We start from the raw sequence: 144,179 nt of genomic DNA, 5'->3' as shown, positions 1-144,179 counted from the left end.
GAGAGAGAGAGAGAGAGAGAGAGAGAGAGAGAGAGAGAGAGAGAGAGAGAGAGAGAGAGAGAGAGAGAGAGACAGACAGACAGACAGACAGACAGACAGACAGAGATGGATGATGAGAGAGTATTAATTCAGCGAAATGCTGTGTAAACCTTTGAAATTGTGATGACCCCATATCACAGAGCGTTTTCAGCCTCTTCTTATCTTATGAAACTAAACACCGGTGAAGAGAGGGTGACAAATTCTTGTGTTCAAATAACAACACATTCGAGTGTCGAATGATAGCTGTGAAAAACTACATCAGTATTGATTTGTCGCACCGTTCTCAAGGAACCAAAGAAAAAGGAACTAAAGAAAATAATTACACGAGACTATTTGTACTTCGCTGACCTTTGTCCTGGTCAGTTGAAAGAACAAGATAACGCATATCAATCGAACACAGATACAATTGTTTAAATACCCTATACTAGAATGTCTTCAGCGTCAAGTGACACTGTGAAAATGATAATCAAACATTTTGTCCCTGTCTAAAGTTCATGATTGCGCTCGCCACTGTTGTCTATAGCCCTGATATAAACCTACTTCATGTATTTAAAGTGAGTCGCCATCTATTGAAATTGTATGTCATCATTTGAAAAGACACACCTTTTTCAGGAAATTGCCGCACGAACACTCGGGGCTAAATGGTCCCTGTAGCGTTGTCCTTTTACACCCGAGCAAATGATTACAATCTTAGCAGCCCATTTTCATCTTCAAATTGCATGTTGAATTTCTAAGTATTCTCCTTGTCCGTGCAGCCTGTATAGTAGGCCTGTCAGATGGGTGACTGCTTTAGGCCTACTGAAATTCAAGCAAAAAATCACACAGGTTAAATTGACCAGCTGAATACTCAGCTCAACTGCATTTTACACATAGTTTAGCAAAGGTAGACTCGGAATCCGATCAGTAATAAAAAGTAGAAACCAAATTATATTTTTGGTTTTACCAACACATCAAAGCAACTTGATACAGGGTTCTGGAATTATATGTTGCAAAAATCCGGGAAAATATTTTTTAAACTTGCAACGTTGAGCCGTGCCATTTTGATCATTTTGGCTTTGTTTCGCCTTCTTATTGTTGCAAAACCCCACCAATCTCCATCGTAACTTCTACCCACTCCTAAAGACATGTGAAAATGCCTTAAAATTTGACATTTTGTCAAAAGGATATGACAGCGGTTTTAGGCTGACTGTAACATTATGGCGCAATGTTTTACCCGGCGTGATGCAATAGTAAAATTGTACACACATTCTCGATTGTCAGTCAGCAACTTATCTTGTCTTGATATTTTGACCTCTCTAGACACCTCTTTCTGTTTACTGTAAATCGTGGGCTTATTTCAGGCAACAGCGTCAGTTAATCCCTGACCTTTTCAGATTATCACCGATGATTTTCACGGTTAGCGATAAACTACGGATTATATGTTACTAATAAGTTGAAAAGACACATTGCCCAACGTACTTAACTATGTACGAGGACATATGTACATGATTTGCTGGTTTCTTCAAATGTCATGTTAAACTGTGCTTTGACCAACTCTCCAACAAAACACTCATCAACGTGGCGGTGATGAGTCTAATGTGAGCGTCAGGGGGAATAATCTGTCAGTTCGGCATGCGTCACAAGGCTCTTAACGCTCCAGGCTTCTTATTCAACTCTGACCTTATTACACGGTAGGTTAAAATAGATTTTTACACGTTGCTTTTTAATGTCACATTGCGCATTTCATCGCTACTGGCACAGATTGTTTATGTTTGTGTGTTGTCTGCCATTACCACTGCTGTCATAGCATTATATTTCCTACGTCACCAAAGAAAATTTTGGCTCAAAGGCAACATCTAGATCATTTGAACACACCTAAATTATAAACATATCATTGACATGTGATTGACCGCCGCTGTTACTTGTCTGCTGTTTCCGAATGTAATTTTGGTCATTCTGTACTGACCTTTGGTCCTGACTCATGTTAATCTCCATCTTGCCTGTGACCAGAAAAGAAGGCAGCGCTGCAGTCACCAAGGAGGGCGCATTTCTCTCGATAGTGACTGTGTAAAATGTAAAACACAATATACAGCAGTACTCTATATTTGTGTTCCTGCAATTGAACAAGTGAAACCCATAAGTATTGAAAGTATTTCGAAAACAAATGTATACTATGTATTGTACACTTATGGACATCATATGGACATCATTCAGGACATTGTTTCATTGATAAAAAAAAGTGAGATGGATTTTGTTATAAGTTAAGATCTACAGTTTTATTGACTTACTTATTGTATCACCAATATATTCTTTGTTCCTAGCGTTCTTTAATAATAATATTATATTTGGAAGATGTTCTTGTGATTCTACTCTCTGTAAATAAAAAATTGAGCGTTTAAATCACGTGCCTTGAAAAATTTACACATCCGGTTTAGGATTTTTACTGTTTAACTTGTAGCCATGGTGACTGTTTGCCTATATCGGTGTCGCAACATTCATTCCAAATTACAACTTGCCGAAAAGCTACCCCGATAATAATAACTGGGCTAAATATCGATGTGTCCCATAGTTGATTCGTTTCCAACACACTTGTCCTTATCAACCCGACTAAAATCCGACTGGCAGCTTGGTCGAGTCCAGTTCGAGTACGTTTGGACAAGATTAACTGTCCATGTCTGGTTATTGTTTTCCCTCTATGTCAGTCACCGAGTAAACATGCGAGGCTTTCAGAGACAACATGTATGTTGGTCTGACATGCATGCATGCATGGAAGGTACATATAACGGGTAATAGAAACTTGCGATCGGCTTTTTTTTCTCAGAGAGAGAGAGAGAGAGAGAGAGAGAGAGAGAGAGAGAGAGAGAGAATTGATGGCATGAGAAACGGTGGTTTAGCAAATCGCTATTAAACACTTCGAATTGTTGAGAACCGTTTTTTTTATTGTATGATGATACAGCATTTTCACCCCCCCTCCTTTCTTATCGACTAAAACATTGGTGAAGAATACGTGACAAATGCCCCATCATCGTCAATGATTTATCACACCGTTCATAAGAAACCAAAAAAAAGGGAACTAAAGAAAATAAATACACGAGACGATTTGTACTTCGCTGACCTTTGTCCTGCTCAGTTGAAAGAACAAGATAACGCATATCAAATACAATTGTTTAAATACTCTACATTTGAATGTATCAAGCCTGAGATGACGCTATTAAAATGATAAGCGTAATGTCTCCCGCCCTGGTCTAAAGTTCACGATTACAGACATTCCTGTTATCAATGGCCCTGGTATAAACGTACTTCCTGTATTTTATGTGAGTGACCATCTTTTGTATGTCGTCCTTTTAAACGACTCACCCATGCCAGGAAAATAACGGACGAAGACTCGGGGCTACAATGATCCCCAGGCATTATTTTTAACACCCGAGCATGATTTTATTGTCACATTGATAGTTTATCTGCATGCTTATCTGCATTTCTTATTTGTTTGTTTCCTTGACTACGTCTATCGTCAATCGATTTGGAGCGGGAGAGATAACATTTTGATCACTGCATATAAAACGCAGTCCTGACACAAAGGTTGTGAGATTGTGAATTGTCAAGTATAGTTTAAACCCAAATTTCTACATATAGTCCAGTCAATCTAAGCCAAAAAAGGGGTAAACCTAGGACTAATTGCAACAGAAATTATTTTCTTCACCATGCATTTTGAAAGGTCCTAGAAATAACATACTAAAAGTATAATAAAATATAAGGGGTGCAACAGTGCCTAATTTGCATAAATGTAAAGGGGGCTCATGGGTATAAAATTGTCGCTGATAGACGGTTTCTACTTAAAATATGTGGCTAAACATGCTTTTGATCAGGGTTTTTGGCTTATTTGCCTCCTTTTTGGTCTAGGCAATGTTGTTGAAAATATTTTGTCGTCATACAAATATTCCTCATTTGCATAAATCCAATATGGCCGCCACAACACTTCACTTTTCTTAGTTTTTCTCGAATTAATAACTATTTTTAAGCTACTACTGACAGCAATAGAATAATTTTTTCACATTGTATTTTAGACAAGTCCTAGAATAACATACTAAAAGCCTAGTGCAATCTAGAATTGTAAAAAGTGCCTAATTTGCATATATGTAAAAAGATTATGGGTACAAACTAAGTGCTGATAGAATGTTTCTGCTAAAAATAATTGGCTAAACATGATATGTTATGCAGGTTTTTGGCTTATTGCTGTTTTGCCTTTTGTTTTGGTTTAGGTAATGTTGATGGAAATATCTAGTCTTCATAAAAATATTCCTAATTTGCATAAATCCAATATGGCCGCCACAACCTTCACTTTTCTTTGTATTTTTCCCAATTTGAACTATTTTTATGCTACTTCTGACAGCAATAGAATTATTTATCCACTGTGTATTTCAGAGAAGCCCTACAATGACATACTAAAAGCCTTGTACAATCTAGAAATGTAAACAATGCCTAATTTGCATATATGTAAAAAGATTTTGGTTACAAACTAGGTGCTGATAATATGTTGCTACTAAAAATATTTGGCTAAACATGATATATGCGGGTTTTGGGCTTATTGCCTTGTTTTTGGTTCAGGCAATGTTGATTAAAATATTTTGTCGTCATAGAAATATTCCTCATTTGCATAAATCCAATGTGGCCGCCACAACACTTCGTTTTTCTTTGTATGTCCCTAATTAATAACTATATAAGCTACTTCTGACTGCAATAGAATTAAATTGCCTTTGTGTATTTTAGAGAGGTCCTAGAATGACATACTAAAAGTCCAATACAATCTAAGATTATAACATTACCTTATTTGTATAGATATAAACGGATAATGGGAGCAATACATTCACTGATAACAGGAATATGCATATTGAATTGAGAAAAATGCGACATTATGTTCAAGTAATGTATGCATGTATCTTAATTTTTGTCCAGGCAATATTTTTGAATACATTTTATCGCCCGAGAAATATTCCTAATTTGCCTAAATCAAGTATGGCTGCCACTGCATTTCACTTAAAATTATATTTAATTTACACAACAAGTAGTTTTCGTTTCCACTCTGTATTGAATGTATGAAATGACAAACAAAATGACTGTTAAAAGGGGAGACAGTGCATAATTTGAATAAATATAAAACTTAGAAAAGGGAACAAAATCGTTGCTGTTAATAGATTTCTTAAAAATATATTCAGCAAATTGATATTTAATTCAAGCAATTTGATTATTTAATGTACTTTTTTGTTTCTAGGCAATGCATAAAATCATTTAAGATTGCTTATTTACATAACTGCAATGTGCCCCTCTTACCGCTTTACTTTTCCCTTTTTTAACCTATAGTATAAATGACTATATATAATGTTAAAAACAACGGAGATCATTAGAACTAAATTTTAGTAGGGTCATGGAAGTTACATATCACAAGTTTAAAGGCCTGTGTTGGCACCAGATTTTCTCATCAGAAAATTTACCCACCAGATTACAATTTCAATGGAAAACAAAAGGCTCTTACACCTCAATCATTCTCTTACAGACTAGAACAAAGGCGATCCCAGGGATCGCGAAAAGTGCATTTAATGAAGTTGTGCATAAGACAGCTAATTTACCCAAATGCTAAATGGGTCATAGATGCTATACAAACCTGGTGCTGATAATCTATTTACGAAAGTGATTTAAGAGATAAGCTGACATTGTAATGACAGTATGTAAGATCATTTTCTTGTTTTAGTTCAGGGAATGTTTTCAAATATATCTTACAGCGATAAAAAATCTTATTTGCATTTGTCCAATAAGTCAACCATGTTACTTCCTTTTTCAAATTGGAACATGAATTATTTCTTCACCTTAAATACTTAAAAGGTCCAAGAATGGTATATTCAAAGCCTAATACAATCTACATTGTGCAAAGGACTAATTTTAAAAGATTTTATTGGAAATGCCTACACTGTATTAAATGTAATAATTGAAACTTGACAGGTTTTACAATATCGTAAAGAGAGATTGGAAGTTTTTACTAACATTGCTAAATATATTTTACTAATTTTGAGAGATTCCTCATGTGCATAAATCATATATGATGATCATTAAAATAATTTTCTTTAATTTTTCAAATTGACGTCAACTTATTTTAATTAATTATGTTATCAGTAAAATGAGAAGTTACATTAAGAGACACTACTTGTTTAAGTTATGTAATACTTTAAATTCTTCCTATCGAAAGATGTCCATTTTATGAATGAACATTTTGCTCAGTACAAAGAAATTGACATGGTTATTTATTTTCTGTGCATTTTAACTGATTTTAATGATTATATACTAATAGGGCCTACAGAATGAAAAGCCCTGTAAAAATAAACAATGATTGATTCGTATAGTTCATTTCAATTATCTAGAGAATTTGCATAATGTCAATAACATTGGGAACTTACTGGAAGATTTGGGATTTTCTTAATGCATGCCAAAATGCTTGTACTAAGGGAGGCTGAAGAAATTTGTGTTTCAGCTCTATTTTCTTTTATTTTCACCCTTACCCGTATTACTAATATAGATTAAGTGTGGATAAAATGTAATTAAAGACCAGGTTTTGTGGTCACTTGTAAATCAGATATACTTTTGACTGTGTGCAACTTGCCTGTTCATGCCACATACAGAAATCTATGATAATAATGATAAATAAATTGTAATGATCATGATGATATAGAGGTACAATTGTTATATATACTGCCAATTATCATGAAATATGGATTAGGAAAGCTGTTCCTTATCAGCTGAAAGACATTACAATAATCAAAGGACACTGCATTTCTCAAAATTTTGAAATTTCTTGACGACAACAATTGAAAATTAATATAAAGTCATATAGTGGACTGAAGAGCGAGATTTCTGTTAAATCTTACCGTGCATAGCCATAGCATTTGAGGAAAAACTGAAAAAATATCTGTTGACTGAATCATGATAATCTAAATCACTGGTAAAAGCAAATCTAGATACTTTTCATAATGTTACATGGTCTAGCTGCTCTTTCAAATTTCCATGACCGAGACAAGAAACCAGAAAATGTGTGAAGGGATTTGCATCACAGAAGCTGCCGTTAACGAGTTTATCAATTAGGATATCAAATTTGACATCAAATTATCATAAAATTGGTTATCCTGTATTTTGAACCTTATGGAAGTCTCACCTCAGATTGGCCTGACTCTCAATTCCTTGAGTGATCGATCTTATTGGTAATAATACAAAAGTCTAATAATCTGCAAATGGGAAGTCCATTACATAACAGCCCCATGAGTGATACTTGCACATCTAAGATCTGATATGATACGCAGTACAATTATATCATCCTATGCTTCACATCTTTTCATTGAGTTATCCTTCCCCATACTTATGGGTTCTACAATGAACTGCAGCAGCATGAATAACTCCGACAGAAAGCAAAATCTAGACTTTCTGTTGTCAACGAAAGGATTTGGCTGTAAACAAATGAACCACCTAGAGGAAGATGTAAACAGAGAGGAAGAGGAAGAAATTTTGATATGATAATGACCATCATAATAATGTCATCACCACTACCATCATGGTGATTCAAATGATGTTCTTATTTATACTAATGATAGTTTAATAATGAGAAAGATGATTCACAGGCACAACTGTTAAGTGTGGTGAACCATTTATTAGTAACTGAATATTTCAATCGTCATTGAAGATAATGACCAAAAGCATAAAATATTCCTTCAAAAATTTTACTGCAATCGAACATGTTGTAGGAGAAAATGACTTAAAATGACAATTGATGTCAAAAACTTGAGCACGTCCGATGATTTTTTATGAATAACCTTATCGTCGTAAAAGAAAGAAGAATATCCAAAGAAAGAATTCTGATTCCTTTTATTTAAACAGTAATTCTCTGAGACTCTTCTCTTTATTCATTGCATTTCTGAATAACCAGAAAATGTCAATGGAAGCTATTGTAGGCTTGTTGTATACAGAAGACCGTTTGTGTCAATTATGCATATTAGGCATTTTGTATCAAAATATGCAAATTATGCATGCAAATTAGGTCAACCTCTTTTGTTTTAGGTAATTCTTGCAAAACCTTAACAATTTCATAGAGAAAAAAAAATTGTTTAAATATGAACTTAAACATTCATTTTGTCTGAAATAGTGGAAAACTGTGAACATATGCAAATTACTTAATTTGCATATTCTTTATTGTTCAAGACATTTAGAAAATAACTTATTGAACCTTACTAAATTGTGTTGCAATGAAAAAGTTACTTGAATTCAGTTTACATGCCCAAAATGTGAGTATAGCAGTCATTTTAAAGGCGATATATAGCTAATTTGAATATATGCAAATTTATCCAATTTGCACCCCTTATATTTTTCTATACTTTTAATATGTCATTAGTGAGACCTTTCCAAAGGTCATGGTGAAGAAATAATTTCTGTTGCAATTAGTCCTAGGTTAAACCCTAAATTGACTGGACTAATAGCTCATGCAGAATTTGTAAGGAAGCATAACATCTTGGTAGACTCAATCGCCTCTGTTATTGGATTAATCCTATACCAGAGTAATAAGTTCCCTTGTGGTACATTACAGAGCAAAAAGCTGTATCAGTTGACATTATTTTATCTATTTATGCGCCGTTAATTAACTAACATCTTAGCCGCCTCTTTTCATCTTCAAAACATGTTGATCTTACAAATATTCAACTTGTCTGTACAGCCTGTATGGTAGGCCTGTCAGCCATCATAGTTTCTGACAAGAAAGGTTAGTTTGTTTGATAACGCGTGTCTTCATATCGGCAATCTTAGATAACTGGGTAATTTATTAGATGAAAAAGGCTCTTATCATAATGACTCAGATACTTATGTAGAACCAGGTATGGATTTAATTGGGTTAGTTTAGTTCCTTCCACATATATCATTTATTCCATGCCCTCTGCATGTTTTCATCGGATTTGCCATATTGTCTGCAAATATTGTGAGCATCTTTTGAGTAGCAAACAAGATAAAGTTTGCAATGGTAAACGCCTGGTCAATTTTATTTATCAAATGAAACAGAATTTCAAACAAAAACAAATAAAGTTTTCGATTAATTTATCATTTTTAAACGTACTCACAGTTTCCACTAGAAAAAAATCCGTCCATGCATTGAAAAAATTGCATCGGAGGAAAGAAAGGTAATACATATGACATTTGTAACAATGTAGCTGCTATCGTTCGATGTTTTTTGAGATAAAAAGGAAAACTGACAATACATCGAACAGTAAAAGCTATATAGGTTGCCACGGTAAACGAACATGGGCAATTTCATATCCAGATTTCAAGTTTTCTTTTATTGTGCAATGCTCTTGTTGAGTCAGATTCACCTAAAACTTTTAACATTTGCTTTACGTTTTGAGTTTACACGATAGAAAAGTAATGCAAATATGTACTATTTGTGACACTGATGATGCTATCACCGAGTTAATCAGGACGAAGAAGAAAATTGGATTACCGTGAGGTCACAATTGTTGTTGAATTTGCATTATCAATGTACATTATTTAAATGTTATTATTTTCTCATTATCTAACTTTTGACTTCAGGAAAGGAAGTTGGCGCACACTTTGGAAGTTTTTGACAGTGCTGACTCAAACGTCCATGTTCGTTTACCTTGGCAACCTATGCAGTTTTTACTTTTCCTTTTATCTCAATGTTTATTTGAGAACATCCTCTTTTTCTCAAATATCCATACATCACTGAACATTACAGGGTCAGTAAGACTTAAATTCTCCGTTATAAATTTCAGTCCTAGTGGCACAAACGTTTGGCAAAAATAGTATCAGCTTGTACATTTCACCAAGCACTTGTACAAATATAAAATGTAATGTAACACAAAATTGTTACACATCTTTTTCATCATCCCTTCCTTAAAAATCGTTTCATTTTATATCTATGATATTCTGACCTCGACAATGCATTAACACCATTGTTAGGGTCACATATTGGATCTCGCTAGACGATGGAGATATAATCTGGTACTGGTGCCGTTCTTTTGATTCAATCTACCACTTAGAATTGCCTTTAGGAACCTAATTATAGGTAGTCAGCTAGAAAATGTCCATTGTCACCACACGTTAGAGATAAATATGGGTCTTCCCTCGGATGCATGAAGGAGTTTAAAGTGGTCTGAAGACTTCTGTCAGATTTTAAAATATGTTTTTGTGCGGATATTGCAGCTGATGCCGTGTAAGATCACAATGACATGCGAATATGATGTATATGACGAAAAAGGCCTTGAAGGCACATATTCAATGTAAAATTTACAACACAAATATTGCTATAAAGAGGCCATTCAATATATTTACTGAGCAAAATGCTAAATATACGTTCAGTATATTTACGTATATTTACGTATATGGAACACAAATTTCGTTGTATACATAATGTATATCTTTGTATATGGAACATTTCAATACGTTGATATGCATAGCGTATATCTTTGCAAAACAAGAATATACGTAATGCAGAAATTGCACACCAAGTGTACATTGTACTTGTGCATATCATTCTTTGTCTGATATTCGCATTTAATCGACAATTATGTTTTCAATGCTGTTATCGTACAGGCAGCCAAAGTACAGTTGTTACCATGGCAAACAAACAAACAAACAAACAATGTTATCGTCTATGATTTTAAATACTTCAAATCAATACACGTCGACACTCCTTAAAATTCACTGTAATCTCGTTACGACCTGATTGCAATGGCGTCTATTGTAAGCCTTCATTGTTGATTTTGCAAGAAGCTTTTATTTAGAAATAACGTTATATGCATAACGTTAATGCTCCAGAGAATCAAATAGTTATTAATTCCTAGGTAAATCATACACCTAGACCCTTCAGGGCTACAGGGTGCGGATTTGACATATTTAAATGATTAACTCATAACAAGTTCGAAGTACCATACGACTATGTGGAAAAGTACTCACAATGAGAAGCCGTTACAAATCATTAACTAATACTCAAACATTAACTCATCGCTGTCTGAAGAATCATGTACATCAGCCAATCAGAGTGATTATAAGCGACAACGATTCGTTACCGAGAAACAAGCAATAAACAGCCTATATAAACCAGTTAACACCATGCAATGCTTTAGTTGCTGAAGCCTACAGGGAGTGGTAAACAGTTAGATATAGCTCGTCTAATAGGGTAAAGTAAAACCTCTTTTGGATGCTGTTGACATTTCCTTTAATTTCAAGTCGATCCAAATAATTCAATTAGATTATTATAGGAAAGGTTTTCAGGCAAGCAATTCCTGTAAGAAGTGGGCGAATATTTAAGTATAGGGGAACTTGGGGGTAATATTTCAAATGACTTCTGATACCACTTCATCTAATTTGACCTCTCCGGACATATCTAACCAGTATTTCTAGTGTGCTTTTTGCATGATGCTAGTATTCCTAATTCCTGCTGATTCTAACATTTTTAATTATCTCTCCGTTGCAGATAAAGTGCTGCCAAGTGCGTTATTGTAGGTATGAAGAACTTTGCTGCTCTTTTCGTCATATTTTACTCTTTTGGAGTCGGGGAAGCATATAAGTAACACCACTCCACAGTGAGTGCAAATTATTTCGAGATTGCAACGCAAAGGCCTTATCACTTCTGCATAACTGAATAAAATACTTTATCGAATTATGGTTTGTGTACAAGTTTTTCACGGTATAGCTTTGCGTATCACAAGGTTTGAAACCAGAATGAAGTTTGCAATAATCTACATGTAAAATTGCGACTTTGTAAAATATAGGGCGCAAACATTAGGGGGATCATACTCACCAGTCTCCTATACATAAACAGTGTTAATTTGATGCTCTTGTGACAGAGGGTACTTATAGTAGAAACGATTAAGATCACCATAACCGTGGATAATAGCGAGCTGCATGGACAGTAAGGAACTAGTCTGCATGTTATCAAATGGTCCTTTTCGGCTCACCCATGCAGATGAAAAGCTTTGGATCCTTTTGAATCCCACGATAAACCTAGAATGAACAAAACTGTGCCGTTTTAATTTTGCCATTTCATTTTTGACCCAAACTTATTTTCAAGAATCCTTTTATTTTAATCAGAGTGACCGAAAACCGCGAGGTAGGGCTACATAGTTGAAATCAATTCTGTCCGCCAAAAAGCATGACTTGTCTATGCGTCGGGACAGCGCGAGGCTTAATGAAAAGTTAACATGACTGAGTCAAAATACCTTATTCGTGTCAGTTTGTTTGTTATGTGTGTGCCTGTGTCTGACTGTGTCTTTATATTAGTAATGTTTTTTACTTTATATTGTTTCAGCCATTGAAATCAGTAGTTTCACAATCACCAACGAACCATATGATATAACTACTACAGAAGCAACAAAGTTGACTTATTCCATCGCTTTTACCAATAGTGGTCAAGAAGTCTCTGTCGACAACGTAAACTTGTATCTTTCAAGCGATGACTCTTTGACGAAGTCAGATGCATTTCCGAGCGAGGGGCTATTTCCTCTCGTAGTTCCTGAAAATGAAGACGGGACGAATCCGTTTGAAGGTTTAACAGCAGACGTGATAGCAGATATAGCACAGTGCCCATCGTATTCACATATTTGTGCCGAGGAAGTAACTCTAACAAACAACAACGGTGAGCCTTCGACGGCGGACTGTGTAGAGATAGAGGCACCAAACAGCATCGACTGCTCACGTATGTCCACCTTATATATGTGCGTCTGTTTTGCTGTAGTAATCACAATATACCTGTTATGGCCTTGAAACGTTCAATATTGCCAGAAGTGTAGTTATCAATCATATTTTATGTTATTGAATCAGATGTATTCTGCCTGTGCAGAAAAGTTGAAGTTAGATATTCAAAAATAGCATACACGATACACAGACATTTATTATTTATCATGATACAATATTTATATCTTCAACAAATGAAAATTATGTGGTGTATTATAAGAAACTTAAAATGGTTAGTGCCTTCCCACATAATTTGATATCTATATATGCTGATGTGAATTCTAAATCATTGTATAATGTTTGGGTAAAGCTGAGAAGTTGATTTGAGTGTAAAATTGTACTTCAAACGAAAGATCAAAATAATACAATTTCTTCGAAGCAGGAATTGCAAATTGACAACGACCCTGTGTGCCAAATTCAAGAAGATGTTGGGACGGTGAGGATGATGTGGAGAAACTATCCCCGTGACATGAATGATAACATATAGTTTTACTGCTCCGTTGTGACTGCTTAAATGTGAAACTGATGACAATAAGTAAAACATGTCTAATCGCTGATGCAATCAAATTCCCTAATAATATTTTTTTTCAGATATCAGTATAACCTCTGACAGTTTCAAAATCACCGCACCGAGTGACTACACAATAACAACAACCACAGAGGTTGAGCTCACGTATGAAATCAAGCTGAAAAACTCTGATGGCGATCTCGCCATTGATGTCACGGCCATCAATCTATATCTTGCCGATGACGACGATATGAACACAAAATCAACACACTTTGCGAGTGTTGGTAGTTTCCCGATTACAGTGGCAGCTAGTGATGAAAAACATGAGACAAGTTTATTAGCCACCGTAATCGCAGACGCCGCGCAGTGTGCTAGCTACAAAAAGCTCTGTGCCAAGGCAATTCCAAACGATGATACGGAATGCATTGACGCCAATATTGACTGTTCAGGTAGGAATCTTGTTCTCTATGGCTCGTCGTAACTTACTTAAGGATGTAAAATTGGAAAATTTGACACTAATGCCATAATTTTTAATTGACGATTCAAAATCAAAAAATAATCATAAAACATTCAAGGATTTACCGTGCTTGATTTTGTACCTACAGTCGCCATTATGCATGCATTGCTAAAACTCAATATAACAAACCATTCATTTCAAATTCATGCGGTAAAAGAAATGTCTACATTCTCGTCGCACCATGAAAAAAGTGAATACTTCGCACAGAAAGATTCTCAAATTAAAAGAAACTAAAATTGTGACTAAATGGAAGCATTTGTTTTACCAAGCTTGCCATTATCACGCCCACATTTTGATCAGAGTTTTATACTTTAACTTGATGGAATGTTACAATGTTTTAGTATTGTCAACTTTGCGAAACGTACTTTTATAAATTCTGGATCTTGTCTAGACTTGTAATGTTCAAAAACATATTAGACCATGTCGGATGTCGAATGATCGGTTAGACTGATAAATCCAAAAACTCCACTAAAGATTTTGGTTTTGCTTGCTGAAGTATTACAATGTTCTGGTATTATCAAATCTGCAAAACGTTCATAAAGTCTCGATCTTGTTATGTACATTTCAAAAGTACATATTTTGGGGGTTGGTCGCCGCACTTAAGTTTTAAGGATTTCGTAGATTGAACACTCTCTAACGATCGTCGTTGGGAAGCTCTTCACAGGGTATCATTAATCCAGTGGATTTAGATTTACTCAAGCCGGCTGAGACTAACAGATCAAAAAGTTTGAGACAAAAGCGTGAAAATTAAACATAAGCTATTGTTTAATCAATAAAGGAACTTGAGTGGGGTTTTTCTATTCTACAAAGTGCTGACAACATCTCTGTAACCACTAAAGATTATTTATTCGCTCGTCTTGAGAATCTGTGCACAAATTTTAACAATAACTATATTTTCTCCATCAGTTGTGACCGTGGAAGAGAAAACGTTTGTGATAACGTCACCGAGTCCATCAGATATCACGTACACTACCTACAAAGACACAGAAATCACATTCGACTTGCAAGTTACAGCGACTGGTGACGAAGCCTCAGTGACAGGCGTCAATGTGTACTTCACAAACGACATAGACAGTGAGGAGCGAGTCAAATCAGATCCTGTTCTCGCCACTGGTGGCGCACCAACACCGGAAGAACCCAAATCCATTGACCATCAAGCCTCAGAGCCGACTGACATCACGAACTGCGAAGCAAAGCTGAAGTTGGACGACGACAACTGCGCTGACTACACTCTTCTTTGCATATCACTGTCCGCTGATGGCGGGGTTGAAGGTGAAGAGTGTATTCCATTGGGCGAAGAAGAAAACCAAGCAGGAACAACTGATTGTTCAGAAGGTGAGGTAAAATACTTTCAGGTAGTTTGAATATTTGTACAAATGTAAGCATATCAACCTTAAAAATACGCTCTACATTTTTCAGGAAATTGCGACAATCTGATACCCAGAACACTGACATACCCATAAGATTGAAGTATGAATGATCATGTTGTTATATGTTTGTAGTATTCTTTCCTTATTTGAACAAATATTTGCTCTGAATTTGTTGCAGAAAGTGGTAGTGCAAAGCTAGGAATTCATGTCATGGAAATGTTCACCAGTTTGCTTGTAGTTTTGGTGATCCAACGGATGTAACTTACATGGCTTATTTTGGTGAGTATTAGTGATTGTACTATATAACATCACCTTTCTGAGGAACAAACGGTTATGAATGATTGATTTCATATTTCCTTCCCTAGACGTGCTTTATATACATTTTGTAATAATATGTGTTGAATGTGGGCGAATCCTTGTCTCGTGTAGGACTTACCGATGAGAGCAAGGGATTTTGATGACTTAAAAAATTGAAAATTTGCTGCAGCTGTAAAATTGATCAACATGTATTGTTTAGAATGAAATGTTCACTTGTAAAGTACATTTCAAATATTGTTTTGAAGAATGACGATAATTCGAATCCGTACTTTCTATGAATGACCACAATCTAAGGGAGAAAAATATTCATCTGTAAAATCGCTAACACAGTAGGTCTTATTGCTCAGGTTGTCAGACACTTCGAAAAAGACTTCCTGTACATAATTAAACTCTAAGTTCAACGATTCAAAGACTGCTCGTGAATATTAAACGTTTGTGATAACGAATAACGACTGTTATTTTATCTTCTAGATCCAGTCTTCATCATTGGTAATAACAATTGAGTCATGGATTCTAACCATATGTGTTATGCTTCATCTGCAGACTTGCGGGACCGACCATCGAAACTGCTCTTTTTTTATTTCCAATTAAAGATTTTCCTTAATATGAGAATGACATCCTTTCAAATTCAAGATTTGTCACATGCACAAACAGTGTGATTGAAAACCGGAAAAAATGGACTGTCCATTTAGCTTAACTGACATTCTTGCGCGGCAACACAAACTGATTTTTCTGTATCGTTTATGAAGTTCAACTGAATGTTAGGTAAAGAAAATTCCGTTTGTGTGTCATTCCGCTCGAAACTTCGTTCTGATGTGTAATTGAAATGGATATCGAGGAACTGTTAACAAAAGTAGACATTTGAAATGAGAAAAGAATCATGGCATACGAGAACACTTATGCACTAGTGTTTTAATATTTTGATTATCTTCAAGCAAACACTCACCGGTTGCGAATCAACTCTCGGGGAAGTCAATTGTTATACAAAAATATTAACATTGGCATGCCACTCAGCTCTTTATTTAGCTGACCCTTCATTATATTGATTGACATGTGTAAAGGGTGTAGTTTAGTGCAGAATATTTATGAGTAACCATGACAACTGAGGAGGTGCGGGTGAAGGTGCTATGGATGACATGAACGACGCTCCGTCCCTCTTTTAAAAGACGCGCTTGTCGATTCATGAACGACTCCGTACCTGACGCCCTCATCGGTGAGATAAGTGCTGAAAACTGTGCACCGTGAACTGTACATGGTTCAACAGTTTTTGTTTATTTGACTGTCTGCCTAAGTCTTTCGAGGCAGAAGTCGTCCAATGAGTGTAATGTTCAAAGACTGTTACCTGGAATAAAATATGCACTGAAAAGAAAACAACAGTCTTTTGACCTTTTGTTCATCTTTGAAAAATACTGTGTGCCTTTTCCTGTCCATCTACCATTGGAATTAAACGTCTTAAACTCAATCTAGAATCCGGTTCGAGGGCAGATATTCGGACAAGCAAACTTTAACAATATTCTCATTGGCCTACCATTTGTGTGAGTTGTTTTGAAGCATATGGAGTAAATACATTTTTGACAGGCTTAGTTTCGTGAAAATTTGGAATTTTCTTTTCCCCTACAGATATAACACTATTGACCCTTTTCATAAGTCTAGCGCCCTCCTGTGGCCACTGTGAATTTGAAGTCAAAGCGAGGCCACTGGGGAAAACCCTGGGCAGGGGCTGGAGGCCACAGGCCAGTGATTGACCTTCGCTGTTTATCTTTCTGCTACTTTGATATCACACTGACGTCATTCTGTATTCACCTTTGTTCGTGAGTCTTATCAGTGTCTGTTGCTAAGCAGCGGTCCCAAAACAAAGGTAATGCTGCAGTCACCATAGAGGGTGCCCTTTTCTTAAAACGTTCTACCGTGTAAACACAAAGCAAAACAGAACTCTAGATAATACTTCATTGCCTTGCTGTATAATAAAATGCCTACTAAATACAACCGTAATAAAATCAGGGGAATCCTTGATTGAGGAGAGTGCTTGGACATAGAGAAACCAGAATTTATTTTGTCTCGTATATTTAAAGTTATGACAAGATATGTGAGATGGATTTCGTTAAAATTATATCAAAAAATATTTTAGTTTGCTAGGACATTAACATATCAGAGGTTTCTAATGCTTTATAATTTGCTTTAATACTTTCTTTCATAAAAAAAAAAAACATCATACAGTGTTTAAGTCACTTTTTCGCAGAGGGTTTGTATTCTCATTCAGGATTTAATAATTTATAAGTGTTTTACTTGTATACTTTGTGACTGATAGTGCATGTCGGTGTCACGGGATTCGTCCCTATGGCACTCGGACAAAAAAACTACACCGATGAAAACTATTCGGGCCAAAATCAATTTGGTCGACATGTGATTTGTTCCAACTAATTTGTCCTGATAACAGCTACAATAGAATCCGACTTGGTCCGACTCAGTTTGAAAGATAAGATAACACAAATCAATAGAACACAGATTTAAGTGTTTAAATACTCTACCCTACGATGACACTGTGTAATTATCACTTTAAATAATTGCCTAAAATTCACTGATTTTGCTGATCGATGGCCCTGATAAAACCGATGGTTCCTGTCTTTCACGTGAGTAACTGTTGTAAGCTTTGCTTTGAAAAGTCAAGCATGAAAAAAAAATTACCCACAAGATAATGCAAATCACTAGAACTCAGAAACCACTGGCTAAAATACCCCCACTACGATTTGTCAAGTTTAGGTTACACCGTGTAATTATCACTTGACATTTTCCTGTTCATGTCTAAAGTTCACGATTGCACATATCCCGGTCATCTCTGAAACTGACTTCCTGTACTGGATGAATTGAAATTTCTCGTATTCTTTGCCCGTGATGACTCCATTCTTGCCGATAAAATAATGAGCAATGACTCTTGTCATTTCCCTGTCTAAGCGTAAACTTCAGGTTGCACGTCCTAGTTAGCTATGGAACTATGAAGCCTATTTTCCGTAGTCGATAGTGTGAAATCCTTTGTATATTATCGTCTGATAAAAGCCGCTCTTGCCAGTAAATCAATGGGCGAAGATAAAGGATGATGATCGCCCGACAATTGTCTTTCGACACTCAGGCCAATATTTTATGTCCTTTGTTAGATATAAGTGTACTTTCTTCATCTTATTTTTCTATATTTATATATATTATCTGTGCATCAGCCTTCGCTCCAAAATACCAGAGAAAGCTTGTTGAAGTTCAAGGTATTCCCTTCAGCTGTGTGGTCGGTCTGGTGTAGACTCTATTATAGGCCTGTCAGCCAGTATCGCTACTGATAATTAGTGTGACTCATTGGATCAGATTGGAATTTTTGCCAACAAATACAAAGGTTGAATTGACTAGTTGAATGCTCCAATAAAGCAGCGATTTTAAACATCACTTCCGGAAGCTTTGTTGTTGTAGCACTAGGCAAAAAAAGGAAAAAAGAAGAAAAAAAACCAGCTGCTCTTTTGATCTAACAGCCATAACAAAACACATTCACACAGAAGATTGGAGGTATTTGTTACACCAAACCAAAACAAATATTTTGAAAACTTTAAACCTGAAGCCGTACTTTGGAATATGTTGGCCATATCTTGCCTTCTTATATGTGCACAAAAACTGATGAGCCTGTCACAATGCATGCACAACATTTCATGACCCGCCGATCATGACCCTTCGAAACCTGCTTGTTAGAAAAATGGTGACCCCCAAAAAATTCTGCTCTCTGTAATTTCTACCAACTCCCGGAGACACGTGAGCATGTTGCAAAATATAACATTTTTTTCATTTTGGATTTGATTGCAAGTTTAGTGACTGCAAAAACATAGCGTCAGTGTGCATCTGCCATGATGCACAACAAAATGCAAATTTTTTTATCGCTTGCAAATCGGAGATTTATCTCGTCTTGATATTATGACCTCTCCAGGCACCCTTTCTGATTATCATAAAGCGTGGACAGTTAACCTCTAACCTCTTGAGATTACCACTGGTGATTTTCACGGCTTGCAGTGTATAATGGCAAAATATGTTACTTATAAGTTAAAATTACAATTAAGAACCGTACTTCGCTGTGTGTGCGACTGCTCTCTTCACGATATGTCTGCCCGTTTCGCATATCGTGTACGACTATGCACTTACCAAAAATTCCACTCTACCACACAACACCTATCAGCATTGTTATTAACGTCTGTGTAACTGAGAGTGGTGGGAAATTACCGGGTGACGAACTGTCGGTCTCAGCATGTTTCGCTAAGCCTATGCCTCAGCGCACCAGTTTTAGTGTTCATCTCTGACCTCGTTAAACGGTAAGTTCAATCGATTTTTACGCCTAGCTTTTTGATATAGTGTGCATTTCAGGAATGCCTGTGTTAGTAAGGTGACTCCCCATCGTTGAATTATATCTGTAGTGTCATTACAATAATGGTATCATCGTTACCATTTCTAGTTCTGCCGCGGAAATGATACTCCCTTGTATTTGAGCGGACTTTTCGCGCGAGTTTGTTGACATGTCGAAAGCTGTCTTTCGAATAAATAACGACTTCTAAAGCTGCCGAAAGCATTAGGAACAAAATTTGTATTTTGACGATAGACATGTTTTAGTCGGAGGTATCAATATCAGGAATTAACCGTAGATAAAAAAATATGAGAATAAATAAATAATATTCCATATCATAGCCACCTCGGCTAATATCGTTCACAAAATGTGTCTTATCGTCGAGTAACGCGTCGCCGGTAAGATTGAAAACATAGGAATCACGAAAAGTGAACGACTGGAAAGAGTAATATGCAGGGTATAGACAACGTTCAACGACTGCTGAGGAATTGAGAAAAAATTTAATGTAAGAATTAGATTATGCCTATGGCCAATTTTTTCATAAAGTTTGTACCATGCAACTTTTATTTCATAGTGTAGCTTTAATCAGACAAAAACAAAACAAAATAAACAAATTACTCAAAAAAAATAATAATTTGACGTAAAAGCACAACATTTTGTGTTGGTGAAGATTTTACATTTGTCTGCACCTTTCAAAAGTTTTGAAATAACAGACACAAATAGGCTGGGAGATAGACGGACAGTCAATCAGACCGACAGACAAATAACCGTCAAACAAGTAGATAGATTTATATATTAGACTAGTAGTCGATAAAGTGAGTGAGGGGTACTGAGACCAAGCACAGCGGGTCATAAGTCGTCTGCTTCAAGACGAAATTAACACTGCAAAGTTTGACTTTTATTTTTGCCAGAAGTAACATGTTATTAAATGTCATTGAAATCTACATAAACTTTGTTGTGAAAGCCCTCATATTCTAGTTTTAAAGGTTGATCTGTTATAATTGCTCCTCTTATATCAGTAACCAAAGTACAGTGAGTTGATATGGCAAATAAACAAACAGTCGAGTGATACTATTGTCTTTCTAAATATCAAAAACATCAAATAAACGATGATAATCTATCGGTAAATTTCAATGGTGACTGATTTGCGTGTGTATGGGTGTGTATGGGGGAGAGAGAGAGAGAGAGAGAGAGAGAGAGAGAGAGAGAGAGAGAGAGAGAGAGAGAGAAGAGAGTGGTAAACATGAAAAATCAAACATACGTTATCACTTATTAATCGACACTATAAGGCCTGATATCCTAACCTTTTCAGACACATGAAAATAGCAAAACTGTCGCATTGAACGGCATTAATTAATCTCCGGCAACTCCCTGTGATTATCACACCTATTATTTCCATTTGAACGAATAACAATCGAAGCTAATAACTAGCTGTAAAATACCTTAAGAGAACAAATTCTCAACGAGCCGCATAGGTTCATGTTCAGCTGAGCATCGACATCCTACTCTTCTGCACCGCTTTATTCAGCACTGACATTGCTTAGAATAACTGTGAGAATTCCGGAAATATCTGGGTATTTATTTACCGACCTTTTAATGCGTCGCTGCGCCATCAATGGTGTAGATTTTATATAGAACGCTCACCTCATAACACAGTAATTCGAATCGATCTTGTACACATTATCTTTTGATATGTTTTGCAGTGCATTGCAGTTCGCAGGAAGAACCTTTGTTTGTGAGTAGACTGGCCATGTCACTGCTATCAGTTAATAAATTATGCAGCGTCAACAAAATAGCGGCTAGCATTACTATTCCGCCAAGCTTCTTTTAGCTTCGCTGTCAGCGACTCGGACGGGTAGCTTATCTAATAGGTTCACGTGTTGCGTCGTCCGGCGTCCGTAATTTTTTTACATTCAAAGCGTTTTCTTCAAAACTGCAAGTCTGGCAAACTGCTGAAATATAGAGTTAAAGAATCGTAGTGTCTTACACAGTCTTTCCACTCAGGAGCACAGACTGCGCTGACACGCAGATTACAGCCTCTGTGTCTCTCCGTGCCTAATTGGCTCTATACACAAGACAGTGAAACAGGAAATACACACTACTATACATTAAACGCAAAACCACCAATATATGAACGATGTGTGGAGTTGCTTTCCCTTCACTAACTATCTTTCTATATTTAGAGTACCGCTCCAAAGGGTTTACTTTAATCAGATTTGTTCATTTGTGATGAATATGCAAATTTTTATTTTCAAGGCTAATTGTGTTATATTTTTGGGCGAAAATCTTTTTCTCCCTAACGGCTGGTCAAACAACTTTAATATTGGTACAAGGGTCCCTTAGGATGACAATATTAATTTCTGAAAATCCGGATGAAAAATTGCAATTTGTATCTTTAAGGCAATTTTTGTCATTCTTGGTCAAACAATCTTTAAAAAATCTTCTTCTTCAATACTGCTGATTAGACAGCTTTGATATTTGAGAAGCAGAGTTCTATTCAAATTGTTTAGAAATATACAAATTTATATTTTTAGGAAATTTTTGTCATTCTGTATCATTTTTTCCCAGAAAACGTTGTTTGAAAGCTTCGGTATTTGGTACACCGGTTCATAAGGATTATCAGAGTACGATATAGTAAAATTATCAAGAAATCTTTTATTTTGTTAGGGGCAATATTTGCCATATGTGGTCAAAAAATTGTTTCTCAGAAACTTCTCGTCTAATAGCTTTGATATTTGGTATACAGGATTTTACGAATTCACAAAATGTGATATATATTGTTTAGCGAGAGGCGAGTAGTTGGTTAGGAACAAAATATGGGAAACAAGACAATCTACAGTGCAAGATTGGGAAGAGTTTCACGAAGTGCGTGAATACCATTTTAAAGCTGGTCAGGAATGTGAAAAAAGAAAATGTGGAAACATATATTCTGACCATGGCACCTTCGTTTTGAATTTTTCTACCATGACGAGTGTGTGTACACTGCTAGCGGTCACCTTTAAAATTTGGATTGAAAGTGCTTCTGTGCTTAGACAAATAACGAAAACAACAAAAATCAAACCGATTGCCAAAAATATTAGTTAATTGAGCCTCGGTAAAATCGTATCATATTATGTTAACAATGTTTGCGCAATCGCTTGCAACTTTTAACACGATGTGAAGTAATTTGGGATAATTGGATCTTCATATTTTTCATATTTCTCAAAAATGCTAGGTTCCGATCCCTATAGCTGAATGTTGCAATATTACAATTACTCGTAAAAACAAGTGTATAACTTGAAAAGAAAAGCAGATAGGGTTACATTTGTAGATTGAAGAGACATTACTTCACCATCTAATTATCCCAAATAAGTTCCAATCGTGTGTTTTTTTTAAATATGAGAGCGAGGCAAAAAACAGACAGGCAGACAGACACATGAAAATATATGTATTTAATCAGACGATGTTGTACAATCACTGCTATCATATCAGTAACCAAATTACAGTTAGTTTCCATGGTAAAGAAACAAACGTCCAAAAAGTACTATTAGCATTGAATCATTAGCAAATATTTCAAATGCAATGGTAACTGAAGAGAGAGAGAGAGAGAGAGAGAGAGAGAGAGAGAGAGAGAGAGGAGAGAGAGAGAGAGAGAGAGAGAGAGAGAGAGAGAGAGAGAGAGAGAGAGAGCTTGGGATACACACAGAGATATATGCAGTAAGAAAATAAGAATTGCAGTAAAATTGCTAATTTTAACATTCGCATACTTCAGACGAACAGTGGTTGACCTCCACTGTTTATATGTCTGCTATTTGATATTACACTGACGTCATTTTGTATTCACCTTTTTTTCAAGAGTCTCATTTAGCTTTGTAGCAAAGCTGTGATCCGAACATGAAGGTAATGCTGCAGTCACCATAGTCGGTGCCTTAAGCTTCTCTTAAAATGTCTACGACATCAGTCACCATAGAGGGTGCCCTTCTCTTAAAATGTCTACCATGTAATTACAATGCAAAAACAGAACCTGGATGTATATTTGTCTTGGTGTGTAATAAGATGCCTACTAAATACATACATTGGTGTTTGACTCGTATACTTTCCGACCGTTAGTGCATTTCGGTGTGAAAAGGTTCCGTCCGTGTGATACTCAAAAAAACCCTACTCTGATGTAAACTATTTATGCCAAAAATTGATTTGTTCAACACTTGATTTGGTTCCAACAAATATGTCAAATTAACAACTACAATAAAAGCCGACTGGGTCCGACTTGGTTGGAAAAACTAGATAACACAAATCAATAGTTAAAGATATAAGTGTTTCAATAATCTGCTCTACGATGATCCTTATCCAGTCAACTGACACTGTGTAATTATTACTTTAAATACCCTGGCCGTGTCTAAAAGTCACTGCTTCACCCCTTCTGCTTATCGATGGCCCCAATAAAACCTAAGTTCGTATCTTTCATGTGAGTAACTGTTGTATGCCTTGATTCGAAAAGACGCGCATGAATAAAATCAACAACAGAAAAATCCCAACAAGATAATGCAATAGAAGTCAGAAACCACTGGTTAAATACTCACCGCTAGGATTTGTCCAGTTTAAATGACACTATGTAATTATCACTTGACTATTATCCTATTCATGTATGAAGTACGATCGCACTTATCTATGTCATCTCTGAAACTGACTTCCTGCACTTGATCAAGTGAAATCTGTTGTATTTCTTCGCCCGAGATGACCCCCCCCCCCCACTTTGCCAGTAAAATAATGGCATTGCCCTGTCTGTGCGTTAACTTCAGGATTGCACGTCCTGTTTATCTATGGAACTGATAAAGCCTATTTCCAGTACTTGATAGGGTGAAAATTTGTTGTATATTATCGTCTGTCAAAACACACCACTGCCAGTAAAATAATGGGCGAAGATAAATGGGTGATGATCGCTCGACCATTGTCTTTCGACACTCGGGTCAAACTTTCTTTCATCGTTTATGTTATATATTACCATTTTCTTCTTATTATCTCTCTCTCTCTCTCTCTCTCTCTCTCTCTCTCTCTCTCTCTCTCTCTCTCTCTCTCTCTCTCTCTCTCTCTTCTTAACTGTGCTTCAGCCTTCTCACAAGAGGGCGCTTGTTGACGTTTTAGGTATTCCACTCATCTGTGTGATCAGTCTGGTGCAGACTCAATTCTATAGGCATGTCAGCCAGCATCGTTACTGATAACACAGAGAAACACTGTGTTTCTCTTTGTCAGTGCTGATAACTAGCGTTACTCAGTGGATACGACTGGAATTTATGCCAATAAATACAAAGGTTGAATTAATAAACTGAATAATCAGATAACGCGGCACAATTTAAACATTGTTTCAGCAAGCTTGGTTGTTGTAATATTAAGCAAAACAGTGGCAATTTGGTCTCACAGACATAACAAAAACACACACATACAGAATATTATAGGTATTTGTTACACTAAATCAAATGAAATACTTTGAAAACGTTCACCCTGAAGTCGTACTTTGGAATATGTTGTCCAATTGCCTTCTTGTCATTGCGCAGAAACTGATAACTCTGCAACAATGCAGGCACAACATATTGTGACCCTCCGAGAACTTTTTGTTAGAAAAATGGTTAACCCAAAAAACTACGCTCTCTGTAATTTCTACCAACTCCCAAAAAAAGTGATCGAGCTTAAAAAATATGGATCTTTATGCACTTTGGATTTGATGGCAAGTTCAGGAAAACTGCAAAATCAAAATCAAAATAATCTGGTATCATGCACAACAAAACTCGTGTGTAATTATCGCTTGTAAATCGGAGACTTATCTCGTCTTGGCATTTTGACCTCTCCAGGCACCCCTTTCTGATTATCATAAAGCGTGGACAGTTAACCTCTAACCTCTTGAGATTACCACTGGTGATTTTCACGGCTTGCAGTATATAATGGCAAAATATATTACTTATAAGTTTAAATTACAATTAAGAACCGTACTTCGCTGTGTTTTCGACTGCTCTCTTCACGATATGTCTGCCCGTTTCGCATATCGTGTACGACTATGCACTTACCAAAAATTCCACTCTACCACACAACACCTATCAGCATTGTTATTAACATCTGTGTAACTGAGAGTGGTGGGAAATTACCGGGTGACGAACTGTCGGTCTCAGCATGTTTCGCTAAGCCCTGGCCTCAACAACGCACCAGTTTTTGTGATCATCTCTGACCTCGTTGAATGGTAAGTTCAATCGATTTTTGCACCTCGCTTGTTGGTATATCGTGCATTCCAGCTAACATGGAATGCCTATGTTAGTAAGGTGACTCCCAATTGTTTGAATTATAACTGTAATGCCATTTCAATAAAGAGGTCATCGTTAGTGATTCTAGTCCTGCGTCGGAAATGATACTTCCTTGTATTTGAACGGACTTTTCGCGCGAGTTTGTTGACATGTCGAAAGATTTCTTTCGAATAAATAACGACCTTTAAAGCTGCCGAAAGTATTAGGAACGAAATTTGTATTTTGACGATAGACATGTTTTTAGTCGGGGGTATCAGTATCACCAATGAACCGTAGATAAACAAAATATGAGCATAAATAAATAATATTTCATTTCATAGTCACCTCGGCTAACATCGTTCACCAAATGTGTCTTATCGTCGAGTAACGCGTCGCCGGTAAGATCGCAAAACATAGGAATCACGACAAGTGAAAGACTGGAAAGAGTAATATGCAGGGTATAGTCACCGTTCAACGACTGCTCAGGGGTTGAGATAAAAATTAAAAGTAAAAATTAGATTATGCCCATGACCAATTTTTTATGAAAATTTGAACCATGCAACTTTCATTTAATAGTGTAGCCGTAATCAGACAAAAACAAAACAAAACAAAAAAATACTCAAAGCGAACAATTTGATGTAAAAGCACAACATTTTGTGTTGGTGAAGTTTTTACATTTGTTTGCACCTTTCAGAAGTTTTAAACATTGAAAAGTCCGCAAATCTCTGAGAGTTAACATGCTAAACAAAAGTAAAATCAAAGCAATATTTTGAGAAATGTTATCAGATTGCTTGGTCTTGGTAAAAAGAAAATTAAGATTATGGGTTCGACAAGTGCGCACTCAACAAGCAGCAGTATCGTTAATGACCCATCTACGTTCCTTGCCGTTCTTTGAGATGGGAACATCACAAAGGACACTGATAGAAACTTATCATCTTAGTTATCTCAACCATTTGTCCTCTGCTGTAAAAGCATTTACAGACAAATGTGATCAAAGACAGGAAAAATGAAAACAAGTTTTGAATTAAAGAGGTACAAATTTAAAATCACAAATTATAGCCTTGCCTCAAGCATGAATTATAACCCTGTGCCTAGTTTTCATCTTTGTCAACGAAGTCAGAAATATTTTTTAAACATTCTCATACATACATGTAGCTAAGCATAAACATTTCGTATACATAACAAAGCATTTAAACATAACCCTTAAATATGAGTAGCTAGTATGCATTCGATATTTTTAAGGTAGAATGTGCCTCGGGCATATTTGGACGCCCAAAATGTTCCAATTCTTCTCTGATCTATCACTTTTTGGACTCAATTGAAGCCCCTAGAGAAAGAAAAACTTTTTCCTGAAAATCGTAAAATTTTACTTTTCCCTGTCGAGTTAACACAGGAATGGCGGCCATTTTGAATTTCAAATACAGGTAAATCTTGGGTAATAATTTGTTTTTTTAGTAATAAAATTTGCATGGTTACCCCTGGTTTTTGTTCTTGATTTTGAAAGATGACGCTTGAAAGACTCCTTAAGGAAAGTTTGAGCAAAAGTTTAAGTATTTTTATCACATGAACTGGCCCGAATCGCCACCTGTGTGACGTAGAACAGGACGGATAAGAAATCCGAATTACCCCTGTTGTACGTCATCAACCGGAACTTTTTTCGTGCATGCTACCGTTCATACATGCAAGAGTTGCGACACAGAGAGATTTGTTGTGATCGATGCTGTGATAGCTCTCACGACACTTTACCCGATAAATCCTGACATGGAAACATAGAAGGCATATTTGTACAACGAAATTTCTAGTAGCTAAAACTATAGCTTTTCTCGAGAATCGAATAGAGAAACCGTCGACCGCTTTATTTTAATGGCTCAGTAATGTCCTGAGACGTCCTGAGACGTCGTGCCTGGCGATCCCGGTTGGCGATAGAACCGAAACCTACACCTCATCGTAAGTTCAACTGAATAAATGAGTACAGTAGAGTCTTCGGGAAAGCGACATAGGAGGCACAAGCATAAAGTCATTCGACTAACAACGATAAATTTCCTTCATCGCACAAAAAATCCGTAAATTCTCGCTCGGAATCAATCTTGCAGCGCGGCACGGCGTATGGCTGTAGCGAAGACATAAGCTGTTAACACACAGCGCTGTGGGATCCGATGTACTTCGAGAGTTGACGCAGACAACATTCAAAACAGAGTTTCCGTCAAGTAACAAAATTAGGATGTATCTATGTTTCACTGCAAAAATCAAAGTCTGTAAGAGGAAAACAATGACGATCGAGATCGAGATTGACGAGTTGACACCGGCAGAGACCGGTGTCGCGACGGCAGCGGCGTTGTGGGCACAAACATACAATGAGGTACACACCCGGGCCCGGTGAGTCATCGAAAGGAATCTTGCGCGTTCGCCACGGTCGTAAATTTGTGTGATATTTTGAAAAGCCACGGAATCTTTCAGAATGAGAATTACTGTTTCAATCGTATCGTTGCATTTACTTCATAAATCTATTTGTAAATATTCTAAATAACTCTGAATAGTATGGCTATCCGTCGCTGGCACGGTGAAAGCTATGTCCGCGCGGCCAATGGCCGACTAGCCTTGGCATCGGTACAGCGCGAGACAATGATTGACACGTTCACGGGACCGAATCCGTACCTCTGGTTGGTGGAGATACCATTCGATGTATCAAATTTCACCTTGATGGGATTTATGAATGAAAGTATCTGCTGAGTGACGTGCCGCTTTACTCTTTAAATGAAAGTAGTCCACGTAAGTAAAACACAAATCGCGACGAAATTCATGCAATGTGTTACGATAATTTTGACCCATCTACGTCAAAAGAAAAATAAGAAGACTGTTCATGTGATAAATATATAATCCCATGGTATTTTTCCCTGTTTGACGTCATCGTATACTCGTGTTTTTCGCGGAGCCGCACAACTTCTCGCCGAATATAAGAAGTTCGAGGCGCATACTACCGTAAGTGAATGGTGAAGCGTCTTAAATCCGCTGTATCGACAAACTCTCTTCTTTTTTGCAAATTATGTTACAGCTTTGTCAATACCAGTTAATTTTTTTACGTCACCCCCCCTCCCCCCGATATAACTGATAATGAATACGATTATCAAATATTGTGGCACTGAGATGTTTTCTACATCAACACATTCACTTGCATTCCAAAAACTATAAAATATTAGCTACAATGTACCCCCTTCCGGTCGATAATAGACTCAAGCTATCTTTGCACTCCATTATGTACTTGGCGCCACCTGTAAATTATCATGTTGTGAAACGTTTCGTCCACGGGCCGGGAAGGGTACATTATTGCGTTAGGTGTTGAGAATGCAGTACCAAAATGATCACAATTATCTACAGACTTTATATATCAACAGACATTAAAATAACAGCAATATAGTGATTCTCATTCAATCGATCTGCGTTTTACAAATTAAAAAAAACACGACGTCAAAACGGTCTAGTACTATTTACAACACACTGCAAGTCTACAAAGTAAAATGAGTAGGTTATCTCAAAATAGCAGAAGCAAAAAAATCGAAAAAAAATTACTGTTTTGTAATTGACAACTTCATTTAAACCCTTGCATTTTACAAGCCTTTAATCAAGTCAAAAATTTGGTAAAATGGACTTTGTAAATAGAGAATTATAAAATAGACTTGAAGTGCATGCGAAATATACTAAAGACAGTACTTTTATATTGATTATTTGGATATAACACTTTGCAGAGATGATGATGATGATGATGATGATGATGATGATGATGATGATACTATTCATGCACCGTATTGACTGAAGGATTGGTTCAACACTGCTTCTCAAATATAGACAGCCATGATAGCCGCCATTGTCAAGGTCACATCAAAGAAAGTAGTGAACCGACGGAAGTCTGCAGCGCCACCACATTCTCCCTCTGTGTAGAGAACAATAGCAGAGCAAAATATTTCATTAAAGGTAGAACGCTCCTCGGGGACAGATATTCGCACTTTCGAATTTTATCAAATGTACTCTATACTACTTGTGAGGGCTCATTTTAAAGGGATACAGTCGTCGGAACTGGGGTCAAAGGTCGTATGGGACCCATACGACCGATGGCAACACTGTATCCAAGGTGCGATGGTTATAGATGAAAGTTAAAACATGTCACTACATCGTATAATTTAAACGATGCAGCTGTGATGATGAGGTGCATCTAGATATTGTGCTCGAAATATATTGTTTGTAAACAAGAAATTCGCACATGCGCAGCTCCGCGAGGACTGTTTCCCTCTTGGTGTAATACGTTTTCACCGTCTTACTTTTTCGAAAATCAAAAATTTTATTTTCTCCGTAAAGTTAACACAGTAATGACGGTCATTTCGAATTTCAAATTTAGAAAAATCTTAGGTAATCTGCCTTTCTAGTACAAAATTTTGACCTGTGACCCTAATTTTTATTCTTGATTTGGTAATTGAAAGGTCGAAAGTTTCATTGAGGAAAGTTTGAGCAAAAGTTTAGCTCTTTCATTTTCAAGGTGCATACTACCTTAAGACGCAAGACGTATAGACACTCCAACCTGTGTTGAAGCCCTGCATGGGGAAGCGTACAATACAACTTTCTCGACCTTTTCACCGCCATGGTTTGACCTAATCCCATTGTTATTGCAATTGTGAACCTTTTGACAGGGTAGGTAAGCAACTTGAAGACTATGCTGAAAGATGTTTTTATATTTATACAAGAAAAAAAATGGATAAAAATTATGGACCTTAATTTTTTGACCTAACGGCATTTCATTTTGACGTGAAGAAGAAATATTCCTGTGAATTTTGATTTGCTAAGCTTTACTTATTTGATTGGCTATGTTGATCAGCTTTTGCATAAAGAGTAACCACAGCAACGACCACAGCCTGGAAGTTACGTCGCTCGAGGGCGCTCTTTACGCGGCCCTCGAGCGACGGATCTTTCAGTCTCGGTGACCACAACGACATAAATAATAATATGTGCATCAGAAAATAATACTTCGCGGTGCAAAGAAATTTCTCACCATAGATGAATTTGGTTGGAAACAAGATTAGTTCAAGGAATCAACTTTTTACACAGAATTACCTGCACACATAGGTGTCCCAGCACTGGTTTTCGTTGTGCCAAACTACAAGCATTTATTATCGTTTGTTGTGTCGACGTTGAGGCCGGTAACTATCACTTTAGCGCACAGGTGTGTCAACTGGAAGCAGTCAGCACAGGTAGTGTCACAGACGCCGTTATCCAGCACATCGTGTCGGTCTCCCCCTTCGTGACTACAAGGGCATCGTTCTCGGCTTCAGTGGCGTTGGAGATAAGCGTTGCGTTTTCTAGCTGGTCACCGTTTGTGAAGTACAGCTGTATGCCAGAAACTGTTGCAGATACTGTCAGCGAGAGCTCGACATCCGTAGCATCGGTAGAGCTGTAGTAGACGTCCGACGGTTCACGGATTGAAAATTTATGAACAGCAACATCTATGAAAATAACATAAAACATACTAAATTTTAACACAGTCTCTCGTTGCTCTTTGGGTTCCTAACAAACTTTGTAAAATGGTTGTATCTCTTGGGGTTTTTTTTGGATTTTTTTATTCTGAATTCCTTTAAGTGACGTCACACTGTCCTCGACCATTGTTTAGCGACTTCGCGCCAAAAGAGGAGGAATTGCTTTTACTAAAGTTGGCAATAAGTCACCCCAATGTTTCTTTTTAAATTTAACAATTTTCATATGTAGCCTATAGGTAGCGCATATAGGAGACAGATATTTGAACTCTCAAACTTTTACAATTCTTTAGTGATCAACCACTTGTGAGGGTTCATTTTAAAGCTCTTGGTGTAAGAAACATTTTTAGCGTCTTAGTTTTTCGAAAATCGAAAACTTTATTTTTCTAATTAGAATTAACTTAGGGATGAGGGTCACTTTATATTTCAAATATCGGTAAATCTTGGAGTTGACATCCAAAAGTTTGGGTGAAATATTATGTTCACATATACAATTATGCGACAATGCGATATCATTTGAATATTGAGGCGGAATAACCCCGCAAGTCACTTGTATACTAACTGAAAGGGGTTTCGCCCGGGGGGTAACTCCCATAGATGGCTATACGGGGAGGGTCCGCGCGAAAGGGGTCGTTTTTTTGCACTGTTTGGTATCAGAAAGGGTATACTTTTCACGAGGTGTTGGTATGAGAAAGGGTCCGGTTTTAAACACAAACTGACATTTGTTAAAAAATCATGCTGTGAACACTGGAAACCCATGTATCTACATCCCAGATCTACCATCAACATTTCCGATCTGTCGGTTTGACTGTTGGTACCCCTGGTACGCAAGGCGAGTGAGTCGTATCTGTATACGTATGGTATTGTATGTTGGCGGGGTAGCGTGAGTTGCTATGCGGGTCAAAGGTCAACCCCACGCTACCCCGCCAAGAGATAGCTGCGTTTCGACAACTAGGTATCAGAAAGGGTAGGTTTTTTCGCTCAAAACTGGTATCACAACAGTTTGGGTTTCCATGTTCGTGCGGAGCCCCCCGTACTATTAGCCATGGAGTTACCCCCCCGGGGGGGGGGTTCGGGGACCTTACTTTATGTACCATATCGCAAATCCGAAAGGCCCCTCAGATCACTGATGATTGATATGAAACGCTGTCACCCTATTCGATATATTGAATGATACATATAGTCGTAACTATATGGTAACGAGATGAGTAAGGCACATAGTCGATTGATAAAAAGTGATTTACCGGGACATAGCTTTGTGCCAGCCTTCTCATTCTCAGTCCCGAACGGCAAGCATGCGTCTTGTTCCACCGTGGTTTCGTTGGCGGTGATAACAACCACACACAGATACTTGAAATCCATGCAATTCTCTAAGCCCATTGTAACCGGAATCTCGATGTCTGTTAAGTACGCATCGGAGTCGTCCACGCCGCTCGGAATCGAGACGATCGAGGGCAGGGTTACTTCGCCTACGTCTGACATCACATTGCTGTTCTCAAACTCGTCACTGTCGGTGAAATATGCTTCAAAGCTTGTGACGTTCGCATATTCAAATCGGTACGTTGCCACCGAAAACGTAGCGGTTATTGTCTGGGTGCTCCCTCCAGGCGTGTATACCACACTGTTTGCATTACTTATAACCATATCAATGATGAATATGTCTAGGAGAAAATAGACGAGACCACTTTAAGACAAGGGCAGCAAAATAAGGACATAATAACCGCGAAACAACGCCTAATGGGCCTTCTGTTATTATGATGGGGTGGGCTGGAGGACTTTTGGGAGGGTCACATTCAACAAATTTAGCCTAGGGGAGGGTCACATTTGCATTGCTAAGTTTATGATGGATGCAAAGTCTGAATGAGTTGTGTGAAGAAACTTCTCAACAATACTGCCGTGTATATCGAATCAACTTTTTCGGTGACATTCCAAAATGCATGGTGACTGTGCAGATGTATGAATGATAACGCAGTCATTTTTGACAATTCATTGGATGGGATGTTATTAAACAAGGAAGATACACAAGGAACTTTGTGATCATTGTCAAGTTATGTGTATAAAACACAGTTAGGTATTTCGTTACGTTGAGATATGAACCTCCTTAAAAACAAGCTACATGTACCATGGAAAATAGGACGGTTTTCCATACCTCATTTTTGATATGCTTAATCTAACGCTTTTGCACGTGTCTGGAAATGATGTCACCATAAGGCAAATTTAATCTGTTCACCCCCACTTCCCTATGAACAGGTCTACAATTACCATTGGAAACAATGGGTTTGGGCTAAATCATGGTGTTGAAAGGGTGAACCCTCATGTATTTTCATACTGAAGAAAAGTGTGGATTAATTCAGGAAAATACTTACGTTGACATTCAGCTCCTGTGCAGACGATTACAACAAGAGAAAGCAGAAACAAGTTTGTTTTTTCTAAGAAAAAAAGAAACGCGCAGAGGGTAAATAAATTAATTAAATTAATCCTGAGGCCAAAGTAATTAAATTCTTTGTTTTGCGTCCCCACTCGATTAGGTTTTTAAGGTTTTCATGAAAAACACACACAGTGTATTTGAATAGGAAATTTTAGGACATACCCGCTTAGCTTTTCTGGACTAAAATCTTGTTACAATTTATTATTTCTGCAATCAAATTACCTTGTGTTAATTTTCTTGTGTGTGTTTTTCAGCCGCTCAGACGCATACCTTTTCCATTTAGAGTGGACGCAAAACAAAGAATTTAATTACTTGGGCCTGACTAACACGATTACATCAAGACAAAACTGTCGTTAGTTTCGTACCTTTATTTACATTCCACGGAAAATGAGTGATGTTCTATGGGCGTCTAACATTATTTACGTACCAAGTATGTGTATCACTATAGTTTTGTCTAATACAAAACCTTGTTCGATGACCCTAAATTTTTATTCCTAATCATAAAAAAATGATAAAATGTTCCCCCGAGGAAAGTTTTAAAAAGTGGTAAGGGAGTCATAGCTATCCTTTCTACCGATTCTGGCAATTTTTTTTAAATTTTTTTGGGTCACGACTCAGGTCATAAATGTTCTGGCCAATCAGAAGCCGGCGTTTTTCTGTCAGCGGCCATTTTGAAAACAGTAATTGAATACGAATTTCCCCCGACTGTCTTCTCCTGGTAGAAGTGTAGCGCCACCGCCCAGCACTGAGAGAGGCTGGGTCACCGAGGCTGGGTCACAGGGAGATCGACGCCCTCTATTTGACTTTTAAAAATACTTACAGCATTTTTGATGATTCGATGAGTTGTCATGTGCAGTGTTCGCGCCCCTATATTTTCAGACATTTAAATTAAGAACGAAACTTGATATAGACGCTAAACTTAGCGCGTGTTTGGTTTTGTACAAAAACTTATTCAAGCCATCATGACCTTACAAACAATGATTAATTCCATATCACATTGCCACGCGAGTTTAGATCTTGAACATTGCTTCTTTATTCTGTGATGAAAATTGCGCCCTCCGAAGACTTGATGTCGTATTGGCATTTTGCAAAAGACTACACAACAGTTCTATAGAGCGAGTCAAACATACATGAAATGGCAATACAAGATTTTCCATGGAAAAATTCACTTTAATTTTCAAATTATATTTTCTTTGGTTTTTAATTATTTTTTTTTTTTTATTGCTCCCGTTTTGCAAAAGGGTTGAGGACAATTCTTTTGAACAAGTAAACTGGCACTGTAAAAATCATTTCCAGTGGAAAAGTCCACTGCCGACCCTCGGTCACGCGCTGTAATCACATTTTCATCAAAATGAAACGAGATTCAGATGAAGTTTTTGCCACCTTTCAGTAGTGAGACGAATGAAAATTACGAACCTGGCAATGATTTTAAATCTTGGTCTTTGACGATGAAATAATACGTAAAAATGCAACCACCGACGCGTTTGCTTGGTAACAAATATTAATTGTTATAGAACGTCTTCTCGGTAAAAGAAAGTCTTATTGATAAGTTTTTTTCAGCGCTTGAAAGTCACTGTGACTTTATGCATGACAAAAAAATTTATGACGGCATACAATACCGTATTGTTCCCCACCATTCGTTTGTAGCAGCCTTTTGTGTTTTTCTATTCATTCCACCTCGGTGAGGCTATAATAGAGAGTTCTACTTGACTAGTCCCTACCTGTTAGTAGCCATGTTTAGAAAATCCAGACGCAAATGACACCAAAACAGATATCAACCCATTTACTGCTCAATTTGCAGGAGCTTTCAAAGTCTGATGAAGAACTCCGAATCAGGATAAGGTATTCAAATTGTGCTGATTAAGGTAGTTCCGGCCGCCAAAATGAAAAACTTAAACTTTTGCTCAAACTTTCCTCAATCAAACTTTCAACCATTCCCTTTCAAAACCAAGAATAAAAATTCGGGGGGTCACCGTGCAAATTTTGGTACTAAAGAAACAAAGGGCCAAGATTTACGAAGATTTGAAATTCAAAATGGCCGCCATCCTTGTGGAGAAAAATAAAGTTTTCGATTTTCGAAAAACTAAGAGCTTCAAAATGAGATTCCTCAAGTGGTAAGCCAAAAGAATATTGTAACAGTTTGTACAGTTTATAAGTTTCAATATGTGTCCCAGGTGTGAATTCTGCCTCAATTTAGAAGCACAATAACGTAGGTAATATAAAGACCCATAAACATGTGTAACCTAAAGCGCACTTGCGAAGGAGGAAAATTTTTGTATTTACGACCTATTGAACAAGTTAATTTGAGAAGTGAATTTATTTGAATATCAAATGAAACACTTAGATATTAATTAATGAGTGCAATTAATTTCTGTCAATGGATGCAGCATTCGTGATAGTCGACAAAACTCTCGATCCTAGTATACACGCCTACTGCTTGGTGAACACACCTACTTCTCTCCAAGGACGAAAACACACTTTCCTAATCACAGGGCGCAATATTTTAAAGTCATATATCAACAACTCTGATTTGTAAATATGTTACTTTCTCTCTGCCATCTCTAACTGTAAAGATGCAAGTCGAACCCTCAAAGACAGAACTGTGTTCTTAACGAAAATAATTAAAATATGTCAGCGCTTAGGTATCTTTTGTGACTTTCCGAGCATGACTGCAAAGTTTATAGGGTTGACAATCATCTATTATTCTCGATCTCTTTTTGTATTCTCTCGGACATCCCTAATTTTAAAGACGAACTCACAACCCTCAAAGGCACGACTGCGTTGTCAAAGAAAGAAAAAGAAAATGAAATATGTCGGCGCTTATAAGTGCCTTTTGGTGATTTTACGACCTTGACTGCTAGGTCTGTAAGGTCATGGAACTGTTTTTGTCGACAGTTACCTATTGTTATCAACCTTTTGTGCTCTATTCAGTCCATCTGCGTGTAAGTCAGGAACCAAAGCTGTCATGCGCGAAAACTTCTAGGTGGATGTCATTACCCCTGTCTTGAAAATTCGTACGCAGTTGAAGGCCAACTTAAGGTAGTGTGCAGCTCGAAAGTGAAAGACTTAAACTTTTGCTCTTACTTTCCCCAAGGAATCTTTCAATCATTCTCTTTCAAAATAAAGAATAAAAATAGGGGGTCACCGTGCAAATTTTGGTACTAGAGAAACAAATTACCCAAGATTTACCGATATTAGAAATTCAAAATGGCCGCCATCCCTGTATTAACTCTATGAAGAAAAATAAAAATGTTCGAATTTCGAAACTCTAAGCCACTTAGAAGGTTTCTTTTACCAAGAGCTGTAAAATGAACCCCCACATGTGGTATATCAGAAGAGAATTGTAAAAGTTTGAGAGTCCGAAAGTCTGTCCCCGAGGTGCATTCTACCTTAAGTTCATCGAAGTAGTTTTCGCCCTTTTCAGGGAGCTTTCTGTTTGATAATGTAGCCAGGCTTTAAGACAATGCCCTAGAGTGTGATCTTGAAATTGAACTGATTCATTCATTCAGAAACGAAGAAGACAAACAAGTGTTAGGCAATACGATGGCCGCGGGTGTGACAAGATCATTACTTTCACAGGACGAAAATTGTATAATCATGAACTGTCCAATTTACAAAGATCAACCTCCAATTTAGAATGGTACACTTCACCTTTTTTGGGATACGGCTCTCATTTTACTGACGAAACGCCACTAATTATAATGCTTTTGACAAATTTAAACTCTTGTGTTAGCTGGCAAAACGCTTGATGCCTACAGACACTACTCTCGTACAGCGAAAATCTTACTCGTACGTTTACCTAAAAAGAAACACCAACAGTGTCGTTCGCGGTTACAAGTTTGTTACCTAATATAGCTGTACGCGCTCTACATCGGACACTGCTGCTGCTTGAAATGCGGCCAAATTGTATTATGAATGTTGCGTGCATGGCTGATTTTGCAGCTTGTACTTTGAGTCGTGAATACGTCTTTTGGTATTTATTGTAACTAGGGTGGGTCAGGGGCTAACTTTGCCATGGCAGAAGTTGGCGTCTACGCTACAACAGATGAATTTATGCGTAATGAGATACTGGAACGCCGATGTATGATCAACTTTGGTGTACGAGTACACAATGGAACAAGCGTACAACTGTCAAATTCGCCGTTCAATAATGTCGGACATATTACATATCACCGACGCATCTAGCTACCCTATTTCCTTTATGAGTGTTATAATCCTGAAAACTTTAAAAGTACACACCAAGCATGATTTATCGTTTAAAATGATTTTTTTTCTGTTTTATTCATTTCACGTACGCACAGCTAAGCCTCTTGTCACTGCCGCGGTAATTGTTGAACTTTGTTTGTGGCGTTCGTCCGCTGTAACTGTAGACTAGGCCCGATTGTATCTACATGCACGTTCATCTTAAAATTATTTAGAATTGTCACAACTGGACGTGGTCACAGAATGCTATTTAAGTTTGACTGGTGTATTTGTATACCCATGTTAGATAGTGTCACGAAGTCGATTTGAGACGGAATAATACGAATACAATTTGTTTGCATCTCAAAAATGTTGTGGCATTTATGAGGAGTAAAATTGTCATGATATCATTTTAAAAGGCAATACCCGCTGGAAGCACAAGTTTAATTATCTTTTTGTCCCATCTCTCCGTGAAAACGTTAAAGGGCCATCATTTGTAAGTTTTTGACCAGTTTTTACCTCGGAAAATTCCATGTTGGAGGCTTATATTTGTTGGAAAATGTTGTTTTACGAAGAAACAAACATGATTAGTGATGTTATAGCCACATAAAACTGCTAATTTTGTTAAAACGTGTTGCCCTTCCGAGCTCGTTTGTTGACGTCTGGCATGCTCAGCGTGCTGGAAAGAACAAAGATAATGTTGACGCCGCGATCACGCGATATGTACAAGTTCACGTTTATTGCGGGATCAAAACAGATCTTCCAATGCCTTACTCGATAGACTTCGAAACGAATACACAAGCAGCAAGCAGAAAAAAGGTATTTGTGTGATTTCTAAAAATCGTCGTGGAGGCGCCTTTTTAGCTTAACATATGTGGAAATTCCAATACAAAGAATAATTATCAACAGTTCTGGCTAGACTCACCTCACTTCAGGCATTATTTCGTTCGGGAGGGACTTGTCGGTAGCTTTGGAGGTGGCACTGTGTATAGGCTTTGGTCAAACCTTAGCAACAAAACTTATACACGGCATTGACGACGACGTGGCTATCATTACAAAAGGCTGAATGAATACTACAATTTATTTGCATACATAATGCCGGTCTGTGATTGGTCAGTTTTTCATTGGAGGGTAGTCGATACTATTTGATTGTCATCACCCCTACTGAAATATGGCTTCGCCCTTGACAGCTTAGTGGTTTTGAGAAGGGCATGTCCTAACCGTAAAGATGCCGACACAGGTTTTCACAATGTGAAGGACGTTTCCATTTAAGTTGAGTACTACGGCAGAAGTAAAACAGGCTGGAGGGTGTAAGCTTACCGTCGGTATTTTTCGTGCTGTGAAAATAACCTCCGCCCTTCACAAAAGTTACAATGGGCCAAATCGGTCCAAGCTCAAAGTACGGCAGTGATTGAGCCAGCGCTCGTCTTTGCGAACGAGAATTCTCTCTCTCTCTCTCTCTCTCTCTCTCTCTCTCTCTCTCTCTCTCTCTCTCTCTCTCTCTCTCTCTCTCTCTCTCTCTGCTTGTTACAAATCCCAGACTTGCAATCTTGGACTCTCGTTCTCGTCGTCACCACAACTGTCTTGACAATGCTCACCAAAATGAGGACAACGGGGCATTATCTTAACCTTTTGTCTGTTATTCATCCGAGTCAGAAGGTTCCATGCAAGTATGAACACTTAAAGGTTGTAAGCTTTCATTAGCGTCTGAATTTTCGACTAGAGCAGACTGCTGTAAGATATCGACTTTTAGCTCAGCAGTTTACCTACACTACCGGTAACTGACCTCGTTTATAAGGTCACCATGGTGGAACCCATACAAAAGAACAAAAGCTTGTCACAAAGAGACAGCGGGACAGTAAAGACGTGTAATGCCCTCATAGATTCGGTTGTCATGCACGTGAAGTTGCACACACTGACTTTCAAGTCCTGAAAAGCACCTATAGTGGAGATCATTCCCTTACAAAGTCATGTCGCCAAGCAATATTATTTCGGCGTTCTAACTTGACCCCATATTTCATAGTGAAGGATCCATTCGAGACCTAAAATTATTGTCAGATCCATCTTTTCGTCACTTAACTTTCACTACATCTAATTTTGTCATTATGAATAAAACCAGGGTATTTTTCCGACAGACTCTTTACAGTTTCACCTTCTATGTGTTTTACTCATTCAATGAAATTTAATTAAGGAAGAATGTGTCTCAGGGACTCAGCAGATATTTGGACTCTCAAACGTTTACAATTCTTTTATGATATGCCATTTGTCGCATGCTGGGCTCATTTTAAAGCTCTTTGAGCGATAAATACTTTCACCATCTTAGTTTGTCGAAAAATGAAAATTTTATTTTTCTCTATGGAGTTAACACACAGATGGCGGCCATTTTGAATTTCAAATATCGGTGAATCTTTGGTAATTAGTTTCTCTAGTATTAAAATTTGCACTGTGACCCCCCCCCCAATTTTTATTCTTGATTGGAAGAGTATGGTTGAAAGATTCATTGAGGAAAGTTTAAGCAAAAGGTCAAGTCTTTCACTGTCGAGGCGCATAATAGCTTAACACCTTGAACCTTAGCTATGACTCGCTCTTTGAACTTCGGTCTCAAAGTGGGTTACAGCAGGTCCGTTTTTAGGGTCTATGGTTACAGTGTCGTCACTCATTTTGGCGTCAAAGGAATATGCAAATTATATATTGTTACGTAAATTGGCCTCCCTTTATATTTGCAAGCCGTAGAGAACACTGCTAATCATTACATTACAAACAATATCTTAGGTGGTCAGTTTTATTAAACTTTCGCTCGATACATTCCCGCCCCGGCACGCTTGGTCTCAACTTTCTGTGCAAAGTCTAGCAGCTATATCAAAGTTGCTGTTGAAATATCCAAATATTTCTCTGAAGGGGCGTAGAATACCATATGAGTGTACTCTCCTATGATCAATCGTAATTTTTGATTTTTATTGTGAAGAGAAAAATTCCTTTGCAGAATTTGAGAAAAGGGTTTAAACTTTCAGTTTCGTCTACTGCCTTAAAGGCAATATCGCTGTGTTTACCGTTGATATCTCCCATCAACACTTTATTTCCATTCGAACAGATCACTTGGCAAGCAGGTACACAGACTGTTGAACGCAGACGATTATGCGGCAGTACAGCATCTTGTATGGCGACGTTGGTATGTGCAAAGCGCTTAATCCAGAACCAACTTCGGTTCCTGAACTTTCACCTGACGACTAGGGCGTTCATCCCGCAGTCACGCTTACTTTTAAATTTGAATGTCTAAATATTGGATTACGGGAGGTAGGTTTATTTGGCCTGTTAGAGAAACCCGCTAGTGTACATCCCTATGTCTACTGAATTTCAGTGTTCTTGATACGTGTGTGCTCAGAACCATACATCTACAAGGCCTGCAAATATGAGGAGGTCAAATCCCTGCTAAACTGACAGGAAGAATGCATTTTACGTTCGAACAAAGTCTGTTCAAGTGTGAATCATAGCATCTTTGGAGGAGGATCCGAAGGTTGACAAATTTTTGTTCCGTTGTCCATGCTGTGACGTTTATAAGTTTGCGTTGAAATGCTCAATTTTGAATATATGTCCTATACACGTACTCTACCGAAACGCAATAGTTCCCTGTTCCTGCAATTGTATGTTGGTGGCGCTGTTCGCGGGGACGAACAAGGTGCCAAACCGGGGGGGGGGGGGGGGGTGTTTGTAAGTTAGTAAACAAGGTGCTAATGGGGCACGCAGGTGTTAGTTACAGGTAGCAAAGAAAAATCAATTTTCCACGACACTGTTTACATTTGGTATTCGTCCAGACTCTGGTTCACTTCTATTTGACCGGTCACTCCAACCCTCCGATGTCTCCTTGTGCGTAGGTTAATGTCGACCATTGTACTGAGACCAATGTAATCTGCCAACCTACGGTTAAAATGCCACTAAAATACCTACATATAAGAAGACAGCGGCTCGAACTACATCTTAGTTGGCTTCTGTTGACAAGTTTAACGACTTGAGATCTGTATTCTGAGAACAGAACTGACGATCGTAAATGTCTAGAGGGCGTATCGACCACATGTGCTTGGAGTCGCCAATGCGGTACTATAAGCAGAAAGACAAGTGCGTACAGTGTTCGGAGTATGGGGTAACGTAACAGATCCTTTCATGAGCCTAGCACATTGGCGACTCAAAGCCTTTACGATACCCTACACTGAACTCTACACACATCAGACCCGTATGACTTTCATATAATTCTAGGGAATGTAAGGTGAACATCATACCCGGGCCCTTGGCCAAAGTGGTCACGTGCCATACTTGTTCAACTTTGAAAACGCCGTGACGTTCTGGCTCCCAACGCTCTTTATTTGAACTCCAAGCGAGTCCCTTCAATTTATGTGACACTCGTATTAAAAGAATTTCTGCTCTTACAGGAATTTATCTAAAAGGGTCGTCTGTGCAACGCATAATGCCTGGCCGCATATATCCTATTATATGATCGAGACAGTAGCTAGAGAATGAGACACGCGCTAGCAAATCCTAGATGCTCCTGAACATTCTCCATATTGGTTACAGAGCTGATAAATACATAGCCATCCATGAGCTCCTTATCTGTGGTAAAGTGATTGTTATCGGGCTCGTGAGTAGAGTCACGGTAATATTTTGATTTACATACCGAGAGAAAAGTGATCACTATGTGGAGTGGCCTTTCTGTAGAGGGCGAGTGTGGCAATTTTCTTTTTGGCGTAGGTGATGCGATAAGTTTTGAATTTAGGAAGAGACAACAGTGATAATTTAATTTCATAACTTAAATCTGTTGAAAATAATAATACATCCGTTAAGTTCCTGAAAGCTTGTATTGCTGATCTAAGATTGATCAAAATAGCCTCATTCCTTGCTTTCCAGTCTGAGCGTTTGTTGGCAGAGGTCACTCAAAATCAGATTTTGTTCCAAATTGGAGCAATTCCATGTGACCAGTGACCACATAAGATAGGTAGTTGTTCTGTAAAGGGTCTTCACTTGTAAACTATCACGTGACAGCCACAAAGTGATCACTACAGAGAGGAGGCCACTCTGTAAGGGCGACCACAAAGACAAGTTTGACTGTCTATGTCTGAAGCGTCCCACGTCGCCACTCAGTTCAGTATTTATATTGTCTCATGAGTTTGAATTTATGAATTCCGTCTTATTATATGTTGCATCTTCTAAATGTTTTTCTACAGGTGTGATAATTATAATACTGGTATTCGGCAGGTACATCAAAACGATAGATTTTAAGATAGTACGCATACAAACAATAATATTCAGTTGCATCATGGCTGTGAATAAGCAAATTTACAAAGAGTCTAAATATTTCTGACTTTTACAAAACAGTGCGATTGAGAGAGAGAGAGAGAGAGAGAGAGAGAGAGAGAGAGAGAGAGAGAGAGAGAGAGAGATTGCCGTAGTTTGTTTTCATTTGACAGTGTACCGTGATAAACAACACTGTGTAAAAAACTGAAACGAAATAATAAAGCGATTTAGATTTGCGTGTAGCGCCCCCATCCCTTTCCAGCAGACAACAGCTCCACTGATAATAGCGCCACCAGTATGACCTTGTGTCTGAAGGACAACCCACGCTTAGCGAAGGACGTGAACCGTCATTGCAATATCGGTCATTTCCTTGAGTAACATTGGCAATATTTTGAGGATTATTCCAACGCAGTGTGCAACTAACAAGATATCTGTCAAAGACAGCGATTAGCCAACGGAATTCACGACAAATTCAAGGTTTTTTCCAAGACGGCAATGTTAACATTCGGGTAAAGTATATGTAGGCAATTTACGTTGGCACAGTTTTGGGGACAAGGTCACCAGGGTGTTTAGTTTCATTTCACTAATTTCACGTGGCTTTTGTTTTAAACATTTTGTGACTCGAAAGTAGAACATTTTAGTAGCCAACAATAAATTTAATTAATGATGTCTATACCGAGTAACTCATTTAAATGTGTACCTATGATCTACATAATCGTTGAAATATGCAGATATACTGTTATCAGCGTTAAATTCGCATTTGACTTCCCCAAGGTGCTTTTATAATGCCACACCATCCTCATTTCTGATTGATGAAACGTTTTTGGTTCCTGTCACTGCTTTTTCCAAACGTGAACAATTTCGGACCCTCTGTGGCCTAGCATAGCGTGATTGAAGCCAACTTAAAAGTTAAAATGTAGGTTGACCATATGATTGTGTTTACGCGATCCGTATTGTGCGATAAAGGAGCCAGCGGAACATGAAAAACAAATGCAGTCCACGTACTGTAACAAGCTGTTAACAGTTTCAACTATTATATGATTTAGTAATATTAAAATGTTCTGTTTACTTGTTTTTCGTATACATAACTAATGGTGTGAAGGCAACTGATCCCAAAAAATATCCACAGCTAAGTTCCTACTACACCGGAATATATCAACGATTTTTTTCAATGAACTTGGGGAAACACACTTCAAGACTTGTTTTCATCATCCAATTATTAAATCTGAATAGCGTGTGTTTTATTATTCAATGATTATTCCACTTGCTCTTCCAAACTGCAATGATGCCCTCCTCATCAACATTATAATTTCCTATGAGCAGCGCCCTCAATATGACCAATTTGAGAGGTCGACTCTTATCGTTGGGTTAGATGGTCGAATGAGCACACACTGCTAAACAAAAATTGTCCGAAAGCGGAAGCGTTCATTGCCACAGTTTGCAAGAAATAATCAATCTCATGACCGTTGTCAAAGAATTTCTTGGGAAACAGAGTAAATAGTATGTTTTCTATGCAATATCCCCCTAAAAATTGGTTGCATCGAAGAAACTCGCAAACCCAGTGTTGCTTTATCAGATAGCTAAAATCAGTTTATCATTCTTTCTGTAGCTGTTAATATAAAACGTCTAAAAAGGTGAATGGCACTGTGTAGTAATTACATTCTGAGTTCAGAGTTCGCAGTAAGAGTTTCTTTCAAAATACATGCTGCTCTGATCATCATGAATTTCATAGAGGTAGTATGCGCCTCGAAAGTGAAAGACATAATTTTTGCATAAACAACCCTCCATGTTACTTTTGACCGTTCTTTTACCAATGCAAAAAATAAGAATAAGGGGCCATCATGCAAAATTTCATACTAGAGAGACAAATTACCGAAGATTTCCCGATATTTGAAATTCAAATGACCCCCATCTCTGTGTTAACTCAATGAGGAAAAATAAAATTTTCGATTTTCGAAAAACCTTTACGGTAAAAAGTTTTATTACACCAAGAGCTTTAAAATGAGCCCCAAAAGTTGTAGATCTACAGAGAGTTGATAAAATTTGAAAGCCAAAATTGTGTTCCCGAGGCGCGTCCTAATTACTCTAGCGTGTATCGAGGTCACACTAAGATCCAGTTTAATGTCCTTCTACTAACATCTTGACGGGAACGTCTGATAAACAGCTGTTTCGTTCCCGGAATTGTTGACTTTACAGCGTTCAAAATACGCTAAAAATAAGGATGATAACATCCTTGCATTACATTTAAACTGACCTTCAGGACAAGGAAATTCCCTAACCTTGGGTATAAGTGCATATTTGTATCAATTCTACATGTGAGCATGCATTTCCATAGCATTTATATTTATTATTTTGCCTATCATGGCATGAGATTGAAGAAACAACTATTTCTGCTTCTTCCTTCAGTCCTGTACATTGACCTTGAGTTACATTCTAAAATTATCCATGTCAAAAGCCGTTTTATGTCACTTGCTGTGCATGGCATGCAGAGACAGTGAAATATGAACTTGTCCGCTTGGTACTACCTGATAGAATCCACCCGAGACGAAATGCAGTCATGTATGCATATCATCTGTAATAACACATTAAAAAGGACAAAAAGTAGCATTTGTCAAGTAACGCCATGCAAACCCAATGTAACTTTACACCTCACAGTAAGTGAGGCCACCGATAATTCTCCATGATCCGTAAGATTACACATGGAGACCACTCACTGAACTGAAGCAAATTTCTTCTATACACAGAACAGCTTGTCCATATTTCAAAATTCTAACAACGTAGTTTTGATAATCATAGGGCATCATTTTACAAGTGGTATAGCCACAAATTGATGAGGTCAAATCGCCGTACAGAATACACAGTGGCATAATTGCAATGCGCCTGTGTTTTGTGTATGGCGATTTGACGTCATCAGTTTGTGGCTATACCACTTGTAAAATAGTGCCAATCGAAGTTTTATGATTTCTCATTGTTAATAATTAGAAGATAACCCAGAGGAAAAAGCATTTTGTAACTTGTCGACATAGATTTTTGACAGCCATACACAATATTTTCAAGGAAACTGAGCGAATAAGTTGCATCTGTGATGGCAAAAGAAAGCGTATTGACTTTTTAGTGTTCATGATAAAGCAAATTTGCTTGTCTGACAGGTGGTATGATGATACCATATCAGTTGCTGATATCTTCGACTTGAAAAGTGTACAATATTTCATAGTACCTTCAAACATCGACTTATTTAATTTACTCTTTATTTTAAACATAATAGGAACATAGTTTTAACAGATAATCCTGAAATTAAATTCTAAGTTTTAAAGTGTTAAGAAACTGATAAAATTGACGAAACCTTTAGCAAATAATGTTTGAGTGCACAAATCAAGGGGAATTGTGGGTAGCCTGACTTACCGTGCACCTCTTCTGGGCTCGTCGAACACAGCGACTGTGTACGTACACAGAGTTCCGAAATGCTTTGATTTCAATTGACTTACATCTGAAATTTGTAGTTAAGGAGATGAGTGTATATCGACAGATCAAGTACTTCAAATATTTCGTTTACTCCTGTAAACACAATTCGGTCTATGTTTCCTCCTGATTAAGTTCGCTCCTTCTTCGCCTCAAAAGTTAGCAACGTATTAATTACCCCTAAAAACACGAAGAAATCCATTCACTTCGCTTCATTACATTCTTATGAATTATAATTGCATATCTTGTCTTGGTCAACCTTCCGATGGCTGGAGCCCGAGTTTATATTCTTAACTAGAAGATTAGGATACTAAACGGTAACTGGAAAGCTAGTATATGATGGCTACTGTTACGAGCAGAGGATACGAACAAAAGGGTGAACTCAGCAGTTTACGTTTAAACAAAATTTATTACGAAAATAAAACTAATTACTAAGTCAGGGATAGAGTACAAGCTTTAAAAGTGTACAGACTACTTATCTCAGCTGGGACGGCAAAGCTCCAGTCTCAGAGTTGTAACAGTCAGTCGGATGAATGAACAGTCCTTTGGCTTGCAGGCTTGAAGTTGCACAAAGTCCACAGTATAAATCCAGCGTTGGCAGTGATGGTCTTGAAAAGTCTTGAGAATGACTACTGCTGGAGTTTAGTAACACACAAGAGACACGATCCCAAAAGTCTGACTGGAAGCTGTGCACGTCCCTTTATACCCATGTGTGAACATAAATGCATATAAGAACAATCTAGAGCTTTTATTGACATGCTAATTGCTGTTCTAAAATTATCTCTCTTACACAACTAATTAAATTTCTAGAACATTCCAAACATGACTAATTGAATTCAAGGTTGTGAGGTCATTAAGGGCAGTGACCTTGAGAATGTTCTAGACTAATTAAACTCAGGTCATGATGAGTGTGGGGGAAATGACCTACATAACACACCCCCTCTTCAAAAAAAAGAAATTTTTCAAAGAAAAATCTTTCTTTTACAAATGTACTCTTGAAAAAGATTTAAGTACTGAATTTTTTTTTTTTTTACTCTAAAGTAAAACTTCTTGGAAGTGAACAACAATAAACTCTAAATACGAGAGAGACAGTAAACTTCAAAATGCTGTAAAGGTAATATCAAAGATAAACACTCTTTTTCAATTGTAGAGTAGTTTCTCTGGGATTTGTTAAATTTGCTAAATTTGTTAAAAATAGCAAACAGGATGATCGGTCCCATGACTATCCTCTTGCAATTTGGTATTGGAAAACTCGAAATGGCACTGAATTTGGCATAAAGTATGCATTGTAAAGTCCAGTTATTTTTATTGAGTACGATAAAGTCATTGTTCGGCAAATACTTGGCTTCCTCCTGGAGATATTCCGCTTTCGCAGGATTCAGTCTGTCTGGATGTTGTTCCACTGGATTACTGTCGCAGACATCTTCGTTGTGATGGGTGATGTTTGTCCTCGTTGGAACATCTTGAAACAGGTGTTTATATTCGTGGAGCAGTTCTTTCACCTGTTGTTGTTGTTCTGGCTGGAGGTGTGCCAACTTTGTAGACTCCAGCTTCTCCAGGATTTCTGAGTTCTGAAGCTTGACCGAGCCCAGCTTTGAGTTTAGAGTATTTTCACTCAAGTCAGTCTCAGTATCACTATCTTCATAATGGTTTGAACTGACTGCACTGACAGGCTGAGTTATAGTAGGATTATCCCTATCCAAATATGGCTTAAGCATATTTATGTGACATAGCTGTTTTTGTTTTCGCCTGTCAGGTGTTATTATGATGTAATTTAAATCACTCAATTTCTTATCAATTAGGTATGGCCCAAAGTAACGAGCATGGAGTGGTTTGCCAGGAACCGGAAGTAGACAAGAACTTTTTGACCTGGTTCAAACTTCCGTTTTGAGGTGCTTTTATCATATCTGGTTTTCATTGACTGCTGAGATGACTCAAGATTTTCTCTGGCTAATTCACATGCTTTAGAGAGTTTTGTACGAAAATCTGAAACATATTGCAAAATATTCAGACAATCATCATCGTCTGATAGGAATTTCTCTTTAACGAGCTTAAGTGGGCCACGGACTGTATGTCCAAATACAAGCTCAAATGGGCTAAAACCAAGAGACTCTTGAATTGACTCTCTAACAGCAAAGAGCAGAAAATGAATTCCTTCATCCCACTGCTTCTCTGTGTCAAAACAATAGGTCCTAATCATGTTTTTCAAAGTTTGATGAAATCGCTCAAGAGCACCCTGACTTTCTGGGTGATAGGCGGATGACCTATACTGTTTAATGCCTAGCTGATCCACTACTTGTTGAAAAATACCAGACATAAAGTTGGAGCCTTGGTCGGACTGGACACATTTAGGGAGGTCAAATAAAGTGAAAAATTTGACTAAAGCTCTCACTATAGTCTTTGTCTTTATGTTCTCAGTGGTATGGCTTCTGGGAACCGAGTTGATGTACACATAATTGTCAACATGTACTCATTTCCTGATCTTGGTTTTGGTAGGGGCCCAACACAGTCTATTAGAATCCTACTAAATGGTTCTTGAAATGCAGGAATTGGCTGTAAAGGGGCCTTTGGAATGGTCTGATTTGGTTTTCCTACCATTTGACATGTGTGACAAGTTTTACAGAAATGTGCTACATCCTGCCTGAGATTAGGCCAATAAAAGTGACTGAGAATTTTATGATAAGTTTTCCTTACTCCCAAATGACCAGCCCAGGGGGTTTCATGGGCCAGGCGCAATATTTCAGCACGATAGGGCTTTGGAACCACAATTTGATGTTTTATAGCCCAATCGTCATCAACCAAGACATCTGGAGGTCTCCATTTACGCATGAGAATACCAGAGTTTGTATAATAGGAAACAGAGCTATCTGAAGTTTTACCTTCATCATCTACCCTGTCAAACAAAGACAAAATATCTGGGTCTTTGTGTTGTTCTGCAATGAGATTTGATCTAGAAAATGTCTGACTTTGGTCAGCAGAAGTTTTACTGGAAGTTTCAAATCCACGAGGGATAACGGAATGATCCGTGTCAAACACCTGACTGAGAAAGGTGTCATTTAAGTCAACATCTGTGACATTATTTTTGAGAGTATTTTGATTCTCAGAAGTTTTCTTTGACATGGCTCGAGTAATGGCACATGAAGGAAAAAGGCCGGGAATTTCTTCCTCTATTGGCTCTGGATTCTGATCTAAACTAGGATTATCAGTTACAAGTGGATTAGTAATGACCTTGTCCCCAGCAAGGTCGTTTCCAAGAAGAAGGTGAATCCCTTCAAAAGGCAAAAAAGGCCTTATACCTAAAGTCACAGGTCCAGAAACAAAGTCCGAAGACAAATAGACATTATGGAGAGGAACAGGAATAAAGTCATTGCAATCTACCCCCTTAATAAGAACTTTAGAACCTGAAAATGACTTTTCAGAAAACGGCAGGGTATCTGCCAACAAAAGAGACTGGGATGCCCCGGTATCTCTTAAAATTTTGACAGGGGTAGCGGAAGAGAAATCACTAGAAAGTGATATAAAACCATCATGAATAAATGGTTCGAAAATACCCATAATGCTATCTTGAGAAGAATTGACCTTGACCTCATTAATTGGGGATAAGAGGGGTTTAACCTCAGAAAATGTGTTGCACACATTATTAGACTCTAATTGAGTTGATGAAGAAATAAAGCCGGTGGGCTTAGATCCACTTTGACCACTTTGACCTTCACGTTTTCTTTTCAATTTGAAACACTCTGACATTAAATGGCCGTCTTTCTTACAATAATTACAAGAAAGTGTACCGAACTGTTTGTCAGGAGGAGATTGAGACTTGGGACCTGATGATGTGGAAGTGTTACTTGAATTTTGTGGACTGTTGTCATTTGATTTCCTACTGTCCTTTGAAAAATTCTTGGATGAAAAGGAGGAGTTAAATTTACCTGCATTGTTTCTGTATGAAAAGGACTGGGATGGTTTGCTGAGAAATGAAGATTTGTGGGTCAATGAATAATCATCGGCCAAACGTGCAGCAACCTCCAATGTATCTGCCTTTTGTTCATTGATAAACGTCTTGATGTCACTCCGAATGCACCTTTTAAATTCCTCAATCAAAGCAAGTTGTCGTAATTTGTCATAATTCTGACTGACCTTTTCAGAAGAACACCAACGATCAAACAGTGAAATATAGTCACTTTGGAACGGTCTTTTTGAAACAGTTGCGACGTTTCGATCCGACTACAACGGAGCTTGATCACGCAATGATGTTAATTATTCAGCGTTAATATGTCTCTGTAACTGGCGGAATAATATGTCGGTAAATTGATGGTAATTGGTATCCTTGGTCTCTATTCATGATTGGCCTCCGTTGTTTTATGTAGATGGCTTCTTTTACTTTACGTTTCAACCAGTCCTGTTCCCTGGCTAGGACCTTGGTATTATGCCAGGAAACGCTATGACCAGTGGCTTTGCAGTGCTCCCAATTCCAGTAGTCTTTTCCCTGTTGGTGTGTTCTTTAAAACGGACACACAATGGACGTTTTGACTCTCCAATGTATGTGTGACTACTGTCCTGGTCACAGGTGATGTGGTATATTGTACCACATAGTTTTTCCTTCGGTGTTTTGTCTTTGGGATGCACCAGGATACTGCACATGGTATTGCTAGGTTGGTGGTACAAGTTAACGCCATATGACTGGAATACCCTGAACAGCTGTTCCGATAACCCACTCAGGTATGGTAGGCCAACTGAGATGCGGGTAGCTGGATTGTCATCACGGTTTATATTTGAATTCTTAACTGGAGTTCTGTTCTTATTAGTAGGTATGTCAAGTGCCCACTCCTTGTAACCATTGGCTCTAAGAGAATCATGGATATGGTGCAGTTCAGCTCTTTTATCGTCAGATGTAGTGACGTACTGGAGTACGCGGTTGGTCAGCCTGCGGACCATCGATCTCTTGTGGATCAGGGGATGATGGGACTGAAAGTTCAAATATTGGTTGGTATGGGTTGGTTTTCTGTATATCGTAATTTTGGTGGAAGTGTCATCATTTACATTATTACAGAGGTTGAGGAAAGGAAGTTTGTGGTCTGATTCCGGCTCTATGGTGAATTGGATATGTGGATCTATGCTGTTTATATGTTGTGTCAGTGAGTCTACAGCTGTTTCTTCTGTGTTCACAAATGTGTCGTCCACGTATCGCAGCCACAATGATGGAGGGTAGGGAGCTGTAAAGATAGCATGGTCTTCGAAATACTCCATGTATAAGTTCGCTACAATAGGCGACACAGGTGACCCCATGGCAGCTCCATGGGTTTGTTGGTAGAATGTCCCATCGTACACAAAATACGTGGTTTTCAGACAGAACTCCAAGAGCTTGATTATTTGTTCTACGGTGAGTTCTGATCTGTCGGCGAGGGCGTTGTCTGCCTCCAGCTTGTTTTTAGTAACTTCTAGTGCTTGTTCGACTGGGACACTAGTGAACAAGGCTGTGACATCATAAGAAACCAGTTTTTGACCGGGTGAAATTCGTAGATCTTTCAGTTTGTCCACCAGTTCTTTACTATTTTTAACACTGTGTACTGTGTTGCCTTCAAGTGGTGTAAGGATTTTGGCTGGGTGGCGGGCAACGTTGTAGGTTATGCTGCCACAGGTAGACACAATGGGTCTGAGTGGTGCATTTTGTTTGTGTATTTTTGGTGTTCCGTATAGTTTGGGTGCTTCTTCAGAACCGGGATACAATTGCCAGTAAAGTTTGTCGCTAATGTTTCCTTCTTTCCTTATGTCTCTCAAGATGTTTACTAATCCGGTCTTGTATTTGGAAGTGGGGTCTTTCTTCAGTGTCTTATAGGTGTTATTATCAGACAATAGGGTATTGATTTTTCTTTTATAGTCAGCTATGTTCATTAACACTGTTGCCCTGCCTTTGTCAGCTGGTAGTACAATGATGGACTCGTCTTTACGTAAAGTTTGCAAGGCTTGACGCTCTTCTTTCGTGATGTTAGATTTGGGTATTTTAGCCCGCTTTACAACTCGTACCACTTCACTTCTTAACTCAGCCGCTTTGGTTTCTGAGAGTTTACTACATACTGACTCTGTACCAGCGATGATCTCAGCAACTGGCACCTTGGTTGGTGTTATCGCAAAGTTGAGTCCTTTTTTTAAAATAGAAATTTCACTAGCATTTAGCTGTCTGTTGCTTAGATTGACAACCCATCTATCTGTGTTCACGCTGGTGTTACTCACTCTGCACTTTTCCTGTTTCTTTTTCTTCAGCTTTTCGAACTTGGCTGTTTGCCTAGCTTTGGTGTTTTCATAGGTGTTACAATGCACCGAATCTAAAAGTCGCCTCACCTCAACTTGTTCGTTGGAATTCAGGATGGCGTCAAGTTGTTTTTGGTGTTCATCCAAATGGTCACCCAGCTTTCTGATGGTATATGTACACTGGCGAATACGTACACTAAGGAGTTGTTTCTCAGCTTTGGCCACAATCTTATCGGCTTGTTTTCCAGTGACGTTGGAGTTTAGTTTGATGCTGTTTGGCGTGATGTTTTGCCGAAACTCAACGGACGTTGAACTTCTTATGGTTTTCCCATCGTGCGATCTTTCTCACAATGTTTTCCGCCAGTTACAGAGACATATTAACGCTGAATAATTAACATCATTGCGTGATCAAGCTCCGTTGTAGTCGGATCGAAACGTCGCAACTGTTTCAAAAAGACCGTTCCAAAGTGACTATATTTCACTATCTCCTTTGATTCTTGGAACCATGAACAATACATTTTCCAACGATCAAACAGTTGTTCTTTTGTTCGAGCAAATTCAACATAAGTTTGATCTTTCGCCTTCTCACAATCCCTAAATTTCTGATGGTAAGCTTCAGGCACCAACTCATAGCCCTTGAGAATTAATTCCTTCACAGAATCATAATTTGAAGCCTGCTCTACTGACAACTGAATGTAAATTTCTCTGGCTTTACCCATCAAAGCACTCTGCAAAAGCATAGACCAGGACTCCTTAGGCCAATTTAGACTCTGAGCAATTTCTCAAAATGAAGGAAATATTTATCAACATCCTTTTCTTGGAAAGGGGGAACTAACCTGAAATGCTTAGTGATGTCAAAACCGTCTGAAGGGAAGAATTTTCCTGACTTTCCAAGCTCTAAACGTCTCATTTCTAACTGCAGTCGGTGTTCTGCTAATTCTCTTTCTTTTCTCTTTCCTCTCTTTCTTTCTCTCTTTGTCTTTCTTCCATTGCTAATCTTTCCTGCCTATCTTTCTCTCTCTGTCTTTCTTCCATTGCTAACTTTTCACGTGCCAAATCTGCCTGTATTTCTAACTCTAATTTTCTGAGTTCAAAGGAAGACTCAGGTTCATAATCTTTTAAGGCAGACTCCTCAAATGGCCTGAATTAACTAAATGTTTTGCAATCATGAACTGTATTTCTCGCTTGCGCAGAGATCTTTTAACTTCTACTTTAAGGAAATTTGCCAGTGCTATGAGGTTGTCTTTTCTGAGGGAATCAAATGTGTCCTGATCAAGGTCATCCATAAATTCGTCTGGCTTGAATTCCGCCATGATTGAATTTTGCTGAGTTCACAGTATACAGTAGTTTTGAAAAGGCTGGCAAAATGTTGTCAAACGGCTCAAAATGTTCGACTCCCGGACGAGCCCCCAATTTGTTATGTGCAGAGGATACGAACAAAAGGGTGAACTCAGCAGTTTACGTTTAAACAAAATTTATTACGAAAATAAAACTAATTACTAAGTCAGGGATAGAGTACAAGCTTTAAAAGTGTACAGACTACTTATCTCAGCTGGGACGGCAAAGCTCCAGTCTCAGAGTTGTAACAGTCAGTCGGATGAATGAACAGTCCTTTGGCTTGCAGGCTTGAAGTTGCACAAAGTCCACAGTATAAATCCAGCGTTGGCAGTGATGGTCTTGAAAAGTCTTGAGAATGACTACTGCTGGAGTTTAGTAACACACAAGAGACACGATCCCAAAAGTCTGACTGGAAGCTGTGCACGTCCCTTTTATACCCATGTGTGAACATAAAGGCATATAAGAACAATCTAGAACTTTTATTGACATGCTAATTACTGTTCTAAAATTATCTCTCTTACACAACTAATTAAATTTCTAGAACATTCCAAACATGACTAATTGAATTCAAGGTTGTGAGGTACTTAAGGGCAGTGACCTTGAGAATGTTCTAGACTAATTGAACTCAGGTCATGATGAGTGTGGGGGAAATGACCTACATAACACTACGAAAGAAAGAAAATTGCCGTCGCATAGCAACTGTAAACTTCGCAGGTGTAGAAACGCCCAGATTTCGGAATTCGGGGCCTCTGATTAATTTTGATCTTTTTCACACTGATACATCTCAAAGAAGATAGAACAGTGACTGACATCAAATGCACAAGCAATATAAAAACGGGATTTTTACTTTGGTCGTTATAAATAAGCTAAATCAAACTGTGTCTCTGCTTTCAATTCGTTTAGGCAACGAAACTTTATTTACGTCAATGTTATATACGTTCGTGAATAACACAACATGGGGGGGGGTAGATACTTGTCTCGGGACTGATTGTGATTCTGACGTGAGTATTTTGTGAAAAAAAACATTGAATATTGGTATGTAACTGGTCTGACTTGAGAGCCAGTGCAGCGTAGCATGTTGACATTCCAACCATTATTCCAACCTTTGTGCATAGCACGCCGCTCACTCCGTTGTCTGCATATTTTTGCGATATCTAAGTACTATAGATTTAGAAAGACTGTCAATCATTTTCAAAAATATAAAAACAAATTCAGCAATTCAATTTTAACATGCCAGATAGTAAAGTTGACCAACGGAGATCAATTAAATCAGGCAAATTACATTGATTGGTTTAGAGTTGTAACAGAGGTCTGCAATGGAGGACGTTTGATACAAAAGACATAATTGTTATCGCTGTTGGTGGTGCTCCGCACCTCGATTTTCAATTCTCGCGAGAGTTGTCTTGTTTCGAAATGGCGGGGTACAGCATAAATTGAATACAGCTTCTAAAAGTGACATAAAACAATCATTTTGAACTAAATTTCTTATTGTCTTTGGAACAAAATATTATCTTGTCAGTAGAACCCACTGTTGAGTAGCATTTGTGGTATATGACATCTTTTATTCACATAATGGAAAAGGCCGCCTCCATGTAAATACCGGAAGTGCATTCTTTTCAATTTCCTAGGCACAGAGATCCCATTCCATTCCAAATACATTGTGCATGCGTTATCTAAAGTTGCGCTTGCCATAATCCAACAAAATGGATCTACCTTTCGAACTTTTAGTCCTCTTGTTTTAATATCATCTTCGATTAGGGGTTGGGGAGGGCCCGGGGTTCGTCCGGCAACACGCTACCGCCTGAACATACAGTTGCCAGAAACGACAAAGCTGATACAATGGAACTTGGTGAGCTTTCTCGGTCGTGTTGACATGAGTATTTTGTCTACTGTGACAAAGCTATTCAGGACAATGAAACATGCAATTTAACTCTTACATGTTTTTAAAATAAATTCAGAAACGGTTAGTAGACACGGCATACCGCTGGTCACGTTGTCTTACGTATGTCTTGAGTTAACTTTGGTTCCATATGCGCTGCAAATCGACCGGAATCTTCCAGTTTCGGCTACAGCCAGCCGGGACGACGTCCAAGGAATTCGCTTAATTTTTGTTCCGCAAAGTGTGCCAGCTCTGAATAATGTCTACATTAATCGGGGAGCTCCTTTCACTGAATGATTGTCTGGGGTTTGCCCTGCGAATCTCAGAGCGCAGCCTTGATCCACGACCTATTCTCGAAATGATTGACATTTTACCGTCAACACGTGGGTATCATTAGGGGCCCAATCCCTCTGGGGCATGGGCCCCTATTGCTTTTACTGGGGTTCAACTTTCTTCTTCCTCTTTTTCTTTTTCTTCTATAATATACGGATAGTTTTCAATAACTTATTCTTCTTCCGTAAGGTTCGGAAAGGAAGATTTTAAGAGATTATTTTTTTTTATTTTTCCGTATTCAATTAATTATGCAAAATCATTTTATCTCAGTAAGTACTATGACATGAGGTTTAATTCTTGGTCCCACAAGTGAGTAACAGACCAAAATGTTTTTGACAGATTTTGGATGACCTTGAATGACCTTTTACTTACTTTACAGTGTCTTGGCTCACATTCATACACAGTTGCACAAAAACTTGTAACTTTACACATGAGTAAAGTTCAAAATTTTATTCATTCATGTTGTTACTATGCCAACTGGTCACATAACCCAGTGGCGATCTTTGATAGAAACTTTAAAATTTGTCTCAGTTGCACAAAGCATGATCAATTCAAAATTCTGTAGAGACATTTTCAATACTACAGGCCAGGTTTCTATGTGCCAAATTTCAAGGTCACCTGCCCCGTCAATTTTGAAAAAAGATGCTTAAATATTATAATGCAGAATTTTATGTGACCTTTGCTTTGCCCTATACCTCTGCAGCTAAGCTATGGCTATCACTTATTCTGGCCTTCTGTTGTCTATTCATCAAAATTCAAAGACCAGTGAGGTACCAATTTCAAACCTTAATTTTTAGGGTACCACTGACCCTTGATCCTCACTTTATCATTTTCTTCATGATTTATGCACATATCTAATTTCGACCTACCTCAGGCAGTGTTGGTCATGACACACCCTCATCTGCAGTCGGTTAATTGATCAATCATATTGCGGTAAAATCGACCATGGCAGAAAACACAAAGGCGGAAATTTGTTAATAAGAAATGTAAGAGAAATGTCAGTTTTTCCCTAATTTTGCGATCGTTCAAATGTCAGTGCTTTATATTTAAAATGGTAGATGATATAGCTACTGCGTTGAAGCCAAACACCAAGTCGATGTTGCACAACCGGATGAAAACGATGTCAGGTAACTTGTCGAGGAAGTTAATCAGCTATGTTCAGACACCGCTAGAACTTGAACGGTGTAGAAATCTTTTCATGAAACAGTTTGGTGCTTTTAATGTATATAATAACTTAAAATTTAAAAAGCGCCCCTGAGCGCCTCATTTGATGACCTTTAAAGTTGGCATTTAAATTCGACATGTCAGTGAGCTTTATATGTTTACATGTATCATGGACGTACCTCAGTGGTACGTCCATGTGTGTATATAGTCGACGGTCTCGTAGACACTATAGAATGCGGTTCTGATGTTTTGCAGAGAGCATCGCCGCGCGTGGGAAACTGTGCTCATATACTGTCTACGTTCGTCATGTACTGGCTTTGTTTCTCAGTCATGTGTAATTGCTAAGTTGTTTCACTGAGCTGGCAAAGGAGTGTAAAGCATTGAGTGAATTCATACTTGCACGGCATGGAATTCGTCTTGGGAATAGGACTTGAAGCATTGCTGCTTATGGCACTTAAGCAACAAGAAAATTCTAAGTTATTTGCACTTCTAACATTTATGTGTTCCTATTTCTTTTGGGAAGATAAGGTCTCATTGTCCTATCATTAAGGACTGAAAATTCCTTTTGGGAAGATAAGGTCTGATTGTCCTATCATTTAGGGGCTGAATAATTTTGTTCATATGTATAGCAACATTAATCCACGAGACTAGACCCAACACCGAGACAAAAAATACTGAACATAATCGATCGCCAGCCAACCAGATGTAGATCTCTCTTTAAGGGTGTAGCTCTTGTGGTTACTGATAGGCATATTTGTAAAAAGGTCAAAGGTCGTCTGGTTCTCCTGAAATTTTTGGCAAAAACATTCTTTCCCAAATTTATCCATGATTACTAAAACTTAGAAATCTAGCTCTATTGGTTTGCCCAGAATTATATATGCACAGGATGTACTGGATGTAGTGCCATAGGATATAGGATGTGGTGCCTTTGGGTGTTTCATCCCATCAAATGTGGAGGGAGGAGCACTTGTGGTTTCTGATTTGTAGGCATATATACATATTCGAGGTCACGTAATATCCATTTCTGTACAACAGTTCAGGACATCTGGTTAAGTTTAAGTGTAAAATACATACACTGCTCATTGAAAATACTGTATTCAAACTTTAAAATGACACTTTGAGATTCCTATCTTACAACTGGCATGTCAACAATTTCATTAAAACACAGAAAGACTGTTTAAAATATATATATATATATATATATATATATATATATATATATATATATATATATATATAATATATAATGTAATATATATATATACATATATATATATATTATATATATATATATATATATATATATGTGTGTGTGTGTGTGTGTGTGTGTGTGTGTGTGTGTGTGTGATTTAATTCATATTACACCTTTGTTTTACCAATATTGCGCACAAGGGGGGCATCCTTTTTTTCAAAATTCAGAAAAGGGGGTCAGCAACTTTTTGACGTTGGCAAATAGTCCACCCCCACCCCGGCCGGAGAAACTGACCAGTCCCTCAGAAAATTTGAAGTCTCAAAAGAGACTTTTTTATTTCAGTGACGCAATATGTCATAAAAATAGCAGGTTTTTTTGCTGGCAATAAATCTGGTAATCCGCAGCAATAAAATAACAGAAACTTATGACAGTAGTTATCTTATCTGTATGAGTGAGACTTAGTGATTTACAGCAATACTTTCATGGTTGCAAGTTTAAAGCCCACCGAGTAGCAACTTTTGGCAGAATTTTCAAAAATTTACTTTCAGACTAATATTTCTTCATGCAGAAGTACTCACTGAAATATCTGAGTATGAGTTACATGAACCTCTGAATGTGAGCACATATGTAAGTTTTAACCACATAAATAATAAAATGGTGCAGCACCAAAATGTGGCCGCCCCCATGTGAATTATCAAACAGACAGTGAAACCATTGCATAAACGTATAAGAATTTTTACAGACCACATGTTTCCATCCAACAGATCTTATGGGACGAATAGACTTCACTGAGACAAGGTATTCTCTATTTTCATTGTAATGTGGGAAATTTAAGATTAACTAAACTATATAAAATTCCTTCCTGTTTTGTAACAAATTATTGTTTTCATGATAGTGCAAGGTAATATCACTTTATTCGTAGAAATAATATCTGAAATTGTTTGAAATATTTGAACTTGAACAAATTCAATGACTTTGCTGCTCTCGGGCCTTTAATACTTTTGTTTGCCAGTATTCTATTTGACAACTGGTCGGCTTATTTAGTTTTTGCTCGCTGCATTATTCCCTAACTATGGATCTGATTTTGACAAAAAGTCCCCAACAATGGGTCTGTTTTTGACAATACACATGGGTAGATGTTTATACTTGAGCCGTTTATACTTGGGCCGCATATTGAGAGTACCCACCCCCACCCCCGGGCGAAAGATCGCCATTTTATTGAGGGCAAGAGCAAAAATTCAGCGATCGGAAAAATAAAATGCAAATAAAACAAGTTTCGTCGATAAATTCAAAAATCTAAAACCACAGCAATTTTGTATATGAATCACAGAATCACCGTGCCACTTTTCACTATCATTGGTTCAGAACTATGCAGTCTGTTCAGTACATTAAACGCCATTGTTTTCTATGGGAAATCTAGCTGATTAGACACATCGTAAAATGAAAAATACATCTGAAAAAAAACACCGTCGGTTTAACTTTTTCATTTCGCTGTTATTTTATAATATTTGGTACGACACATCTCAGGAAGGGTAACTAAAACTCTATGGTGTTATTTTTTAGTTTCTGTCTTATTTTTATGAAATGACGAGTTGAAGATTGTTTTGCTGTTGACCGTGTTTTTACCTAATTTGCATATGACTGTTATCGCTTACGTATTTTGGAATTCAACGTCGAATTCTTCCCAAAATATTATAATTGTAAGGGCAGCATATACGGGAATAGAACCTGTTACTCTTTCATCAATATTAAGCTGTGCAGCAAGGAAATACGGCGAAATTTTAACATGACGCAGGAGGTGAAATTGACGCGCACTCGAGGAGGGAGAAGGTAAGCTACCATGCTAGCCAATCTTTCAATTGACTCTGGCTGACATTCATTCTGTGTTTTCGAGCTTCTCGAGAGAGCTGCCATGCCCTAAAACCCTCTGGTGGGTCAAAATAGATCTCCTCTGGGTGCTGTTCGGCGTCCAGTGCTGCCTCTGCACCCCTCTTTGCCATTCTTTACCAACTATAGAAAAACGTGCAAGGGAAATCATTGAAATTTAAGACCCGGCCCTCCTGATCTGAATTCCCAACCTGATACAACTGAGGTTGCTACCCACTTGAGGGCCTTTATGAGGGGGGCTGCTGATGTACTAGATCATTTTCTCATAGATTTCTCTAGTGTCCTTTATGGGAGGATTTATAGATAGTCTTTTGGGGGTGTAGGCCTCTGCCCTCAGTCCTACAGCGGTAGTTGGCCTCGCTGTGTAATTGTTAGCCTTATCGACTGCATTGATGAAATCCGCCCTCGAGTTGCCTTCTCTGCTTTTGTCAATAATCATGTTTTGATACCAGGCAGGGTTGCAAAGCTCATGTTGGCGTTAATGTCGATCTTAAACTCTATGGCTATATCTAGGTAGACTTTGCCTATTGGCTTTATATTGAGAGGAAGATCTTTTCTGATAGCCCGATGCCCTCAGTTAGGGTGTCAATGTTGTAGTTGCCAGGTCATAGCGACCTTTCATATCTTTACCAAGTTGAAATGCGATATTGGATGGTGTAGCTCTCTTCAGTCACATTGTACAAGACTTGTACAGTGTACAGCACTGCAGCTTGATGCTGGTGATACCTACTATGATGACGCTCGTGTCAATGTGGACCATGTGACTCGTTTTTAATAATAACTGTGATGATTATTTTCGCTGTCTATAGATATATACATAAAAGATGGTAGACAAATACGGGATCAGAGTGGTTGTGTTTCCCTCAAACGTTGAGCTTGAGGACATAAGAGATGTCAGCTGAAGACAAAAAATGCCTTGCAATACAAGTATGCCGGCTGGTCAATCGTCCTTGCTCCGGCTACTGTCCAGCAGCATAACCATCATCACTGCTTTAAGGACTTGTCCGATTCTCTGACTCGGTCGCAACTAGGCAGGCAGGTGGAGACTTAACCCCTTTGCCTTCAGCTTCAGCAGCAAAGTCCAACCAGCTTGTGCTGTACAATGTCCTAACTATCCTGCCAGCCCTTCTGGGTATCCCAGTGGAGCCTGTGCAAGAAAAACTCCCACGGCGGGAGGCGGGCGGTTTCTAAATATCCTTTAAACAGTTGACAAATTAAGGGATGTTGCCCCACATGAGTGTTTTCAATTTTCACATAGGCTGATGATATCGCTGATCGGTAGAGGTTCAGCGTACTGAGGTTCAGCGTACTTTGCCCGCCTCATATTGCTCTGTAATATAGCTCAAAATTTGGTTTATAGTTGTATGAAAGGGATCAAGTGCTCGGCTATCACACAAGCTACTTCATTTCCACCATGCGCTGTCATACTGTTTATTGTTGACTGTATGACCAATCATAGTAAGAGGTCGGTAGTGCCTTTTGAAATGCCTTTGTCAGCGAGGGATTTCCTGACACTTTCCATGCGGCTAAGTGCATGGTTTTGTTGGAGATTAACGGATGCTCGTCCCTTGAGGGTTGAGGAGGAGCCCCGGCCGTATTCTGATTGCTAACGGTTTGGCTATTAGGAGAGTCAGAAGTGTTGGGTACCAGGGTTGCGCCTGCCATATTGGCGCGATCAGTACGATTGTTGCTCCCTCCGTTCGTATTTTCCGGAGGCATTTCCCTATGACTGCGAAAGGGGGAAATTCGTAGCAAACTCTTCCTTCCCAGGGATGTACTAGTGCGTTTATCCCCAGCGCACCCGGATCCGGTTTCCAACTGTGATAATGTTGCAGTTGGTGGTTTAGTCGATTTGCAAACAAGTCTATTGATAGTGGACCCAACTTGGAGTTATTTGGAGGAATACATGTTGTCTAACTGCCAGTTGTTTGAGTCGAGGTCGACTGTGGACTGCCAGCTGTCTGCCACCACATTCAGTTTCACTGGGATGTGGTCGGCAGATAGTGTTATTCTTTTCGCTAGGCACCATTCCCACATATCTTTTGCTAGTGTTACTAATGGGTTGGATCGTGTGCCCCCCCATTTTGTTTACATATGGTATTGCCGTCGTATTGTCCACTCTCAGTAGAATATGACAATTCTCGACCGACTTGGTGAATGACTTCACTTCCAGCACAGCAGCTAACAGTTCTAGGGCATTGATATGGAGCGACGTTTCTGTTTTGCTCCATGTACCCCCTGCTTCTGTTCCATTGTGTATGGCCCCAATCCTTTGTGGGGAGGCAGTGTCATTATAGTTAAATCCGGCACTGGCAGCAATATTGGCCAGCCGTTGCATCTTTTCAAGTGGGTTACCAACCACACTAGGTCGTCTTTCGCATCTGTGTTGAGTGAGCACATTTTGGTGTAATGCGTTGAACCCGCAATGTTTGCTCTTCAAGTTCTCAAGGCCCCGATAATGTAGCGGTGCTTGAAAGACAGCTGGTGTTGCTGCCGTCATTGTGCTAATGACACGAGCAAGGTCCCGGACAGAAAAACTTCGTGTTGATGAGAGCCCTGCAGTTTTTTATTAGACTCTTCTGTTTGTGTGACGGAAGAGAAAGTATCATTGTGGTCCAGTCGATTAAGAAACCAAGAAACTCTACCTGTTGACTCGGTACGAATTTGGACTTTTTCTCGTTGATGATAAACCCCAGATTTGTCAATATGTGTCTTACAAAATGTATGTCTGTTTGTAGACCCTTGCTTTCCTGATTGACAACAAGGATACATAATAAGATGGATCCCTTGTTTGCGTAGGAGTGATATTATGGGTTTCATTATTTTTGTAAACACCCTCGGCACTGAAGCAAGGCTGAAAGGAAGGCATGCAAACTCCATCATAGTTTCTTTCCAAATAAAACGGAGGTATTTCTGGTGTTTTTCCCATATGGGAACTGTAAAATAGGCATCTTTCAGATCTATTTTCACCATGTAGTCCCCAGGTTGAAGGAGGTCTTTGATTATGTGCAACCCCTCCATTTTGAAATGGTGGTACTGTATGAATTGATTCAGTGGTTGTAAATTTATAACCGGTGAGTTCCCCGTCCTTCTTGGGGATGATAAAAATTGTGCTGATGAAGCCATTGTGCAGTGAACCAGTTGCTACATGGATAGCTTGTTTGGTTAGCACTGCGTTCACCTCTTAGTTCACCAGGGCAAGATCCTCTGGTGGAAAGGGGATCGACCCTGGTACTTTGTTCGGAGTTGAGGGATGAGTAAATTCTAGTTTGTAGCCTGGACTGCTTCGAGCACCCAGGGGTCCTGAGTGACAATTTCCCAATTTCGAGCGTCAAATTTTAGGCGTCCCGCCAATGGGATATTCTGAGCAGTGACAGGGAAAAATGTGGGGTTCGAAAATTGGTTCGTAAAACATGGAGGCGTACTTACTGTTTCTGTTGTGTAGCCATCTGTATTCGTCTGTCCCCTTTGGGGTTGCCGGATTGGTACTACCCTCCCCTCCCCGGCCTCTCTGTGGTTTCCGAGAGGGGCAAATGATTGAAAAAAAAACGATCACTTTGGGGTGCGTTGTTTGCCCAATTGAAGTCGTTCAGCCTGGCCGGTCCCGCCTTGACTGGTTGTCGGTGACTACATTTGGTGTCTGACTGTTGACGGCGGTGGGAAACCTGTGCCGCCCTATGGACTTGCCTCGCCACCTCGTTCCTTTCCGTCAATTTCTTGCTGAAATCCTCGCCGAAGAGTTGATTTCCAGACGACGGAGGGCAGATAGCAAGATCTTTCAACTCATCGAGTAAGTTAAAAGCTGATAAAAGTGTCTTGTGCCATTCATAGTGAAAGAGTGTTGCAGCATGTCCACACAGTGTGATACAACGTTAAACCTGGATCTCCGTATTTGTGTGGTTGACTACACTGGGATTGTTGTCCAGTTGTTGCAGTAATAAAAACAAATGGCCCATCGAATCTACGAACGTGTTGTAGAATGGGGCAAAGGCGTCGATTGCCCGCAAAGAAGTGTTGACGACTTGCTTGTCGTGTTTGTTCGTCATTGTGGATATCTAATATTTTTCATCTCTGCCCAATGCAGTGCTGGTATGTCCGGCAACGGGTTGGCTCTGGAAATCGCCAAGTGATGTTTCCGGTATAGCTGGTGGCGGAAAGCTTCATCGCCAAACTGTTTTACGTTATCGTTTGCCTTCCAGCGTCGGTATTGAGTACATAAGTCACCCTCTAGAATCTTGATATTCTTTATTTTCGATTTTTAATATCTTGAAATTGAGTAACCGTCGCATTCCTCGTCATCTGACTGATGTGGTGGGATGAGAAATCCACATTCAGATATTGAGGTTACTTCGCCGGGAGACATCTTTGAGTCATCTGATGTATTAGTGCTCGAGTGACAAGAAAATTGGGATAATGATTCCAAGAGTTCGTCGGCGTCATTCCTGAACTCAGAAGTGTTTTATGCGAATTAGGTTGAGTGTCCACTAATGTCAAGAGCAAATTCGGTGGAGAAGCGCCCAAACTGCCCATGGCCTTCGCCTGTGTGGTTGTGGGGATTTCCTCGGCAGGTCTTCGAAAGTAACAGCCATTTGAGGTGAGTGCCCTTGTGCGGCATCAGTCCCTCCAACCGTGGTTAGAGGGTTAAATCCAGCACTCAATTGCATCCGTTTACCACCGCTCTTGTATGCTGTGAGATGCAGAATGAGCTGTTCATGCGTATCTTGGTCAGAGTGCGGATGAGCGAATGATGTTGCACCCTGATCGACGGTCAGACATTCTCTGCACGCCTGAAAACCATTGTGATGGAGTGATAGTGTAATCAGGCAGTTATTCCCTTCAATACATGTTGAAGCATGGTTTGCCGATGAGATCAGAAATTAATGGCACGGGAGTAAGGCGACCAGACGCATGTTGGTAATACGGTGAAAGACACCATGGATTGATATAGTTCACACGGCGGAACACCGGCAAGAGAAATTCTGGTATTTCCGACAGTTCCGTTTAATTGCGTCTCAAATATTGGCGCAGTCTGCCTCTAAATGTAATCTAAGGTCGAGGTCGGGGGTTTCCGAATCACCTCGACATTGTGCCTGAAGGGTGGATAAATCAGCAAGAAATTCGGAAACTTGTGGTTGACTCACCCGTGTGTTCTCCCCCAGGAGTGGGCACCAGCCGGTAGGGAGAGTGCGATAAAACCGCATCGGCCGATTGTGCGTGACCAGCGGCCCACAATGATGAGTGTCTAGCCTTGTCGTGTCCCCGTGGGATGTCATTGCGCCGTGGACCGACCAAGGCCGATATAATGCTCGAGTTGGTTCGATCATTTTCAGTTGCGACAAGCTCTTCATTCTCCAAGTCCATGATGCTAATACCAGTGAACTTCTAGTTTAGTTGGGCTGTAGACGTGACAGTCACAACTTACGAAATGGCCAACGAGTAACGACGACGAGCATCAATATAAGACAAGGGAGATGCCACTTACGTAATACCACTGCTGAGTGGGGTCTAGATATTAACCTTGAATGTACATGATTCAAGAAAAGTCATGGAACTTGTACTGATACCCTTGAATGACAGGAGGACCACGCCTTTAAGTTCTATTTTATTAAGCCATGTTTTGACATCCTCAGCGGTCAAAGTGCACATCACAATCAATGACCACCTGCCGATCTCAATCATGGCTATCTTTGAAAGTTGGTAATTTAAGGTAGAATGGCCAGACACCTGTTATATCTCACGAAGTCCTTCTGAAATATATTTGCAAATGATATCCAGCGTTTTAAAAAACGAACAGTCTATCAGATATGATAGCTTGGCAAGCAAGGTAATAAGTGTACAGTTTTTAACATGATCAGCATTATTGAATGTCAGCTGTAGACATGAACCCTGGTTTTCTTGTGTTGACGAAAGATGGATGTCAGTAAGGTGAGATGTAAAATTAACACCGATCTCACTATGAAGGGCCATTTACCTGTCACTGTATCATGCAGCAATCTGGGAAATTTTTGCACTCGATCGCTATACTTAAATGGATGCCTTTGGTGTGTTCTTCAAAGACGTGTTCTGTGCCATACACTGGATTACACAACGTTAAAAAGTACTTTGAAATAGATCACAGGACAAAGTAAACTACTACATTATTTACGTCGTTATTATTTGTGTTCTAGCACAAGCGGTCATAAATGGCCAGAAATTAATCCCTTATTTTGGTATCGAATGATCAGTAATGAATACTTTAAAAAAGCAATAGCGTGCACGTTTGTCACTGCTTGGTTATATAATACAAGTACTGGGTACAGTCACTTGTAGTCATGAACACGGTGAAGGCCTTCCCCATCTAACAGGGGCCTAGCAGAGAACGTCAAAAACCATAGCGACATCTTACATATTCAAGAAGACGCTGTGGCGAGGTTTTGCACTATTCATGACCTCTCGACCACCTCGTCTTGGCTATGTACCATTGGGTTGTATATAGGGGTTTGGCGAGTTTCATGGGGTCACCTTGTACTGAACTAAGGTACGATAAAGCATCTAGCGTTGAAAAGCGTTTTACTAAACACTTTTGATTTTTAAATAATTATTATTTCTCATTTGATACCAAAATTATCCGGCCGTTTATGCGTACCTAAGGGTAACAACATATTGTTTACAGTCCAACAGTATGTTTATGACGTTTATTAGCAACGAAATATTCAACAATTTTGGTAAGGTTAGAATTGTATTTATTGATTTTATCGAATCACACTTTTTGTTGTTTCATTTCACAACTCTAAATCGCACAAACGGCACATGTTAATTCATAGCCGTCTACGTAAGGCAAACAGGGTATGGAATTACCATTTGAACAAATTACTTCAACAGGGTATAGATGTTGGCCTACGACATTTTGTGAAGTGCCTGGCATTACTCTCCCCTCAATATCAACACAGACATGTTGCATCACACGGTCGCTAGAATACCTCGGAGACATCAAGTAGCCGTGGTATTCCACATCCCAACCGCCTGGACAGTCATTTCTGGCTGGGTATAAGATAACATTGTTATGTGATTCGTCGAGGCAAACTGCACAAGGCACATCTTGGTATTGTTTATCTTCGAATGGCCCACTCGGAGTGAAGTACTGTGTGTGGTAAATATATCCTCTGTCGGTCTGTACACCAGGTTGGACTCTACCATTGTCATACGTTGGCACTCCTGGTAGACACAGATAATTATAGCCATTTCCAGCTTGGTTGTGACGACTCCCAGCCATTATACCTAAAATATGATGCACACAGATCACTGTTGTAAGACTTTTCCTCAATAAGTTTCAAATGCTACAATATAATGAATGCGACAATTAAATAGGATAAATACGATGCTGTCGAGACATGCCATCACAGCATAAAAAAACTAGCATCACCGAATATTGTAAGGATGACTGTGAGTAAGGAAAACATGTTACAGTATAAGAACTTGCCAATATTAGATGAAAATTTTATATCTTTATTTTATTGTATTCTGAGATAAGGTATAAATGAAATGAAACAATCCTCTGTAAGCATTTAAAATGGAGTCTTAAAGGTATACTGTCACCTGTTCCAATTTAGCCACAGTTACCATGGAAAGAGAAAATCTTACCAATCACAGATTTTAAGCGGGTGGCTGCTTTTAAAAACAGCGCCTTCACATGGGAATTTTGAATACCAAGGAACGCCCCTTTGACCATATATGGGCATATTTAGATTATAGGTGAATGTATACCTTTAAATGAAACCAGTAATTAAAAAGCTTGACTACTGTCGTTTTCGTGGATGAGGAGGTCAGTAGAAGCATATACTCTATCGTTTCCAGAACACCACATATTAGCTTTATATATTTAGAATACCTCTATGGGGTTGCACTCATCGGGGTGTGGGTGCGGGGGCTCTGGCACAGGTTGCCAGAATACCGTCCTTCAAACATTAAATTTGAATATAAAGCCTTCTCCCCCAAATCTTTGCAGCACGCCCTGTTATGTTTTTGTTTTTTGATGTTTTTATTTCAAAATAATAGTGTTTCAATCGGCCTAATACTCAAAACCTACAGTATCTATTCACCTAGTGGAGAAGCAACAGACAGAAATACTCAGCCTAATCCTGACTCTAAAAAAGAGTGGTTCAATAACCGAAGAAGGTTACATTTTTCTGACTGCGACTTCTCCACACATTGTAGAGTTCAGAAGCACTCACGCTCGTACACTCACTATCGCACATAAACTTTATTGAAGCAATGAACACATGGCTTAAACTGGGCGAAAGACATCCGGCAGTAATGGGTTACCCAAAGTACAGGAATGAGGAAAGGAAAACAAACTTACTTTTGCTCAAATTGAGCTCTACAGAGCTCTGTGACAAAAGATGCATGGCGGAGTTTTGTAAATTTCACAGACACAAACTCAGGAAAGTCTCACACTTGAAACAATGCTGTGTGTGTTGTGAGGGGGTGACAAATCAGTTATATCTCTTTTGTGAGCATGGTTACAAAAATAGGTGTCTAAACTATGGCACAGAGAGCAGAGGGCTCTTGGAAGGAACTAAAGGATATTTAAAAAGGAAGGCGCCTGGCTAGTGGCTATTGAATTGCCTTGCTGTGAGGTGGTTAGGTTCCTAGACAGAATCACCAAGCAGTTATTGAACAACCATTTACAGAGTAGCAGTAAAGTGGTTACCCACTCATCATTTTGAGGAACCACCCTGCTTATATTAAAAAAACATTTAGAGAGTAGCAGCAAACGGTTTACCCACTCATCGGGATGATCCTCCCAAAGCCCATGCCTAAGAAACCTTTCCCAAGCAAAAAAAAAGTTATTGGAAATGATCTTACCTTCGTCCATAAAGTAATGTTGTTAAGAACTACCTGAAGAACCAGAAGACCCACCCTGATGAGCTGAAAGCATGAGGGCAAGCTAAATGCATTACATTTTAGCTAAAAGTGTGGTGTTCCAGAACCAGAAACTCCATGCCCTTACCCCATCAAGGGGGACCGCAGGGGCATGCTAAAAATGTTACATTTAAGCTAAAAATGTGGACAGTGTTCCAGAACAGGTTGTCTTTATACTACTGTAAGTATATTAAATTGATGGCTGTCTAATTGGATTTTGAAAAGTCAGAGAAAATATTGGAAAACAAAATTTGATACGAAATTCCAATGAAAAATGCAGCAAAATGTTATTGTCGAAGTTAATGATTGCACATGCAACAAGGTTGCAGGGCAACAGCAATAAAATCAACCGGTAATACAAACGGAAAAAAAATACCAGACAATGACGGACGCCAGAACCTAAAGCAAACCTTCGAACGAAGCCGAAATATTTCAATATGATGGATTTCTCCAGGTAAACAACATAAGATACAAATGTAAAGGTTTATGCTATACGGGAATTTAATACAAGGAATGGCAGAAAGATGAACAGATGCATAACTTTAGCTAGTTTCACGAACAAAAAGAACTATTTTACGTGAGAGTAGTTACATTCGTGTTCCTAAAACTTATGAGATCACTATCTCAAACTCTTACCATGGTGAGAATTTAGCATTTTATCCACAATGCATTTTAATATCATGTGGATTGCCCCCTAGCGCAAGTTAGACAAAAGCCACTTAAGGTAGTGAGAATTGTTCGTTTAAGCCGGTCGAGTTTATCTTCTCCAATTTACATCACCCTCTCGAAACTGGCAATGATAAGTGTGTCTTTGGCTTGAACATCAGTCGTGATGGAAATGAGATCAAGGCAGATCAAGGCGATTAAAATATGTTGTTACTGTATGAATACATGATATGGGCCCTTTCGACAGGATATCATTTGCCTTCCGCAAGTCATGCAGATTTATGGCCACCAACTCTCCAGCCCCTAAACCACGTGCCATGGCACTTATATATCATATAATTGTTGTCTTCATAACAAAATCTTCCATGCATGCACATTTACAATGACTTACAAAATAATCTGTGTTATTTAGATCATTTTTTCAATTTAATATAGGTTTCGAAAAATTTGAAATATATCATATTTCTTAAAGTCTTTGTCACTATATCCTCGTCCGCTAACTTTCCCTAAAACCTTTTGTATGCGATCTACATCGATATTCGATCTGGCCTACTCTACTCGTCACAAAGTAACTTGCGAACGCTCCATCTTGATAACTTAAAATCAGTGCGCCATCGAAATGTAAACGTCTTGAACACACCCCCCATCCTCCGAGATCCGCTCATACGTGTAATAATAAACACAGACCATTAAATAAATCATTAAGTTGTCAAGGAAGGACATTACTCCTGAAATTTCTACATATTTTGAAACATGTTGACCAAAACAGAGTCTTTCATCAAATGGTTCAGCATTGAGGCTCACATTACTTCGTTTATAGCTATTATAATATTTCCTTACCGTTGTAAACTTTCGTCGTCGATACTGGACAGTCATTGTGACCCCATTGGTGAACACAACGCCATAATCCGCGGTAGCTAAATAGAATGAATAAGGAAACACATAAGCAAAGCAAGAATTGGACAACAGATATTTGAAAGACCAAAAGTTCAACTTCAGACCTTACTATTTACGTTTGAAGCAGTCAATTAGAAGTTTGTTTTAGGACACCGTTGCGGACAATCTTTCTACGCAAATGGCATAGAAATAAAAACACGATTGGAACTAATTTCGGATAATTGGATGGTGAATTAAAATCGTTTTAACATGCAAATGTAAGCTCATCTGATTTTCTTTTTAAGTTCGACACTTGTCTTTCTGAGTAATTAGTAATATTGCAACATTCAGCTATATAACACCTAACACTTTTGAGAAATTCGAAAATATTTATATCCAATTATCCCAAATTAGTTCCTATAATGTTCAAAGTATCTCCCTTCTTACCTTGTCCTGTAAAGTCTTTACACCATGCAAATATGACACAGACGCTTGCAAGAATGATGATACGAATCATGGTGCTTGTCGAGTAAAACTGAGACAAGCGCAATTCTTGAATGCTAAAATAAGGAATTGGTTTTGCAAGACAAAGCTTGTTAACTTCAATTCTAACTTATTGTCACGTGTGACAGGAGTGGTGATCATGCGCACAAAATCACAACGTGTTTTTTTCACATGTTGTCGTTTCTATGTTATTTCGTGTAGATTTCATCAGCTGGCAAATTTTACTGATTGTCGTCAACCATAAATAGTTGAAGATAACACATTTCTGCCGCCTGATAACCTAAATGATATTACTGATTCTAAACCACACTTTGAAAATCTGAGATAAAACATGTGGTAATGCTGTAAATTTCCTTCAGCTTGATGATTAATTGCATTCTATTTATGTAGACAGCTGCAGAACATTTTCATGCGGACTCAGTTGTGCTACCGCGAATTGTGATAAAAATTTTATTATTTAATTAGAGTTACAGTTTACAGTCAATATCTTGTTATAAAAAGCAAAATATGCTGACATCAAAAACAGCATGACATACGAATTGCAATGTGTAAATAATAATTCTCAACCATATGGATGGAAGACTAGGAACTTTTAAATTTAGCCAAACTTAAGTTTGGCTGGAATTGTGGCCAAGAAAACGTATCTGAACACAATTTTATCATGGCCACATCAGTTCCCTTAAAGTTCGAATTTCGCCTGTCATGTTGTGTCGGAAACATTATTCCACATGCACTTGGTAGTACATCGGCCATTGGTAACTCTCAGAATTCCTTATAATTGTGTCACGTGACTTACTAAAATATTTATTGTTCAGTCACGCAATCAATCATTTTTGTGTATTTTGTTGTTGCACTTGTGAGAGAGTCCCGATCTGTTTATTAAACTCTTTAGCAAGGGTAAAGGTACTGTAAAAGTGGCGCACATTCGCTGGTTTTCTTGCTTGTGCCGCGCAAATACAAGGAAATTCATTTCCAACTATCTGTTGGAAATGCATTTAAAACATTATTGTTAGGGACATTATTTCATGATGTGACTGGATTTTGTGAAACTCAACATGAATAACTAATTAGATATGTGAAGTCACACTGCATCGTCTTCGATAATCATGGCCATATTTAGTTTTATCAAGAATGAAAAATCGACTAGCATATGTATGGCATAATAGTAGTAGAGTTATATCCTCGCACACGTTTTAAAAAACAACGTCTAGTCAATGCTGTGCTATGGCACTATTGTAAATTATTTTGCTATACTGTAGTGTTGCTCTCAAATATAAGCGGAATACGACTTGAGATACCGGTCTGGATCGTAATGATTTCGGTAACTGGAGCTGACACACCAAAATTTCGGCTGTGAGTACCACTGTAGATCCCCATTACAAGATGGCAAAAACGACATTCGAAGTCTAAAAAACTCACTATTGGTCATTCTGTACAAATTTATACACCTTTTTTAAACTTACATAATTGCAAAACTATCATCATTACATAAACTGTCACCTGATGCAAAATTTCGTCAGTCTTTGATTGTTTTTGAAGATATAACAAGATAACACCATAGGATATCCCGTTCTCGAGTTTGTCATTCCCGTTTTAACGTCAATTCTTTGCCAGCCTATATCTGGAAAACTGCTGTATGTACACTTCCCGAACTTGGCAGGGTGGTCAGGGCCAATAAGAGGTGGTGCACCTAACCCTTGAATTTTTGATTAGTGATGTTATCTTGTGGCTATTGATTTTTCAAAAAACCCAAGGATGGCTTCTCTGTATATTTAGGGGCCCAAGCCTATCGGCTGAGCCCCTATTGGTTTTATGGGGGTTTCCTTTCTTCTTCTTCTTGAAAATTGAAATTTCACAAATGTCATCACAAATACAAGTTGTATCAAGTTTACAAAAGGCATTTTGATCGTTCGCGCGTTTGGCCGCCATGTTGGATTTTTGAAAATTCCGATTTAATTTGTAAAATCTTAAACTCTAGAACCAACACACCATTTGAACCAAACTTTCCTGATGGCATCACTAGTGTGAGTAATATGAAGTTTGTGAAGAACATTTCGATCGGTCATGAGGTTGGCCGCCATATATGATTTTTTGTGAATTCCAATTTAAACTATAAAAATCTTAAATTCAAGAACCAACACACCATTTGAAATGAAATTTTACTTAAGTAGTCACTAGTGTTATTTCTATAACGATTGCGAGAGGCATTTGGATCGGTCGAGCGGCTTGGCGGCCATATTGGATTTTAAAAAAATACAGAGTTAATCTTTCAAAAATTAAATTCCAGAATAAACCCACCATTTGAACTGAAATGTTTCTCAAATCAGCCTTGGTATGGGTACCTTAAAGTTTGCAAAACATTACTACCGCTAGCATTGTTTGGCGGTCATATTGGTTTTTGCGAAAAAGCCTTCGATTAGCAGAGAATAATATTCAAAAATCTTCTTCTCCAGAACCAACACACCATTTGAACTGAAATGTTTCTCATATCATCCTTTGTGTAGGTACTTTCAAGTTTGCGAAAGTGATTTGGATATGTCATGTGATTTGGCGGATATATTGGTTTTCACACTAACTCCTGATGATATTCAAATTTCCTCTTTACAAGAACGAAAAGGCCACATAAAGTTCAATCATGGCAACAACTTGGACCCCGCCAACGCTGCTTGCAGCTTTAATTAGTTCCAGAGACCAGCTCTGGAACTGTTAGTTTTGCTCACTTTCCTTCTTTCTTTCTTTCTTTCTTTCTTTCTTTCTTTCTTTCTTTCTTTCTTCTTCTTTCTCTATTTCCGGTATTACTATCATAGAACATGCTATACACAAATTTTACCTTAATTAACCAGAATGCATTGCGACACGCTTATGACGTCATCGCTCAGCTCGGACGGGTTTTACGGGCATTTCTTGTGTGCTTATTTTTTTATTTTTATTCTGCATTGCTCGACTATCATATTACGTTCAGCTATTAATAATTCTAGCTTTCTTTCGCTTTGTTTGTTGTTGCTTTTTGATTTTATTTTTCTCTAAATACTCGCCGTACGTGGCGCTATACTGTTTCGCCCGAATGTAACAATGGCGGCGCATAAGATGGCTTCGCTCGCATAGAGAAAGAAAATTAGGCTTTCCCTAAGTTTACAAGCGCGGCTGGGTACATCGTGTACCTTTGCGAGGTGGGTGTGCTCGAAAACGAAGGTCTATGCAAAATTTGGATTCAAAATCGGCTGTTTTGGCGGAGAAAACTGCCCGCCGTATTTCTGAGGAGCCACCAGCGGTTTTTCCTATACCAGTCTGCGAGGCCGTTTAACGCCGATAACACACAGCCCTGTCACCGCACCGGCGCCGGCATGCGTTGGCTGCACGTTAAAGCAGCTCAACTTTCCAAGATCAAATGGTCAGTATCTCGTGAAAACAGCGACATTGCAATGAAAATTGTTTTAGTCTGTGCTTTTAATCAAATGAAAATGCATGGCCTCGGTTTCAATTTCAACGGCCTAGGTCCGATGTTTCCTCTCGTCTGATCATCGTCGTAAACCATGCGCTCTTTACGGCAACAACTCAGCGCTACCCGTCAAGCGATTGATTTTTGCGTAGGTCAGCGAAGCGAAAATTATTGCTCTGGCTCACGAGAATGTCGTCTGATATACATTTCCGTGCGTTGTCGCCCCCGTATGTATCTGTTGCGTTTTTACCGTACATGTAAGCATTTGTAATCTGTGGATGCCTTGCTTTTAGTTGTATATGGTGTTTACTGCTAGCAGCCCTAACTATGTACGTGCTTGAATATTAAAATCCAAAGCACTCTTTCATTCTGCACCTATCTTTGTCACACATTCTCTTGTTTCTTCCGCTGCTCTGGTCTCTGGAACTTCGCTTTTGCTTGCAAATGCTTCTAGTTTCATTTGTTTTCCTTGATCAGCTTTGCTTGTTTTACGAGAAAAAGTAAAGAGTGTTTTACCATGTTTAAACTTTTGCAGTGCATCATTAGCTCTGTGAACAAAAGATATAGTTTGAATTGGGAAGATAGACTTTAAAATTATAACGAGTTGAAAGGGGAAAGTTAATTTCTTTCAGGTTAGGAGCCTCTTCAAAACAAAAAGAGAACCCATCGCCCTGAGGTGTGTGTACGTGAATACAGCCTTGATATGCATTTTGATTGCTTAAAGTATCGATCAGTCTTCCGACCGCAGTTCAATATTTTATACTTCATATCGAATCGGCAATTTCACTTGGAATAGGTGGCTCTGTCTTCTAGGATAACGTTACGTAATAGTTTACCACCTTTTTTCAGAACAGTCCGTCGAAAGTCCAGTCGCCAGGGCATGCGAGTTTGTCTATTTGCATATGAATTGCACTTACATATTTTTACAGTTATTTTGCACCAAATTAAACCTTTCAGGCGGGACTTTCTTGTAACCCGCCAAAGCTACACCTACATGCATATGTAAAGTCTAAAAGGGTTAAACACCCGACTTATGGCAAACCAAGTCTTCTTCCCTCTTCAGATATTACAAGAGAAATAATTGATATGACATATATCTGTCAATTAATTCTGAGGTGAATTATGCCAAAACTTTTCTATGCGTCTCTCACACCACCTATAAAAGAAAATAATGCAAACGACTTGATAGTACTATTGAATATTTTTTTTTCATTTGAATAAATTTATATTCAACACACATCAGATTCTGAAGGTGTTTGCAGGAAAGAAAGCCCACGTCTCACCACGATGTCAGTGGTTAGTGAGCACAAACTGCACATGATAGTTCATTTCCATCAACATATGGTGCGCACATAATTGCTGAGCCGGTATGCAGGTAGCCTCGACCGGATAAATCCTCCCTTGGCTTACTGCGCTGCTTGTACCACTAACAGTCTTCCCATTTACATCAACACACACATATTCAGTTGCTTGATCAGTGTAGGCTGCGGACATCAGAAAACCATAATATTCGACATCCCAGCCCTCTGGACAATCGCTACGTGCTGGGTACAGTATTGTGTTGTTATGGGAGTCGTCGAGGCACACGGCACAGGGAACGTCACTATTCAACTGGGAAACGAATGGGCCTGTGGTTCCACGGTATTCAGTGGCATATAACCGAGCGCGATCGCTCTGTGAACCGCTTGTCACAGTGCCATAAATCGGTTGGTCTGGTAGACAGAACATATTCACGAAGCTTCCAACAGTACTAAAATATTTTGTTGCCATCACACCTGTTAATGCAAGAGAAAATTGCAAGTTCGATGCTTTCTGTTGACAGCAAACTAAACGACAAAATAAGAATACTTGTACGACTTGTTTATTAGAAAATATTATTGGTCGAGGAGCTTTCACGTTTCTTTTGTAACGCAAATTAGAAATGTGACCGTCTGAAATGATTTAGCTTGCAGTTTACATTATTATAAAACTGATATTAAAGCTCAACTTATGACCCTTCTACACTGAGCATGAGATAATGATAGTATATATTGGCACAACATCAAAATTGGCCAGTATTTTCGATTTTTGAATTCAAAAAATGAACGGTGTTTGGAGTCTTTTCAGTAGAAAAGCTTCATTATTGGATAGAATTTTAATCACACAATTTATTAGCTAAATTGATATTAGCTGTTATTTTACCTTTATAAACGAGACTTGTCGATATCGGACACTCGTCATGGCCCCATCTCGAGAATATTGCGCCACTTGAATCTACGAATAAAGTTTTATAATTACGAATTAGAATTTATTCTCAAATTGAAACATGTTTATGTCTTATGCATGTTTCACAACATTTATAAGAAACGTAACATGCCATCTCTCTCTCTCTCTCTCTCTCTCTCTCTCTCTCTCTCTCTCTCTCTCTCTCTCTCTCTCTCTCTCTCTCTCGTACTTACCTCCATTTGTTTGATTATCATGATGCTCTCCTTTGCTTAATACTAGAGCAGAAATGAAAATCAGATCGAAATAGCGAAACATTGTTACAAACTTGCCAAAATAAGGACTTTGAAATCACGCAACTTGCAGAATGAATGACCGTCTCGTCTTTGTTAAAACACTTCTAATGTACGACTTGTTCTCGCGATTGACAAGTCATCAGAAAATTCCTATTCAAATGTTTAAGTATGTAAGTGTGTGAAGTTACATGTGTGAGTGACGCGTACAATACCTATCTTATTTCGGTGTCTTTTGTAAGCATTCTCTGGGCTCGGCCCCTCCTCTATAGACATACTAAATCGCGTTTGTCATCATTGCATTAGTATTTTCCATCCCACGTTTATTGTTCTCAAGGAGTTGAGATCCAAGCATTTGAATAAAAGATCCCTGTTTTGAAAGCACTCTGCTTAATCTTGCACAAACCAGGCGAATTTCACGTGCACTTGATATTTTGACCGTTGCCATCTGCATGTGATTTGATAATTCAATTAGTGTTATCTAGTGCTTTCAAGGATGTTGTCGCATTGTGATACATTGGACACAAACATAAGGCTGACATATATGTTAATGATCTGCCGTGCGGTAGCATACGGATGCTGTGATGCTGTTATCGTGCCTTGGCACGCACACAAATATCCCCTGTCCCTACTAAACATTTACAACGATAACCCAGATAACTAAGATAAGATATGCATTCGCAAAGTTTCTCATCGGAAAAAAATGCATCTTAATCATATGCATTCTGAATAGCTGATAAAAAAACAGACCGTCCAAAAAGCAATGTTATCAAGGTAGTATTTCTAAATCAACTTTAAGTCTTCGACGAGTGATTTCCTGTTCATAGTCTCCAGTTTGAGTATGTTCCGTCAAAAGTTAACTTTGTCCGTGATATTCTTCATACTCGGCCAGGCCTCGGGTGAGTCCTTTAATCTATTTGTGTCACATCAAAGGAAAATATACATTTTTGCGTGATGCAAAGAATTTGGAACACGGTATATTTATATTTCTCTGCAAAAATTATTATGTAAAATAATTCCAGCGAAGGACAGGTTTTAAATGAACCACGTTGGTAGGAAATTAATGAAACATTAATTATGGTGGAATATCTTCGAACAAACACATCTGTTTAACATAAGTTGAATATTTTCTGAATTGTATATTGGTATCTGACGCTAGAGCAATAAATCTAAAATCCGTAAATATGATAAATACAAATGGGAATTAGTCATCGCGGTAGTTATGTACGTGTAGAAGAAACCGGACAAGCATCAGTCATCTCCTGTGAAGCTATTTTCACTAAAATGGGCAATCAATTGCAAGTGTACACATAATTGCAAGTCTGATTGCAGTGATTCTTCACATAGCTTATCTTCTCTTTATTTCATTTTTGTATTACTCAAAAATAAACGTCTAATTGTACCCCCTGTATTCATGAAGTGAATTAGTCGGTGTAAACATGCAATTACTCTCTTTCAGTGATAAAAGGGTCGAAAGGAACAGTGTACACCAGATGGGGCCACAACGAATGTCCCGCTTCGACAAAACTTGTTTATAATGGTAAAGTAAATATCTATTCTCTTTTAAGATAGTTTGGTATTTTTCCTTAAGAAAATTTCCGCTTGTCCGGAAGATGAGAAAAACTTAAGTTTCACTGAGTCCTTGATTCAGATAGGAGGGGATTTTGCCTTAGTGCATCTATAGCAATGAGTATGCTGCATAGGCGCTACAGGGAAACCTGAGTCCAACGAGTTTCATCATTTATCCCTTCTGATAGAACCCTTGAATAAAATGCAGCTCAATTTGCAATATAATTGCACACGCTGACGACTACGACACGACGAAAAGAGAAGTTGAAGTAGACGACATATATGATGAAATGAGCTCCGAATTCCATGGGCGCGAAAGGGCTCACGGGAGGAGCGTGCTTGACGTCATCGGCGATACAGACGATACGAGCTTGCAGGAGTACTTGAGCTGGAGGAGTACTGTGAACAGTTCAGTGCGTTCGTAAGACGACTATGGAGAGTTCGGACAGCGATATTTCTGACATCGAGTATTACTTTTCCCCGACTGAAATCAAACCATACCAATTTGAACTAAGATATGTAATAATGGGAAAGAAGCACACACATAGTTCATATCTTGGTTGTTTGCGTTTTGTGTATGATTCCGTGGAGGCACGGTCCCGAGGGACCGTGGTGGAGGGAGTCACTGTGCTTGTATAGACAGAGTTTTCTTCATCAGTCGCTTAAAATTGATTTTTGGTTTGTAAATGATAAGGAATGATTGACTGATTGTATGTGTTATCATGTAAGTCCAGCCAGGCCAAGTCTTTAAGGTTGCGAAATCTCCGATATATATTGGAAAGTATTTATCCGCGATTTGACAAATCCACAGTATCGTCTGTTTTTCGAAGTTGGGGTCGAACTGAGCAAGTCGGGCTTGCTCAGATCTGTAAAGTGATGGAATCTCTGACATATATTGGATATTTACTCGGATTTGAAAAATCTAGTGTTGTCTATCGCTGTAAAAAATGTATTTCGTGGAAGACCAGCCAAAAGTCCTGATGATGTTCGATCGGTCCTCTGTCCAAGTCCTGATCGTCAAGTAAAAAATTATCAAGCCTACATGTAAAGAATGTATTTCGTGCAAGGCATTCCCATCCGATCGGCCCTTTCGACGAAGTTCGGCTAGTAATGTGTATGAAAGTTTCGTGTGGACATTTAATGAAAAATGCTTTGAAAGTAATAAACATATTTCTTGCATGAATAATAATAATGTAAAACATCCAGGATTCTTGACTTCTGGTCATGGATGCTATTTTTGAGCTAAGAGTCGGACAGAGGTAGTTGGGTGGTCAGATCTCCGATATACATCGGCTATTACCCACGATTTGACAAGTATCGTCTAGTATTAGAGTTAAAGTCGGAAATCGCCAATATTTATCGGGTTAATACTGGTGATTTTGCAGACCCGGCGTGCCGAGACACAGTGCAAGTAAATCTAATATGATCGTCTGGTATCGATATCAGAGTCTCGCCATTGCCAACATTTATCGGATAAATATCAGCTATGCAGCGTGCCGAGACACAATAGGCATGAAGTCATGCTAGTATCTTCTAGTATCAATATTACCAGGTATAGTCCCGAAATTGCCATATTTATCGGGTATCATATATCAGCGATTTGCAGACTCGGGCTGTCGAGATAAGAGACGTTTTGTGCAGTTTCGTCTTCGCCTTCAGATATTAGAGTCCCGAAATCGCCAACGTTTATCTGGTTAAAACTGGCGATAGTAGGCGACTCAGCATGTCAAGATACGAACCACATTGTGTAGTATCGTCTTGTATCGATATTAGAGTCCTGAAATCCCTTATAAAACAATCATCTTTAAAGGTGCAGAGCATAACATTGAATTGATCTTGATTTTTTTTAACATTTTAGGCCTTATTACCTCGCCCAGACTTTCTTTAAGCCACTGTCTTCGGAAATTTTTTAAAGCTGTTCTGTGGGAAAACGGTAAAAACCGTGACTAATACCGTTTCTGTTCTTCCTTGAGTCATTATGCACCCAACTGCACAACAGTTAATTCATTTTTCATGCTACTGAGTATTAAAAAGTTGTAACGTACAGAAACGCACTAAAAGTCATAGACTCCAATGCTACGGTAAACTGTCATTTGCGCCACACGGTCGTGTATCACCGATGATATCACGCGCGCACGCTCCTCCCATGAGCCCTTTTCGCGCCCACGGGATTACTAGCTCATTTTTCATAAATGTCGTCAACTTCAACGTCTCCTTTCATCGCACCGTAGTCGTTGGCGGCTGCAAATATGTGGCAAATTTGAGCTGCATTTTATTCCAGGGTGATTTTAGAAGAAGTAAATGGTGACATTCGCTGGACTTCGTAGTCCTCAATACAGTGCCCTTTGTTGCTACGCACAGTGTCCACGTTTACTTGCGCCCTCTCACACCTATTGCCTATGTGTTGGCGCTAGGTGAATCCACCAAATTCTGCCTTTGTTGCGTGTGTAAATGTCGCCTCCTGTAAAGTTTGGTGATTATATGACGCATGCCCTGGCCGTCAGCTACGTACTTTGCGTACGGTCGGGCATCACCTTTGTGGCGTCACAACTCTAGTGTTTGCCGGACATTGCCTTCGTGCGCTGAAGGCGGCCAATTTTCGAGTACGATCATGACGCCTTCAGTAACTTGTTGTGTCGTGAGGCATCGCAAACTGTGTCGACTCTTATAATCTGATCAGTCATTCGTTTATCCAGAAACTTTTATTTTAATTCGTCATACGCTTATCCCGAACTTTTTACGCTCCTGTGTTTGCACATACGATTTGTCGATGCAAAGTTGATTTGCCGAAACAATCCGTCACGTTATTATTTTCCTTTTCTTTAGACTCTGCCAATCGATAATTTTGTTGTATGATGCCGAAGGGTCTGCCTGTCCTCTAATGGCATGAAAATAGAGGAATCCTGGAAAACTTACACAAAGACATATACTCAGTACGTGATTACCATGTGACAAATTAGTGATCAAACCAGTTATACCGATAATCATATCCCGTTACAAAGAATTGCATGAAAACATGGGGATCCAGGAAAACGTACGAAAACTGTAATCATGTAACGCTCTCGAGCCAAGTTCCTGATTAACGTTATTGGAAAAACGCCAATGCGCTGATGCAACAATTTTACTGTATCGCACTGTGACTCTGTTCCAAATACGGGTGGCGCTGGTAATCCTGAAACATCTTTGTACCGGTTACTATTGCTGCGATTCACAAACGAACCAAACAGAGAGCCAGCACGAGATTTGAAGACTTGAAGAAACGTCTTTGTCTTTGATCATTGTTGCGACATCGATTGATGTTTCTATTGAAATTTAGTGGTAACTAAACATGTTACTGATGATCTCAATCACCGGTTTTTCAATTATAAGTACGTGGTATTTTAATCGCGCGAAACGAATACAAACTTTACTTAAAGGTATAATATTTCTTTCAATCGATCTTATTTCTGATTGTCAAATTTTTGCCTAGCTATCGTAATTCACGATAATTTATATCACACCCCTGTTTTGCTTACATCTCGATTTCTGCCTCATTCTTCGATGATATTTGTACGTCATTAATTGCGGCGGGATTAAGTCATCCTTTTTTCGAAAATTTACCAAAATTGCGATAATTTCCTGTTGTTTCATGTATTGTATCCATATCTTTGCAGAATATTATTGTAACTTCATAAGGTAAATTATTCTGCCATCGCTTTTCCAAAAAGATGACACATGCGTCGTTCTCGCAAAAACTTTGCGAAACATTATTAGCTAACGTGTTCACACACGGAAGCTAATGTCGCAACGATGTCCGTGTCTGTGTATCTTCCTGTCGTCTGTCTGTCTGTGTGCCTGATATCTGGAGAATCAAATTTGGTACATGGATTTTGTTCGAGAATGGCAAAAACTGATTAGTTTTTGGTGGGTGTGGCTTGCATATGGCATTCTCATTTACATAAGTAATTTTTGTAGAAAGACAGACATACAATGAGAACGGCTACACAGAATTGGCTGCAATTTACTACAAATGTGATCACACAAGGATTTATCACATATAAAGTTTAAGCGCTAAAATGCCTATTTAATGAACTTTGCTAATAAGGGATTTATATCTGAATTGACTCAATCAAAATCGAGGAAAATTGGTATGTTGAAGATACTATGATTTCTCATTACAGAAAAGTCATCAAGCATTTTAATTCAGCCAATTCCTAATTTGCATATTAATGAACTTTCTAAATTAGGGTTATGTATCTTGATTTACTTGACCAAAGTAGACGAAACCTGCTATGTATATCGAAGATACTATTATACAACATTGGAAATCATTAAGCATTTTTACTTCAGCCAATTCCTAATTTGCATACTAAATGACCTTTCCTAATTTGGGATATATAGCCGGATTTACTGGACCGAAATTGGCGAAACGTACGATGTACTTGAAGATTCAATGATACAACATTCTCAAAAGAAATTAAGCTATTTTATTTCAGCCAATTCTTAATTTCCATATTTAATGAACTTTTAAACTCAAATATATACCCGGGTTTACTTGACCAAAATTGGCGAAACTAAAGAAAAATAGAAAGACAGACTGGCAACGCGGCACGCCGTTTGATTCATGGTCGTTTCGATAAACTATGGCCATTCATATTAAAATGAGCTTCACAGGTGTTAGACATTTTGGAGACTTCGTTCGTGGTTTCTAATTGCACGAGATTATGCTAAAAGTAGGACGAGATGGCGTCATGCTGCCTGTCTCGTAATTTGTATGCTCTCAGTTCAGTAACACTACTTCACGCCAATCAAAACATAACACGCAAGCAGTTTTATAAACACTTCATTTCATGACGAACTTGTAGAAGACGATGTAACCTCCATAAATGTAATAATCTCCACAAATGTAATATCAACCACAATTGTAACAAAATCAACCACAAATGTAATAAAACAGTCAACCATTAATGTAACAACCCGCAACCACAAATGTAGTAAACAAATTAATCATATATGTAATAAAACTCAACCATATATGTAATAAACTTGAACTTGTATTTGTATTATTTGTTTATCAATGCCCTGAGTACATATTAACTTCAATTAAGACTAGTATAATGTTATTGCATACTTTTCTGAAACTAGATATCCTTTATTTCAGAAAAGAATACTTTGAGAACACGATCAGAAAACTGGGAGGTACTCGATCAAACCTTTAGATAATGGAAGAGGAACAGCAGTTTTAGACTCTGATAATTACATAATAAGGAAGCGACAAAATAACTCGTCAAGCAGTGATACCACACAAGTTTATGACAGTTGACTCAGAGCAAATAACAGAGAAATATACAACCTTATGACAGAAACTTACGACAAGAAACGTGTTGACGAGAACATATATCTATATTTCAATCTAGTATAAACAATACGAACACTACCTTGAACACAGTAGAACAAAATTAGAAATTTTTGCATCCCCAGTGAAGGAACAAACTTCAAGTGGTACAACATAGGAATACAGACACTCTATCGATTATTCCACACAATTTATCCACTGAAGACGAATTTGAGGCGACCGATTAAAGGTATACTGTCACCTGTTCAAATTTTGCCACAGTTACCATGGAAAAGAAAATCTAACCAATCACAGATTTTAAGTGTGTGGCCGCTTTTTTAAAACAACGCCCTCACGTGGGCATTTTGCATACCAAGGAACGCCCCTTGACCATATATGGGCATATTTAGATTACAGATGACTGTATACCTTTGAGAAAGTACAGCAAATTCTCGAAAAATGGCGTTAAAGGATATTTGTGTTATACAGTGTCCTCCACTCTGGAGTAGAGAGTGCACTGACATTCACATTACAGCTGTGTCTCGCCATAGCGAATGGTTCTGTACACAAAACAGGAAAACGTAAAATACACTTTCAAAATACACTAAACGCAACAATTAAGATATGAATAATGTGTAGAGTTGCTTTCCTTATTACATATATAAATATCTAAGGGCTAATTCCTCAATTGCAACGATAAAATAGATTAATTACATTTATGGTTGACAAGTATTACATTTATGGGTGATTTGTTTATTACATTTATGGTTACCATTTATTATAATTGTGGTTGATGTTTTCATTACATTTATGGTTAATTTTTGTCACATTTATGGATGATATTACATTTATGGGTGCACTTCATTACAATTATGGTTGATGTTACATTTGTGGATATTATTACATTTATGGAGGTTACAGACGATATAACTGATCGTAATCCATTGAGTACAATCTGACAGTCACGACGAAAGGCTTTCAAAGTTTGTTAAAACACACTACAGTGCATTTCACCTAGGTACCGCAACTCAGCGTATGAGACGGACACATTTCACGTACAAAACAAACGTTTATCTTGGGTATCACGACGCATTGCAAAGCCATCGAATCGTTCATTAATTGCAGTAAATCAACATGGGACAGCCTCTCTGTCTGGAATGAGAGATAAAAGTTCAAAACATTTAATCTACAATATAACTGTTTTTACAGTTTCAGCTAAGAGTTGGAGAGATGAAGGTTTTCTCAACAGAAAGTAAATAAAAAGCCACACACTGTAGATACATTGTATCTCTCAGTCTAGACAGACGTGCGGCTGCCCATGCTGGCTTACTGTAATTAATCAGTGAGCCGGTGACTTTGTAATGCGTCGTGATACCCGAGCTAAACGTTTTGACTTTTACGTGAAATGTGTCCGTCTCATACGCTGAGTTGCGGTACCTAGGTGAAACCCAGTGTAATTAAATGCTCATAAAAACGGGAGAGGAATTGTTCAAATGGTAAAATTAATCTCCCCGAAGCCCAATCCTTTTCCCGTTTTCGCCAGCTAGCCAATGTCTCTCATCACTACACGACAACAACAGCATGAACTTTGCCGAACATACTTTTACTTAATAATTGGCGAAAAAGAGTGCATGTTCAGCACTCTTAGGAAAGCAGAGTCGAGAGCTTCTGAGGTGAGGGTACATGGAGGGAATTACGCAACCCTTCATACCTTAAAAAAATACCCGTTTCTATTCTGTCTCTCAATTTGTCTGCGGCGAAACTTGCCGTGTTCATGAAGATTCTAGGTCAAAACAATATCGAAAGTCATTCGGCAGTTTTAATTCAGCTGATCATCAAATCGCATATTCAATGAACTTTCCTAATAAGGGATATATACCTGGATTAATTTGACCAAAATTTGCGAAACTTACGATGTACTTACAGATAATATGATAAACATTATCGAAAGTCATTAAGCATTTTTACTTCGACCAATGTCTAATTTGCATATTTAATGAACTTTCCTAATTAAGTATATATATTTGACCATGAAATTGACGAAACTTTCCATGTACATTACAGATACTAGGTTAAGACAATTTGACAGTCATATGGCAATTTTACTACAGCTGATCACTAATTTGCATATTTAATGAACTTTCCTAATTAGAGTTATATATCTTGATTGACTTGACCTAAATTAAAGAAACTTGTTATGTATATTGAAGATACTATGACATCAAATCATTAAAAGTCATTAAGTATTTAAACTTGATAATTATATGCAAAATCCAAATTTGCAAATATTTATGAACCTTCTAATTACGGATATACTTTTGGATTATTTTGTTTAAAGTTGGCGAGACACTATACGCACATTGATGATTCTGGGTGAAAACAATATTGAAAGTCAATTAGCATTTTCACTTTAGCTGATCACTAATTTGCATATTGAACGAACTTTCCTTATAAGGATATGTATATGAGATACACTGATGTAACAATTCTGAAAGCTTTTTTAGCATTTTTTGGTAAACATGACTAATTTGCTTCTTTAACGAACTTCCCGTAAAGAGATTTGTCTGGATTGACACGACCAAAGTTGACAACACTTGTAATTTGCATATTTACTAACTTTTGCAATCAGGGATATATAAAACAGGAAGAATCTTAAAATGAGTTTCTGAACTTGCAAAGTATATTGATGAGACAATTATGTTTGACAAGTGAAATTTTGCATTTTCATGTCAACTAATTTATAATTTGTATATCAAATTACGTTTCACCGTTTGGCATTTATAGCTTGAGGAACTTGACCAAAGGCAATTACATTTACTTTATAAAGTTATAAAACAATGACAACAGTCACAGAAATTTAGTACTTTTATTTTAGCTAATTACATATTTACATACTGAATGACCGGGTAATTACTCTTCGTTGTACATTGTTCATAAAGTTGATCATAACACTATATAGCAAAAGTTTAAATTCACAGACAACTGTAATGTATACTGAAACAAGTGAGCATTTTCACTACATGTGGTTTATATATTTGTCAATCTTGTACACGCTCGGGCCCCTTCGCCAATCAACCTCTGTCTGCAAAATGTGTAAAAGGGCCGAAAGGATTTTATCATATAACTCGAGTCACTTTCCATTGTAACGCCATGGGAAAACCGCCCTCACATTAGTGTATCAGTTTGTTGAATAAGGGCTGGAAAGATAATTGTGATGCCTAGGCACACTTTGTCAAAATTTGGGCAAGCGCATGCATTTCAGAACTAGCTTCATTCATTCACGTGCACTCTCATGCCCTTCCGCCGTACAACCTCGGTCCGCAAAACCCCAATCAGGACCTAAAGATTATTATTTCAACTCTTGACTCTTTGCTGCCAAAGCTAGTTCTACTCATACTTTTCCTGACTGGTGCATGTTACTTGTCAATCAAGTGTTTTCCTTACGCAACTCTTCTGATTGTTTTCTCTCTAGGTGTCATGGTTGGAAAGCACTACTCAGACACAGGCAATGGTGCTGACTTCTCTGTCTTCCATTTATCCCTCTATACGACGAAAGTGTTGTAGTCAGTGGAACACAGAATGAACGGGGACGCTTGTATCACCAGGAATACCGAGCAAGCACTGGTCCATTTGAATCGCAACGCTATAATGATCTGCCATGCGCGGTTTGCTTGAATGACCTGCGCAGCAATACTATGTTTTACCCGGCAAGGAATGACTGTCCATCAGGCTGGGAGCTCCAATACCATGGGTATATGATAGGGGCACAGTATACCTCTTCCACATACGACAGTGTAGAATCCGTATGTGTAGATCATGAAGGCAGAGTCGTTCCGAACACAAGTGCAAGTGTGACCGGAGGTTACATTATGCCTGTTGACGGAATATGCCTTTCAAACACTGCATTACCCTGCACATACTATACAACAAGCTATGAATTAACATGTGCCATGTGTTCTCTTTGAATGTGATAAAAGTATGAATTTGCATGAAAACATGCCTTAATTTTTTCGGAAAATATAAGATAACAAGAAATAATGTTAAACATATTGGATCCGACATATTCTTAAGATAAACATATGATACATTTTTGTTGAATCAACATATTTCAATGAGTGAGAAAGGTCAATAAAATATGGTAATGAATAGCTGTAACTTGTGTTTGCATATGTGGGAAAGTTAGCTGAGTGACTCCACACCAGAGGATGAATATATATTATATATATTTATATATATATATATATATATTATATATATTATATATATATATATATATATATATATATATATATATATTATATATATATATTATATATATAATATTAATATATATATATATATATATATATATATATATATATATATATATATATATAAACAGATTACTTCAAGTACAAAGTAATGAAATCTATTACTTAAGTTTCATGCATCTTGCAATCCTCAGATAGAGTGAAAGGATTACTAGCTCGACACTCTTACATATATGATCGGGACGAACCATTCTATTTGTAGGTAGTGTTAAAATTCGATAAATAATATTTGTTTTGGTGGCGACATTTTGAAACCAACTCAGAGCGTTTGTTTAACAGTGTAGATTTGTCAGCATTGATAATATGCAGCTTTTCGGATAGGCAAAGATTACATCGCTTGTTCATGTTAGAGTAGCTCAATGCTTTATCAATGATCGACTATGAAATATCAAAGTCTTGTCCTTATTTCTTAAGTTCCATACATATTTCGATAACTCGGTGTCGTTTTTGTATCTCTCGTTGCGGAACGACTTCATGTGATTAGTGTAGCGCGTCTTGAAGGTGTTATCAGTGAGGCCGATGTAAACCTCTCTCCGTTGCCCTCCGTTGATACGTTGGCCTTGTACACCACGCCTTTGACTTGACAGTTACCTTCAAGGGGCATGCTGACTTAACCCTGCAATTGCAATCAGCTGGTTGGTCCTTACGCTGTTCTCCGGAGATTACCCTCTTATTGTGTGATTTGATTATACTTGCCATATTCCTCATACAGCTATAACTCACTTTAATTGTGTTTCTGTTGAAGATCTAAACTTCACAAGATCTTATGAAGAAAATTTATCGTTGTTAGTCGAATGACTTTATGCTTATGCCTGCTATGTCGCTTTCCCGAAGATAATACTGTACTCATTTATTCAGTTGAACTTCCGTTGAGGTGTAAATTGTAAATTTCAGGTTTATCGCCAACCGGGATCGCCAGGTACGACGTCCATATTGAGCCTTACGACGCGACTCGACTGGCGCTGCGACGTTACTAAGCTAAGCCATTAAAATAAAACGATCGGCGGTATCCCCATTCGATTCTCGGGAACAGCTATGGTTTTAGCGACTCGAAATTTCGCTGGGCATACCTTCTATGTTTCCATGTGTGGATTTATCGGGTCACCTTTTGTAAAAATGTCATGAGAGCACGGCATCGATCACGACAAATCGGTCTATGTTCACGTCGCGACCCGCATGTATGAACGGTACCATGGCCTTGCAAGAAAAAAGTTCCGGTTGATGACGTACAACAGGGATAATACGGATTTTTATCCGTCATGTTCTACGTCACACAGGTGGGAATTCGGGCCAGTTCATGTGATATATATATATATATATATATATATATATATATATATATATATATATATATATATATATATATATATATATATATATATATATATATATATATATATATATATATATATATCTGTGCCCAAGTTCAGAGATTGCCATAAGGCCATTATTGTGATAACCGGGAGGGCACATCGCGGCATATCCGTCGCTTGGTGTATTTATCGGTTATCTTACGAAAGGTAGATATTTCTAGGTCTATGTTATCCATGTCAATCATGCCCGTGAAGCCATCTCGACATGACAAACATGTTTTATATTAATTTTCGAAAATGTTCTTAACGATAAATTCGACCTGTACAATTATTTAGTAGGAGTGACTTTTCGGTTGATTATCACAGACACATCTCCCGAGATTTTTTGAAATTGTCCTTTATTAATTCGATCATTCTGTAAACTTATTTAGTAGGAATTTCTTTAATTGGACGATTTCAATATTAATTAATGCTATTGTGTGGTCGAGTCACATTGGGGTTTGCCACGGTCTGGACAAGGTTTTGGTACACTCTTCAGCATGCGCCACAAAATCTTTTGCAAGGAAACTAGCGACAAAACGCCGAACGAGTTGCCTCGTATAACTGTTCCAGTCGCGTCGCCTGACTGTGTTGCCAACAGCGTTGCCCGTCGATTCGTTCAGCAAGTTGCCTCGTGTAGAATAACTCCGTGAACAAGTTCTATATCAAACGTATGTCGCAATGCTTATTCTCTTCGAATCAACCTTAAGTATAATCAAAACCCTTTGCAATATGACAAGGTGGCTCTGCAAGCCGCGAATGAGATCTTCTGAGTGGTCAAGCCAAAATATACTGACGTCTGCGAAGTCACCATGACCGAAAGGACAGACTGACAAAAAAGTGATCGCCACTGTGAGTGACGAAATCACTGCTACAGTGATATAACTGATCACGTCAATACACAGACGTAAAACATCACCACAGATGACGCCCCGACGAAACGAACTGTTGTCCAAGCTTTAGGACAAGAAAAACTAAGCGTTGAATTACTTTAAAACGCAGTTCTTAACTTAAAGATCATGCCACGATAAAAAACATGAGCTGTAACATATGAGAAGAAGAGACAAGTACATGAGCATTGAGGTATTTCAGTGTTTCAGGGTCCTTGATAGCAAACGACGACCCCCTTTCAAACTAAAAATCCCTGACAAATAATTAACTATGAATGTAAAATCATTTAATATTCGAAAGCTTAGATATTAAGCAAGCCAATAACTGTGCACAAGTTGTACCCAGTGCTTACGCAGTATCATGTGACGGGAAATTTAAATAACCTTTAAAACATCTGTTGTTCTCGTTTTCTGTGACAACACTACAAAATTTCCGGTAAAAATTGTACCAAGGGTCGCTGTTATAGTTTTCTCACAGGAGCATGTCTGCGATCTCTATTCTCCGTTTTTGTTTTAGGGTGATGGGCGGTGAAATGTTTTTAGACTACTATTTTAGCGCTCAAAAGAGATTCTGTCATAACATATACTTTTACATTGGTCTTCTGCTGTCTCCGTACCTCAGGCGCGCTTATTAGTCCCCATGGACACAGACAAATAGAAATACAGACTTGCAACGCGGCACGCCGTTTGATTCATCGTTGTCTCGACAAACTATGGCCTTTTCATATTAAAATGAGCTTCACAGGTGTTAGACTTTTGGAGACTTTGTTCGTGGTTAATAATTGCACGAGATTATGCAAAAAGTAGGACGAGATGGCATCGAGCTGTCTGTCGCGTAGCAACCACACTTACTTTGTGTGCTCTTAGGGCAAAAACACTACTTAACGCCAATCAAAATATAACACGCCAGCAGTTTCATAAATTTCCCATTAGAAACTTGTTAAAGACGGTATGACCATTGAGTAACATCTGAAAGTGATAAAGGGCTTTCAAGTTTGCTTCAAACACTAATTATATATTCATATAAACTTTCCCGTTTTCGCCATGCCAGCAAGTCAGTTCCGCTCATCAGCACACGAGAACAACAACACGAACTTTTCGCTTAAAAATTGGCGAGAATCCGGAAACTACCGAAGGGTGCACGGTCGGCATTCTTCGGAAAAGAGAGTCGAGAGCTACCTGGGGCGAGGCGTACATGGAGGGGTTACGTAACCACTTAACACTTTTAAAATGCCCGTCGCTTGTCTTTCTTTCTATTTGTCTATATTGTTTACATGACATGCTAATTTACATACTTTCATGATGGCGGCCAGCTGTATGCCCTCCTTTGAAATTGAAAATCTAAGAAAAATAAAAAGTTTGTTTCTCATCCTAGACAAATTGCAAAAATGATGTGGTGACGCGGATTTTTTTCTTCTCAATTTTTTTTATTCGTCAACCAACAAGACCGCTCAAAAAACACAAAAAACAACACAGGAATGCACGGAGAGAAATGCAGTGTTGCTTCAGTATTTTTTGTAGAGCAACAGTTCTGTGGTTTGACTAAGCTTATAGTGCATCAATGCACAGTTTTTACAGCGTAATATAACAGTGAAATATATGTACAGTTCTGAATGGATGGTTAGTGTCATTTATTTTGTTTACAGTTCTGTCTTATACAGCACTGTGTTATGCACTCTTGTCGCGTATTTTTGCGTCTATTTTTTTATTTCATTTTATTTCCTCGTGAGCAGAAAAAAGCACTGCATGAAAACACTATAATACTTATTATATTAGCATGGATTATTGCCTGTATTTTAGCTGAAGAGTGCATATACAGATGAATACAGTCAAGAATCCATTTCTTGTATTCAGCAAGCCTGTATTCATGTGGATTCATGTGGATTCACGTTTATTATTCTATAATACAGGCGATACATTAATGTGAATTTATCTATATTATTGCGTTTTCATGCAGTGAAGGTTCACGCGGGGGGGGGGGGGGGGCTGAATTGACGCGAGGGAGGACGAGAAACAAAGGAAACTTTTTATTTTTCTTGGCTAAACTGACTCATTTTATTTTTGTACCTATTTTGAAACAGCATATTTCTCATTGTCCTTTAAATTACACGGTTGTAAGTACATCACATGTTTCCCCTCTTAAAACTCGCACAAAATGTGTTTAACAGATATAAATGTTGTAAACACATTAGTCACTGCTGTTTCTTTAATGAGATACCTGTCTGCTCTGATGGATTTATCAGTAAGAAAGCAACGATAGTATGATTTAATTCCTTGAAGTCAAACAACATGACAAAAACGAGGAGAAATTTCGCTATGGTTACCACATTTTGCTAAATAGATTGTTAATTTGCTAGCATCCAGACATCTTTGATATATATATATATATATATATATATATATATATATATATTAATGTTCGGCGCTGAAAGGATGCACCCAAAATTGCAACTGAATGATGCAATTCGTGACTGGCATGATGCATTTTATGCAAGTATTAGCTGCTATCTTAAATTAAAATACTGAGATCACTCCCCTACAGAGCTTTTCCACACCATGGTGATCCCCTTTCACCAAAAGAAAAAATAGGGTAACCCCCAAAATCGAAAGCAGCCCCCTGACAAGTCCGTAAGACTGCAGTGCAAAATTGGTATGAATTATTTACATGGATATATTAACTTGCAACTTTTCTGTAAAGATCACAAATCTGCCGATAAGTTCCAATGATGGTGTAAAATATAAACAAATGCTACTTGCCCGACACCGACTGGTCAGTGGATTCAAGCACCGTTGCAGCTGCTGTGTTATTTTCAAGAACAGCGCAGCCAGCGGTAGAAACGGGACAGTGGACCAGAGAAACGAAAGAGCTGGGAGGGAACTTTCGATGGAGGGAACCACGATCTTTTACTACAGGTTTCGTTAATAGCTGAATATATCTCTCTCACTTTGTGCCTGGATAGTGTATAAACTATACCAGCAATTTTGATGATCAAACCTTTTAATAATCTAAGCCATTAGTGAAAGATAAACAATAGCATTGGTGAAGGATAATAACTATTGACAACTTGTCAACAATAATTAGTAGTGCGACTAATAAAACCTTGTGTAGGATTTTTCCGGTCTGCCTTTGTTTGCACACAACAGCTTTGCCCTTTGTCGCGATGGAATTCATGAATAAATTATGGTCATTGTTGACTATTCAATTCAGTTCGATTTAATTCAAATATCTTACACTCGGTCTATTGAACAGAAATGTATCGTTCAGCTCATCAAATTTACATTACAGCGCTGTGAATCATAAGACAACAACAGTGTAAAACACCCGATTTACTGAGTGGTTAAAAGTGGCACAGCTGTAGACAAAAACGACTTTCTACAATGACCTTTTCTACGAGCCGGAAGCATATAGCACCTTGCTGAAGGGAGCATCCGAAATTGACAATGAAAAGTATGAATTGAATCACCAATGGCATTGTGTGTCTTTGTTTTCACTGCAACGTGATAAAGACTTGATAAAACATCTTGCCGGTAACCGATTAATTTTTTAGCGTGTTATCAATATTCGGAAAAGTGTGTTTCTTTAACAGTAAAATTGCCATACCATAGATTAATGTTTAGAGTCAGAGCACTTTCAATACGAGATCTGTACACTAAGTTGAGACGATTCTTGCAGACATCGAATGATTTACGCATTTTAAGGAGGGATAATCATTGTTGGGAGTCTTTTCACTATTTAATCGTTTAACACCAACGCAAACTTTTCATTTTATTTATTTTATTTTATTTATTTCTCTTTAAATCGGACATCAATTGTCCACAGAAACACTATTACAGAAATGAAAGAATAAACTTAATGACATGTGGAATAAAGCACCGGTGAGGGTGCTGACAGCCAACCTTATCTCACTAGAAAAGAGAATCAATCCAGTTTGTGTCATATAATACTGATATAGTATTAATACAACAATGAGCACCATGAGTATCCATTTGAATAAGACCCAAGATATTTCAACATGTGATAACTTGAGTTTAAAGAACAATATGCATTCGTGAATTTTTATACTCCGAAAGACTTGGCCGTATTGTTTAAGGATATTGACTATTACTAGCTTGTTAACGACAATCGGTACCTTTATACTATGGCTAAACAACTTTTGTGGATAATATTTTCCGGTCCGCCTTTGTTTGCTACCAATCAGCCCCCAACGTGACCAATATGGAATTCATAAACTCATTATGGTCATTGTCCACTATTCTATGCAATTGATTCAATTCAAATACTTTATTCTTTGTGTATAAAAAGACAACTCTATCCTTTAGACCCATCTAATTTACATTTAAACAAAAGAAAACAACATTCTTCAGCTGTAGTAGATAAAGTCCTGGTTTGCTCCAAGCCTGTGGGCTTATAAACATAATCAAAACAGAGACAATTAAAGGGTTAAGCTTATGCAGACTTTCGTGTTAGAAGTAGGATATTGCAAAGATCGTGGGATAAACGTGATATCTCCGTAGTCTGCCGAGAAAAGCCAAGCCATGCACCGGGGGCAGCCAACCGTACCACACGCAAGAGCTAGCCATCAAGTATTGTGGAATGACACTATTGTAATTCTCGAACTTAACAAAAATAGGCACAGTGTTGCATAACTGAAATTTGTTTTGAAGATGCATGTCGTTTAAGGCAGTATGCTCCCCGAAAGTGAAAGACTTAAACTTTTGCTCAAACTTCCATCGATGAAACTTTGAACCATTCTCGTACCAAACCAACAATAAAAATCGTGAGTCACCGTGCACAGTTTGCAACTAGCGAAACAAATCACGAAGATTTGTGATATTTGAAATTCAAAACGACGACCATCAATGACTTACCTCTATGGGGGAATTTAATTTGGATTTTAGAAAAACTGAAACGGTGAAAGTTTCTTCCTCTAAGAGCTTTAAATGAGCTCCCACAAGGAGTAGATCAAAAATAATTGCAGAAATTTGAAAGTCCAATATCTGTCCCCGATGCGCTTCCTACCTTAAGTGTTGCTTACAAAAACTCAAAAGAATGTTTTCGTAAGTTGAGATTTCGTCCAAGTCATCGTGTAGGTCCGACCGATGTCATAACAAAAAAAAAAATTGTAAAATCGATGTTGAGATCCACATTGATCAATAAAACTTCCTCTAGAATAACTTTTAACAATTTGAAATGAAGCTTACACATTGTTCACACTGCACAGGTTCTGATGATTTTATCTTAAAATTAAGAAAATCGTGTTTGTCTCAGAAAATTCCGATTTGTGTTCACCATCGAGGGAAAATGTGCATTTCTGAGTTTCATTACTCAAAATGACTTTATTGTTTTATGATAATGAATATTGACAGCTTGTTAACGCAAACTGTTGTTTAATTCTAAGGCTAAAAAACCTCTTGTTGCTGTTTTTCTCGGGCTGTCTTTGTTTGCAAACAGTCAGCCAATGAGAGACAATGAAAAGAACAAGAGTCTAACGAAAGCAACGATAGTATAATTTCATTCCTTTAACTCGATCAACAACAATCAAATATGCCAAACGCGTGGCTTTATAGGAGGAACTGTGCATACACATGTACGAAAAACATAACTTCGGACGATAAACTATGTATGACAAATAGTTTGCTCAGATAAAGTCCTTTTTGCTGGTCCTATATTATTGTTTTTCAATCGGAAATGACACAAGATTACATTCCAAGTAACCTAGCACCGGTCCCATAGCCTTTTTCGGTAGTCTCGGACTTGTGAAAATCGAAAAAGAATAGTTATGAATACAAGAGGATAAGAACAAAAAATCTTTTGTGAAAATCGAAACTGTATAGTCTGAATATGAAAAATTCAAACATGTTTGAATTTGACTTTTAGATATATCCATGTAATGCGTTTCTCAAGTACAAACATTTGCACACTGATCAAAAAGATTACATTTTCTAGTTTTAAGGTGTATATTATCTTCAATGAAGTCCCCTAAAATGTATTTTTTCCTTGGTAAAATTAATAAATGGCCAAATACATCATAAACCCCGAGTGTACAAGTATAGAAACAACATAAACATTGATATTTTTGTTCATATAAATCGGGACTAAAGTTATTTTATTGCTTTAAATTACATTTAGATTCCTGCATGACGCCCAATTGAAAAATGCTGGATAAATGCAGGCCATCTTTGAATTCTTGGTAACGTGACCTCATATTGACCGATGTTGAGAGAGTGCCAGTAACTGTATTTCTTTAATTGATGATCTTGACAAGCAAAATGAATGAAAAACTTAACAAGCTAAAACAAGGCTGTGGAAAAAGTGGACTTGGCTGAGTTCACTCCCGAACCATGTTATTTCGAGATATAGATTTATAGTATTTTTTTTCAAAACGGGGTAAGCAGCGTACGCTAATCTTTGCTTATTGTTTTTACTACAGTAGTTATAGAAAACAACAGCTATAAACCATCAGTTTCTGTAAAGTTCTACTGCACGAATATTCCGACCAGTTAGTTTAAAGAAATGATAACAAAAATCAATTCTGAGATGGAAATGAATAGAAAATTGAGTTTTAGCGGTGCACTTCATTCTCAGTATCGCCGTATCAATTAGTGCTTGTTGCTTAGCAACAGCCCATGTTCTGGTTTTTGCAGAGGTCACAGCCTCATTCCGATGAAATATTTACTATATATAGCATAAATCCAAATTTGTGTATTTGTATATTTATAAAATTATATTTGTTGATATTTTATATTTTCTGTATTTGGCAAGTTCCCGAACTGACATTGTTGAATTCTGTCTTGCTTTCTCCTATTATTCCAATTACTCTGATATTTCTTCATGGTCAGCTTCATTGAACACTTTGTAGGGAAACTTATTCCTTTTAGTAAGTGCGCAAAAATGCATTTGGGAATGGGAATTATAACTGCTGATTGTGTAAAAAAAATAAATCACATGAGCGCGGAAGTTGACGGAGTGATAAAACAGCATGGTACAAACTCAACTGTCAGTATATCTTTTGGAGCGTCCACACGTCACTGTTGGCTCGTTTAATTGTTAATTTAGAGAAAACCGAACTAAAAAGTTCAACAACGTGAATAGAGATCCATGCAACGGCTTTTTTTATCGAAACCCTTGCTCAGAATAAACCCACAAAGACAATCTCGAGAATTTGTGGGTCAGGCCCTCTGCTCGGCTTGCGATTGCATGCCTTCCATGATGTTGGTGCGGAAAAAGGTTTCATGATCGACAAAATGAAGAGAATGATTAACGGCAAAATGAGGAAACTAAAGAGGCTTCCACATAATCGACTAAGCAAACGGTCAACAGCTTGATATCAATAGGTTCCAAATCGCTGTTACGCCACCTACCCCGATTGTACACGGACAATATATTTTGTATTTATTTATTTCCTCGGTTCATCGATTCACGGATCTGATCAGAGACATCATCATGGAACACCAAGAGAACATATCGCTTGATAAGAATTAAAGCAATAAGCGGCGGTCGCAGAAGCAACATTCTACTTAAAAAGTGATACCAACGTCTGAAAACTTAACCCCTTCACTACCATGAATTCGTCCAATCCCTTTGTAGTCTTGGCAAAGTTGGACCTCTACTGTGGGAAATGGGGTGAAAAGGTAAAAACACCAAAATACAACAACTGCAGTATGGTGACGGGCCATATAGTGACAAGCGTGTAACCAGAGAGGCATACACCGCAATAGGCGCACCGCAAGAGCCTTCGGGACAGTGACAGGACCGATGTTATGTTTCGCGGAGACTGCGCATAGCAACATCGTATTTGTCGCACCAACAGTCGATTTTATTTATGATAGGTTCATTAGTCACTATTGTGCAGCCGTTTGATCATCCGGTGTGACTTAAACACATACTGGGAGCAGTACATCATAATACGTTATTATGCGCAAGGTCAACAATGATATAATCAATATGATAATTACCTTTCAGATAAGTCATGCATGTCATATCTTTTGTTTGGTGTTTATGTTCCGTTTTAAAATACAAAGGAAGAAAGACCTTACCAATAATACCCGCTATTGTGCCATTGTGACATCGGGTTTACCCTGTGTAGCAGGCATCTGGAAACTAAAAGTATAATCTTCTGAGTCCATTATCATAGTATATGTAACACCATTGTTCATAGAATGGCTGTCGTCGCTAAGAATGTTGATGTTCTGTGATTGTTCTGTCCAGACAAAATGCAAAAACCTTCCTGAAAGATGATGCTGGATTCTAAAGCTGTTACCTTTTACATGTCATAATGTTGACCAAATCAGAAAATTTAAAATAATCGTTTAACTAAAATTTACAGCGGCAGTATGTAATCCCTGGTTCTCCCATTGCGGGTGGTTGAAATTTACTGTTTGTGTGATTTTAGTCCTTGTTCTCCTTCAACAATTAAGCCAGAGAAGACAACACCTCTCGTACCCATACAATAACAAAAGTGTATTTATCAGAAGCAGTCAATCAATTTCAAGATTGATTGACTCTGCAAGGAAGATTTACATTAAATTTTAAGTGTACAATAATACCTATACAAGTACATTTGAAACTTAAATTTATCATTTACAATATTAAATAAAAATTCTTTGTTGGACCCTTGGCTGGCAGTATGTGTGACCGGGATAGTCTTCTGTTGCGCCATTGCCAGAAGCGAAATGAATCGAACAAACACCGGTACATTTGCTCGTACCAAGCCTACCATAACCTGCCCGGAAGCAGGTTCTGATCCAACGGAGCGCAGTATTGGTGGATTGCTTGATAACTCCCTTAATAGCTAGTTGCTAATAGATTAGCCATGTGAATAGTTTGCTTTTAGCTCCTCTTTGCTATTCAAGCTATTCTAAATTTCGATAGGATATTAAAGGTCGCTATAAGTGACCTTGCAGTAACTACCAGCTAACAAGTGATACTTCTTAGAAGGCCTGGATATAGTCAGTCATTCAAGCTATAAGCCGTTTTAAACGCTATTAGCCGATTTAACCTAGCTATTGGCTACCAGCTAATTTCTTTGAAGCCACGAACAGTCAGCTATCAAGATGTCAGCCATATTGGCCTTTATGAGTCCTCTTTAGCTAGCTATTAGCGGCTACCAAGTAACCAGTGGAGACTTATTAGAAGGCCCGACTAGTCAGCTCTTCAAGTTATTAGCCATTTTTGCCGTTATTAGCCCCCTTAGCTTGCTATTTGCTGGTTACCAAGTAAGTAGTGGAGATTTATGAGAAGGTCTGGCTTGTCAGCTATTCAAGCTATTTGCCATCTAATATCCCTCTCCTGCCAGCTATTACATTTTTCTCACAGGCGTGTCAATAAATCGCGCGAGATCTCGTTTTCTACGTACAACGGCCATTGCTCGACGCTGTAAAATACCTAATAGGAGCGCAATCGCCACTCTGACGCGTACGTGCGATGTCAGACATGGCATTCAATCTGTTGAGGCGCATTGGTCGGAGTTATCTCGTCAGAAACTCGGTCTTTTTCAGCGTGGTTTACTCACTGTCAGAATACTCGCAGCAGACGATCATCGGCGATGGACAAGACGTCGAAACGATCAAGCGGTATGGAAAATGGGGGATTTTAGAAGGTGGTAGAACGTACGTCTATTTTAGAATACTTGATTGGTTGCTACCAGGCACAGCAGTAAGGACTATTGTGAAGAAGGTAGTAATTGATATCGCAATGACTCAGTATTCGTAAGTTCCTTCTACATAGGTATGTACTAAGATAAGCTTACTGCTCTAAGATTCAAGAAACAGCAAACAGAATTACAATTTTTTAGTAGTTGTAGTAGTAGTAAGTAGTAGTAGTGGTAGTGGTGGTGGTGGCGGTAATTGTGGTGGCGGTGCTGGAATTCGTAGTAGTAGTCGTTATTGTTGCCAAAATGAACGGTAGCCGACTGGTTTTGTGTGAAGCCTAGCAGCTAGGTGATGTTGCCGTGAGTGTGTGGGGGTTCGAATCCCAATTGGGTTATAGTCAAAAAATTATTTCACTTGTTCTCAAAAGAGAAATTCGATTTTTGTGATTTTTTTGTGTGATATGTTTTGGTCTGGTTATACATGAAATGTCACTTTCACCATTCATAACTCACACGTTCTGTAAAATAGGGAACAAACAGAAGTAGAAAATAGTTGCATCGTTGGAAAAAGTGCCAATCTTTTTGCTTCGATTATTTGATGTGGTAGAGACCATTACTCGATGATAATGGCATTGTTTTACATCCCCAATGGATTAATCATGATTTCTTTTTCAAAACACAGGGCGGTTAGAATGCGTGTTGTTTAAGTATGTGGTTTAATCGCTAACTTTCACTCGACAAGGGGCATTACGCTACCCTATCTCATTTTTAGATATAATTTCCGATGTCTAACACATACAATTGCTGAATCCATTTTTAGCCATGTCTGCCATGGAGGGAAAATATGATTTGTTCGCCGAAGCCAAAGAGAAAACAATACCTACATGCCTGGCTGGCATAACAATCTGGACACCGTTACAGGTAATGTTTCTAATACGACAATCGTTGCCTTTCACATCAGGTTTTTTTTCTGATCTATTGGTCAACATGATTTGGTAAAAAACACAAATTGTTGGTCATGCCATTGATTCGCAAACATAAATCAAGAGCGTGATATTGAACTGCGAAGGGGAAAAAACAACGTACTTCAGGTTTCCTGATCTACCATGCTTTTTTACATGGCGGCTCTCAACTGTTTAACGACTGAAGCGAACGCAGCAGTGAAGAATATAGTGTGTAATATAAAAACGTACAATCGCACGAGAAACAGATCAGCGAGAATCTTGGCGAGATCTGTGACGTCATTCTTTATTGCGCTTCAAAAACAGGCAACATGGAGGACGGCAGCATCCATAACCCACACTTGATTTCATTCCACAAATGTGATAATTCAGACGAAAACCGTTTGTTTGCTGTTGTTGATTAAAATTGGACATTGGGCATTGGGTCATCGTCCACAAAAAACAGCCCCACCCTAATCTTGGATTTACAAGCAAAGGTTTTCAAAAGCCCCCTGCTGCTCACGAATAACATTACCGCCACCCGGATAAAAAATGGCCCCCCTCCTCAAGCTGTATATACCTCTGTATCTTTACGAAAACGATAGGAAGAAGTGTGCAACAACGTATAGTGCCAAAGAACAGAAATTTTCAAAATTACAAACGAATTTCCAAAATAACAAAATATCCCGCCACCTTCTCTCAAAGGGCAGATTCTTTCTTCAAACATTGTCAAAGATAGTCTTATTTCCTCTGCAGGCTATCAACTTCAAGTTTGTCTCACCCAAATTCAGAGGTGTATATGCTGGGTCGGTTTATGTGCTGTGGGCAAATACATTATGCCTGTTGAAGAGAATGGTAAGTTAGATAGATGGCGCTGCTCCTTCGAGCTGTGGTCCGCGTCCACCTCGCTCACGTGAGGTTAATCACTAATGGTGACGGGGATGATGCATATAAACCGAATGTCCTTCTTAGCTTAGACACGTGACCCTCAAGCCACAAGTGGCAAAATATCACCATCTTCAACTTGGAATGAAAATTAGTGTGTTGAATTGTAATTTGAGCAATAGACATAAACTTAAGCGGGTCGTAAACATGACAGGAAAAATAATAGGCCATAAACAAAATCAATGGTGTGATCAGTATAAAATCACCATTCATAGAAAAGGAAATGCAATCGTCAGTGACACTTCTCACCCTTTGTAATTACATTTTGAGAAGATGCTATCTTGACGTTGATATAGAGTACTGATAATTCGAAATACCCTTTTCACAATTCGTTTGTTAGAAGTACAATAACTATACCGAATACTGTAACAGAAATTTGTCCATAGGAGACAGAACCCATTGTGTTTGTAGGAGATTTAAAACTTTTATATTTTTATACATGAGCAATTAATGTTGTGATGTGTAATGTATTGTGCTGTATTTTGTGTTTGGCGAAGCGAAAGGCAACTTGTCATAAATGGACAACAAAGATTATTCTATTCTTTACTATTCTATTCTATTCTATTCTATTCTATTCTATTCTATTCTATTCTATTCTATTCTATTCTATTCTATTCTATTCTATTCTATTATGTTCTATTCTTTTCCCTGTATGTATAAACACTATGGGCGAAAACCCATAGATAATCGCTCCAATAAATTTGCTGTCATGTGTATGGCCCATGCAGTATCAGACCAGCGCCATATGGTTTATATTTTGTAATGTACGGCACGGACATTTTGTCTTTCAGGAAGTATCCACCTAATCAGTTTAATCCGAACGAGCTCGTCTTAATTGAGAAAGATCCTCGCTATGACCTAAGACCAACAAACATGCTACTCGTGGAAAACGCCACCGTGAGACCATGATCATAACTAGGGTTACTCCACGCGCAAGATGCTGCAACCCGTTAGAAGTTGCGAGACTGGTTAATATCACTCGTTCGTTTTCAAACTCTTAGCTCACAATGTCTTGTGTTCAAGGTAAACTTGTCCTCGGTGACGGATTTTCGGACTCTAGGACTTTTCAAAACATTGTACTCCACCCGTGTGTTGTTCATTTTTTTTTTGCTTTGTTTGTTTTTTAGTAAATAACGTCTCAACTGACCCCATAGCGGTAGCACGGGGTTAGGGTTAGCAGCCATTTTGAATGAGTAAATAAGGTCACCGGACATTTTGAATTTCAAGTATGGGTAAATATTGGATAATTTGTTTCTCTTGTACGAACTTTTCCAGCATGACCCCTAAATTTTATTCTGGCATTCTATTCTGGCATTTTATTCTGGTTCCCTAGGGGAAAGTTTGGGGAAAAGTTTAAGCCTTTCATTTTCGAGGCACAACCTTCGCTTGATCAAGGATCACCGATGAAGGTTCAGGGTGGAACCATCATGTTCTTTTGAAAAATATAAGATGAATGTAAATTAATTTTTTACAATCTGTAAATTTCAGCTGAGCTAATTTATGTCCTGAAAGTTAGCGACAACATTTCATAAAATATTTATACAATAAACAAAAAATGAAATCATATAGTGTATATGGAAATATAAATAAACATTGTATATATAAATATATATATATATATATATATATATATATATATATATATATATATATATATATATATATATATATATATATATATATATATATACCCATGCCCATATTGCGACATCCTAGTTACGTTCACCGTAAAATACAGCCGTGATATTTCACGGTTAACGTCGAGATATGCACGATGAACGTCATCAGTTTTAGAGTTTTCCCGAACTACATTGGCAGTTTGTTGGTAAACAACGTAAACAACAAAATGGCTATTGAACAGAACAAGCCTGGTCACACTGCTGATTGGCTTTTACGGACAAAATTGCCGAGATTAAGTAACATTTTTGCGACTTCAGCGTCATCAATGTGAAAAAAATATCCTAAGAATGAAAGTCAGAGTTATGATGTGGTAATAAATATCTTAAGCTCTGATACAATGGGCATAGAAATATGACATGAAATTCATCCTCAACGCCTTCTGAACATATTTCACAAATTCTATCTTCAATATCAATGCCGATATGACTTCCTTTCTTGACTCTTAAACCAAGACATGAACATCTCATCTTACCAACTCATGCTATAATTTGATTATGTAACATTCCAACTTTTCCCCACACAGAAACTGGGCAGTTTGGATTATTCATACCTATCTTAATCCTACTGTGCGTAATGTTTATGTTGTAAACACATCTATCGCACACTTTAAACACCTTTCCCGGGTTCTTGAACCCGGTTGGTCAAAATTGGCTGTTCTGGCCTTTTGATAACCCCTCTTAAAATGCTTGGATAGTTGACTTGGAAAACAATTAACATTAAAAGTTTCATTAGCAATTAAGCCAAACACCGGAGACATCATGAGACACGAACAATCGCAACAACACCAATTCAAAGAAAAGTCAAATTGGACTCCACGAACAGCAAAAAATACAAAAACCTGAAAGCTATCTGAAGCTGCTAAACTCGCACTTCTAGAGATACCCTTTCAAACAAGGAAACAAAACATGTCGCGTGCCCAAAGAATCGCGATAAACCAGCTTGCAAACAGTAGACAAATTATCGTAAAAACCTTTGACAAGGGTCGGGTTTTGTCTTTGTCAACACAAAAGATTACGTACACGAATGCGAAAGGCAATTACGCAACACTAAGTATTATACACAACTAGCCAGTGACGACACAGAACAAATAGTAAACAAAGTACACGAACTATTAAACAAAATGTACGGAAACAAACACATCGATCATGATACTTGTAAGTATCTTGATCAAGAAAACATAAAATCCGTACCCCGCAGTGGTAATTATTGCCTAAAAATTCACAAACCTCGGCAAAATTCTAAAAGACACACTATTCAAAACAAAATTTACTGAAGTAAAGAAACATAGAACAAACAACTGAACCACCAACGGACTCACAACGAGACCCAAACATTAATATACTTGCCTCGCTACTCGAAGAGCAAGACCACTAAAATGCATTAAAATAATTTTCACAAACACAAACTAAGGAAAGAATCTACACTGCGACTGATGAGAAACCACACTCGGGTTTCGAAACGCAAGCGTCAAAGGGCCACTCTATCAACTCTGTAACACAATAGGTCCGGCTGCGTCTCGCCATAAGCTTTCCCTACACAAACAAAACATTACCGTACACACTGATCCAAACTTCCCTACAAATATCTGAGGCGAAACAAACATTTTTGTTAACACAAACAATCGGATAAGAATGTAGGAACACATTTTTGAAACGAATCAAACACAAACTCGACACAAAAACATTTTGGATAGTTAGGTGGGAGCGTCTTTCACGCTTTTTACATTCATTGCTCTCGTGTGGGGGGTTGTCAACCTGATGTAATCGCAAATCCTCAGATTTCCATCTGATATAGGTATGTACGTAAACAAGAAAAGTAAACTCATGAATTTTAATAGACGGGGTGGCTGAGACCAATTTCAATAGAGATTGGTCTCAGCCACCCCGTCTAAGTCTGTGTGGGGAAAAGTGTCATGATTCCAAGCAGGTAGTTTTTCCGGTACAGAGCATGCTTTTATAAATACGGTATGTACGGAGTTTGTCTTTTGTACGTACGTCACTGTACCTTTCCTGTTTGCAAAAAAACAGACACACGTAGAAACTCAGCTATAAACGATGAAATATCTCCCATCCCTTGTGATAGCCAGACACTGCCATAACCATATGAACATAAAATATTTTAAATCTCTGAGGCCCATGATTTGTGCCCATTCTCATCACTTGAAAACATCAATTTGTATGCATGTGCAGCCATCCTGTCTTCTTTGATTTGACCAATATTTAATACATTTTGTGACTGAATTTACATAAGTATGTTAATTAATCTTTGAATAACCCTATTGCGCAGTCTGAAAATATGGCAATATCACCGGCATGAAGTAAAAGATTACCTCAGGCACCTATGGAAATAACCAGGTGATTGAGGTAGAACGCGCCTCAGGGACAGATATTCGGACTCTCAAACTTTTTTAATTCTTTTCTGATCTACCAATTGTGGGTGTTCATTTAAATCTCTTGGTGTAAGAAAAATTTTTTATCAGTTTAGTTTTGGAAATTCGAAATTTTATTTTTCTCCGTAGAGTTAACACAGGGATGGCGGCCATTTTCAATTTTAAAAATCGGTAAATCTTGAGTTATTTGTTTCCCTAGTACTAAACTTTGCACGGTGACCCCCGATTTTATGATAGTGAATGGTTGAAAGATTCCTTAAGAAAGTTTGAGCAAATGTTTAAAAGTATTTTACTTTCGAGGCGAGAACAGCACTGGACTGAACACACTACCTTGTCTTACACCAATACTGCAGTTAAAATTTTTGAAATGCTCCATTAAAACTAACACAAGATTCAACATAACTATACATACATTTCACAATATTATACATTTTGCCGGATAAACCAATCGACTGCAGATTGAAAAAAAGCATTTCAACAGAATCAAATGCTTTTGCAAAATCTACAAAAAAACAGTAAAATTTCACCATCTTCTTCTCGACGGTCAAAGCTAACGATGGTACACCCAGGGTGGCCTCGTTCCACGGTAATCCACACGCAGTCTCGAACCTCTCCCAATTAAGCTACAATAAAAAATGTATTATTGCACACGGTATCGGGGTGGGCAAGGTAAAGTCCAGCTTGAGCATGATATGCAAATAGCATCCGTATTTTCAGCCCATCTGTATACTTTTCATTTAAAAGTAAGCCATATTTAATTTATGCAAATTAGAAATCAAATATGCTTATTTCCGATTACAAACTTGTTTCGAGTGTAACTGAGAGAGAAATATGCAGTTACTATTGGGGCTTTACCATATAAAGTCAACTTCTATTTCTTCCTTTGCAAATCTGTCATACTTTGGCGCTCATTTTGTTTATGTTATCTCAAATTACCAAATGCTGACCGTAGAGTGCCAGTAATGTATTTTTCAATTTGACAATCTCGACAAGCAAAATCAATTGAAAAAACTTAAGAAGCTAAAGCAAGGGTGATGGTAAAAAGTGGACCTGGTTGACGGACCGTTTTGCACGTTTACTCCCGAGCCTGGGTCTTTGAAGAAATATAGGTATTCAGATTTTTTCAAAAGAAGCTAAACAGCGCAAGCTAATCGTGGCTTAGTTTGGTTTACTACCTTCACTAAGAAATAGTAACTATGAATAAACCATCCGTTTCTGAAAAGTCGGAGCACGAATAATCCGAACTGTAAGTTTGACGAAACCATAAAATCAATGTTGTGATAGAAATCGGCATCAAATCGGAATTTAGCGAGCGCAGCCTTTTCACAGTGCCGCCATGTTAATTAGTATTTGTTGCTTAGCTGCAGCCCAGGCTTAGTTTAGCAGAGGTCATGGCTTCATTTTGATACAAACTTTCTCGGTTCTCTCTGTGGCCTCTCCGCTAGGCGACTGATGCCGTATGTTGTGGGTTCGAACCCGATTGAAAACTAGCCGTATTTGCTACTCTGGGTTGGTAGCTCTGCTGGTGGACAGAATTGTCCCCGGGTTATCGTTCGCCCAGTTAAAGCGATGTATTCGCTGCTTCGCTTCGATGAAAGTTTGTATGTGCGATGTGTGATAGTGAGCATGCGTGCGTGAGTCCTTCACGAACTCTACAACGTGTGGAGCGGTCTCAGTCAGAAAATGTAACAACTTAGCCGGCATTGAACCACTCTTTTTTTGGGAGTGGAGATTTAGCCGAGCGGTACTCTCTGTGCCATGGCCTCTCCGCTAGGCGACTGATGCTGTATGTTGTGGGTTCGAACCCGATTGAAAACTAGCTGTAGTATCTACTACCAATGGCAAAATCTTAATTTGCTATGTTTAGTAAGTTCCGAACTTACGTTGTTGATTCTTGTCGCGTTTTCTTCATTTTTTTTTCATTTGCTTCGATATGTATTCATGGTCAGGTATTGTCATTGTACTTTTGTAGACGAGTTATTCCACTACGTCAGTGTTCGATAATGCAAGACTTCCAACTTTACAATCGGAATTAAACTGTTGGTAGTGTCAGGAAAAATGCATCACAAAGTTTGGCAGTTGACGAAGTGAATTAGTAAAGCATGGTACGAACTCGCCTGTCAATATACCTTCTGGAGCGTCCACACGTTGTTGTTGGCTCATTTCATTTTAACTTATAGGTAAAGTCAAGAACTTGAATAGACAGCCATGCACCGATTTTGTCCTCAAAATGGTTGTCAGAATAAACCAATAAAGATAATGTCAAGAATATGTGAGTCCGACCATGTGCTCGGCTTACGATCACATGCCTTCCATGATGTTGGTGAGGACGAAGGTTTCATGATCGACAAATAAGAGAGAATGGCCAATCGCAAATTAAGGAATCTACGGAGATTTCCTCAAATCCGCGAATAAAACCGGTCAACACAAATCAAAAAATACCCTATTGGCTGCCACGACACCTACCCTGACTGTTTTTTGATTGTTTGAATTCGTTCTTGTCCATGATTCATGCGGGCCCAACGATGTGATCAGAGACATAATCACGAACAAAAAGGGAACAAATCTCTCGGCAAGAATGCAAGCAATCAACAGCAAAGGCAAATTATCATTCATCTGAAAAGTAGTGTCAACAACAATAAACTTAACCCTTTCATCACCATCGCTTCGCCCAATCCCATTGTTTTTTACGCAAAGTTGGACCTCTACAGTTGCAAATGGGGGAGAAAGAGTAAAAACTCCAAAACACATCAACTGAAACCATCTACTGTTGATGCATACAGCAATAGCAGCACCGCAAGAGCCTTCGGGACAGGACTGACGGTAAGTCTCGTGGTGACTGCGCAACGCAACGTCGTATTTGTCGAACCAACTGTTGATTTTATTTTGGGCACGTCCATTCGTCTTTAACATGTATGCGGCCGTTTGCCCATCCGGTGTGATTGAACTACACACTTGAAACTGTACGATGACGTTTAGAAGTTACGCGCAACGTCAATATGATAATTACCTTTCAGGTAAGTCATGCATATCATATCTTTTGTTTGATGTTTCCGTTCAAAATGACAAAGGAAGAAAGACCTTAATATGCCCGCTATTGTGCCATTGTGACATCGGGTTTATCTTGTATAGCAGGCACTTGTAAACTAAAAGTATAATCCCTGTATTCATTATTATATAATATATAACAGCTTTTTCCATAGAATGGCTGTCAACTGTATGTATGTTAATGTACTGTAATTTTTCTGTTTGGACGTAATACAAAAACTTCTTATACGTTGATGCTGGATTCTAAAGCTTTTGTCCGATTACATGTCATCTCATTGACCAAATCAGAATACTTAGAATAATCATGGTACCAAATTTAAAGCAGCAGTCCTCAATCTCAGGTTCTCCCATTGGGGTGGTTGAAATTGACTGTTTCTGTGATTTTCGCCCTTTTTTTCATTTGAAAGACGTTAACAGAGAATAAAAGACGACATACCCGTAAAACGACAATAGTTTACCGTTTAGAAGCTCTGTCAATCAACAGTAAAATTTCAAAAACTATGTGTTTATTGATTGGTTGCGATTGGTCAATTCTGACTGGAATCTTTACATAACTTTAAAATATGCCCGCACAACAATATTTCTACAAACACATTTGAAACTTAAAATTATTAATCACAAAAGTTATAACCCTTTATTGGTATCTTCATGGAACAGGGAACATACGGACCGTAATGCTCATATGAAATTTTCAAACTGAAGAAGACAGTCTGGGGAATGTATGCACAAGAAATGTTTTTGCAATTTCTAATAGGTCATTATGACAGCACTGAAATTGAGATTTGTTTGGGCAATGCATTGTAGCTGACCGCTATCTAATAAACAGCTATGGGTAGCTGATAGCGTTTAAACACTAATAGCTTGAAAAACTGACCAGTAATGTTGTTCAGCACCACTGAAAATAGCTGAATGGCTGCTTAAATGTCCCCTGCAATGCCTTATAAACAGTCACATTTGATAGCTGCCAAATTTAGCCGTAATGTCTTATAGACAGACACAACTGAACAGCTACTAAATATCTCAGCAATGTCTGATAAATTGTCACAGCTGAATAGCTGCTCAATATCCCTGCAATGTTCACAGCACAGCCGAATAGATGCTAAATATCTCCGCACTGTCTAACCTACAGTCACATGTGAATAGCGGCTAAATATCCCTGCAATACCTTATAAACAGTCAAAGTTTAATAGCGGCTAAATATCTCCGCAATGTCTGATAATAGCGGCTAAATATCTATGCAATGTCTAATTAACAGTCACAGCTGAATAGCGGCTAAATATCCCAGAATTTGCTTATTTCGGCAATCTAGCTATCTTGCACCTTTGTGGAGTAGTTCAGCGATCACATTTTTCAGATTTACTTTTTGATTTCGGAAATGTAGCATGGGAGAATGCTATCAATATTTGCGTAATGTTTAGAACTTACAGGAATTAGTTTTACATGACGCCTAAACCCATTGTTTGATATTTGCCCGGTATTTGTTGCAAAATTGCATCGACAAAATCCAACTATGATTTCACACTGGAAGGTCAACAATAAATATTATTGCCTGAATACATGGGTCTATGTGCCCGAGAGCAGGTGACAATTTGCCCGACGCCAGGAGGCATATAAAACCATGTATTCAGGCAATAATATTTTTATAATATGCCTCTTCACAGTTAATGCTATCTGACATTTAGTTACATGCAGGATATTTTCAAACAATTTTACCATTATCGACCAGTATCAAGCAGATTTTAACGAAAGTCAAAATAACAGCAAGCGCATGGATAGTTTACATCTAGCGTTAAGCGTCTACTTTGACGTCGAAAACGTCGAAGGGTAGTCTGGTTCCCTGACCCATTTTCCCCGGTAGAGGGCGAGGGGAAAAATAGGGTCGCGTACCGCAGGTGGCAGAAGTTGCAAATGAAAAATTACCTGAGGGCAGCGCTGCCCTTAGGGCAGTTCAGAGCTGAGTAGGCATGTGCACCACATCCAATGACGTCACTGAGGAACTGTATGTCTGCCCTGAGGGCAGTTCAGATAATGCTGCCCTAAGGGCAGTTTGGCAGATAGGATAGGAAATGTATGTCTGCCCTGAGGGCAGCTATAATGTATTGCTGCCCTCGGTAGCTATACACTATGTAATACTTAATGCTGCTCTTAGTCCAGATTGGTAGATATACACTATCCAATACTTTAAGGATAGGATATATAAATATGTCTGCCCTGAGGGCAGCTTAGATATATTGCTGCCCCCAGGGCAGATTGGTAGATATACACTATGCAATACTTTAAGGATAGGAAATGTATATCTACCCTGAGGGCAGCAATATGTCTGAGCTGCCCTCAGGGCAGACATACATTCCTATGCTCAAACACCTTTGTATAATTCTATATCTATTAATCTGCCCTGAGGGCAGCAATATATCAGAGCTGCCCTCAGCAGACATACATTTCCTAAACCAGATACCAATCTGACCCGAGGGCAGCAATATATCTTAGCTGCCCTCAGGGCAGACACACATTTCCTATGCTCACACGTCATTGCATAATTTTGTATATCTATTAATCTGCCCTGAGGGCAGCAATATATTAGAGCTGCGCTCAAGGCAGACACACATTTTCTATGCTCACACATCATTGCATAATTGTATATCTATTAATCTGCCCTGAGGGCAGCAATATATCAGAGCTGCCCTCAGGGCAGACATACATTTCCTATCCTATCTACCAATTTGCCCTGAGGGCAGCAATATATCTGAGCTGCCCTCAGGGCAGATATACAGTTCCTCAGTGACGTCACTGCATGTTGTGCACATGTTTCCTCCGCTCTGAGCTGCCCTTAGGGCAGCGCTGCCCTCAGGTCGTTTTTCAGTTGCAACTTCTGCCGCCTGCGTCAGGTACGGGTAGCCATTTTGAACAGAATTTTGTTCAAGATGGCGGAGGTTAGTCACCTGACAGAACATGCTACAACAATATGGCTGCTACCATGAAAACGCCGGTCAAAATTCGACTGGATCAAATTATTTTCGAACACTGGTATCCGAACCAAAAACATTGGCACACGAGACGGGAAACATAAACTGAAAGGATTAATCCAGAAGTACGGGGAAATAGAGGTGATTGAAGGCTGGCTGTGATATCGCTGTGATATCGCAGCAGTACTTGTGGCGTGTATCGAACGCGCTAGGGTCATTGAGGTTATCGCCGACTGTGGCGTGGCCCCAGTGACCCGAGCACGTTCGATGCACGCCACAAGTACCGCTGCGATATCACAGCTAATAGAAAGCAAATGTCGACGTTCTAAAAGTATCAAGAGGTGTGCTAAATCACAGTGGCTAAATCATGGAGGTAGAAAATCTTTCTTTCTACCTCCACGGCTTTGTGGTACAAACAAGAAGTTGGTGTCAAGTGAGCCTGAAAGTGCGAAACCCAAGAAACATGAGAAAAAGTGACAAGTGTTACTTTCATCCAATCACACCTTGTTTTTATTTTAACCCATAGCGTCCATGTTTACATTTGCCGGAACCTGACCCTATTTTTCCCCACGGCCTCTACTGGGGAAAATCGGTCAGGGAACCAGACTAGGCGAAGGCTTCGCTGAACCGGTTAACCATGGCAACGGTCAGTACATCGTTCACCGGCACTAACTCCCCGGATGTTCCTATTCAGATCAATGCACTGATTTGTACTCACATCGAGGCATGTAATAAATCGTGTGAGATCTCGTTGTGCGCGTATTGTCCATTCTCGACGCTTATGTAACAGTAGCCTACTGCGGCTTTCACTCAGACGCGTACGTTTATGGTGATCGGATATGGCATTCAACCTGGTGAGGCGCATTGGTCGGAGTTATCTCGTCAGAAACTCGGTCTTTTTCAGCGTGGTTTACTCACTGTCAGAATACTCGCAGCAGACGATCATCGGCGATGGACATGACGTCGAAACGATCAAGCGGTACGGAAAATGGGGGATTTTAGAAAATCTGCCAACCTTGAAGTTAAAGAGGATTGGTGGGCCACCAGGTGGTAGGGATCCACCAAAAAAATGTCACAAGGATTTGTTGAATGAGGCTAGAGTTTGAGTTGGACACTTAGTAACCCTACTTTGTAACATCATTGTTTTCAGACACACAGTCATGTAGTTCTTATGTATCCTTTTTTGCATTATACACAGTGACAATTTTTTTTAAATTATTTATTTAGATAACCAGTCATGTCATTTTACAAGGATTTTTACACATTTACATTTGTACTTTGCAATATGACACAACAGTGTGTCTAATACCGATAAATTTACTTCACAAAGGTTTGGAGACTGTGTATGTAACAAAATGACTTTATTATGATAACGCGAGGGCGCACCTGACAAATTTATTTATCAGATACGGTCATTTACAGCTGTCATTTTACTGAAAGCCTTGCAACTTTTCTTTGTAACTTTTATAATTCATGAAGTATTTTTAATTTTTAATAACAATTCTTATGTGAAGAATATCATAAGGATATTGTGGTATTAATATGGTTGTATGTGAGTAGATTTCTGTATCGGTGTGTGATGGAGAATGTAGATTGGCATGTTTTATGTTTATGTTTTGTTTGCTACTCCATCTCATGACAACAATATATTTATGACTGAATTTTGGTCACTTAAATGTCATACAACATTGGCTTCTACATATTTGTAAAAACTATTTGCAATGAAAACTGCAGCAGTATAAGCTCAAATAATGGCGATCTGAGTATAAAAGGGCAAAGCCAAATCCTAGCCATGGATGATGACCCAGTAGTGTGACCCATTCAGTGATTTATGCAAATAGTTGACCCTAATGATGACATAATTTAGGCTAATTTCTGGGAAGGTCTGCATGGAGAATATGTGAAAATACCAGGATGTACACTCAAATATGCTTATACATATCTGTGATGGTGACGTAATTAATGCTAATAGTAGGGAAGATTTGCGCTGAAAATACGCAAAAATGCCTGAGGTTTGAACTCAAATATGCTAATACGTATCTGTGTTAGTGATGCATTAACTTAGAAGTACCCAACTAACCCGAGTTGGTTATCAGAGGATTAATCTCTATGTCAACATATGCGAACAGATTATCTTTAGTGTAAACAAAACATTAGCACTGCCGGAACTACTTTTAGCATGGCCCACGCCGGTCGGCGCCTAACGCCGACCTCGTCAACTGCCTCTACCATTTCTCCTTTCTTATATGTAAAAGTGGCCATACTGTTACAAAAAGTTTCTGGCTAGCAATTCATTGATTTCGTTCTTTTTCTCGGGGATGTCACAGGATACGGGCAGCTCTTGAGTAAGGACACGTTACGTTGTTTGCATGTGCATGAAAAAGCTGGACACGTGGAAGAACGTTCCATGCTGTTCTGATCACATTTGCATATATGATCAGTGCGCGTTACTGAAGTGAAGCGTCCGAAAATAGGAACTTGAATGAAAATGAACGAAGAACGATATTTTGTTTCACATATTTTTAAAACTTAGTTTAGAGCCTTAATTAAAGTAGAAACTAGATTACTTGCATAGAAAAGTGGGTAGTTCACTTTTTCCTGTCAACATAGTTCCATGTGCAAGCATATGTGGGTGCCCGTGGTATTGAGTGAGTCGTTACAGCCCTGACGTTCCTATCATAGCACCAGCTGGATAAGATAAACGCAACAATGGAACATTAACACCTTTGGTGATTAAAAGTATTATGTTTGTCATTCGAGTTGACAGGCAGCAACTCGGGTTTTAGGTACCATCCAAGTTAATGGAGCCTTCCCGTAATGGTAATTTATGCAAACATCGAGAAGATCTGCACTAAGAATACATACAAATACGTTGGTATGTTTTATAATGTACACTTAGTATGCTAAGGTCTGCGTTGTGCACACTCATGGTATACATGGATATACGCATATGTATACTAACACATTGAGATGTTCCATATACGTACATATACACTATGTATTTCTGTTGCACATTTCCAATCTGCAGCTACGCAGACTGTTGTATACTCACATATTCTACTAAAATACGAGTCCATATACGTAGATATGAAGAGCGTATATCAAGCTGTTTGCCCAGTGTTTGACATTGACAGACACAAATAGGCTGGGAGGTAGACGGACAGACAAATAACCGTCAAACAAGTAGATAGATTACATATCTTTTAGACTAGTAAGCGATAAAGTGAGAGAGGGGTACTGAGACCAAGCATAGTGGGTCAAAAGTCGTCTGCTTCAAGACTAAATTAACACTGCAAAGTTTGACTTTTACTTTTGCCAGAAGTAAAGTGTTGTAAAATACCTTAAGAGAACATACTGTCAACGAGCCGTACAGTTCATGTTCCACTGAGCATCGAAATCCGACTCTTCTGCAATGCTTTATTCAGCATGACAGTCGTTAGAATAACTGTGAGAGTTCCGAAAATATCTCGGTATTAATTTACCAACCTTTGCAAGCGTCACTGCGCCATCAGCGGTGTAGATTTTTTATAGAACGCTAACCTCTTAACATAGTAATTCAAATCGATGTTGTACACATTACCTTTTGATATCTTTTGTAGTGCATTGCAGGTCGCAGGAAAAACCTTTGTTTGTGAGTAGAGACTGGCCTCGTCACTGCTGTCGGTGAATAAATTATGCAGCGTCAGTTGAGCTTCTTATAGCTTCGCTATCAGCGACTCGGACGCGTAGCTTATCTAATAGGTTCTCAGAAACTTCTCGTCTGATAGCTTTGATATTTGGTATACAGGATTTTACGAATTCACAAAATGTGATATATATTGTTTAGCGAGAGGCGAGTAGTCGGTTAGGGAACAAAACATGGGAAACAAGACAATGTACAGAGAAAGACTGGGAAAAGTTTCACTAAGTGCGTGGATACCATTTAATAGCTGGTCAGGAACGTGAAAAACAGAAAAAGTGGAAACGTATATTCTGACCTTGGCGCCTTCGTTTAAAATTTTTCTACCATCACGAGTGTGTGTACACTGCGAGGAGTTACTTTTTAAATTTGGATTGAAAGTGCCTCTGTGCTTAGACAAATAAAGAAACCAACAAAAATCACACCGATTACCAAAAATAGAAATTTATTTGACGTAAAATTGCATCATATTATGTTAAGCGATGTTTGCGCAATCGCTTGCAACTTTTAAAAAAATATGACAGCGAGGCAAAAGCCAGACAGGCAGACAGACACTCGAAAATATCTGTATTTTATCAGACGATGTTTTATAAGCACTGCTATCATATCAGTAACCAAAGTACAGTTAATTGCTATGGTATAGAACTAAACGTGCAAATAGTACTTTTATCATTGAACAATTAGCAAATATTCAAATGAGATGGTAACTGGGGAGAGAGAGAGAGAGAGAGGAGAGAGAGAGAGAGAGAGAGAGAGAGAGAGAGAGAGAGAGAGAGAGAGAGAGAGAGAGAGAGAGATGCACACGCACAGAGATATATGCAGTAAGAGAATAGGAATCGCAGTAAAAGTGCCAATTGGAACATTGTTATAGTCTGAACATTTGTGTCAGAGTTATGGCAGTGATTTCAAATTCAGTGGCTGATATCGAAGCAGAAAAATGCAAACGTCGTAATTCATAATACTCTCGCATAGTTCAGACGTACAGTAAGTATTTGGCTACACAGTCTGATGAATGTTCCTCTTGTTCTGCACCAAAGCAAACATGTAACAGTTGTTAAGTTTTCAAAATAATTAGAACGCGCATGCTAAAGTTAAAGAGCAGATTTTGTTCATCGGCCTTTGTACATAGATTTTTCCGCATTTTTGTCCCGATTTCTCATTTGTGGTGCCCGAAATACGTCCACTACGGCTACGCTGATAAGCACCGTCATTAAGCTAAGGCCAAAATAGGTGCCAGATAGTTGAACGGTCTTTCACTGTATCAATCAGTTCATGTGAGCACTATCTTGAGATCAGTAGTCAGATATCCAGACACGACACTCTAAAAAGATTGAATTGTCTTTTTTTTGCCATGATAACATCCAAACAAACCACAAAAGGGTACGTTAACGGGTGAAATATAACGAAAAGGATTAAAAGAAAATACTTTTAAAATTCGTTGAATTCGTGTAATATACGGCCTGAACACTGTACAAAATTGCCCTTTCACGTATAAACACTGCATAAAAACCCTATAATACTTACTGTATTAGCATGGATTATTGCCTGTATTTTAGCTGAAGAGTGCATATACAGATGAATACAGTCAAGAATCCATTTCTGTATTCAGCAAGCCTGTATTCATGTGGATTCATGTGAATTCACGTGTATATACTATAATACAGACAACTCATTAACGCGAATTTATCTGTATTATTGCGTTTTCATGCAGTGAAAATTGTAGAAGATTGCTGTTGAGCAACTGAGGAAATGTAGCTTATATCCTATCACACCTACCTCTAAAGTCTGGTGCTTCTGCTTTTTGTAAAGTTGCCAAAATGCGTGTATTGGAAATTCGTTATGCGTTGAGTGGTCTCAAATGTATTAATAGTAGAATCCAGACCCGCTAATATTGGTCGCTTACTTTATTACATCACTACACAATGAAAAGCGTCTGGCCATATGTCCACTACAAGTTGGATTGAAATTATGTAATAATAAGAATTGGCCGTTTTAATGACCCCAGTTCGACCTTACAACGTGATAGTTAATTTTTTGAAAAGTAAATGTAAATGGCTAGAGAGTTCGATAAACACTGTTGCATGGTTGTATTTTTTCGAACGAAAACATCAATATCTGTCATGTAGGAGTTTTCTTTAAATCGCCGCGGCCAAATATCACAGTATATTTTTGATAAGGTTAAAGATGTAAATAACATATAACGGAAAACCTTGCAGTTTTATGAATCGACGAGAATGCTAATCATTACATACGTACCACAGTTTACTTGCATCGAAGTGCGCACGTACTACCTGTATTTGCACTGCAGTGCAATTCCAAAAACATTATGCCATTTCTTTATGTTAATGAGTAATTACCAATTTTGACCCGGAACTTTTTTGTTTGAAAACAAAAAATTTGGGTCTACAAGATTTCATTTCACTTTGGGTCGATGCCAGTTATCGTAAAATGGATGTCATTACCGAAAAAATACTACGACCAAGAAAATTGCATGTACTTATCGTAGTGTGAGGATGATTTTATCGGGAAGAGCAGTTTGTCGTCAGCGAAGCAAAAACATTGACAACGGGCGACGTCGGCGCAGCCTCAGTTATGTGTGGTTCGATACACGGTGGCCGATGCATGGCCATGGCGGCCGTCATGTATCGAACCACACGTAACCGTTGGCACAGCGGAGCCACTTAAACAGTTAACATTTTCAGAGACATTTTTGCCAGTAGTTTTCTCACCGGACATTCCCTGTTTTCAATCCTTAAACATATCTAGAAAGTCATTTTTGCGTGCGTTTACTCTGTGCTTCTGTGTCCTACACGCTATTTATAACAGTGAGCGTTTGTGTGCCGCCGTGAACACTGAAATTCGATCGTTCGACAAGTTACCTTTGCCGTATCTTACTCTTAAAATTCCCGTAAAAATCTTTGAACTGTTATTTGCATTGATCATTTAGAAGAATTTCAAGCTCACAATGTGATAAAAATTAAAAGCGTTCGATTTTCAAAGTTCTCTTCGTTTGACTATCTTTGGCATGTTGCTAAGTACATGTGAACGATCGAAAGCAGAGTTCGAGTTCTCCGACGTTCCTCTGACATCATCCTTTATAAAAAAATAAACAATTATTTAGCCAATCAGGTGTGGCGGCGTTGACCAATGAAAAGTGAAAGCTGATTCGATGCCTCATTACAGTCATGTCAATCTTATATAACTCCTCAGGGTCGCCCCTGAAGCTTTGACGGACAAGTAGTACGCACGACTACTCGTCGATTCTCTGGATGAATGATGCGAATAAAAGATAGAACATATGTAATAATAACAAATCCCCATGGCCTGTGAGTGCAAGCGCGCCGTACTAGCGGTATTTGCACGAGTGCTGCGGTGTATTCGGCGGCAGTCCTCTCTCATCGCTTCGCTGAAATGACAGCCGAATACACGGCAGCACGAGTGCAAATACCGCTAGTACGGCGCGCATGCATTCACAGGTCTTGGGGCCATGGGGTTCGGTCATATTAATCTTTGTAGTACTTTTCCTTCAGGATTAAACTTCTAGAATGCCTCGCAAAAGTAACCTGGTACTAGATAAATGGCATCAGAACTCATTCCTTCGAGTTATGCCCGGGAGTTATGATGAGGTTGAGAAATATCCTGGTAACAGTTTTTTGAGTGTAAGTTCAGCTATAGATGCAAATAAAAAGAACGGTCGATGAAGTATTGATTCAATGGGGATCATGGATCCCCTTACTGACGACATTTTATTTCCACTTTGATAGGCCAATTTAGCATGCTATAATGTGGCAATACCTACAATGTTGTTTATATAGGCTTAATTATCTTGCCATTTGTGCACGTTGATCTGACCCGACATAATCTCTGTCAGGGTGATATCGCTTAAATGGTGTCTTATCACAACAATGCAAATGACCGGCAACATCTAAAAATGGTCAAAATTATCATGGGTTGCCATGGTAAGTACACAAACAGTGTAATCTCGTACTATTAAACGCGCAAGCATGTGACTAAACTGTTAACAAACTGAGTGAAATATCTCAAAATGAAAAGCAAGACACATGAACGGGGAGACATTGCTTTTTAATACAACATATAATTTACAACAAGTTTCGGGTCATAATTGTCTCCCTCTGTTACTTTTGAGTAAGGGTAACACTATTTCTACTATCGTTTAGAGCTTTAACAGTTCTTAAAAAAAATGGATATGGGTTTACACCTCGCCGGCCAGCCCTAAAACTTTAAAAGTTAATTGATAGAGCACTGCCTAAGTAAAAATCATTTCAATTGTTGTGTGGAGAAATTTAACAGAAATAACAAGTGGAATTTAGATTCAATCGTATTGATTTTGCGCACATCAAAATCATGTCAAATCATAGAATGGCTGTCACGTTGAATTGATAATACCGGTTAATTTGTCTATTTTCTCTTCATGTCAAAACTTTAACACGATTATCTCTGACCTTTGTGTTTACTTCGAAAGACAATGGCTTTAATATTCCCTGTTCATAATGTGTATACCTAAATAGTAGGATATTTCATTGTACACAGTACAGTGGGCAGTACACATAACACCGATTGAAACATGCGACACAATGACATTCCAAATTGACATGAAGTATGTTTATACACATAAAACCACACCGCTTTTTAGCAATGCCTGGAACCTTGCCAAATATACTTAATTTCGTTTGCTTCCGAGATTCAGCGCTTAACTGTGAAGGATCATTAGGGTCATTTTAGAGAATATTCTAGTTTGCAAATCTTGGCCAGAAACGTAAACCAATCATTAGTTTTGCAATTATTTAAAAGCAGGAACGCGAAATAATTACCTCAGAGCAAGTGTTGCCAAAGACTTGTCAATATTGTTCGTTTACATTGTTTAAATGCTCTCGATTTGACAGTTCAAGACATAGAATAGGGGGAAAGAACAAATGGTAGCGCAAATACTATTTTACAATTTTCAGAAAGAGAGAGAGAGAGAGAGAGAGAGAGAGAGAGAGAGAGAGAGAGAGAGAGAGAGAGAGAGAGAGAGAGAGAGACAGAGACAGAGAGACAGATACAGACAGACAGATACAGACAGACAGAGAGACACAGAGAGACACAGAGAGACAGAGAGCGAGCCTGGCATCCCTTGATCCATGTATTGTGACAATACATGGATATTTATTATCAGTGTAAGTTTTGGTAATGCTTCATTTTATTCGTACATCACGACTGTCGATTTACCTTAATTGACCATTAAAACATCATGTACCTGCCCTGATGCACGCGAAAAATCACACATACGTTGTTAATCGGCGATAGAATATGGCCTGGTATTCTAACCTATCTTCTTGTTTGTCGTAAGTAGCATAATTATCGCGCGCGCATTTAACAGCGCTAGTGAATCGCTAACCCATCATGATTATCACATCGTTTTTTAAGGTTGGCACTAAAATATAGCAATCGGCGTTACTGATACGCATTAAAATACCATACCAGTCGTATGTAGTTGTGTATGAGATAAAACTCTCAACGATCCATACTTTTGACGTCGCATGTTTATGCCCCCCCTTGCATCGAGATCTGACTTTGCTGCATCGTTCTAATCAGCATGGCATTTGTGAATGTCACGAAATACCCATGCGTTCATTTTCGATAGTTTGCACACGTCACTACACCCTTAACACCGCAGGTGTTGTATTCAACTGTGAACTCCTTACACACTGATTCAAATCGATGGTGTACAGATAACATTTTGATACTAGGTGTTGCACGGTTCTGCAGCTCGTGAAAAGGACCCGTGATTAAGGATTGATTGCCCTTGTCATTGTTATCAATGCATAAAACTTGTAACTTTAAAAACCAAAACCAAAAACAAAAGTTGTTATAATTATTATTTCTGTCGAGATTTTTAAATTGATCTTAAAAATTAACAGTAAGTTTAACATCGTTGCAATGACATCCCTGTATTTGAGATGACCTTTATCTCGAGATTGCCATCTTTGTGTTATATAGACCCAGTCACATCGGCCTTTTGACAGCTAAATGGTTTTAGTCAGGGATGCTAACTTAAAAGTATTTATTAGCGAGTGGCGAGTTATCGGCAAGAAAACACGACAACCTATAGTTGAAGACTGAAAGAGTTTTATAAAGTGCTCGGATATCGTTAAACTGCTCAGCAATTGAAAAACTATAAAGTGGAAACATGATATATTCTGAACATGGCAACTTTGTTTTTATTCTTTTCCATTTTTGGTGCCAGGAGTTACTTTTCAAATTTAGATTTCAAAATGCGTCTGTATTTAAACAAATGAAGAATTCCACCAAAATCACAGAAATTCCACAAAAAATTCTTTGACATTAAAGCATATCATTTTATGCCTGTTGTGCTTGCAAATGCATGCAACTTTCAAAAATTATGAAAGTGAGGCGAAAAGCAGACAGACAGTCGGACAAATGAGAATAGTTGCATTAATGTATTTTATTCGCTATTATCATATCGGTGACCAAAGTACAGTATGTTGCTATGGTAAAGAACCAAACATCCCAATAATACTCATTACTTTTATAATGAAATCATACCAAACATTGCAAATGGAATGGAAATGAGAGAGAGAGAGAGAGAGAGAGAGAGAGAGAGAGAGAGAGAGAGAGAGAGACAGAGACAGAGACAGAGAGAGAGAGATCGGGGTCTCAAAATTTACGTAAAATTTATACAAGTGCTTAAAAATTCATTGGCTGATATCAAAGCAGAAACATGGGCACATCGTAATTAATACTTTCGCATACTTCACAAGTACAATATGTTCTTGGCTACATCAATCTGATGAATGTCCCTCCTTGTTCTGCATCAAAGCAATCATATAACTATCGTTAACTTTTCAGGATAATTAGAACAAGCATATGTAGTACAGATAAAAAAAGTTAAAGAGCAGGTTTTGTACATCAAACATTTGTAAACGTCTAGATTACTCATTTATTGTGCCGGAAATACATCCACTAAGGCTACGCTGATAAGCACCCTCATTAAGCTAAGGCCAAAATAGGACCCAAATACTTCACAGATAGATGAACGGTTTTGACAGTATCGATTAATTAATGTGAATACTATCTTGAGATAAGTAGTCAGATATCCAGACAAGAACTCTAAAAAAGATTGGATTGTCTTTCGTTGCCATGATAATATCCAAACAAACTGAAAGAGGGTACGTTGAAGCGGTTTTTTATTGGTACAATTTAACAAAGGGATTAAGGGGAGAATATCTTTAAAATTAATTTAGTTAAGGCAGGCCTAAAACTGACAGATATAGCTTTTCACATAGAATATTACTTTTAAGTTTTTTAGTTTACATCATTTCAATTCTAATGTCTTGTGCTAAAGCATTTTGTAAATTTGCCAAAATGTGTACTGAAACGTCGCTATAAGTTGAGTTGTATTGTCAACAGTGAATTCAGACCCACTTATGAAGGTTGGAAACTTTACTATAAAGTTGCACATAAAATGCAATTCTTCTGCTCACATTTCCTCTGAATTAAATTTAAATGGTGTAATAATCACAATTGGTCTTTTAATGACCCAAGTATGACCTTAACGTGATTGTTGCTTTAAAAAAATAAATGCCAATTGCTAGAGAGCTTATAAACACGGTTGTATCTTGCCAACGAAACTGGTTAACAACGTAAAAATAACATATAATAATAAATCAGAAACCTTGAAATTTTTTGAATCGACAATTATGCTAGCTACATCTTTATAGAATACACGAGTGAAAGTGCATCCTAGTACTTTCCCTTGGGTGAACCGTATGTGATGTCTCACAAAAGAAACACTGTAAGTTAGATGGCATCATAACTCATTCCTTCCAGTCATGGTAAGGTTGGAAAATATTCTTGTGAAAGTTTGTTGACTGTTAAATCAGCTGTAGATGCAAATAAGTGGAACGATCGATAGAGTTTACATTCAATGGCGATCGTAGGTTACTTTACTGACGACATTTTGTTATCACTTTGAAAGGTCAATTTATCGTGTTTGCACACCTTATAATAGGGCGATACCCACAATGTTGTTTATTTAGGTTTATCTATATCTATTCTGGCATTTGTACGCGTAGACCTTGCACGACATGTAATCTTTGTCAGAATGATACTACTTAGATGACCACAATGGTATCTCATCATTATAGTCCAATGGCAACAGAACTCCTTCAATCAGCATCAAAAATGAGCAAAATTATCATGGGTTACCATAGTAAGTAAGTAAACAAACAGTGTAATCTCGGACTAGTGTACAGACATGCATTTGTGACTAAAAGATTAGGAGACTTGGTTACATACTTTAAAATGATAGCAAAGTTAAGCATGAAAAGTAAACTCTGATTATTTGTATAAAACACAATCAAAATTTAACGAGCTTTGCCAAAATAATAATAATAGTATTTATGGGAACTCACATAATTATTTCCCTATATACTGCACTTTTTGAGTAGGGCTAAAACTATGTTTTTAATTGTTTAGAGCTTCCATGGTTTAGGAAAAATCTTGAAATTACGTCTGGGTGACCAGCAATCAAATTTTAAGTGACACACCAGGGTCCAACGTACAAATCTTTCAATTGTTGTTTTGAGAAATTAAATAGTAAAGCCAAGTGGAAATCAGAATTAATCGTATTGATTTTGCGATAATCATAATTATGTAAATCAGAGAAAGGCTGTCCCATTGAATTGTTAATACCAGTAAATTGAATTTATTTGCTCCTCCAGACAAAACATTAACACTATTATCTCTGACCTTTGTGTCAAATGAGAAAGACAATAGCTTTACAATTGTCCTGCTCATGATATTGGTACCTGAAGAGGAGGAGATTTCATACTAAACAGTATGCAGTACAGAGTTTACCGTTGGAACACGTGATATAATAACACTCTAGATTTACATCAAGGATGTGCATATATTTTAAATCAAACCGTGTTTCAGCAGTACTTGGAACTTTGCCAAAACTAAAATTCCATGTTTGCTTCCGGAATTAAACGGTTACATGCGAAGAATCATAGCACAGTTTGACATAATTAAGTTGTATGCAAATCTTTGCCAAAAACGCTGACCAATCACACGTTTGGCTTTTCTATAAAAGAAGTTGCTCGAAAGAGTAAACTTTAGAACAATGCCAAACAGCTGTCACCATGGTTCGGTAGGTACTAAGCATGTTCAAATACTATCGATATGACGTTTTGCGACACAGAATTGGCGGAAAGAACAGATAGTGGGATTCTGCTCTCGAAATCTTGAAAATAGTAATTCAGTGACACGAAATGTACACGTTTATTTTAAAATTATTCTGCATTGCTATACCTTTTTTGTAGGTTTACCGCGTTTGTCTCCGGACTTGTTTTCGTTTTCTTATGTCCTCGTGCAAGCCTAGCAAACGGTAAGTTTTTACAAATTTCCATTGTTTTCCAGTACATTATAGTTCAGGTATGCCACTCGCCACTGACACAATAGTTTTCAATGACAGCATTGAAACGTGCGATATAACATCTCTGTACTATTTCTGTTGCCGTATGTATGTACACGCAATTTTTCTCCCTGCCCATTGTCTCTCTGACTGTCTCTTGCATCTGTCTCATGGTCCATTTATATCTCCTTCTGTCTCTCTGTCAGTTTGTCTGTTTGGCTGTGTCCCTGTCTCACATACGTAGGATGTTATCATTAATACAGCAGCGCAAAATTATTTTCTGTCGTTCGCAGGCATTGAGATAGTGGGTTTCTCAGTCACAGACCCAAATGATATTACATACAACAGGATTGATAAAGAAGATATAACGTTCACAGTAACGGTGAAGTCTTCTGAAAATGGACACGTTGATGGAATAGATGTATTCTTTGCTGACGCTGATGAGAACGAGATAGGAGACCCTGAACCTGTAGTGGGTTTCAGTCTATTTCCAGTCACAGGAAATGACCAAGAGGATCAGATAGAAAACAATGCAGTCAGTCTCAAATTCGCAAACAAAGCTGACTGCAAGTCAGCCCAATACTTGTGTGTGCAGATAAAAGGAGAGGACGTTCACGAAGAAGACCATACCCTCTGCAGACCATTAAATATTGCAGATGAGGTTGGATATACCGATTGCAAAGGTAAGTTTCTTTTGATATCGATTGCCTAACGATTTTTTTCCAGCCAGCCAAATCATAGGAATGTTTCCATGTAAACAAAAAACGTTTACATGCTGTTAGTATCTCCTGTTTTAGCTCTTTAGCATGCCGATATGCATAATTATATATAAGTATTTTTAATAGGGTACGAACAGCGCAAGGCCTAATAACCAACCATATGCCATCATTAACTTAATGATACATGGGATAAGAATCAAAGCGATCTTTATAGTCTTGATGATGTCACCTCTATTGACTTGAGTTTCGCTATGTTTGATTTTTGTCGAATGTAGCTTACTTCTCAAGTAATATATACCTAAAAATATTGCCAAAAAGGCACTGACCTTGGCTCTTTGCAAACCAAATACTTCTTGCTATTTAATTCGACAAAAACAACGGAAACTATTTTTTAACAGTTTTTTTAACTATTTGGTGTATTTGAGGCAGCTGTAACTATTTTAGTGATTTGTATCTCTGATGACAGTTTGCATTGAAAGTTGTTTCTTTCTTTCTCAGTTATGACTATAGACGCGGACTCCTTCAAGATAACCGATCCTACACCAGACAAGTTAACTTACACTCGAACAGGCGCTACTGACATCATGTTTGAAATGAAGATATCTCCTTGTAACACATACGAGGGCACGGTGGACAAAGTAAATGCGTACTTTTCTGATAAGATTGATAAGCGGAGCGACGCTGTGGATGGAACATGGGACAGTTCACCACTAGAGGTCACAGACCCAAATACTCACCTCAAAGATGTCTCGGCATCGCTTCAACTAGACGACAACTGTATTGATTACACGCATTTATGTGTAGAGATTTTTGAAGGGGAGACCATGGAAGACGAAGCGTGCATAGAAGAAGGCACAGAACCTACACAGGCTGGAACATTTGATTGTTCAGGTAAATACCAAATTCCTTCAATTTTTATGTTTTACTGCTAAGAAAATCGGAGTCTCACAAAAAATTTGATTTTCTTTACAGAAAAACAATTTTTAAAGAAACTTGACGCGGGTTTTCTCGCAATATGTCCTTATTTGATATGCATATTCGAGGCAAAATTTTCCGGAGTAGGTGTCTGCGTGAAATTATAATGTACAAATATGGCGTCGCCATCTTAAAAACGCCCTTATGACGGGAAACTCAGTCTTTTAATATGAATAGCCAAGGATCATATCGCCTGGTCCTGCTTAAATCATATACACGAAGTACGACGACACTACAGCAACCTTTATCCTATTAGCTACCGTAGAAGTTGCAAAGTCAACGATCAATTAGTGAATGGTTACATCAAAAACCACAAAGAGGGTGGTAAGAAACTCGAATCGACTGACGTGCTGGCTAGGGGAGCCAACCCTACCGAAGAAAACCCATTAACTATAGCAGTTTGGCAGGTATCACTGCTACGGTAGATACTCTGCTAAGGATACATTTACGCCGTCACTCTCAGCCCTACTGAACGGAAATTCCTTAAACCTTTGAAAATGTAAAACTAGTTTTCTTGATGGTAGGTTGCAATAATTATATTTATTCATTTTGCTATAATATTTTTTTTTTCACAGATGTGGCGATAACCAGTTTCACAATAATCGAACCATCGCCAGACCTCATCGAGTATAACCGCGTGACGGATGAGACTATTACTTTTGATGTAGGAGTCTCGTCGGCTTTAAATGGTGGAACTGTCAGTGGTATAGATGTCTTCTTTGAAGATGACAGTGGTAACCTATTAGGTACGGCAGAGCAAGTAGATATTTCGCCACAAGTAGTTCTAGATCCACCTGATAATAGTGAGGCAGATATTACTGATACGGTAAACCTCAAATTCGACAGTAAATCTGACTGTGAGGCAGCCGACAAGTTATGTGTTACAATCATCGGAACTGGTATCGATGCAAATAACAACAAAAAATGCAAAGATTTGGGCAAAGGAGAAGGTCAAGCTGGAGATAAGAATGTTCTGGTGAGCATTTTCTAGAAATCAGTGGTTGTTAAAATGATCAAATAGACTATAGGAAAGAAACTCTAATCACACGCGTACGTATTCTATAATTTCATTCAATATAGCCTGATGACAATGGCGAGTCCATTATCCCCAGCACAGACATTTCAGTGCACACATTACAGCTCTGAGACAGAGAGCATGTTCTCTTACCTGACATATACAGTGCGTTTTTACACTATTTTCTAGAATGCATGAAGGGCTAAGTATGGTTGGTGTTGATTTTGTTTTACGCAACTTCTTTGCAATATTTGACATTCGGAGTATAGACTATCGTTTTATCTCCCAGTTATGACTATAGATGCAGACTCCTTCAAGATAACCGAGCCTTCACCAGCCGAGATCACCTATACTCGTACAGATACTACGTCAGTTATATTCGAGATGACTATATCGCCTTATGATACGTATAGTGGACAGGTGGACAGTGTCTATGTGTATTTTTCGGACATGAATGATAAGCAGAGCAACGCAGTAGCCGGTACATGGGCCGGTGGATCACTGTATGTCGAAAATCCAAACACAAAACTTCAGGATGTCTCGGCATCGCTTCAACTAGACGATGACTGTAGTGATTACACACATTTATGTGTACAGATTGTTGAAGGAGAGACTATTAAAGATGAGGCGTGTATAAGGAAGGTACAGAGTCTACACAGGCCGGCTCATTTGACTGTTCAGGTAAATACCAATTTGCTTCAAAAGTTCAGTTTTACTGCAACACTATTGGAACTAATTTGGAATAATTGGATGGTGTATTAATGTTAGCTTAATCTGCAAATGTAAGCTAATCTGATTTCAATTGTTGCAATACACTGTTTTTACTGATAATTTGTAATATTGTAGCTTTCAGCTATAGGGCACAATACACTTTCGATAAATATGAACAATTAAAAGGTCCATTTTTTAAAATTAGCTCCCGTTGTGTTCTGGTTAGAAAATCGAAATCTTATACAAGAATTTCTTTTCTTTACAATAAATTACTATTTTGCAAAGAAACTAGAAGATGGTGTTCTCAAAACATGTTTTCAATTTATTGGGCATATTCGAGGAAGAGATTTCAACTATAAAAGTAGTTTTTTTTGCGTACACTATGTGCAAAAATGGAGTCACCATCTTAAAAAGCCCTCATGTCGTGAAACTCGGCCTTTTCATATGAATAGCTAAAGATCACATTAAATAGTTCTCCTGAATTAATATACACGACATACGGTGGCACTTCTGTGACCTTTAACCTGGAAGCTATCTCTGAACTTGCCAAATGAGTGAATATCTATTTCAAAAACCACAAACATCGTGATAAGAGAGTCGAATCTACTGCCGTGCTCGCTCGGAAAGCAAACCCTTCCAAAAGACCCATTAACTATAGCAGTGAGGCAGGTATCACTGATACGGTAGATACTCTGCTGATACTCTGACCGTCACTCTCAGCCCTACTGAACGGAAATTTCTTAAACCTTTGAAAATGTAAAACAAGTTTTCTTGATGGTAGGTTGCAATAATTATATTTCTTTATTTTGTTACAATATTTTTTCACAGATGTGGTGATTACCAGTTTCACAATAACCGAACCATCGCCAGACCTCATCGAGTATAACCGCGTGACGGATGAGACTATTACTTTTGATGTAGGAGTCTCGTCGGCTTTAAATGGTGGAACTGTCAGTGGTATAGATGTCTTCTTTGAAGATGACAGTGGTAACCTATTAGGTACGGCAGAGCAAGTAGATATTTCGCCACAAGTAGTTCTAGATCCACCTGATAACAGTGAGGCAGATATTACTGATACCGTGGTAAACCTCAAATTCTACAGTAGATCTGACTGTGAGGCAGCAGACAAGTTATGTGTTAGAATCACCGGAACTGGTATCGATAAAAATAACGACAAAGAATGCAAAGATTTGGGCAAAGGACAAGGTCAAGCTGGAGAGAAAGAATGTTCTGGTGAGTATCATCAGCAAGGCAGTGTTTGTTTAAGTGGTCAAAATACACTGTAGGAAAGAAACCCTAATTAAACTCTACATTTTATTCCATATACCCTGATGACAATGGCGAGTCCATTATCTTCAACACAGACATTTCAATACACACATTACAGCTCTGAGACAGAGAGCATGTTCTCTTACCTGACATACACAGTGCGTGTTTTTACTATTTTCTAGAATGCATGAAGAGCTAAGTATGGTTGGTGTTGATTTTGGTTAACGCAACTTCTTTACAATATTTGACATTCTGGGTATACACTATCGTTTTATCTCCCAGTTATGACTATAGATGCAGACTCCTTCAAGATAACCGAGCCTTCACCAGCCGAGATAACATATACTCGTACAGATACTACGTCAGTTATATTCGAGATGACTATATCGCCTTATGATACGTATAGTGGACAGGTGGACAGTGTCTATGTGTATTTTTCGGACATGAATGATAAGCAGAGCAATGCAGTGGCTGGTTCATGGGACGGTGATCACTGTCTGTCGAAAATCCAAACACAAAACTTCAGGATGTCTCAGCATCGCTTCAACTAGACGATGACTGCAGTGCTTACACACATTTATGTGTACAGATTGTTGAAGGCGAGACTATAAAGATGAGGCGTGTATAAGGGAAGGTACAGAGTCTACACAGGCCGGCTCATTTGATTGTTCAGGTAAATACCAATTTGCTTCGAAAATTCGGTTGAACTGCAACACTGTTGGAACTAATTTGGAATTATTGGATTGTGCAGTAATGTTAGTTTAATCTGCATATGTAAGCTAATCTTATTTACAATTGTTGCAATACACGTGTTTGTATTGGTAATTTGTAAAATTGTAACTTTCAGCTATAGGGCACAAAACACTTTCGATAAATTTGAACAATTAAAAGATCCATTCTCTAAAATTGGTTCCCTTTGTGTTCTGGTAAGAAAGTCGAAATCTTATACAAGAACTTATTTTCTTCACAATAAATCACTATTTTGCAAAGAAACTAGAAGATGTTGTTCTCGAAACATGTTTTCAATTTATGGGCATATTCGAGGAAGAGATTTAACTATAAAAGTAGTTTTTTTACGTAAACTATTGTGCAAAAAAATGAAGTCACCATCTTTAAAAAGCCCTCATGTCGTGAAACTCGACCTTTTCATATGAATAGCTAACGATCACATTGAATAGTCCTCCTGAAATAATATTTACGACATACGGTGGCACTTCTGTGACCTTTAACCTGGAAGCTATCTCTGAACTCGCCAAGTGAGTGAATATCTATTTCAAAAAACACAAACATCGTGATAAGAGTGTCGAATCGACTGCAGTGCTCGCTCGGAGAGCCAACCCTACCGAAGAAGAACCCATTAACTATAGCAGTGAAGCAGGTATCACTGATACGGTAGATACTGTGCTGAGGATACCTTTAGACCGTCACTCTCAGCCCTACTGAACGGAAATTCCTTAAACCTTTGAAAATGTAAAACTAGTTTTCTTGATGGTAGGTTGCAATAATTATATTTATTCATTTTGTTATAATATTTTTTTTCACAGATGTTGCGATAACCAGTTTCACAATAACAGAACCATCGCCAGACCTCATCGAGTATAATCGCGTGGTGGATGAGACTATTACTTTTGATGTAGGAGTCTCGTCAACTTCAGAAGGTGGAACTGTCAGTGGTATAGATGTCTTCTTTGAGGATGAGAGAGGTACATTGATAGGAACAGCGGAGGAAGCGACAACACGAGGAGATGTAAATCTGGGTACCGGGGTGACTCTGGCACTCTTTCAGGCAATACCGTAAAACTGAAATTCGACACCAAAGCTGACTGTGAAAAAGCGGCAAAGTTATGTGTTAGGTCGAGGGCACTGGCATCGATAGAAATAATGATAAAAAATGCAAAGATTTTGGTGTAAGCGAAGGTCAAGCTGGGAGCAAAGAATGTGCTGGTAAGTAACACTAACATAATACTGCTGGCTGATGTACATTGTAAATCTTCTGCATAGACCAGCAAACACCAAACTGTACACTTTCCATCCTATGTTCCCTCTGACAGCGCATATACTTGAAGCCTATGATACGGTAATTACAGCAATATTCACCAACCATCCGTAATTATTTTTGTTTAGTTTCACTAGTAGCTGCTTGTTTTGACGATCTATAAACCATCGTTTTTCTCTAACAGTTATGAGCATAGATGCAGGCTCCTTCAGAATAACCCATCCTACACCAGACAAGTTAACTTATACTCGAACAGACCCTACTGACATAACGTTGGAAATGAAGATATCTCCATATAGCACATACGAGGGTAGAGTGGATAAAGTAAGCGTGTACTTTTCTGATAAAATTGATAAGCGGAGCGAGGCTGTGGGCGGAACATGGGATGGTGCACCACTAGAGGTCACAGAGCCAAATACTGACCTCAAAGACGTCTCGGCATCGCTTCAACTAGGCGACGACTGCATTGATTACACGCATTTATGTGTAGAGATTGTTGAAGGGGAGACCGTGGAAGACGAGGCGTGCATAGTAGAAGGCACAGAACCTACACAGGCTTGAACATTTGATTGTTCAGGTAAATATTTGATGCCAGCTGTTCACTTTACATCTGTCTTATTTGAGAATTTGTCACCTTGCCGAGTTGATATCGCACGCATGCCATATTAGCATTATTAAATCTTTGTATAGAGTAAACTATTTGTATTATTGTATCGTATCTGATTAGACCTTAAGGCCTTCATTTTTGATCCTGCCATCTTACTTTTGGAAGCAAAGAAAGAAATAGACGAAACCACTCTGATTTTCTAGTTTAGTACATTGTCAACGTCATTTATTACAAGCTTTTAATGTTCACTTGCTTTAATCCTTTATAAACAGTTGTGAGCATAGAATCTAAATCCTTCAAGATCACGTCGCCAAGTCCGGCTGAAATTATATACACGACGTACGATGAGACTATGATAATCTTTGATCTAGAAGCAACCGCCGAAGTTTCCACGGCCACGATCACTGGAGTCAACGCTTACTTCACAAACAACAAAGATGGTGATGAGAGAATTGCATCGACAGCAGTGCTTGCAGAGGGTAATGCACCGACCAAAGAGACCCCGCTACTGTAGAGCATGATGCATATAACCCAACTGAGATCAGTGGATGTGAAGCAGCATTACAATTAGACAGCGAAAACTGTGAAGCTTACACCCATCTCTGCATTTCTCTCATCGCTGATATCCCGGTAGATGGAGAAGAGTGCTTGCCATTTGGAGTCAAGGAGGATGAAGCTGGAGAAAAAAGCTGTGAAAGTGGTACGTTTGTAGTAATATATTAGCATGATAAATATTATATATCTTATTTTCCTGCAATGTCACGACAACTTTTCGTCCGATGTCCAGTCTCATTAGAAAGCATGATGTAGGGTTGTTGCATTATACCTGTTCAACAATACTTACAGAGTGCATGATATACGATGGAGATCATCATTGGGTTCGCCTGGAACCATCCGTATGTGCAATGCAGAGGGACAAGCAAAAAGCGAAGTTACCTGGAGAAGTCAACCCATGAAGCAGGAGTTTCAGACACCGTTTTACGAACTGCTAATTCTAGTTTTCTCGATAGTAGATAACTAGTTACTATACTTCTTTAAAGTACTTTTATTTTTTTTCACAGAACCTGATGGTACAGTGGCGATTACCAGTTTCAAAATAACGCAGCCATCACCAGACCTCATAGAGTACAATCGCATTCTAGATCAGAGAATTACATTCGATGTAGGAGTATCATCAGGGACGTAGGTGGAACTGTGAGTGGAATAGATGTATTCTTTGAGGACGGTGGCAGTATCATGTTAGGTACGGCGAAGCCAGCAACTATTTCAGGCGAATTAGAACTAGCTGCCGGTGAAGATGGCCAACTTTTGGAGAATACTGTGGAGCTGAAATTCGCCACTAGGGCGGATTGTGAAGCTGCTGAAAAGTTATGTGCTAGAATCACCGGAACTGGCGTTGATGAAAATAACGACAAAACGTGTGAAGATTTGGGCACACAACAGGGTCAAGCTGGAGACAAAGAATGTGCTGGTGAGTCATACTGTCAAAGTAGTGGTTGTTTAAGTGAGCAGAATACTTTCCTAACCCTGATTACACTCTACAATATAATTCAATATACTCTGATGACAACGGCAAGTCCATTGCTCCAAACGCACACATTTAAGTTCACACATTTCAGCTCTATTTTTTAGATATAGTGGAGGTTCTCATACCCGACAAAATGGTGCTTATTTTCATTATTTTCTACAATGCATGAACACGCGTACGTGAATATGCTTGGTTTTTAGTTTGTGCCACACATCTTGTCCATATTTTACATTCAATACACTATCGGTTTTCTCTAACAGTTATGACTATAGATGAAGACTCCTTCAGGATAATCGAGCCTCCACCCGAAGAGATCACCTACACTCGTACAGATACTACGTCAGTTATATTTGAGATGACTATATCGCCTTATGATACGTATAGTGGCCAGGTGGACAGTGTCAATGTGTATTTTCGGACATGAACGATAAGAAGAGTGAAGCAGTTGCTGGTTCATGGGATGGTGGACCACTGTCTGTCAAAAATCCAAACACAAAACTGGAGGATGTTTCAGCATTGCTCCAACTAGACGATGGCTGTAGTGATTACACACACTTATGTGTGGAGATCATTGAAGGCGACACTGTAAAGATGAGACATGTATAGAGGAAGGTACAGAGTCTACACAGGCCGGCACATTTGACTGTTCAAGTATTTACTTATCTTGAAAAAAAACCCACTATTCTTAAATATTTTAACCTGACGGGATATCTTTTGAGAGCAAAGAAAAAGATAAACAAAAAACCATAGGGTAGGGTTGTGGGATTATACCTGTACAACTACACTTACAGAGTGCATGATATAAGATGTGAATCATCATTGGGTTAGCCTGACACCGTCTGTATGTGCATACGAGGATGGACAAGGAAAAGGCGCTGTTTTTTAGTTAACTTAGAAGTCAACCCTTTGAAACAGGAGTTTCAGACAGCCTTTTGCGAACTGCTAATTCTGTTTTTCTCGATAGTAGATCAATAGATACTGTACTTCTTTAAAGTTATTTTATTCTTTTTCACAGAACCTGATGGTACAGTGGCGATTACCAGTTTCAAAATAACGCAGCCATCACCAGACCTCATAGAGTACAATCGCGTTCTAGATCAGAGAATTACATTCGATGTAGGAGTATCATCAGGGACGTAGGTGGAACTGTGAGTGGAATAGATGTATTCTTTGAGGACGGTGGCAGTATCATGTTAGGTACGGCGAAGCCAGCAACTATTTCAGGCGAATTAGAACTAGCTGCCGGTGAAGATGGCCAACTTTTGGAGAATACTGTGGAGCTGAAATTCGCCACTAGGGCGGATTGTGAAGCTGCTGAAAAGTTATGTGCTAGAATCACCGGAACTGGCGTTGATGAAAATAACGACAAAACGTGTGAAGATTTGGGCACACAACAGGGTCAAGCTGGAGACAAAGAATGTGCTGGTGAGTCATACTGTCAAAGTAGTGGTTGTTTAAGTGAGCAGAATACTTTCCTAACCCTGATTACACTCTACAATATAATTCAATATACTCTGATGACAACGGCAAGTCCTTGCTCCAAACGCACACATTTAAGTGCACACATTTCAGCTCTGTCTTTTAGATATAGTGGAGGTTCTCATACCCGACAAAATGGTGCTTATTTTCATTATTTCTACAATGCATGAACACGCGTACGTGAATATGCTTGGTTTTTTAGTTTGTGCCACACATCTTGTCCATATTTTACATTCAATACACTATCGGTTTTCTCTAACAGTTATGACTATAGATGAAGACTCCTTCAGGATAATCGAGCCTCCACCCGAAGAGATCACCTTCACTCGTACAGATACTACGTCAGTTATATTGAGATGACTATATCGCCTTATGATACGTATAGTGGCCAGGTGGACAGTGTCAATGTGTATTTTTCGGACATGAACGATAAGAAGAGTGAAGCAGTGGCTGGTTCATGGGATGGTGGACCACTGTCTGTCGAAAATCCAAACACAAAACTGGAGGATGTTTCAGCATTGCTTCAACTAGACGATGGCGTAGTGATTACACACACTTATGTGTGGAGATCATTGAAGGCGACACTGTTAAAGATGAGGCATGTATAGAGGAAGGTACAGAGTCTACACAGGCCGGCACATTTGACTGTTCAGGTATTTACTTATCTTGAAAAAAAACCACTATTCTTAAATATTTTAACCTGACGGGGATATCTTTTGAGAGCAAAGAAATAGATAAACAAAAAACCATAGGGTAGGGTTGTGGGATTATACCTGTAAAACTACACTTACAGAGTACGTGATATAAGATGTGAATCATCATTGGGTTAGCCTGACACCATCTGTATGTGCATACTAGGATGGACAAGGAAAGGCGCTGTTCTTTAGTTAACTTAGAAGTCAACCCTACGAAACAGGAGTTTCAGACAGCCTTTTGCGAACTGCTAATTCTATTTTTCTCGATAGTAGATCAATAGATACTGTACTTCTTTAAAGTTCTTTTATTCTTTTTCACAGAACCTGATGGTACAGTGGCGATTACCAGTTTCAAAATAACGCAGCCATCACCAACCTCATAGAGTACAATCGCGTTCTAGATCAGAGAATTACATTCGATGTAGGAGTATCATCAGGGACGTAGGTGGAACTGTGAGTGGAATAGATGTATTCTTTGAGGACGGTGGCAGTATCATGTTAGGTACGGCGAAGCCAGCAACTATTTCAGGCGAATTAGAACTAGCTGCCGGTGAAGATGGCCAACTTTTGGAGAATACTGTGGAGCTGAAATTCGCCACTAGGGCGGATTGTGAAGCAGCTGAAAAGTTATGTGCTAGAATCACCGGAACTGGCGTTGATGAAATAACGACAAAACGTGTGAAGATTTGGGCACACAACAGGGTCAAGCTGGAGACAAAGAATGTGCTGGTGAGTCATACTGTCAAAGTAGTGGTTGTTTAAGTGAGCAGAATACTTTCCTAACCCTGATTACACTCTACAATGTCTATCAATATACTCTGATGACAATAGCAAGTCCATTGCTCCAACGCATGTTCTCTTTCCCGAAAAACACGGTGCTTATTTTCATAATTTTGTAGAATGCATGAACACGCGTAGGTGAATATGCTTTTTTTTTAGTTTGTTCCACGTATCTTTTCCATATTTGAAATTCAATACACTATCGTTTTCTCTAACAGTTATGACTATAGATGAAGACTCCTTCAGAATAACCGAGCCTCCCCCAGACGAGATCACCTACACTCGTACAGATACTACGTCAGTTATATTTGAGATGACTATATCGCCTTATGATACGTATAGTGGCCAGGTGGAAGTGTCAGTGTGTATTTTTCGGACATGAATGATAAGAAGAGCGAAGCAGTGGCTGGTATATGGGAAGATGGACCATTGTCTGTTGAAAATCCAAACACAAAACTGGAGGATGTCTCGCATCGCTTCAACTTGACGATGACTGTACTGATTACACACATTTATGTGTACAGATTGTTGAAGATGAGACTGTTAAGATGAGGCATGTATTGAGAAAGGTTCGGATTCTTCACAAGCGGGAAGATTTGATTGTTCAGGTAAATACTGTATGCAGTTGCGCACTTTACATCTGTCGTATTCGGGAGTATGTCACCTTGCCGAGCTTATATAGCATGCATGACTCAGTGGCATTATTAAATCTTTGTAAACACTACACTATTTGTATTATTGTGTCATATCTGATTAGACTTTGGGCCGTTATTTGGGCTACTTCCATCCTTACTTTTTGAAGCAAGGAAATAAAAAGACAAACGGAACATCTGTGATTTTCTAATTAAGTATATCGTCAACGTCCTGTATTACAAGCTTATAATGCTCACTTGCTTTTATCCTTTCTAAACAGTTGTGAGAATTGAATCTGAATCCTTCAAGATCACGTCGCCAAGTCCGGCTGAAATTATATACACGAAATACGATGATACAACAATTACCTTTAACCTAGAAGCCACCGCAGAAGTTGCCACTGCCACGATCACCGGAGTCAACGCTTACTTCACAAACAACATAGACGGGGACGAGAGAGTCGAATCGACACCGGTGCTCGCTGGCGGAGCAGCACCGACTGCGGAAACGCCCATAACTGTAGACCATGACGCAAATGATCCAACAAAAATCGACGGCTGTGAAGCAACACTACGATTAGACAGTGAAAACTGCGAAGCCTACACCCATCTCTGCATTTCTCTCATCGCTGATATTCCAGTATATGAAGAAGAGTGCTTGCCGTTTGGAATCGAAGAAGACGAAGCTGGACAGAAGAGCTGTGAAAGTGGTTAGTTTGTAGTACATAATTAGCATTGGCTTTTTATGCAGGTTACATTAAGACCTTTCTGTGCAATGTTACAACAACTTACTGGTATGTTTCTCAATGTGGAGCGAAATCTAGGATCACGGAATTGCACCCGAGGATTTTATCTAGAGCGCATTTTATATGGTCATAATCGCCCTACAGGTGCGTTGGAATCAGTCATTTATTTACGCAGAGTAATATGCCAAAAGCAATCAGCCTCTTTACGGTTGTCATGTAACAAAAACAATTCTATCTTTTAATTTTAGATCTTTAATGATTGTATTAACTCAATTTATTTTAATTTTTTTGACAGATGTGGTGATTACCAGTTTTACAATAACCGAACCATCGCCAGATCTCATCGAGTATAACCGCGTGACAGATGAGACTATTACTTTTGATGTAGGAGTCTCGTCGGCTTTAAACGGTGGAACTGTCAGTGGTATAGATGTCTTCTTTGAAGATGGCATTGGTACATTGATAGGAACAGTGAAGGAAGCAACAACTCAAGGAGATGCAAATCTTGGTAAAGGAGGGGATTCTGACAAACTTTCCGGCAATACAGTACAGCTAAAATTTGACAGTAGAGCCGATTGTGAGTCAGCTGAAAAGGTGTGCGTTAAAATTACTGGATCTGGCATCGATACAAACAACGACAAAGAATGCAAAGATTTTGGCAGTAACCAAGGTCAAGCTGGGAACAAAGAATGTGCTGGTGAGTGCACTACCATAATACTGACTCAGGTTGATATAACTTTGTAAAATTTTTCACAGACCAGAGTAAAACTCAAACTGTACGTACACTTTACATCTACATAAATTTGATAAGATGGCATGGCAATGTATCCTCTTTCAGTACACATACTGCTAGACAATCTAACGGTAAGTAGAGTGCTCTTTACCATCTTCCTGTACCTTGGTACGATTTTTACTTTATAAAAGGAGACACGTGAACTCATTAACGTAATACGCGCCTCAAAAGTGAAAGACTAAAACTTTTGCTCAAACTGTCCTCGATGAAACTTCGACCATTCTCTTACCAACCAAAGCAAGAACAAAAATCAGGGGCACCGTGCACAATTTAGTACTAGTAAGACAAATTATCTAAGATTTCGCGATTTTAAAAAAATGTGCGTCATCCCTTGTTTACTCCATAGAAAAAAAATGAAAAAGTAAGATGGAAAAAAAATTCTCTCAACAAGAGCTTTAAAATGAGTCCCCACTAGTGGCAGGTCAGAAGAGCTACCTTAAAATGGTTATCATTTATATCAGTAGTCGCTTCCTGTCTTGATATTCTATAAACCATTGGTTTTCCCTGACAGTTATGACTATAGATGCAGACTCCTTCAAGGTAACGGAGCCTCCACCAGACGAGGTCACCTATACGATGACTGACACTACATTGGTTACATTTGAGATTGCTATATCCCCTTATGATACGTATAGTGGCCAGGTGGACAGTGTCAATGTGTATTTTTCGGACATGAATGATAAGCAGACCGAAGCAGTGGCTGGTACATGGGAAGGTGGACCATTGTCTGTCGAAAAAGCAAACACAAAACTTGAGGATATCGCGGCATCGCTTCAACTAGACGATGACTGTATTGATTACACACATTTATGTGTAGAGATTGTTGAAGGCGAAACTGTTAAAGATGAGGCATGTATAGAGGAAGGTACAGAGTCTACACAGGCCGGCAGATTTGATTGTTCAGGTATCTACTTATCTTGAAAAACAACCACTATTCTTATTTATATTAACCAGAAAGTGATATCGTTTTAGAACAAAGAAGAAGATAAACAAAATAAAGTGACTTAAGTACATTAACAAAACATTTATATCAATAAAAGCTTACAATTTATACTTAATTTTATTCTTTTTGTACAAGTTGTGAGCAGTAAATCTGACAGGTTCAAGATCAGGTCGGCTAGTCTTGCTGAGATCACATACTTGCCTTATTAGCGATATGATTATTGGTATATGTTATAGTATAATAATAGCTAGTGTTCGAAAAAACGTTTGTAATATTTTCCTACATATTTATGTCCTGAGCAACTTTTCTCACAGCATAGATATAGTTAATACAGCGTTGTTATTTTTTCACTTTCTTATAGGAAGTAGTGGGTTCCATACAGACAGATCTTTCACACTATTCGCATTCCTTATTGCTGTAATCATGCAATTACTGTAACTGCATTGTTTCAACTGTTGTATCCAGGTGAGTATTCTGTGCCAATTTTTGAAGACTAGCGAGAAGCTTCAAACCTTTCTTTACTGAAGAATTTGAGTGTGTGAACTTTGTTTACTCAAAAGGAGTCTTCGAAGCTGAGACTAATAGAGGCTTACACCTCCAAAGACTCGGGATCAGATTTCTCACACGAGTTTGGAATACTCAAACTCGCCTGCGGCTCGTGTGAGACAAAATGTACCCAACGAAAGTGAGAAATCTGATCCCAGGTCCTCGGTGTGTGTGATTCTTTTTCTCACATGACCACAAAATGTATAAAATTCACATTGAACACATACAGTATTATCCAAAATCGTGATAACTCGGTCGTCTGCCACTGCACTCTGACCTGCGTACTTTGTAGTTCCAGTCCGTGTGTTACTCGTCGTGTCATTAGGAAACATTTTGCACATGGATCGAAACAGACTGTTTATCATCTAATCAGAGCTCGTGTAATATTTACTGTAGAGTGTGGGACGATTTCTGAGAGTGTGGGATCGATTTTTCCCGCACCGTCGATTCCGCACTCCCAGCGACCAGGAATATAAGAATAACAGAACTCACACCCCTAAGGACCTGAGATGAGAGTTCTCACACGAGTTTGGGATATTTTGTCCCATACGGGCCGCAGGCGAGTGTGAGACAAAATATTCCCAACGACTGTAAAAAATCTGATCCCAGGTCCTTGGTGTGTTAGATTCCTTTTCTCACATGACCACAAAACGTGTTAAATTCACACTGGGACATTGAATGGTAATTTCAACTGTTTCAGGACTATCCCACTTTGTGATCTTATATTATTCCTCGTCACTAAATATTATCTCAGATCCCAGCTACTATTGTGGGCGGAATATTGGCGATTACGCAATGTTCTTCTACGGCTTTCAAGTAGTGTTTGAATAGGTAATAGGTATTCGGACAATTCGAGAGTCCTTTGTGAGTCTACCACTGACGAAGAAAACATTATAAAAAAACCTGAGAATGCTGTCGTCTGCCACTGCACTGTGACCTGCTTATTTGCATTTTTGGTCCTTGTGTTACTCATCTCGCCATTTGAGAATATATTTGCGCGCTGAGCGAATTGCATCTATTATTCAATCAGAACTCTAATAATCTATACCGCTTTCGTGTTCGTGCATTACTCATTGTGTGGGGCGATGTATGTATGTATGTATGTATGTATGTATGTATGTATGTATGTATGTATGTATGTATGTATGTATGTATGTATGTATGTATGTATGTATGTATGTATGTATGTATGTATGTATGTATTTATTCATGCATGCATGCATGCATGCATGAATGCATGTATGTATGTAGGTAGGTAGGTAGGTAGGTAGGTAGGTAGGTGGTAGGTAGTGTGTAGGTATGTATGTATGTATGTATGTATGTATGTCTATGTACGTGCATAAGTACGTGCATACGTATGCTTGGATGTATGTATTCATCATAGAAATATTCTTACTTACATTTATGCTCAGCTTCGTACTAATTTGAGGAAAGCAGACTTACTGATTTAACTAAGTCCGATTTTGAACTCTTCTCTTTAATTTTCAGAATTTGACCATCTTCAAATATGGTAGAGAGATGCTTCAATGACACATCTTAACGATATCGACACAACTTCATGAATTCAAATGAATTACTCTATCATTAATTGATAACATATTTCCTACAACACGCCATATTTTTTGTATGCCTTTCTACCTACGCATTTGGAGTTGTTCCGACCTATCGACAATTAGATTTTATATTTCTAGGGGGTATAATATTAATTTCTGTATTTTTTGTCAATAATTAAACTTCTCCACATTTGTATATTCGCATTCATTATATACATACTAAGTTGTCGCAGGAGAGTTGTTAATATTCTAGACAAAAAGGAAACGATGTTTCATTGTCAATGTCTTCCATTGGTATGCACCATTGCTCCCACTAGCAGGGACTTTATTTGGCGTAGTCTCGCACCAGGCATATTATTACCATACAACTATAAATAGCAAAGTGACGAGAATAACTGTGCCCTGGATGACATGGACGAAGCACGGCAATACGGAATGTCACATAAGCGTGCTTCGTGTGATGAATAACTTCCTACCCGACGCCCTGATCGGTGAGATATGACACATAAACAACATGCAAAGAATACCTGTGCTTTAGATAAGAGGGGTGTCACAAGGCATGCGATGACACAGGCATGGTATTAATGTCGGCATTATTATCTGTGACAGATAGTGTCACAGTGATTTGATGTTGCTCACTGCTATCATAGAAGTCTTTCATGCAATGTAAGTTAGTAAATTTTAGTAAATTATACAAAAACAATAAATGGTGTGCGACTGTTGACTTATTATTGTCATTGATTAGGCCTATAATGGTGAGAAATCCTAGATAGCATTGTAGTATTTTTATGATTCAGCATAGTGAAGATTTACATTACTGCTGTTTCGTAATTAAAAAAATAACAACAAAAAGGGTAACTGCCAACAGGCATAATCTACTTCTCTCTTGAACCAGGAATATTTTAATTCAGACTGTGGTATTGTGAGGAATGAAAGCAGCACTTGGTCACTTAAAGGGGGCGCTATTGTGAAAACGCATTCTCTCGTTTGTTGACCTTTTCCCTACTGCTATGATGACAGAGGTGTAAATGCTTGATACATTGAACTTTTAGAAACAGGAAGTGGTCAAGCGAAGACCTGGGATCATATTAGAGAAAACTTCCGTTTCAAGTTGCAGGTTTAGAAAGGGAAAAATAAATTTTAAAGATGGAAGCCGTCACTTGGACCACATTAGTTATATTTTCC

General features: G+C 38.4%; 2 protein-coding genes and 3 long non-coding RNA genes across 5 annotated transcripts; 4 read left to right on the top strand and 1 right to left on the bottom strand.

Moving 5' to 3' along the window:
- The first annotated feature begins 11,529 nt into the window (after window positions 1-11,529).
- LOC139124368 (uncharacterized) lies at window positions 11,530-16,876 on the top strand. Its single transcript, XM_070690507.1, has 6 exons — window positions 11,530-11,623; window positions 12,365-12,751; window positions 13,381-13,746; window positions 14,721-15,149; window positions 15,363-15,463; window positions 15,974-16,876. The coding sequence occupies exons 3-5, from the start codon at window positions 13,548-13,550 to the stop codon at window positions 15,443-15,445; spliced, it is 711 nt and encodes a 236-aa protein (XP_070546608.1). The 5' UTR covers window positions 11,530-11,623; window positions 12,365-12,751; window positions 13,381-13,547; the 3' UTR covers window positions 15,446-15,463; window positions 15,974-16,876.
- A 26,969-nt stretch (window positions 16,877-43,845) lies between these two features.
- On the top strand, window positions 43,846-88,928 carry LOC139123973 (uncharacterized). Its single transcript, XR_011549808.1, has 3 exons — window positions 43,846-44,034; window positions 79,361-79,441; window positions 88,257-88,928. It is a non-coding gene; the product is annotated as an uncharacterized lncRNA (long non-coding RNA).
- Window positions 76,594-78,059, bottom strand: LOC139124162 (uncharacterized). The gene is made up of 3 exons (XR_011549873.1): window positions 77,845-78,059; window positions 77,588-77,659; window positions 76,594-77,181 (listed from the first exon to the last, which is right to left on the bottom strand). It is a non-coding gene; the product is annotated as an uncharacterized lncRNA (long non-coding RNA).
- Window positions 88,929-100,675: 11,747 nt separating the features above from the next.
- On the top strand, window positions 100,676-104,376 carry LOC139124367 (uncharacterized). The gene is made up of 4 exons (XR_011549915.1): window positions 100,676-101,063; window positions 101,747-101,847; window positions 102,624-102,722; window positions 103,604-104,376. It is a non-coding gene; the product is annotated as an uncharacterized lncRNA (long non-coding RNA).
- Window positions 104,377-129,007: 24,631 nt separating this feature from the next.
- On the top strand, window positions 129,008-143,527 carry LOC139123769 (uncharacterized). Its single transcript, XM_070689923.1, has 7 exons — window positions 129,008-129,347; window positions 130,256-130,660; window positions 138,695-139,123; window positions 139,455-139,856; window positions 140,464-140,856; window positions 141,257-141,360; window positions 142,930-143,527. The coding sequence occupies exons 1-6, from the start codon at window positions 129,008-129,010 to the stop codon at window positions 141,331-141,333; spliced, it is 2,046 nt and encodes a 681-aa protein (XP_070546024.1). The 3' UTR covers window positions 141,334-141,360; window positions 142,930-143,527.
- Window positions 143,528-144,179: the final 652 nt, after the last annotated feature.

This window comes from Ptychodera flava, assembly GCF_041260155.1.
Source record: "Ptychodera flava strain L36383 chromosome 23 unlocalized genomic scaffold, AS_Pfla_20210202 Scaffold_23__1_contigs__length_28996876_pilon, whole genome shotgun sequence".
NCBI lineage: Eukaryota > Metazoa > Hemichordata > Enteropneusta > Ptychoderidae > Ptychodera > Ptychodera flava.
This window is presented reverse-complemented; position numbering and strand designations above follow the sequence as displayed.

Excerpts from the sequence above, each read along its gene's own strand:
- LOC139124368 (XM_070690507.1), top strand. The coding sequence starts at position 13,548 with ATGAACACAAAATCAACACACTTTGCGAGTGTTGGTAGTTTCCCGATT. Across the intron at positions 13,747-14,720 it reads CGCCAATATTGACTGTTCAG|TTGTGACCGTGGAAGAGAAA; the intron begins GTAGGAATCTTG and ends TTTCTCCATCAG. Across the intron at positions 15,150-15,362 it reads AACAACTGATTGTTCAGAAG|AAAGTGGTAGTGCAAAGCTA; the intron begins GTGAGGTAAAAT and ends AATTTGTTGCAG.
- LOC139123769 (XM_070689923.1), top strand. The coding sequence starts at position 129,008 with ATGACTATAGATGCAGACTCCTTCAAGATAACCGAGCCTTCACCAGCC. Across the intron at positions 129,348-130,255 it reads GACTATTAAAGATGAGGCGT|ATGTGGTGATTACCAGTTTC; the intron begins GTATAAGGAAGG and ends ATTTTTTCACAG. Across the intron at positions 130,661-138,694 it reads TGGAGAGAAAGAATGTTCTG|TTGTGAGAATTGAATCTGAA; the intron begins GTGAGTATCATC and ends CTTTCTAAACAG.